At 43.3% G+C, this 121,896-nt stretch overlaps 2 protein-coding genes and 1 pseudogene across 3 annotated transcripts in view; 1 reads left to right on the forward strand and 2 right to left on the reverse strand.

Annotated features, from left to right (window-relative positions):
- Positions 1–20,410, reverse strand: part of PDGFRL (platelet derived growth factor receptor like) — a 52,512-nt gene extending 32,102 nt beyond the window's left edge. The window contains exons 1-2 of the mRNA XM_056114343.1: positions 20,310–20,410; positions 7,428–7,719 (exon numbers count right to left, since the gene is read on the reverse strand). Coding sequence (XP_055970318.1) covers positions 7,428–7,719; positions 20,310–20,364 — 347 coding nt within the window. The 5' untranslated portion in view covers positions 20,365–20,410. The remainder of the gene's footprint in view (positions 1–7,427; positions 7,720–20,309) is intronic.
- A 14,424-nt stretch (positions 20,411–34,834) lies between these two features.
- Positions 34,835–115,655, reverse strand: SLC7A2 (solute carrier family 7 member 2). 2 transcript variants are annotated; one of them, XM_056114090.1, is made up of 12 exons: positions 115,554–115,655; positions 62,950–63,340; positions 62,319–62,474; positions 58,418–58,583; positions 56,529–56,662; positions 54,637–54,859; positions 51,064–51,200; positions 48,773–48,875; positions 47,680–47,885; positions 45,493–45,659; positions 43,865–43,973; positions 34,835–39,884 (listed from the first exon to the last, which is right to left on the reverse strand). In XM_056114090.1, exons 2-12 carry the CDS (start codon positions 63,323–63,325, stop codon positions 39,691–39,693), a joined length of 1,971 nt encoding a protein of 656 aa, XP_055970065.1. In that variant the 5' UTR covers positions 63,326–63,340; positions 115,554–115,655; the 3' UTR covers positions 34,835–39,690. The 2 variants fall into 2 exon arrangements, with proteins under 2 accessions (XP_055970065.1, XP_055970066.1); XM_056114091.1 differs by lacking the exon at positions 115,554–115,655 and adding an exon at positions 75,216–75,234.
- Positions 61,645–62,128, forward strand: LOC130023539 (small nuclear ribonucleoprotein E-like; annotated as a pseudogene).
- Positions 115,656–121,896: the final 6,241 nt, after the last annotated feature.

Genomic DNA, 121,896 nt, shown 5'->3' on the forward strand with positions numbered 1-121,896 from the left:
TTGCCGCAGAAATGTCTCTGAACTTTGCAATAGGCCACTTTAGCCGGGCTACTCCAGACCGGGGGCAGGTGCTGTCTCTCTGCCTGTCCCCTAGGAATCTAGTGGCCACCATATTCCAGAACTCAATGAGAAGCCCAGGTACATGGGAGCAGTAATAGCAAATGCCAGGCCTCACGGGACAGGGGAGGAGTCGGTCCCTCTCCTCCTCTCCCCTCCCCACTCCGATGGGACCCTGAGATGATCCCCCGTGAACTGACCCTGGCCACTGAGCAGCTTGATGCAGAGATCTCTCCAGATCCTAATTAGAGAGCAGTCACATGACATAATAAGCTATTCATAACAAGAAACACAAAACAAATGGTCTAGCATTGCCTTTTCAGCAGGTTTGAGTGGTGGTAGGAAAATTCCAAATAATAATGGTGGGACTGGTATAGAAATATTGAATGTAATAAAAGTAGAGAGAGAGAGAGTATTGTGGAAATTATCTGCCACAGGCAGGGGGGAGGGTTGGGATTGGGGGGAATACTGGGGATTTTGGTGGTGGAAGATGTGCACTGGTAAAGAGATGGGTATTTGATCATTGTGTGACCAAAACTCAAACGTGAAAACTGTAACTATCTCGCAATGATTCAATTAAATTTTTTAAAAATAAATAAATGAATAAATTGAATTCACATTGATCTGTCAACCCTGGGTATGGTCCCTGGCACTCTTTGTGGTCACCTAAGTCTCCCAGGAGTGATCTCTGAGTGCAGAGCCAAGAGTAAGACCTGAGCACAGCCTGGTGTGAATCCCTGAAAAGAGTCATACAACCCCAATGGCCCCCAGTTTAGGAGTCTAGGCTCTGTACCAGGGCTTCTGAAACTTTTCCATTCCTGACCCTTTCTGGTCTGAGAAAGGTGACACAGACAAGTGAAACCAGAAACCCTTGGGTTCAGAGCGCAATTCATCTTGAATTCATTTTTTGGCTGTTGTACATTCAGAAAACGTTACCATTTTCTTGTTTTATTTTGTTTTGTTTGGGGGTCACGCCCAGCAGTGCTCATGGGTAACTCCTCGCTCCATACTCAGAAATTACTGCTGGCAGTGCTCAAGGGACCATATGAGATACCAGGGAGCCAATCCGAACTAGCACATGCAAGGCAAGCGCCCTACTCACCGTGCTATTTCTCCAGTCCTTCTGTTGCTATCTTTTTCACAGTTTCCATGTTTGATAACATGATCTCATATAGGGTCACAACACAGTTTAAGAAATGAAGCTCTTGGGGTCAGGAAGATGGTGCAGGGGGTAGGGTACCCTAACATGGTTGAATGTTGCCCTAGCAGCCCCAGCACCAAGGCAGACCCTGGATAATCCCTGGCACTAGAGATTATGTGTCACCACCTTTTCAGGTTAGTAATTACCCTTTGATTCTGATTGGTCAAGAATCACCCAAACATGTTCCAAAGTGATAGTACAGCTGGTAGAACGTTTGCCTTGTATATGACCAATGCTGATTAAATCCCTGGTACCTCATATGGTTCCCCCAGAACCTCCAGGTGTGATTTCTAAGCACAGAACCAGTAGTAAGCCCTGAGCACCTCAGAACGTGGCTAAAAACATATAAAGAATCACCTGGAACATCCATGGACCTACTTGCTCACTGTTTTGGAGTGTCCCTGCCCACATCAAAGTTGGGGAGAACCATAGACTCTTCCAGGGACCATGTTGGCTGTGCCCAATTCCTGGAACATGTGAGTCCTGGTCAGAATGGACACTGAAAACATTACTTGGATAATTGTGCTTTATAAATATCTTAGCTTCTTGGCATCTACCCAAAGGTAAAAAAAATAAAATCTCTAGGACACTTGTGTTACTATAGTCATTACAGCACTATTTACAATAGCCAAAATCTGGAAAAAAAAGTTAAGTGTCCAAGAACAGATGACTGGATAACATTATGGTGTATATACACAATGGAATATTACTTGGTCACAAGAAAAGTTGAAACTATACAATTTACTACTACATGGATGGATCTAGAGGGGATCATGCTAAGTGAAGTCAACCAGAAGGACAGATACAGAACGATGTCTCTCACTAACACCTAAGGACAATAGCGACAAGTACCCGAAGGATCGCTCTGTGGTTTGGAAGCCTGCCTCATGAGCTGGGGGAAAAGGCAGTTGGGATAGAGAAGGAATCACTAAGTCAATGATGGTTGGAGGGATCGCTCAGGATGGAAGATGCATGCTGAAAGTAGACTAAGGACCAAACATGATGGCCTCTAAGTATTTATTGCAATACCATAATGTCCAAAAGTAGAGCGAGAAGGAATGAAGGTGTCTGTCACAGAGGCAAGGGGTGAGATGGGGTGGGGGTGGCAGGAGGGATACTGGGAACATTGATTGTGGAAAATGTACACAGTGGAGGGATGGGTGTTTGATCATTGTATGACTGAAACTCAATCATGAAAGCTTGTAACTGTATCTCATGGTAATTCAATTTTTTTAAATGTTAAAAATTTAAAAAATGAGGTGTTTCATAAATGTTAGGATGTAAAGAAACACAGTAGCAGAATAACAAACTTGCAAAAGTAACAAAACCTGAGAACTGATGTATGAAATTGAGCTTATCATTTTCACAGCAGGTGTGGGGCGGGGTGGGGGGAAGGGGGAACTGGTGGCAGAAATGATGTTGGAACAGTGATGCATGAAACCCTATCAGCAACAGTATTGCAAATAAGGGTGTCTAAAATAAATTAAAAAATAAAAAGTCGCCCTACCGAGGTCACCAGTTGCCCCCCACGAGCGGCTCTCCAGCACGGCCACGGCCCCAGAAGCACAAGGACTTAATGCAGAACCCAGCAGCTTGGAGCAGAAAAGTGAACGGACTATGCATTGATCCAGGCCATCAAGTCTGCCGGAGGGGAAAGGGTGTTGCCCCATTCGCCCTCTCCTCTCTGGAAAGAAAGATGGCGGCCACATGGGAGCCTTGTGGACAGCAGGTATGAGCCGGGAGTGTGGGGGCAACTAAAACCTCATGGGAAGGGGGGCGTTTCGGTCCGCCCTTCGCGACCTACCGAGGCCACCGGTTGCCCCCCGCGAGCGGCTCTCCAGCACGGCCACGACTCCAGAACACAGAAACCAATTTCTTAACTATCTGACTTTCAGTAGAAATACTTCCAGGGTCAATAGGTAAAATAGCAGAAATCCAAAACCAACATTTAATTCTTGAACCCAGCTGTAGAAAGCAAATCACTTCACAATGCTTTTTGAGCATGTCTGATTGGGGGGGGGGGGGTAAACTCTAAATAATAGTGGTGAATCTTTTATTGAAACAATGAATCCAATCAAAGCAGATAGAGTGTTAACTAGAATTCATCTGCCTCACAGGGACGGGGAGGGGTGGGGGTGGGGTTTTATTGGGGTTCTTCATGGTAAAAAATAAGTATTGGTAAAGGGAAATGTGTTTGATATTTGCATGACTGAGACATAAACCTGAAAGCTTTGTAACCTTTCCCACAGTGATTCAATAAATAAATAAAAAAAAAAGTAATGGCACAATAAATAGTTCAGAGGGAAAAAAAAATAAAAAAAAAAAAAAAGCAAGAAGTCCTGTAAGGATCCGTACATTAAACCAAAACAAATAAATAAAATATTCAACTAACAATTAGTCCCAACTGTGGAGGTGACAGAGAAATCAGAAAATACAAAAAGGAGTGATGAAAGCAGAATGACATAATGCCCATCTGCCACGCCAAGGTTGTTTTTTTTTTTTAAGCCACACCACTTGGCCACTCAAATTTACAACCATTGAAATCCCACTCAGCAGAGCAGCACCCTGACACCTGGGTTTGGGGGAACCTGGAGGTTGGGCACCAGGATTTTGGGAACAAAGATATGCTGGCAGATCCCAGGTTCCCAGGGGCGACTCTGTCTGAGCTGAATAAAGACTTGCCCCTTCCGCAAGCTCTTTTCCTCACCCAGAGCTTGTCAGTTACCTATGGGAACAGTTTCCCCTGCCAGACTGCTATCGTGATTTTCAATTGCAGATAAAGTTCAGATTCATGACTGTGAGAATTCTATAACATCATTTATTAAACCTTTGCCCTGGCACTTACAGATAAGGTGGACTTTATTGCCACATTCCAGAGAGAAACTGGGATTGAGAGAATCTACTGACCAAAGAGCACATTTTTGGGTGAGAAGGAGACAGGACACTAGCTGTGCCAAGTAGTTTTCAACCAATGTAAATCAACAGAAATGTTCTGCCAGTTCCCCCTGCAAAAATTATTGCCACTTAATTGCCAGTGTTTTTTGATTCTTGGTCCTTAGAGCAGTACCAGGCAGCTGGTAAAAATATGCAGGCAAATTCAGATGGAGTTTGTAGAAAATAATAGTGTCTTCTAGGATATAGAATATATATAGGATAAAATTATTTGGGCTTCCCATCATACACATTCAAAGAAGGAGAATCCAATTTGATGATTTATTAATAATTTAATAAATTAATTTTTTTTTATATTTTAAGTGTTTAAAAAAAATAAAAAGAAAAGGTGGAAAACTGCCTTCGGTCTCCCCTCTCTGTTCCAGAAATTGCTCCCCCTTCTGGTCAGAAGATAAAACCTCACAAATGGGGAACATGCATTCAGTTCCAGTTACCAAAGTTGGTGAAAATGACCAGGTTTTGTTGAAAGCATTCCTGGGCAGTTTCCAATCCCAAAGTTGACAGGAGGCTGGAAAAAAACTGTTCCTGGAGAAAAAAAATAGGATGAAAAAAGCTCTCTCTCCCGAGGCACAGCGTTCTGGGAAAGATGTCAAGGGCTGATGCATTGTGTCTCTAGTGTCAAATAAATTGTGACTTTTTTTCCTTTTTGATTGTTGGCTACAGAGTTATGAGTAGATGTTTTTCACATTTTCCACATTTTTTGAAGTCCTGAGAGAACCACATCTGTCTTTACTTCATATAAAGCCCTCACTGTTCTTTGAAAGAATTCTGTTTAATGTTAAAAAGTAAATTTTTCCAGCTCCTGGCTATTTATCATTAATTCACTTTAATCTTTAAGATTTTTTATATAACTAATTCAACTTTGGAAATAATTCTGGAAAATACTGAATCTTCAAGGATGAGATCGGCTAGGTTTGGAATACTTTGCATAAGATAGAAAGGAAGGAAAGGTGGGAGGAAGGAAGGAAGGAAGGAAGGAAGGAAGGAAGGAAGGAAGGAAGGAAGGAAGGAAGGAGGAGAGAAGGGAGGAAATGAAGTATGGAGGAAAGGATGGAAAGAAGGAAGGAGAAAGAACAAAATAAGGAAGGAAGAAAGGAGGGAAGGAGGAAGGAAGGACCTCAAATGAGTTCAAAACCCACCCAAGACTTACTACCTAACCAGAAGTTTCAATCTCTCACCAAAAAGGTATTTTAAACTATAAGTCTGCAGTTTGGGGTTAGTGTTAATGAAATAATCAGCAAGATAGAAGCTCCCCTGCCTTGTCTAGGAAAGGTGGCTTTATTAAAATAATATTCTTTTCCTTTTGCTATTAACTTGATGAGCCTCTTTCAGAAAATAAAACCCCCATTTTGTGAAGGTTCCTTGTAGAAAGTTCTTTCTACTGCTTGATAGGATGTGACCCAATTTATAATCATTGTATAAGGCCCATTAGATTTCAACATTATTCAGACGAATCTTATTTTCATTGTAACAAGATCAAAGAAAAAGCTACCTGTCCAGAGTAGTTTAAATGAGATTGATTATGGGCACTGGTGGAGGGATGGGTACTCAATCATTGTTTAACTGAAACCCAAGCACAAAAATTTATAAGTCTACAAATTGTACCTCATGGTGTTTCACTAATAAAAATTTTAAAAAATAATAAATTAGATTGATTCTATATTTGGAAAGTAGAATAGCCAGAAGATAGCTCAAAGGGCTAGAGCTCATGCCTTTAACACTGTAGACCCCATGGTCCACTGCCTGGTACCACATTCCAACCCCACCTCCAGCACTGGCTGGGTTAGCCCAGGTGACCCCTCACAACACCAGGCCCAAGAACTAACCATCAGGTCCTCACAGCTGGGCTAAATTGAACCAGGAGCGGCCCCCAGACCCCAAGCTCTGCCTGAATATATGCAACTCTGGTTTCCATACATTGCATATAAAATGGAAATGGTAGCCCTTAACACACACACACACACACACACACACACACACACACACACGTGTGCGCGCGTGCAACATAGAGTTAAAAACAGGAAAAAATTATTTCATTTTCTTACTCATCACTCCTCCTCCAACCAATAACTTAAGAAATCTTTTATAAATACTGTTTTTCTCTAGAAGTCAGAGGGTATCTTCAGAATAAAATGTGAAAGGTGTCCAAATTCGAAATTAGAGACAGAAATATTACTTGCTCACAAATTTCCATTGATTTATTCTCTAAGGTTTATGAAAAACAGGGAAAAGATAGATATAAAGCTGAATACCAAGAGCTCAGCTAAGAACCACCGGGAAAACAACCATCTTGAATAAAAGATGAGAAGAGTGGAAAGTGGTCAGCAGTGATCTGGGGCTGGGGGCTCTGGATGCAGACTTGGGGGATGTCAGAAAATGATATTCAAGCAGTAAGTTTTATTTCCCCTTTGGTTATTGGGCCACACCACTTGGTGCTCAGGGGTCACTCTTGGCTTTTCACTCATGAATCACTCCTGGAGGGCTCAGGGGACCATATGGGATGCCAGGGATCAAACTCAAGCCGGCTTCACGCAAGGCAAACACCCTACCCACTTTGCTACCGCTCCAGCCCCAAAAGCCAGGCGTACTGAATGATCTTCGTGGCCTCAGTTGCCAGTGAAAGCAGATACCAACTTAGAATGGAGGTGATTCTGGAGAGTCAGATATCAGAGAAAGTCTCCATATCACATAAGGAGTAAAGCCACAGTCACAGTGGTGGGGTGAGGTCATCTGCTCTGCACTTCAAAATATCCCTCTGGGGCCCCTCCAGGGCCCTATGTGGGAAGAGTATCTTGGTGGAAGACAAAAAGCACCTGTCTGGTAAACATGCTGCTAAGCTCAATCCCAGGAAAACACACATGCACCCATAAAGTTCAAATTGGTGTTTAAATAAAGTTTTAAAAAATTACATATGGCATTGGATCCCATTATTTTTTATAACATGAATTTTTAAATGTCTATCTTGAAGCATCACGGTTTGGATTATTTGTGATTTCACTTCTTACGAAATTCCCATTGTTCAACCAATGTTAACAGAGTTTGCAACAACTCTTTCTTTAAAAGCTGGGGAAGAAATAAAATCTGACTTTTTGCTCACGGAGATTCCATTCTTCCATGCTATTGAAGAGATGATAGATATCAGACATAAAGATACATAACGAGGGAACAAAATCTAACATTAAGTTAAGCCCCACCCCAAATAGTTGGAAGCGCTTACCTGAGGCGGGAGTCCTTAAAGCTATCAAAGTAGGCGGGATAACTCCATTCAATCTTACTCCCTCGACACCGGAGCTCCAGGGTCTGCCCTGCCCTCAGACTCAGGGTAGCTGCTGGCTTCTGGAAGCGCCCTTCGTCCATCATTTGTGTCATTATAGATGACGGTTTTGAATCGATGGAGTCTCTGTCCTTCATCTTCAGAATTTTGGGTTTCACCTTTTTGCCAGCTGGCTTGACTCTGTTCTCTCCTGGCTCCTTTGGACGCTTATTCTTGGGAGCATGTTGACCAGAAACTATGAAAGAACAACAGGCTACTGTAGTAACATACTTCAAATATTTAGCACCAGAAGCAGAATATTTTGTTTTATGGGCTGTACCCAACACAGCGCTGGAGGGCCATGTAGATTGACGAATTGTGATTGTTTACCACACATCCATGTGGATTGCTTACTACATGCAAAGCATATGCTCCAGCCCTTGCATCTCCCCAACTCTTCCAAAAAAATTGGGTTGTGGGGGGAGGGGAGTTGGGCCATACCTGGCAATACACAGGGTTGCTTCTGGCTCTCATTCAAAAATTACTCCTGTTGGGGCTCAGGGAGCCATACGGATTGTCAGGGATCAAATGTGGGTCAGACGCATACAAGGCAAGAGCCCGACCTGCTGTACTATCTTTCCTGTCACGCAAAATAGATTTTCTAAAAGTATTTTATTTTCTTTATGTTGGGGCTGGAGTTATAGCACAGTGGTAGGGCGTTTGCCTTGCGCGCAGCCAGCCTGGCCGAGCCGCGTTCGATTCCTCCGCTCCTCTCGGAGAGCCTGGCAAGCTACCAAGAGTATTCAATATGCCAAACACAGTAACAAGAAGTCTCACAATGGAGACATTACTGGGCCCGCTCGAGCAAATTGATGAACAACGGGAGGACAGTGACAGTGATAGTGGGGGTGGCATACAGCAAAACTCAAGACCTATCCCTGGCTCTATACTCAAGTGACCCTTGGTGGTACTCAGGGGATCATACACAGTGCTAAAGATTTAAACCAGGGTGAACAGAATGCAGAGCAAACACCTTTAGTTTTGAGCTATCTCTTTGGCCCCTGTATTAGTTGTCTTACTTAGTTTGGGTTTGAGGGACACACCCAACAGCGCTCAGGGCTTACTCCTGATAATGGTGGGAGACCATATGAGTGTCAGGGATCATACTGGGGTCAGCTGCATGTAAAGCAAAAACCTTAACCTCTACATATCACTCTACCATAGATATTACTTTAATTAATTTTGGGGAGAGCTTTTTGACTCAGGGCTTGCTTCTGACTTGTGCTCAGGGATCACTCCTGGCAATCCTCAGGAGACCATATGTGGCAGCAGGGATTGAACTGGAATCCACCACGGTGCAAGGTAAGATCTGCTATACTATCTCTCCAGCTCCAGATATTATTTTTAAATACTCCTCTCTTCAAATGTCAAAAATTATTTTCAGTAACAACTGTGATTTTCTTGCTGCAATCAACATGAAAAAAGTGATGGGGGACTCGGGAAGAGGGGCATGTGGCGCTGGGAATTGAACCTTGGCCTCCCACATGCAAAGTACTGTCTTGAACTATCTCTTCAATCCACCAGGAAAAAAAAAATTAAAAGTCAACCATGTCTGTGTAACTGAAGATGAATCACAGGGGCTCATTATTTTCTTGGTCCAGTCTTAATTTTTAAAAGAATGTATCCTGAAAGGAAAGATAGTTCCACTACAAAGGTTTTATTCAAATCCAGCAAAATATTTCATGCCTGACTCAAATTTGTACTTATCAGACAAAAATGCCATTCCTGTGGTTCTCCTCCACCTCACATCCTCCACACAGTCATAGAAGGGCAAAATCAAAGCCCCTGGGGTCTGTTTCTGGCTTTAGCAACCTCAGAGCTTTTGTAGTTCATTTCAAATCCACCAACCTACCATTTAAATGCAGGAATGTGTAGTTTCCAGCAAGAGAAGACAAAAGCTGCAGCAAGCACGCTCAGATATTTAACCGCGTCCAACTTTTCCCCATGAAGCAGCTTCAGTGGATCTGTGCATGTTAGGGTCTGCCTGACCTCGGGGAGACTAGAGGCTGGGGAGAGTCAACCCTAAAGCCAAATGCCTTATCCTATATAAGATCTTCAAACCAACTGGTAACTGGGGCAATTTAGAACTTAATTTTGAACTTAGTCAACAAAATGTACTGTATTTGAAGAAGTATTTCATTGCCCTCTTTCATTGAAAATCGTGGCCAAAACGTGACCCTAAAAAGCTGACCCACACACATGTCCATATTATCACTATCTTCCCATTTTCTCCAGAGAAAGGTATCCCTTACTACTTCCCATGACCTACCTGTGGTGTCCCCTGAACTCCAGAATCTCCAGGCACCCACACAGCTGTGAGCAGGAATGAGAAGTCAATTATCTGACTGTCCCATGCCATTTTGCTTGTTTGCCTGCATATCCCTCCACAAGAGGGTGAAACGTTGAGTGAAGTCAGAAGGAGGGGAGAGGTACGGAATGATCCACTCAGACGTGGGCCTAAAAGACACACAGCAAGCTATACCAGAGGGTCAGAGGCAGCCCCACAGGAGAATTGACCCAGACAGCTGAGTGGGGGATGTGGGGCTAAAGGGGAGGGCACTGGATTCCTGAAGAGAGGGAGGTGGGCACACAGGTGATGTGGTACTGTTGGAATTATGTGCAAAGGAAGCCATCATTCACAGTACTATAAATCATAGAACTTCAGATCATTGATTTGGATTTTGAGGCCAGACCCAGTGATGCTCCGGGCTTTACTAGTGCGTCTATTCAGGTATCACTCGTGGTGGAGCAGAACCATCAGGGGGTTCCAGAGATGGAACCAGGTCAGGCAGGTACAAGGCAATGCACTGCCCACTATCTCTCCAGCTCCCTCAAGTGTTTTTTTAAGATGATCTCCACAGATCCTCACATAATTACAGAATGTCCAACTTAAGAGATCAGGAGGTTATTTTGACAAAGCTCTCATGTTGTAGATGAAAATAAGAAAAGCAGGCCCAAAAAGAAAAATAACTTGCCCAAAGCTGGCTAGTTCAGGAAATGCGTGCTATCGGCGTCTCTGACTTGAGAGCACGTGCTCATTTCATTCTGTGTAAGCACCCTGGGTACAGGTAGAAAAGCTAAGGTCATGAACCAGAATCACCTGCAGGGATCAGAGAGCACTTGTATGAGTGGGGAAATGTGATAAGTCAAGAGAAAAACACCACCAGAAACTCAGCTGATTCTGACTCAATAGTGCAATGATGACTTTGGCTTCATTTATGCATTGCCCTTTGACCGCTGAAATTGGAGCCTGTTAACCTCACTACCACCAAATCATGGACCAATCCCATCGGCAGAAAACACAGGTTTGAAACTGTGGATTCTCTTGTGTACTTTTTTTTTTCAAATTTTTGTTTGTTTTGTTTATTTGGGGCTTTTTGTTTGTTTGATTAAATTTATTTATTTATTTTGAATACCCATCCCTCCACCAGTAACCCTTTCCCACCACCACGGATCCCAGTAACCCTCCCACCCCCATTCCTTCCGCATCCCACCCTGCCTCTGTGGCAGAGCATTCCCTTTTGTTCTCTTTTTCATATTCAGTGTTGTGGTTTATAAAAGAGTTTAGCCTGATTTTCAGGGAAAAACGTTGGAGAATTTATTTTCCATTGACCACTTTATATATAAGATGTCACGTGACCACATAAGCGGCCGCGCGGTTTGCAGTGAGAGTCCTGGTTCCTGCATAAGCGAGCTATGCTTGTAGAGGCTCATGGTCACCAGGGTTCCCTCTGGAGGAGGCAGGATGCGGCACCTACCCCATCTGGGACTTCCCGGTGATCTCGGCTCTCTTCGGGATCGGGATCTTGTGTACCTTTCTATCTGCAGATCCGAATTCAGGGATTCAACTAACCATGGGAATCTGCTGGTTAGACATACAAGCCAAACCTCAGATACTGACCCCACTCAGACACTAGCACCAAGTCCAATCTGAGCTCAGTATCTATACCCACCCTCAGGTACTTTTTCTTTCAGGCCTGTGTGCTCTAGGATCTCTACCCTCTTTCCCATGACTTCGCGCGGGTGTGACTTCTCTCCCTCTCTTCCTAGACTTGAGCACTTTTTCTTTCTCACCCCTCCTGCACTCAGATGCCCAGGCTCAAGGATCTTCGCTCAGTTCTTCCAGAGGGCACAGCTAAGTTCTTCACTCTGGTCTTTAAGGAACGTCCCCGACACTCCCATTGGACAAATTCCAATGATAAGGGGCACACACTTCCCTAACTTTCCAGAAAAAATGAAGCATTGCAGTCAGTGGGAACATGTCAGACTAACAGAAATATCTGTCACTAACTGAGTTATGACAATTGTGAAGCATGAGCCTCAGGTTTGTTTTTTTTTCCATTTTTTATAATTTTATTTATTGAATCACCGTGAGAGCAGTTACAAAGCTTTTGGGTCTAAGTCTCAGTCATACAATGAAACACCCGTACCTTCACCAGTGCCCATTCTCCACCACCAAAAATCCCAGTATACCCCTATCCCACACCCTCCCCCTGCCTGTGGGGCAGATGATCTCCACATTACTCTCTCTCTACTTTGATCACATTCACTACTTCGACACCAGACCCACCATTATTTAAGATTTTACCCCAACACTTAGATCTGCTGAAAAGGCAACAATAGACAATTTGTGTTCTATTGCTTGTTATGACTAACATATGATGTCGTGTGGCTGCAGTAGGGCCATGTGGTTTTGAAATTCTGAAATTTTAACACTTAAATCTGGAGGGATTTCTGCCAAAAGCCACTGGGTTTAGAGATCTGCTCCTGAGTCTCTGGGATCATGGCCGTTGAGCAGCTTGATGAGGAGCCAAAGAGGCCATTTGTGGGCGATGACTTGGGGGTCTCATTGGGGTGGGGAAGACAGGCCCGGCTCCACCTCCTCCCCCATCCCGTGAGACCCAACAAGTTTCGTTACTGCAGGCCCAAGCCTGACTGTCCAATGGCCTCTGGAGGATGACAGCCACCAAGTCACCAAGAGGGAGCAGGCGGAGGGACAGCACCCATTCCCCCCTGGGGTGGCCTGGTGACAGTAACCTACTGCGGGGTCCGGACACATTTCTGACAAAAGCCGCTGGGTTTCGAGATTTGTTTCTGAGTCTCTGGGATCAAGGCCACTGAGCAGCTTGATGAGGAGCCAGAGAGGCCGTTTGTGGGCGATGACTTGGGGTCTCGTTAGGGTGGGGAGGACAGGCCCGGCTCTACCTCCCCCCCCCCCCATCCCGTGAGACCCAACAAGTTTCGTCACTGCGGGCCCAAGCCTGAGTGTCCAATGGCCTCTAGAGGATGACAGTCACCAAGTCGCCAAGAGGGAGCAGGCGGAGGGAAAACACCCTTTCCTCCCTGGGGTGGCCCAGCAACAGTAACGTACTGTGGAGTCCAGATGCATTTCTGCCAAACGCCACTGGGTTTTGAGATTTGTTTCTGAGTCTCTGGGATCATGGTTGTTAAGCAGCTTGATCAGGAGCCAGAGAGGCCATTCGTGGGCGATGACTTGGAGTCTCGTTGGGGTGGGGAGGACAAGCCCGGCTCCACCCTCATCCCGTGAGACCCTGTGTGTCTCGTCACTGGGGGCCCAAATGTGACTATCCAGTGGCCTCAGATGGATGGAGGCCACTGGGCCGCCAGGGGGAATAGGCCAAGGCACGAAACCTGTTCCCACCTGGGTTGGCCCAGCACCGGTAGCCTACTGCAGAGACCAGACGCATTTTTACCTAAAGCCACTGGGTTCTGAGATTCGTTTCTGAGTCTCTGGGATCATGTCCATTAAGCAGTTCAATCAGGAACCAAAGAGGCCTTGCCTCCAATTATATGGCTGAGCCGGAGGTGGTTTGTGGGTGTGTTTCCCACATACCTAACTTTTGGCCATTTACTTTCTTGGTAAACTTTGCCCCCAGTTTTTGGGGTCTGGCCAAAGGCACAGCAGCAATTTTGGGGTATCTGGAAGTCTGAAGGCGCCATGAGGCTGCTGATGCACTCGCCTCACAGGTACAGATTGACCTGATGGCGGCACCATACCCCGAGCCTCAGTTTTATAATGGAGTAAATGTATTTTTCTTAAGATAGAAATATAAACCGGACATTGAAGAAAAAAGTGTCTTCCATAGAGACAGGCTGTGGAGTAGGAGGGAAACCAGGGACACTGGTGAAGGAAAGTGGACACTGGTGAAGTGATGAGTACTGGAACATTGTACACCTAAAACTTAATAATTAATAATGGGCTGGAGCGATAGCACAGCGGTAGGGCGTTCGCCTTACAAGCGGCCAACATGGCCGACCCGAGTTCGATTCCTCCGCCCCTCTCGGAGAGCCCGGCAAGCTACCGAGAGTATTCGATATGCCAGACACAGTAACAACAAAGTCTCCAATGGAGACGTTACTGGGCCCGCTCGAGCAAATCGACGATCAACGGGAGGGCCTCTAATTCATAGTGATTCAATTTTTTAAAATTTAAAAAATGCACAAAATGAAATAGAAATATGAAAAGAAAATATCCAAACACACAAAAAATAAAAACCAGCTATTATAATCTTCAAGTCTTTTGCAAGTATTTTGAAAAGATGTCAAGTTTTTGGTTTTGAGGGGTGGTCTCTTAAGTGGCACTCAGAAAATAGAGGGTTTCTCCTGGTGACTTCCAGTCAACCTGGACAGAAGTTTAATCAAAGGCCCAAAGATGGGGTCCTGCTGAGAATTACCTGGGCCAATGCAGCATTGTCTGGGGGACTCTATGGCACACCCAGCAGTGCTGGAAGGGAGAATACAGTGCTGGAGGGGTTGGCTCACATTCAAGGTGTGCATCCTGACTCCTATCTCTCCATTCACTACAACCCTTATTTGGTGATTCTTTTGTTTTTTGGTTATGGGAAAGGGGAGTTAATTATACACACTGGTGCCTCAGGACTTGCTTCTGGTTCTGTTTTCAAGGACTACTCCTTGTGGAACTTGAGGGACCATACAGGGTGTCAAGGATCAAACCCAGATCAGCTGTATGCCAGGCATGTGCCTTTTCTGCTGTACCAATTCTCTGCCCTGGTGTGTTCTTTATCAAGTAACAGGTGAAAATGACAATTATCTTGAAATCTTAAGGAATTGAGACAGTCAGCGACAACTTGTTGAACTATTCAGTCATCAGATCTTGTGTGACTAAGAAGATTCTATGAAACATTCAATGACTGAGGTACAGGTATTTTGCACGTTATGTATCCAAGTACATGGTCTTATCCCTGAAAATATTGACCGTTTGGTCAGAGATGTGGTCCTCTGATCAAAGGGCCCCATTAAAGGCCCACCATGAATCTAATTATAATTGACCCAAAGGAACATGGAGGTAGGGATGCCAACTCTTTTTAGTGAAACACCATGAGGTACAGTTGTAGACTTACAAATTTTTGTGCTTGGGTTTCAATTATACAATGATCAAGTACCATCCCTCCACCAGTGCCCATTTTCTTCCACCACTGATCCCAGTATCCCTCCCACCCCCCATCCACCCCATCCCACCCTGCCTCTGTGGCAGGGCATTCCCTTTTGTTATCTCTCTCCTTTGGGGTGCTTTGGTTTGCAAAAGAGGCATTGAGTGGCAATCATGTTCCATCTCTAGTCTACTTTCAGCATGGGGATGCCAACTCTTGACTAGAGTCAGAAATTCATGTATAACTTATATCTGGCCCTTCAAATCTTAGATTCCACATGCAAAAGCTAACCTGCTGATTTCCATGGTTAATTGAATACCTGAATTCAGAACTTCAAAGATAACAATATCCAAGAGAACTCACAGTTCAAACCTGTGTATTATTGGTCCAGCTTCCTGCCCATGGAATTGGTCCATGGTTTGATGGTAATAACATAGTCTGGAAACCCTATAGTCACCCAGAAAGTTTTAGGATTGAGTGATTCAAAAATGCTATATCTAATATTTGAAGAAAAAATTGTCTAATCATTGTAAATTATTTTCCAAAGACCTAAGAAAATAAGAATTTATATTGAAAGTACATTATCATTGCATTTTTTGAGATAATCAATTTTAAGATTTGAAGAAAAATTGGTGGTAAAATTAACAACTCATTAAATATAATTATTGACTTCAAGTCCTGGTTGCCCTATGCTACTTATGTGACCACAGGAATTTTGTCTTAATTTTCTGATCTGTCAGTTGAAAATTAGAGTAATAATGACTATCTCAGAGACTGCTATGAATGAATGAATATGGTTAAAATACTGAGAAAAGTGATTCATGGTATTAGCTGAGTGCTATTTGCGATTACCTCATGATCATGTCTCATAGTGAGTTCCATGAGAAATTTATGATGGAGATAACACAGTTATTATTTCTAATTCATTAGACATACAAATTCAACTCATGTGTGTCAAGAAGCACACCCTAGGTGAAAGTAGTGAGAAATCACCTAGAAACCAGGTTAAGAGTTTTTCCTGCTTCATGTCGTTGCCCTAGAGACTCCCACTGTTCTCTTAGAATTTAGCTTGTTATAGCAGTTTTATTTGCACTAATCTCATGCACAGCACCATTATCTGAGTGGTTTCTTTGTTTGTTATATCCAGGTTTTGAAAAGGAGTTCCAAGTCAAATGAAACCCAATGCCAGGGATGGTATGATCTTCCCACAAGGACTAAAAGATCTTTTTCTAAGGCATCTATTACAATTCCCAAGTGAGGATTTGCTGGTCCAAAATACAGCTACAAAATGAACACATTTGCAAAGCAAGAAGCAGACTGAGAGACTATAATTCTTCTCCTTTAACAGAATTGCAATCAATTCTTACTCATTCAAAGTTCTATTCCTAAAGAATAATGTTGATGGAGAAAAATCACTAAAAAAATCCCCAACAGCTGTGCATTTGAGGACTCCTGTGAACGCTGTCACAAGCACCAAAGACCTGCAGTTTTTGGATTTTTTTTCTCCCCAAGGAAAGTGAAAGGAGTGAAAGGTGAGGGGAAATGGGCGAGAGTGAGGGAATTTTTGAGACTTCCCTACTAAGAATTTGCTGAGTAGCTCAGGGGTTTCCTGTCTCTGAGTTACATTAACATACACATGCCCTCTCTCATTTTCCATTCTTCCTGGAAACATCCTACAGGAACTCACTCACTTTTCCAAGAACCAAGCTAGGACGTTAGGAAAGCAAAGGTACTGGAGACTTGGGGAAAGATAAACTTTTATGCTCCCTGTTCAGGCTAAGTCCACTCTATAATACCTTCCCACTATTTCTTTCTCTGGTTGTGGGTGGGCGGGGGGTGGGGGTTATACAACTGGTAGGAGCTAATCCTGGCTCTGTGCTCAGATGTGCCCCCGAGAGTGCTCAGGGACCATATTTGATGCTTGATTTCAAACCAGGCTTAGCGTGATATGATACAAGACAAGCACCTTAACCCCTATACTATGTATATCTCTGGTCCAATCATTTTCCCTCTTTTCCTAGATGAGCCCTCCACCCCCAAGTTGGTAGACCCCCTTCTATAGGAAAAATCACCAAGGATCCTACACCATGTCAAAAGAGATTTATTCTAGGGATATATGCTTGACCCAATATATGCAGGTCAATTAATGTGACACAAATCAATAAAAGGAAAGATACAAATCATAGAATCATGCCAAAAGGTGCAAAGAGAGCATTCAACAAAATTCTACACTGATTTATGATTAAACGCCTCAATAAAATGAGGACAGGGGAATTTACCTCAAAATAGTAAAGTCCATAAATCATAAACTCACAGCTAATATAATTCTCAGCAAAAACTGAAAGTCTTTCCTCTAATATCAGAAACAGGACAGGGAAGCCCACTCTCACCCTGTTATTCAACACAGGGTTTCTATCCTGGTTGACTTGCCTTTATATTACAATGAATCTCTTTAGTTCTCCTGGAAAGAGAATTTTTCTCTGGGAAATATGATTTTGAATAAATCATTTAGACACTAGAGCAGATATTCCCTGGGTATGTGGCAGGGAAGTCTTCTGCTATTAGAAGGTCCCACCCAGGCGTGATCTGGAAAGTGGAGAGGCAGTGGGGCAAGTGAGTCACAGGCTGTGGTTCTTGGCATGTGCTTTATATGGTCTTTGTGGACCTACTTCTCATAGGAACTGAAAGGGCTTTCCCTAAAAATCACTCTCACTCATGATTCCTGTCTCCAGGCAGCCATGGGAGAACTCAAAACAGAAAAGTCTTCCTAGTGGATTTAGGGAAACATTTTTATAAAATGTAAAATAAAATGCAAAGACTTCATTTTCCTAATGAGTCTTTACCATTTTATTATTTTCTACATATATATATATTCTTTTTGGGTCACTCCTGGCTCTGTACTCAGGAATTACTCCTGGCGGTGCTCAGGGGACCATATGAAATGCTGGGAATTGAACCCGGGTTGGCTGCGTGCAAGGCAAATGCCCTACCTGCTGTAGTATCACTCCAGCCCATCTACATGTTTTAAATTACACATGCATACACACACGCAAACACAATACACACACATACACACACTTCGTTGTTATATTTTTGTTTCTGGACTATACCAATGCTGCATGGGGTAATTCAGTTCCAGACACTGAAGAGGCTCCTGAACCAGTGTGTGCTCTCAGCTCTTTGAACCCTCTCTCCAGCCCTTTGATGCACGCATCAAAAGACAAAAACACAAACCTACTATCACACCTAAAATCCACCTCATACCTTATTAAATGATTCCATCTGCATTCAACTTTCCCTTACAGCCTCATCCATGTCTTCCTTTTGAATTGCATTTGTATGTCTGCTTTAAACAGATGACTCAGGCAAACTTTAATAGACTTCATTTCTGGGCTGGAGCAATAGCACAGCGGGTAGGGCATTTGCCTTGCACGCAGCCAACCGGGGTTCGATTCCCAGCATCCCATATGGTCCCCTGAGCACCGCCCAGGAGTAATTCCTGAGTGCATGTTACTCCTGAGCCAGAAGTAACCCTTGTGCATCGCCTGGTGTAGCCCCCCCCCCAAAAAAAATAGTCCTCATATCTGAGTTTATGTGGGCCGGAAGACAGGAGGAGACAGCAGCTAAAGTCCTCTCCTGGCCTGAGACACGCATTGCGGGGAGTTGATTAATCATGTGAGTGGGTGATTGGAAATGCTTGTGTCTGCCCTTCTCTGTCCTGTTCCCAAATTACACTAAACACTGCCTTTCCATGGCTTTCCAATCCCTGCTAAAAGGGTGTCCAAAGCACCACCCCCGACTTAAGAATCTCACCTCCCTTTCAAGTGCCACCAACATCTTGAACTTTGCAAACTAGAAGGTGGTACTTGGGAAGGAGGGGGTGGGGTTCACAAATCTTTCTACCTCCACAGGAAAAAAGGGACTATGGGGGATGGAGCAGTGCATTAAATGTGAGCCAGGTGGAGCTGGCCCAGATGTGGAATTACGTAACAGTAAAGGCTGCTTTTCGACCAAAACTAAACAAAACTTGGGGCTGGAGCTGTGGAATCCCAAGGGGGATTTCAGGATACCGAGATGTGTACCCAAGATGCAAACTGAACCAGTGGAACAAAAATGAAGCCAACGAAACAAATGCTGACAGTATCACCAAGACACAGACACGCGAATAACCTGTGGGACCGGGGGCTCGCAGAGGCACACACATAAAACCTGGCCCTGTGCTGTCACCTGGGGTCTGATTCCCAGTGTCCCATAATCCCCACGAATCCCTCCAGGAGTGAACTCCGAGCACCACCGAATGTGGTCCTCTCTCAACCCTCTCCAAAAAAAAGAGCCCCGAGCCGGCCCTGTGGCCCGGAATCTACTCAATACTGTGTGCCAACAAGGCTCCATGACCTGTGCCAAAGCGCTGCTGCTGCTGCTGCTGCTGCTTCATCCTTTTTGACTTTTTCTTCGCGCAAACGGATGAGAAGCCTAACAGCCTTGGGCTTGGCCCTCGTTTTTGAGGCTGCCTCTGTAGAAGGATCGGTGCTAGAATTTAGGTACAGCTTTCTGGGTGCATGCCCAGGGCGATGGAGAAAGCAAATGCTCAGGGAGGAGGAGGAGGAGGAGGAGGAGGAGGAGGAGGGGAGGAGGAGGAGGAGGAGGAGGAGGAGAGGAGGAGGAGGAGGAGGAGGGGAGGAGGAGGAGGAGGAGGAGGAAGGGAGGAGGAGGAGGAGGAGGAGGAGGAGGGGAGGAGGAGGAGGAGGAGGACGAGGAGGAGGAGGGGAGGAGGAGGAGGAGGAGGAGGAGAGGAGGAGGAGGAGGAGGAGGAGGGGAGGAGGAGGAGGAGGAGGGGAGGAGGAGGAGGAGGAGGAGGAGGAGGAGGAGGAGGAGGGGAGGAGGAGGAGGAGGAGGGGAGGAGGAGGAGGAGGAGGAGGAGGAGGAGGAGGAGGAGGAGGAGCTCTCGCCTTGCTGAGGTGGCAGCCTCGCTCCGGAGCCAGCTGCCCGGGTGCAGGGGTGCAGACTGGAACCGCCCGGGTGCAGGGGTGCAGACTGGAACCCCGCTGCCGGCCCGCAGCATCCAAGCGCGCGGCGCCACATCCCACACAGACACGTTGACACTGGGGGCTGGACCAGGCGCTGCCCGGGATGCCGGGCAGCCGGGGGTGGCGGAGTGGGGTGGGGAAACCAAGGATCAAGTAGTTGCCATGGTCCCTGGCGGGGTCCCCGGAGAGGGGTGCGTCGGGGGTACAGAGACCCTACAGGGAGGGGCAGGTGCAGGGGCTTCGAGATGAGAGATGCTGGGTGGAGAGCCAGGGGGCCGGGGCAGGACGAGCTGGGGCGGCGGGGGGTTGGGGGGCTCGAGATTCCAAACAGGCCCGGGGTCACTCACCGTCCTGCAGCGCGTGGTGCAGCAGCAGCAGCGCCAGCAGCATCCAGAGCTTCATCCTCAGGGCGAGGGCTGGGGGCGCAGGGGCCGGGACCCCGGAGCCAGCGCGCACCGACAGCCACCGGTCCGGGCAGGAGCTCAGCGGAAGGCGGAGGGGTGCCTGGGACGCCGCAGCTGGAGGGTTCGGTTTCACACGGAGGAACACAGTTTGGGGTAAAAGTTGGGTTTTTTTTTTTTTTCCTTCTTTCTGTCCTCCCGACTGTGTCTAATGTGACCTCTCCTGCCCCCTGGCGGAGCGGGGAGGCGCGGCGCCTTCGCGGGCTCGGGGACGGGTCAGTTTCCCTCCTGAGCGCCAACTCTCAGCTCTGCCCACGTGTCTGAACTTCCACCAGGCCTAGCGGGTGCTGATGGGGCCACGTTAAACCATAGCGCTGGTATGGCCTTCATGATCTGCGAAAAAAAACGCCCCTGAAATATTTCTGTTCGTTCCCAGAAGATCTCTCGCTAACAAGAACATTCTGTCTGGCCAGGATTGGGGCCTATCCACTTCCCTGCTGGACACACATCTCCACTGTGGCTGGCACAGAGGAAACACAAGTCCTTTCTCAGTGTCTGGACGGCTTGTTGGAGAAAAATTCCTCTTCTTTCGTTCAGAAGCCTCACAAGACTCAGGTGTTGAGGAGGAATTGTGCCAGCAAGTAGCAGTAGCAGCGTCAGGCCCTGCCACCCGCTACCTCCCCTCACTCCACCATTTTTCGCCCCTTGTGAGTCAAGATGTGCATTCTGGACGGCTTCTAAATGCAGTTAAGTTTTCTCTGCTAGCAATCCTCCCTATTCCCTCTTTAGATTTTAGAATGAGAAACCCAGAAGGAGCTCAGTGAGGTTCTCCCTAAACCTGCTGCATTTCCCATGAGAAGGAATAGGCATTGCCAGTCAAGGGATAACGAAAATTCCACGTGGTGTGCTCGAGACTTCTAACACCTGAGAAGTTGAGAGAGCTGAGAGGTCTATATTGTTTGGAGAAGATGGTGGGAAATCCTAGAGGGGAGGGGCTTGGGCTTGGGGGTGGGGCACATCTCCCGAAAGGAGGTTGGCATTAGAGGGTGGAGATGCAGAGCTAGAACAAGATTGCACAGCGGTGGGTTTAGTGAAGAAGAAGACAGTCTTCTTCTTTATAGAAGACTGGAGCCCTGGATGGGAGCTGCAGTGGGGCAGACGTTTAGGGCTTTGAATCTGTAACCCCAGAGGTTTCAGGGCTGATGAACATACCGGGTCCAACCATGTTTGTGGAGGTGGCCGCTCTCGTGTCTTTCTCGTGTGATGAGCAGGACCTCAGCATCTAGCCTGTTCCCTGCAAACATTCCTGTTGAGTGTGAGCTCGCTTTGAAGAGGAAGGGGGACTGCTCTCCACAATCCAGAGAAGCGTGCCAGTTAATGACTGGCAGGAGGAAGCAGGAACTCTCCCTCCTGGGTCTGCTCTGACTCTCACTTTGCCCTTTATTGTGTTGCCATGGAGAGAACAGTTGTGCGGGAATTTGCAAGGCAGGATTCAGATGTCTGCGCCGTGGCCCACTCTCTATTCACCCTCCGACTCTGAACCTCCCTGCCAAAGGGAGGGAATTCGATTCTTTCTGCAGCGGTTTACTGTGTGATTGCTGTAACAGTCACAGTCACAGTCACAGTCCTCCTGCTGTTCATCGATTTGCTCGAGCGGGCCCAGTAACATCTCCATCATGAGACTTGTTGTTACTGTGTTTGGCATATCGAGTACGTCACGGGTAGCTTGCCAGGCTCTGCCATGCGGGCGAGATACTCTCGGTAGCTTGCCGGGGTCTCCAAGAGGGGCAGAGGAATCGAACTCGAGTTGGCCATGTTGGCTGCGTGCAAGGCAAACGCCTTTCTGCTGTGCTATCACTCCAGCCCTCTAACGACTATAAATCTAATAAATGTAATAAATGTAGCTATGTTTGAGTAGTGGTCATGAGCCCAGAGAGCAATGTTTAAACCTTTAATGGGACATGTCCGTGTCTGGGCTAGAACTCTAGGAGGAGAACACGCAGAATGCCTCCTGCTCCCTTCCACCAAATAACCCAGTCCCACCGGATTAGCTGCTGACCACAGCTCATGTCCAGCTCCCTTTGCCTCCTCTTGCCTCTTCACCCATTCTTTCCCAGCAATCAAAGCTACCTTAGGTTTAAATGCTTTTAAAAATGAATCCAGGTAGGTAAAGGAATATGCATGATAACATTTCAATACCTGTATTGCAAAAAATGAACCCAGGGTTTGAGAAGATAGAACAGTGGGTATGGTACTTGCCTTGCATGCAGCTGACCTGGGTTTGATTCCTGGCAGCACATACGGTTCCCTGAGCACTGCCAGGAGTGATCCCTGAGCACAGCCAGGTGTGGCTCACTCCCCCCGCCATACACACACCCCGTGCTGCTGCACCCCATTCCCACAATAAAAATTAAAAATGAATTCATTGCAAAACCCTCAAAGGCTCTCCGGCAAGGCTCCTGCCACCCTGCTCCAGGCCCCAGCATCCACCTTCACGCTCATCACCCCCTACTCTCCAGCCTCCACTCCTCCTGCTGCTTCCTCTGTGCCCTAGAGCAGTGATTCCCAGACAGGGCCCGCAGGATACTGCCTCGGGGTCACAGGTGAAAATCATAGAAATGGGTCACAGAGGGGGTGCAATCCTGTTCCCCTCCAGGCTGTGTCGCCACCTTGCCATCACAACCACAGCTAGGATGAGACAGACCAGGGCAGAGTTCCTGCAGAGCTTTGTAGGGAGTGGGTGGGGGAATGGGTCTGTACCAGGTGACCTGGGGAGCCCACCCATCCTTGTGACTTTTTTTTTGCAATGTGGTTTGTGTCTTTTTTTTTTTTTAATTTTTATTAGTGAAACACCATGAAGTACAGTTGTAGACTTACAAATTTTTGTGCTTGGGTCTCAGTTATACAATGATCGAGTACCCATCCCTTCACCAGTGCCCATTTTCCACCAACACGGGTCCCAGTATCCCTCCCACCCCCATCCTCCCCTATCCCACCCTGCCTCTGTGGCAGGGCATTCACACAGGCTAGAGGGAAAGGGAGCTCAGATAGAAAAGGGAGCACCAAATAAAGGGTGTTGGGAGGATCCTCCCAGCATGGGAGAAGCATGCTGAAAGTATACTATAGACCAAATATGATTGCCACTCAATGCCTCTTTTGCAAACCACAACACCCAAAAGGAGAGAAAGAACAAAAGCGTCTGGTGTTTTAAGCTATGTTTCCTGTGGCTCCAAGCACAGCTGAGGGGCAGGAGCCTGAGGCGCCCCCTGCTGGCAGCCCACCGTGCATTCTGCAAACAACCCTGCATTTTCCTTCTTGGTGTTTATAGGTATTGCCAGCACCAAACTCAATACTGCATGTCTCAGCTGTAAAAGGTAAGGTAAAGGCCCTCCCGTTGATTGTCGATTTGCTCAAGCGGGCCCAGTAACGTCTCCATTGGAGACTTTGTTGTTACTGTGTCTGGCATATCGAACACTCTCGGTAGCTTGCCGGGCTGTCCGAGAGGGGCGGAGGAATCGAACTCGGGTCGGCCACGTTGGCCGTTTGTAAGGCGAACGCCCTACCACTGTGCTATCGCTCCAGCCCAGCGGTAGGGCGTTTGCCTTGCACGCAGCCAACATGTCTCAGCTGTAAGACAAAATATACTCTTGCCTTTTTTTTTTTTATAACTTGATGGAACTAGGCTTTATCCTTTTAAGCAAATTAAGGTTAAAGGAGAGAGAAGTACTGAATGTGCTTATTTGTGTGAGAAAAACAGAGTCCGGGTTAATAACAACCAATGAAGCAAACTCAGGCTCTGCCAACAGATCTGAGTTTACCAACCAAGCAGCTACAGGAGGGACCTAGAACAGCAGTGGAAAAACTTTGGCACTTTGGTGGTGGATATGGTACAACAGCATCACATGCCTAAAATATTAATACTCGTGTAAGCTGTGTCACCTCAATAAAAAGAAAAGGAAAAAGAAAGAAAAGAAGACCCTCTGGTTACTCAGAGGTTGGAGTATGAGCGAAAACATGGATGAACCCCACGTCAAAAGAACTTTATGTGAAAGGGCGCTCTGAGCTCAAAAGAGTGGCTTGGTGGGTTAGGAAAACTGACAGAGCTGGGAAGAGAGGCTCTGTCCCTTCTGTGGGAGACCTAGCCACACTGTGGCCTTTCAAAATGGCCAGCCTGGACCTTGTAGCAATGGTGGTAATGAGCTCCCCCCAGTTGGGGTTTTGGAAGACAGAGGCAGCAGGAGCTTGAGAACAGGTGCTCCTGGGCAGACCCAGACCAGCCCCTAGCGACATCCAGACATGTCCAATGGGAACATTCTGGAGACAAGAATTTCTGCATCCGGGCCAGAGAGATGGATAGTACAGCGGGTAGGGGGCTTTTATTACATGCAGCCTACCAGACTTCAATCCCTGTTGCCTGAGCACCGCCAGGAGTGATCCCTGAGCATAGAGTCAAGAGTAATCCCTGGGGCCGGAACGACAACACAGCAGGGAGGACGTTTGCCCTGCACGGGGCTGACTTGGGTCCAACCCCTGGCGTCCCATATGGTTCCCCAAGCACAGCCAGGAGTAATTCCTGAGTGCAGAGCCGGAAGTAACCCCTGAGCATCACTGGGTGTGACCCAAAAAGGAAAAAAATATACCAGAGCATCATCAGGCCCCAAAATCAAAAACGAAAAAAAATTTCTGTGTGAACAAGTGGAGACTATGACCAATATGTACAGATTTCAACTTCTATCAATGCATGAATCCACATATATATCTTATAGTGGCCCTCTGGGCAGTTAACATGTATTACTTTGAGGTGTGTGTATGCGTGCATGCATGTGTGCATGTGTGTGTGTGTGTTTGTGTGTGTGTGTTGCCAGAGAGCCAACCCAGACATAGTACAATCAAGGCAGACACTTACCTTTGAGCCATATCAGCCCCCAGCATATTGCTTCAAACAATCTTTCTCTCTGGACTTGTTCAAAAGCACTTACGTGACTACTAGGATATTGTCTTTATTTTAAATGATTAAATAACAGAAAATATTGTTAATGATTAATGATGCTACAAATGTAATTAATTAGTCATGATCTTGCTTTTAGTTGCAACCAGGTACCTTGCAACTTAAGTCTGTTAAATGTGTATTAAATTACACAGAAGAACCCCAAATGGGCATAATGCTAGAAATAGACTGCTGAGTTTATGACTGCTAGTTGCGGTGTACTAATGAGGGAAATGGAAAATTCATAAAATTAATGGTTGGGAATTATCATCAAAGTTCTCTAGAGATGTGAAGGTTCAGGGAGGTTTCCAGAACCTCTGACAGAGGCAGAGCTTGAGGTAATTTTCTCTTTCTGGAAAGATCCAGGTGCTCAACTCTTACTGGATCCATACTTCCATCGTGGCAATGTGCTTGAGCATATTCTGCTACTCAACCAGACATTTTTCCTAACAAGCTTCTTCCCTGAATATTTAAACAAATAGTTTTCTTTATTTTTACTTCACACCCAGTAGTGTTCAGAGATCACTCCTGGTAAGTGTGCTCAAGGCTCACTGCTGGCAGGCTCAGGAGACCATCTGGGGTGCTAGGGACCAAACCCAGGTCAGACTACATGCAAGGCAAGCACCTTGCCTAACGTACTATCCCTCCAGCCCAAAGATGACTAGTTTTTGTTTCACGTCAGGTAACCCAGAAAACTAGAATTCAGATAAAGTATTTTAGGGGCTGGAGAGAGTATGGTAGACAGAGCCTTTGCCTTGCATCCAACCAATCCTGGTTCAACCCCCAGCACCCTACATGTCCCTAGAGCACTTCCAAGTGTGATTCCCTGAGCACAGAGCCACCAGTAAGTGCTGAGCACTGCCAAGTGGGCCTCTCACCCCCGCAAAAAAACCTGAAAATTGTCTTTATTCAAATATCTTCAGCCCATGAATATACATGAGGCTCCTAAGTGGTGCTCTTGGGAGAGCTCAAAGGAACATTTACAGCAGTCACTGTCACTGTTACTGTCACTGTCCTCCCGTTGTTCATTGATTTTCTTGAGCAGGCCCAGTAACATCTCCATCGTAAAACTTGTCACGGATAGCTTGCCAGGCTCTGCCGTGTGGCGAGATACTCCCGGTAGCTTGCCGGGCTCTCCGAGAGGGGCGGAGGAATCGAACTCAGGTCGGCCATGTTGGCTGCGTGCAAGGCAAACGTCCTACCCGCTGTGCTATGGCTCCAACCCATTTACAGCAGTACTGGGCCAAGAGTTCAATGCAAGGGCTCAAGGATGTGGCACTGCTCCAGTCTTGCAGTGTCAGGAATTACCTGGGTCACCCCAGTGGTGCTGGGGGCCTCCAGGACTGTACGCAGTGATGCCTGAGAGGCCATGAGGTGCTGGGATCAAACCCGGATCAGGGGCTGGCAAGGAGGGTGCCTGTCCCTGTATTATCTCCTCCTTCCCATGAATATTTTCATAAGACAGATTCCTAGAAGAAAAACTAATTGGCTTAAGGCTGTAATATTTAAATATTTCTTAAATGTGGCTAGTTTGCTTTTCAACAGAGCTGTCTTTGTTTATAACCTATTTCTGCAAGAGCGTATACAAGTGCCTCTCATTTTATTTCCTTATGTCCTCACAGGAGCTGGGTGGGCTTAGTAAATTTTGACATCCTGAAGGCAGGAGCTCACATTTGTTTTTCTAATTCCTGTTTATTACTGTTGAGCAAAACATGTCTTTGTTACTTATCTGTGTTTAACTGAGCCCTGTTCATTGTTTTATAGTGGTAGGATCTCAGGATATTCTGGTTAGTCAGTTCTTAGATATTAAATATCTTGTTGAGATTTTCTTCTAAACCTTTGCTCATGTTTTTGTTTTTCTGATGATGGCTTTGTTCAAATAATTACAACAAACATTAAAACAATTACATCTTTTCAATAACATCCCTTATGGGTTATGGGCTTTCTCCCTCCTTTAGGAGTTTTCGAGGTAATCTGCCTCAAATGATCAAAGTAACTTAATATATTTACCTAAAAATTTTCAGTTTTTTTTTTTTTTTAAAAAAAACCCTATGCTGGGGCTGGAGCAATAGCACAGCAGGTAGGGCGTTTGCTTTGCACATGGCCAAACCGGGTTCGATTCCCAGCATCCCATACGGTCCCCTGAGCACTGCCAGGGGTAATTCCTGAGTGCAGAGCCAGGAGTAACCCCTGTGCATTGCCGGGTGTGACCCAAAAAGCTGGAGCGATAGCACAGCGGGTAGGGTGTTCGCCTTACAAGCGGCCAACATGGCCGACCCGAGTTCGATTCCTCCGCCCCTCTCGGAGAGCCCGGCAAGCTACCGAGAGTATTCGATATGCCAGACACAGTAACAACAAAGTCTCCAATGGAGACGTTACTGGGCCCGCTCGAGCAAATCGATGATCAACGGGAGGGCCTTTAAAAATAAATAAATAAAATAAAATAATATCAGTTACTGTATGTTATTAAAAAAATTCTAGTTGTTTTTAAAATCCATCTAGAAAAAATTATTTGGTATCACAAGTTATAAATTTAGTTTATATGTTTCCAGTTAGATGGTCAATGTCATTCTCTCTTTTGTGAAATGTTGGGCCTTTTCTTATTTTTTTCAACTGACTTTTAGTAGATAATAAATTTCATATGTACCTTATCTGTTTCTATTTATCCTGTTTAGCTTTTTCTCTATGTCCATAGGAATCCCATACTACATTCATTAATTCTGGTTTATGTTTCATTGTTTGGGTAAGTCAGTCATTGTCCTTTTACTAATTATAACAGTGATTTTCCTTTCATATGAAATTTAGAGTCAACCTGTCAATTTCCATGACAAATTTACTGTGTTTTGAACATAGTTGCACTGAATTTGAGGAGGAAAGGACGTATCTACAACATTGGGTCTTCCTATCAAAGAATGTTATGTTACATAGATTTCTACTTATTTAAGCCTTATTCTACATCTCCCTCACATTTTCTAATTGGTTAATCCTGGGCAAAAAAGAACAATTTTGTCACTTTGCATTCCCTAAGCTTCTTTCAGGTTAAATATAACAGGTATATTTAGACTATTTAAATATATGCAAATTATTTAAATTTACACTTATGCATATAATTACATGTGTACATGTATCTGTATGTGCATATACATACATGTACACACACACTATAGTTAAGTTTGCATTATAGGTTAATATAGTTTGATTTTCCTAAACATCTGAGTTTGTGTTTTAGGCCGAATCAGGTCTCTCTAAAGGCCCTGCCGTTGTTCATCGATTTGCTCGAGCGGGCCCAGTAACGTCTCCATTGGAGACTTTGTTGTTACTGTGTTTGGCATATTGAATACATCACGGGGAGCTTGCCAGGCTCTGCCGTGCAGGTGAGATACTCTCGGTAGCTTGTCGGGCTCTCCGAGAGGGGCGGAGGAATCAAACTCAGGTGGGCCATGTTGGCTGCGTGCAAGGCAAACGCCCTACCGCTGTGCTATCACTCCAGCCCTCTAATCCCTTCAAATTCTTTCATTTAGGGCTAGTGATAGCTCAACAAGCTAAGTGCATGCTTTGTGTGTAGAAGATGGGTTTGATCTTCAGCACTGCAGGGTCCCCGAAATATAGGAGCCACCCCTGAAAACAGAGTTGGGAGTATCCCCCAAGCATCACCAGGCCTGATCCAAAAAGGAAAAACCAAACAATAAGAAAATTTTGCTTAATTCTGAATCCTAAACTCCAGTGATTCAGAATTAGATTATATTTGGAAATAGAATCTTTAAAAAGATCATCAAATTAGAGTGAGGTCATTAGAATGATCTAATCCAGTGTGACTGGCATCTTTTTAAGATGAAATTTGGATCATGTAGAGACAGAGGTAAAAGATGTATCTGCAAGCCAAGGAAAGAGGTTTCCAAAATATTCAAACTAGACAGCACCTTAAAATTGAGTTTCTACATCTAAAACGTGTGAGGAAACATGACTGTTTAAGCAACCTAGCCTGTAAAACTTCAATAAGATGGTCCAAAGCAACTGTTCCATGGAAGTAATAGTTACAAGAAGCAAAGGGGTTCATTTTTTCCCAACAATTGCTAAAACAATGGCCAAAAACGGGGCGGGGGGGCATGGTTTTGAAGTGCTAAGTCAAATGCAACCTGAAGTATGGTTTCCTGAGACCTGATGGTTTGGGAGGGCGAGGGGAGAGAGGGGTGGTCAGTTCTGATTTATTTAGCCACATAGTGGACCCTCCTATTGTCCAAATAGTTTTCAGTTTATCTCTTGGGTTTTAGGATTAAGGATCATACTACCTGCAACATCGCTTTTTATTTATTATGTGTGCTTCCTCTACTTCACTCTTAATCCTAAATGTTTATAATCCACAGAACCTTAACCCTGTGAAGCACAGTGTAGCCCAGGAAGGAAATAAGTTGGGAGTTCAGGTCTCCCTTAAATCATCACCTACTTCCTGATGTGGGAAGAGAGAAGGATGAAAACACAGAAAACAGCCTTTTACTAAGTTTGCAGAGGAAAAGTTACACTTGAGGGTTCCACTCTACCTGAATTGTTCTATAAGCCTCTGAAGGGTGAGGACAGGCACCCCTAGCCTTGGCTTTCAAAGGCAGAGCTGGAAAGGAAAGAGGAGAGGCACAGTACACAAAACCTGGAAGGTGGAAAAATAAGGGGAGGGCTCCAGACTTTGGCCTCTAAAAGCCCATTTCTCTCCATTTTATTCAGAAGCACAAGTTGGCATAGTGTGGAGCTGATAACTGCAAAAAAGCAACCTCAGCAATCCATTCCACTTACCAAAAACTAAAGTGAAATTTCAGTTGTATTTATGGTTGCTTTGGGAATTTTTTTCATGCAGCATTTTATTTTATTGTAAACCTTAATGGCAACTTCTATTTTTTTTTCCTTTCTTGAATCTATTTATTTATTGAATCACTGTGGGAAAAGTTACAAAGCTTTCAAGACTAAGTCTCGATGACACAATGATCAAACATCTTTCCCTTCACCAGTACTTCTTTTTCACCACCAAGAACCCCAATATATTCCCCTCCCACCCCTCCCAATGCCTGTGAGGCAGATGATTTCTACTTAAGTCTCTCTCTCTCTACTTTGATTATATTCATTATTTCGACAACAGATGCACCATTATTGTTTAGAAATTCCCCCCAACAATCAGAATTGCTGAAAAGGCAATGTGAAATAATTTGTTTTCTAAGGCTGGCTATGAGAACCATATGATTTTGGATTTCTGATATTTTACTAGGTAAGTCTGGAGGGATTTCTACAAAGAGCCAAATAATTACGAGATTGGTTTCTGTGTGTCTGGTGTTATGGCCATGCTGGAGAGCCACTCGTGGGGGGCAACTCGTGACCTCAGTAGGGCGTGAAGGACGAGCTAGTACTGCCTCCCTTCCCATGAGACTGCAGGCAACTTCTATTATGGCCTGAAAAAGCTCCCTATTCCTTTAATACTTCCCCCCACCACACCTTTTAAAATTACTCAGCCAAATCAGGAATTGATTAGGTAAACAGAAATAAAAACTAGCTAATGTTTGGGACAACACCTCTTCCCACCCCAACTCCGCCCCACGATATTGGTTTCTTTAGCTAAAGACTACAACTCAAATGAATTTGAAAAGTAATGTTTCCTATTTTAGAAGAACCTAACTTTAGTAGTTTTAAATATAGCACTAAAGAATCTTATCCTAATAAAAATACCAGACATTTTTTTTTTGCTCACAGAACTACTCATCAAGAAACAGCAGTGTAAGGCAAGGATCCCAGAATCCTTGTCTACTCAAAAATAGATGGGACAAAAGAAATGACTTTCCAAGCTGCAGGATATGTATGTTGAAAAGATTTATTACTTGTCTTAGAGAAAGAGTAAAAAAAGAAATCATCTGCCATAGAGGCAGAGAATAGGGTGGAGAGGGATACTGGGGACACTGGCAGTGGAAAATGGTGGACAGATCGGTGTTCGATCATTGTATGACTAAGACGCAATCATGAAAGCTTTGTAATTATATCTCACAGTGATTCAATAAAAAGAAAAAGATTTATTATTTGTCTGTTAGTTGTAAGAGCCTCTAAATGATCTCTGAAGGACAGATCTAAACAAAACGTAAATCACTTAGTACCTCCATCCTATTTTTCCTGTTCTTAATGGTATTCCCCCTCTTACTATCCTATGTGCCATTTATTTGCTCTAAATGCTCATCTTGTCTTTTTTTTTTCTTAACACTGTGATGATTTACTTCCTCTCCACAAGTCTCAGTTTCCTCTATGGTCAAGCCACTAGCTAAGTAAATTCTAAGCCTATGCACAATGATGAATCAGTGGCTCTCTAAATAATCTGCTCCTGCCCTTGAATGTGGGATAATCATGCTGAACCAGGTTCAGAGGTAAGTAGGGAGAGGACCCAGTCTTAAACTCTATGAGAGTTACAAATAAGTGGAGCATGGCCTAAGAGGATACTTATCTCCTGAAGGAGATAGGATAATTGGTTAGAAAGGTTGAACAGTAGGCAACTGAGTCACAAGTTACATCAATGAGAGAAAGGGGTTCTTTGGATCTCAAACTCACTTTCATCCTAGAAGCATTTGTTGGTGTCCTCACATGAACAGAACCTAGTGGTACACACAGTGCAAGTCTGTGGAAAAGCTGCTCTTTAATTTCAGAAGTTGAGTTGTAAATATTTGGATTTCAGGTTATTGCAAGATTTTTAACCTCTGAAATGAGTTTTCCCTATTCCATTCCCCTCTCCCTTGTCCTCCGGAGCTGTGTTCCGACAGATGAGTGCATCCTTCGTGAAAGTGTAAATGCTCATCTTTTCAAAAGCAACTGCTGCCAATTATTTATGTCAGATTACTGAAACTTTAATACTAAGAACATTGGTACTTTAAGTCTGATTTCTACCAGGGCTGTGGAAGTCTTGGCCTTTGCTTGAAAACATATCAGGTTGTTTGAACAAGCTGGGGGAAGATTCTGGAAACATGGAGAGTCAGCTATTGCAGACCCCCAGACTCCTAATCAGAAGTAGGGGCAGAAATAAACTGGCTCCCTACCATGGAGGTTTGGGTGCGTGAAAAACTGGTATTCCTGGGTAGCTGTCTGTTTTAGGGTCCTCTTTACATCGACTGATTCAGTGTTAGGAATCACAAGAAATTTTTATCCAAGGGTGCTGGCACCTGATAGAACCCCAGATTATTTTAAAACTAGCAGGAAATCTGTTACTGAAGTTTCAAGCAAGGGGGCTGGAGCTATAGTACAGAGGGGAGGGCATTTGCCTTGCACGCGGCTAACCCGGGTTCGATTTCCAGCATCCCATATGGTCCCCCGAGGACAGCCAGGAGTGATTCCTGAGTGCAGAGCCAAGAGTAACCCCTGTGATTGTAGGGTGTGACCCAAAAAGAAAAAAAAGTTTCAACTAAGTAATTATTGAGCTGAGTTTCTATTTTAAACATACTTTGGCCTACTTTAATAGCTGAGAAATTTTGGGTCAATTTTACTATCTCTGGGAAACTTTTGGAGATCTTTTATGGGGTGGAATGAATCACTGTCCATAGCTCAATACTATTACAGTCTCCAGAAAGCTATGGACTTTGAGTCTTTAGTCTGACAAGGAAACTATGAATTTCTCTAAAGAAAGTTAATATGGTGTTCCTCTTGCCTGGGGCTCTTAGCTAAATGTAGGGCCTAGACGTAACTTTGGGGATCACTTCGTTTGTGTGATCCCACAGTATAGAGCAGAAGCAGATGCCAAAACCTAGTCACATTAAAGTCAACAATGAAATACTAGGTTTCAGAAGTCTGCTGATGTGGCTTGATTTTCAATGCTGGCTAAATTGATATTAAAGTTTTTATAAATTCAATACTGTGTTCCTTCCATTAGAATCAAAAGGGTAAATACATGTCCATCATTTCAGAATTAAACTGCTCAACAGATTTGTAATTTGAAACAACTTCCAGCAATGTCAGGAAGTTTAGATTTTTCTCCTCCTCATCAGAGGGTAAAGAAGATTGTGGTTGGTAAATATTTTATTATATACTTGATCTCTTATGAACACTTTGGGGCGAGGGGTGCTGAGGATGAGATCCATGCCAGGCCTTCACACACGCAACGCGTCTGCTCCACAGCTGAGGTCCATCCCTGTCCCCATTACTGAAGGCTGGAATCTGGGCAGAACACTGAGGAGCTTCTTGTGGATAAAATCAAGGCCATGGTTCTGTTAGTAGCAGCTGAAACAGTCGGATCCACTGTGTTCCTCCATGGCCTACATCTGGCAACTGATAGCTCAGAGAATGTGCCTCATGATTGGGGCTCTCTGAAGATCTCCCTCATTTTACAGGACTTGTAGTCATTCAGTGGGCAGATTGTCAGGTGAGCATTTATTTTTTTGCTTTTTGGGTCACACCCGGCGATGCTCAAGGGGTTACTCCTGGCTCTGCACTCAGGAATCACTCCTGGCGGTGTTCGGGGGACCATATGGGATGCTGGGAATCGAACCCGGGTCGGATGCGTGCAAGGCAAACGCCCTACCCGCTGTGCTATTGCTCCAGCCCCTGGTGAGCATTTTTAACAACAGAATTGTTTCTATTTAAATTCTATTTCTTTCTTTAAAAAATCCCCAAATACACCTGTTCCAACAGAGCCCCACCAGCCGACAACCTCCAGAACTTAATTACTGCTATGCTCAGGGCTGAGCTTCACAGGTTTGAATGAGCCTCATCCATGAGCCTCGTCTGCTGAAAAACTCAGCTATGCAGGTTTTTTGACTGAAATCTTCAGGCTCACACAGTCGGGAATGGGCCACCTCCACCCATCTCCCTAAACTTCTAGGAGCCTGGCAGTCACAATCACGAATTGCCTCAGGTGGCATCTAAGCTCATTAATGGCCATGATCCAGAGACTCACAAATAAATCTCAGAAGAGAACAAGCTGATGACATGCCTCTGGACCCCAAAGTGACCATCCAGTTAAAAACTTAATTCCAACTGTATCACCCCATTTAAAATTTTTGAATTTCTAGAGTGCGCAGCATCTCACACTCTACACTACTGATATACCAGGAGTAGCACACCACGCTGATGGGGTGTCAATTAAAATGAATAAAAAATAAATTTAAAAAATATACATATATAAGCACACAAGACTTAACCTATAACAGCATGTCAGCAAATCTCTTATACAGGGGCTTAATGGTTCCAGGCTGAGATATAACAATCGTCACACACTTTCTTCAAAGGAAACCTTGATCATTTTGGAGGGATTATTCATAACAAGCAATACAAAATAAATTATTTCGGACCTGCTACTGGAGTAGGCTTGAGTGGGGGTGGGAAGGTGTAATGATGGTGGGACTGATGTTGAAATATTAAACATAATAAATTATTGTGAACCCTATAAAAATAATTTTTTAAAAGTTCCCAAGTAAAAAGGCAGTTTAAGTGTGAAAAACATGCTTTTTGTATATGTGATGCACAACATACAGCACGATTACAAGTCATATTTAAATTTTATTTAAAAAATACATGGTCACATTAGAAAGCATAGTTTACAGTGGTAAGGCAGCAACAGTCTTTATTAAAAATTCTAAAAAATAATCCAGCTTTACAAGTAAAAAGGAACACTGATTATCATTTAAAATATTTAAATTTAAAATTAATTCCTAAACAAAAACAATCTTTCCATTCCCACAAATCCAAAGTATTTATTGGTTTTTAAAGACAAAGACTTTTCTCTGGTGTTTTAGGTCCAAGCCGGGTTCTATGAAGTAAAATGATGCTAACAATACAACAGAAAGGCAATTCAGAACCCCTAGTGCACGCAAAGATTATCTGCCAGGCCTGCGTCAAAGAACCCAGTCCACTGTTGAAACAAGCTCTTCAGCAACTGAGCTTTAGCCCATGCTGAGTGGGTCAGGCCCCAGAGGACCTGTTCCAGGAAAGTCACCCCCTTTCAGGAGTCATATGGGTTCCTTATCATATACCTTATCTATTCATGGGGCTCTCAGAACAGAAATTAAAGAACCCATCTACCTTACTCTCAGGGGCAGTCTTTTACAACTCCCACCCAACTCTATCATTTGGAGACCCCACCACAGGGTAACTACAGAGGGTTACACTTATACTTTATAGGTTGCCTGACCCTGGAACCAGCCCAGGGTCTTGGCTATGAACCCCATCGGTCTATGAGAGGTCATGGAAAGTTCTTCCAAATCAGCAGTCGCTTTGAATACGGTGAATAAAAGCTGAGAAGAGTGAGAGCAGTAAATACAATTGCCAATTAGGCTGATTTGTAATAAAATACATTTGAAATCAATCAAGCTAAATGGTATACATATAAATAATACAAAAGCCAATAGCTACAATAGCACATCAGGCATCTCAAACTCTAGAAACCGGAAAGCCTCTTCAAAATGCTTAAATATAATTATATGAGGGAAAAAAATCTCAGTGAAACAAAGTCAAGCAACCTTATTTCCAAATCTGTGTGACTTAATGATCTCCTGTCCTCATTTACTATATGGACTTTAGTGCTTCTTAATAACTTAGTATATGAGAAGACATAACTGGAAAATGAAATATACAGAAGGCACTATTTTGGTACTAGTAAAAGGAGCAGTCAGAGTTCCCCTCCAAAATAAACTGCACACCCACCCTGAATCTCAATGTTTCATAATGTGTATTCTGAACACAATGCTTTGCTTTGGGGAAGGGGGCACAGCACGGGCACACTTGACCAAGACCATTCCTGGTGTGGCTTGGGGGACCATGTGGTGTGCTGGTGATTGAACCCAGTGGGTTCATGAAAGGCAAGTGCCTCACCTGCTGTGCTATTTCTCTGCCCCCAAGTGCTTTAATGTCCTGTGGAAATCATATTTTGGTGTTAAACAGCTCTTTGATGCACATCAGAAAACATTAGGAGAACATCACAGGAACGGAAAGTTGGAATCTTGACACAACTTTATCCTGTGGCTTGAGATCTTGAAATATGCCCTCATTTAACAGGAAAAAAGAGGACCACCAGATTCCATTGCTATGGCCAGTAGTGGAGGGCAATTCTTTTTCTTTATTTCCCCTGATAAACACTTAAATAAACATAACAATTCTCTATAGTTTCTAACTTAAGAATATAAAAACCACTTCTTGTAAACACCCAGAGCTTTAAAAATACTTTGGTTAATATTTAAGCTGAGGGCTAAAATATCTTTATTCAGAAAAATTAAAAGAGAAGCTTGTATCTTTAGAGAAAGATAATTCTGAACCGGAGTATCTGGTATCAACTATAGTTGATAATACTAAAATGTTACATGTGACATTAGTTTTCTTTTAATTTTTTGTTTTTGGGCTACTCCTGTCAGTGCTTAAGTGATACTCCTAGCTCAAGGGTCATGCCTGGTAATGACTAAGGGAACATGCGGTCTGGGGAATCAAAGCTGGGCCCCCAGCATGCAAAGCAGACGCACAGCCCACTGAGCTATCACTCCAGCTTCCCAATTATATATTTTTTAGTTTATATATTCCACATGATGTTTGGTCTTAGTGTTCTTGATACTTATCCCTGGAGGGAAGGTGATTGAGCAGTTTACACTTACAGTATACATCAGTTTACATATTACAGTATACATCAAAATTCATAATAATATTTTTCCATAAATAGACTTTAAACTTCAGTTAACATAACTACTTTCTTAAATGCACGGTAGGCAATTACAAATAATCTTTTGAAAAAGAGTATAAAATAAAGGTACTGTTAAAAGTTTCCCCATGAACAAGTTGAGAACATGTAGTTAAATCAGAGCTGAAGCTGTCTGCACTGTGAGAAGATTATGGAGGCCTTGAAATTTTACAGTTCATAAAAGAAATACTGACTACTAGTCAAATCTATACAAAACAGTTTGATACTCTTAAGTAAAAAATGACAGTTTGTTAAAAGACTATGAATTCAGATGTTGGAACACAGAAGTGGTAAATGAGCTGGCAGTACTGGCTTTTGCTAATAAAGACATACCAAAGCAGAAATGAGAGCAGAGGAACACAAACACCAAACAAAAACAAATAACCGCCCCCCCAACTTTCCACGCCCTCTTTCCATTTCTAATTATAAAGCACCTGTTGCACTGTGCTAGAGCTTAGTGATTTCATGAGAAACATCATAAATAGCCTTTTAAAAGAATCTACCTATAGAAAATATTATACATATAAAATCGCTCTATATTTCAAAATAGTTTAAAACTTAACAATTTTGTCTAACCACACCTAGCAATATAAAACATTAATTTCTATATCAGCTGGGTTTTTAAATCCATACAATGGCATCATTTCCAAAGTTTATCACAAACCCACTGATTTATATGCTGACACTGGAAACACAAAACTTATCTACAGATATAGATATACAGACATTCATATATATGTATATATGTAGATATATATACATATATAAATATGAGCACACGTTTTCACAGAAAAAGGCATAGTCACTGACAAAGCACTTTTCATAAGTAACTGTGTTTACCAAGAATGTTAATGTGGAAAAAATTTTAACTAAATTTTGCTTCAAATTGAACACAGCAGGGAAGATAGTTTTAGCTGCCTATCAGATTCTAAACCAATTTCTTGACTTGTTACAGTAAAATATTCACTGATAAATGAAATTCCTCATGTGTGAAGGGCCTATTCTAGCTACAAGGGCAGATATATGAGACTCCCTACAGTCTCTGCAAAAAACTATTTCACTCTTTGCTGATCCAAGTACTCTTTTGTAAAACAGCAGCTCAAGAGAGAATTCTGAGCTACAGATTTTCCTAGGAATGCCCTGGATACTGTGGAATGCCAGCCATAGGATTGAGGTCAGGGATGCTACAAGACTAGTTGTCAGAAGCTCTGGCTTCCTATCTGTGTATTAGATATTTAATCACAAGAAAATGCCTGTTTGGATTGTTTCATTGCAACCTGCTTTTTAAAAATGGCATCAATAAAATAATTGCTTGGTAAAACTGTCAGAAAACCGTGTTCTTTCCCTTGGTATTGAACTGGTTGCCTGGTGGACCTGAGAACATTCATGCCTGCAACTTATTTGTATACAGAAATGTTTGGACTCTGCCATCACCCACTGAACCATTTGATTATGTGTAAGAAAAACAATTCATGAGAAGCAAACACACTGTGGGTAAGTAGTCAGGAACTAGAATACCCTAAAAAGTATAATTAGGAGAGTAAAATTTTACATGTAAAAAAATTATTGACTCATAAAAAGATTGTATCTATTTGGGGTGTTTTCATCATAATTTGGTTATAATTTCAGTTTGAATATTATCATGTACTTAAACAAAACAATTATTCCCCCACCCATTGATAGTTTCATTTAAATAAAACTGAAATGTAAAGACCTAGAATTGAGCAAAGAAAAACATCTCTAACTGCTTTCAAAATAAATATCCAAGTTACATTAGATCCAACCCCTCTGCGGCACTGTCATACCAAAACCAGGTTTCTCTCCTGACATCCTGTCATTCCTTCTTCTTAACTGTAATTAAGATACAATTTCCTACTGTACCCTCATATCTAAGATAAGACCAAGTAATAACAGAAACAAAAGGATGAATTCTGTGCCTGACAAGGTTTTAAAAGCTGTTATTAATTGTTTAATAACGGAAAACTAGAGTTATCAGTGGGGAAGGGCTGAATAAGTCTACCAATTGCATTAGCTGGGAGAAATCGATTAGCTTGAAGTGACTTTGGACAAACAGGACTGCCTTGGGGTCTACTTATCCAAGGCATGTGTAACTCCGATCTTGAAATATATACTTGCTATTGGCAACTGTGTTCCTCTGACTCCTGACCAGTGACAGATACTATGACGCTGCACTTTGGCAAGTTCTCTAATGGCACTGATAAAGATTGGTAAGAAAAAGCAACAGGCATTCCCCCCAACAGTGTGGAGAATCCACAAACCACGTTTCTCTTCAGTGATCCGTCCATTTCAGCAGGACCCACACAACACACACCAGTCATGAACACCACCACGGGGAAATGTAACGTGCACAGGGAGACACCAACGACTTGCAACATGCTTATTCCCCAGCACAGACAGACAGACAGACAGACAGACAGACATTCTCATGCCCACTCTTCTGGGAAAAATTTTCTGTGAGGAGAGAGTTCAGGAGGCTTCGCCATGTGAGTGATCACCTGGAGGTAGCATCCAGGTGAGTGAGGCTAAGTCAGGGCACGTGTGCGGCAGACCCACGACAGCCAAGTACGATGACCACATCTCTTGCGGCTTCCTCCACAGAGGAGCTGCGCGCCAGCCAGAACATGGACCCGATCTGCTCTGCGCGGGAAGCATCAGAACTCGCTCGTCTTTTCGTGCAAGATGAAAGGTAAACTGGGTTTCCGCTGGTGGTGCTCATTTGCTTGAATGGCAGACTTTTCTTCTGCCCCCTTGATGTTGTCTGAGTAGGTGTCCTCCTCCTCTTCGTTCCTCGAGTTACTACCCTCCAGGCTGTGTCTGATGCCATAACTAAAGTAAATCAAGAAACCTTTCGGAGAAACAAATGTTTTCAGGGATGTCAGAAAATGGCAAAATACAGAAATATTATGCTCCCAATTCTAATTCTTTACTCCATTTAGTTTTTTCAATTAGAAACCTTCCTGGAGTTTTTTTGCCTTCCAGCTTCCTGTGTGGTTTTTTTTTTAAACACAGCAGCTTCCTGCCTCCCTCCTCCCCCAAGTCTCTTCTTTTTTTGAAAAAAAAAAAAAAAATTTTTTTTTAGTTGAATCACGGTGAGATATCCAGTCACAAGGTTGTTCAAGATAGGGATTCAGTCATACAATGTTCTAAACACCTGTCCTGTCACCAGTGTGTATTTCCCACCATCAATGTCCCCAGTTTGGCCATCTTTACAGCATATAGCCGAAGAGAAGGGCCACATGGAGGGCGGGATCCACAGCTCCCGGAGGGGAAAAAAAAAAAAAGGTTCCATAAAGAGCCAAGATCATCGGGAAGTCCCAGATGGGGTAGGTACCACATCCCGCCTCCCCCAGATGGAACCCCGGTGACCAGAAGCCTCTACAAGCACAGCTCGAGTATGCAGGAACTAGGACTTTTCCTCAAAACATCTCTCTATATACAAAGTGATCCATGGGAAGTAAACCACCCAACGTTTCTCCCTGAAAATCAGAGCTATGTTTGGAGCACGGCCACAGCCCCAGAAACACAAGGACTTAATGCAGAACCCAGCAGCTTGGAGCAGAAAAGTGAACGGACTATGCGTTAATCCAGGCCATCATGTCTGTCCGGAGGGGAAAGGGTGTTGCCCCAGTCGCCTTCTCCTCTCTGGAAAGAAAGATGGCGGCCACATGGGAGCCTTGTGGACAGCAGGTATGAGCTGGGGGTGTGGGGGTGACTAAAACCTCATGGGAAGGGGGGCATTCCGGTCCATCCTTCACGCCCTACCGAGGTCACCAGTTGCCCCCCACGAGCGGCTCTCCAGCACGGCCACAGCCCCAGAAGCACAAGGACTTAATGCAGAACCCAGCAGCTTGGAGCAATGTCCCCAGTTTCCCTCTCACCCCACCGCCTTGCCTCTACGGCAGGCATTTCCTCTCTCTGCTCTTCTCCTGCTTCCCATCTCCCTCCCTCCCCCTCCCTCCCCCTCCCTTGCCCCTCCCCCCTCTCTTCCCCCTCCCCACCGCTCCTCTTTTGGCATTATGGTTTGTACTACAGGTACTGAGAAGTTATCACGTATCAGGTCTGTCCCTTCCTCCTTTCAGCACCACTTTCAGTCTCTGAGCCAGATGACTAGTAGCGGAAGGCACGTCTTGATTTCAACATTCAGTCAGGCTTGCTCTGTAAAGCCTGTGCTCCCTCGCACACACACCTCCCTCCCTCCCTCCCTCCCTCACTTCTGTATCTCTCTGCTTGCTTTTTGAAGTTCATGTTTCCTCCTAACCTATATTCCCTCCCTTCCCTCCCCTCCCATCTGTCTAAGTAAGTTTTGTTCAGTAGAAACTACCTTACTTCAGTAAAAATAATCATTCAAGTTGTGTGGGGTTTCGTTTTTTGTTTTTTCTAAGGGGAGATTGGGGAGGGGGGGTTTACACTCAGCACCCAGTGGTGCTCAGGGGGTTACTTATGAAGAGTTGCCAGACCTGGGGGGTACTCAGGGGTCCTGGGCTTTGGGTCATTTCCAAAGATGCTTAGGGGACCATGTGATGCCTGCGAGCAAGGCAAAGTACTTTATTCCCCTGGACCATCTTTCTGGCCGCTTAACATCCAATCTTTAGAGGACGGATTTTTCTCAAGCATTTTTCAGATATTTAAGTGAAAAAGTTATATCTGTTTTCTGAAAACTAAATACTACACTTCAAGCAAAAGGCCAGGAGAGGCAAAATCTGAAACTCTACCTCTAATGCAAGTGATGGGTTAGCAGTCAGGGTCAAAAATTTTGGAAGTTGGGCCTACCTCGCTTCACGTGAAGGATGTGAAAGACAGTGCATAGGGCACCTGTTTATTAAGGGTCACACTGAATCCTCACAAGAAGGTGGTTACTTGCTGGATTTTTAGGGACATGTCAGAAAAATTAGTGAGAGGCTTTGGGCTGATGTGAAATGCATTACAATCTTCTCACTTAAAAGAGAGAAGAGCTGGGAAGACAGCTCAAGTAGCAGATATATGCTGAGCATGCCTGAGCATGCGCAGGGCTCTAAGTTCCAACCCCAGCTCCATGTGGGCCCTGGCAGTGCTGAGGGTGACCCCTAACGAAAAACTGTGGATTAGGTTATCTGCCTATTACTACTGTGTCATGTCCAATTATCAGGAATCCTTTCTGATAATTCCATTTCTTCTTGTGTTCCTCTGAGGCTTTGAAGCTCCAGTCTTTCCTACACATGTCCACACACACACACACACACACACACACACACACACACACACACACTCCTTAAATGAAGTACCACTGTCACCACAAAAACGAAGGTAACTGGGCCTAGGGCATATACCCGATTAGTGTGGAGGTGGAGGGGTGGAGCATGGTAAAGCTCTGATTTTGCAGTTCAAGCTCTTAGCCAGAATCACATATGTTCAGTGAGCGAGAATTTGAGGGAATCCACCTCATGTTTAAATTCGGTGGGGGCGGGGGTGAAGGGAGGTTCTCCAAGCAGTGCTCAAAGTTATGCTGGGGCTATACCCAGTGATACTCTGCGAGACAGTTCAATGTCTGGCCTGAACAAAGTGGTGCTGTTTGGGCCCAACAGTGTTGGGACAACCAAGGTAAGCGAGTGTCTCAGGGCCAAGCCCAGCAGCACCTGGGCGAGTATGCAGAGCAAGGGATCAAGCTTGGGGCCTCACACCTGCAAAGTGCTATTCCCCCTGATCTCTGAGCTCACATTTTAAGACAATTCATGCTCTTGCTTTCGTTATAATAAATCTAACTGATTCTAACTCAATTTTTAGAGCTGGACACGAGAATACTGAAAAATAGCACAGTATGTAGATATCGACTGGGGTTGGAATAATAGTACAGCAGGTAGGGTGCTTGCCTTGCACACGGCCAAACGTATATGGTCCCCTGGAGCAATGCCATGAGTGATCCCTGAGCGTAGAGCCAGAAGTAAACCCTGAGCACAGCTTGGTGTAACCCCAAAATAAAAACAAAACCAAAAAATATAGAGCTATCAATAAACTCATTATTTAATGATAAACTCCATCCTGTGACCCTAATTTTAAAAATGTAGGAACTGGAAAAGAAATTCCTTCCTGGGCAGCTCAGATAGAGAAGGGAGCACCAAATAAAGGGTGTCTGGAGGATCCTCCCAGGATGGGAGATGCATGTTGAAAGTAGACTATGGACCGAACATGATTGCCACTCAATGCCTCTTTTGCAGACCACAACGCCCAAAAGGAAGAGAGAACAAAAGGGAGTGCCCTGCCACAGAGGCAGGGTGGGATGGGGGGGATGCGGGTGGGAGGGATACTGGGATTACTGGTGGTGGAGAATGTGCACTGGTGGAGGGATGGGTACTCGATCATTGTATAACTGAAACCCAAGCACAAAAATTTGTAAGTCTACAACTGTACCTCATGGTGTTTCACTAATAAAAATTAATAAAAAAAATTCCTTTCTATTAGCTCATACTGTCTCCAGAAATGTACTGGCTTCTAGAAAGAACTGGTTCTGGAATCAGAAACAAACAAACACAAACAGCAACACTGAAAATGATGTGGGGCTTATACTGATAAATCAGATCCTTTGATCTAGTGCTCAGGGAGCCTCACTTTTCTCATTCATTATAAGCTGGGGCAAACAACATATAATGGATCTACGTGATTATTGGGGAAATTAAATAAAAGGTACCTGAAAGTGTTCGGAAAAGTAAGCATTAGATGGTCTAAAATCTGGGAGGCATTTTCAAGCCTTTATTCCAGGAAAAGGGAGGGATGCATTTCTCTAACCACAGTCCAGGAAATGAGAAAAATGAGAAAAATCAAAGTTCAAAAAATCAAAACATTCAGTCTTACCAAGTGCCATCCAAATGCTAAATCTGATCCAAGTGTCTGCGCTCAATTGGACCATCAAGTAAATGTTCACCAGGATGCTGAAGGCTGGCAGAAATGGTAAGAACGGAACCTAACGGGAAAAAAAGCTTGTAAAATGCACTCATATTTTGAAAGTTTTCCCCCAAATTATTCCAGCAGTGTACCAACAAATTTCACATAAAAACTTTCTCACTGCACCCATATCCCTGCAAAAGGAAAAGGAGAATAAAAACTAGTTTCCCAGAGTACAGTTACCTTTCCCACAATTACTGCGGCCTGAAGGGATGAAGCTGATCCAGCCACTAACATCCTCACTATAAATGCGAGACACCGGATTTAGGGCTTCAGGTTACTGTGGAGTTCACTTTAGTCAAAAGTATCAATAAGGGGCTGGAGCAATAGCACAGCAGGTAGGGCATGTGCCTTGCATGCGGCCGACCCAGGTTCGATTCCCAGCATCCCATATGGTCCCCCGAGCACCGCCAGGAGTAATTCCTGAGTGCAGAGCCAGGAGTAACCCCTGAGCATCGCTGGGTGTGACCCAAAAAAGCAAAATAAATAAATAAATATTTTTAAAAATGTATCAATAAACAGGGCATTCTCTGAACACTGGACATACATGACCCCAAGGAACTACCTTTCCGGAAACCTGTTCTTGTTGTGGTTGTTGTTCTGGGGTCGCACTGATTGTGCTCTGGGCTTAATCCTGGCTCTGCGCTCAGGAAACTCCTGGCAGTGTCTGGGGATCATCTGTGGTGCCAGGGATCAAAGTGGGATAAGGTGGGAGCCAGGCAAACACCCTCCCCACTGTACTCTCTCTCGGGAACCCTCTTTGACCGGAAGCAGCTCTGTTGGAGGGGACTGGATCATTTAACCTGCAAGAAAGTCCTCCTGAGCTGGTATTGTCACTGTCACTGTCACTGTCCTCCCGTTGTTCATCAATTTGCTCGAGCAGGGCACAGTAACATTGTGAGACTTGTTGTTACTGTGTTGGCATATCAAACATCACGGGGAGCTTGCCAGGCTTTGCCGTGTGGGCAAGATACTCTTGGGAGCTTGCAGGGCTCTCTGAGAGGGGCGGAGGAATCAAAGGGGGGGAGAACCGAACTCCAGTTGGCCCGGCCGGCCACGTGCAAGGCAAACACCCTACCCACTGTGCTATGGCTCTAGAGGTGGTATCAACTTTGTAAAAAGGAGGTTCTCCTTATTCTTCAGATGCTACAGCTTATTTGATGAAAACTTTGTTTACTGCTCTATGTAAAAATGATACTGTAATAAAGAGTACGTTTCAGGTTTTTCTGTTGCTGCATTTGTTTTGCTGCAATGTTCAGGCTCAAGTTCAGGCTCAAGCCTAGGCAGGTTGTCTCCTGTTAAACAACATTCCTGGCCCTCATATTTAAGTTTCTAAAGGGAAAGCAGAAACTATGAGGGAAACCATTCTAGACAAAAAGAAACATCTCAAAGAATCGTGGGATTCACTGGCTAAATTAACCAGAAAATACTTTTGCTCCTGTTTTCATTAAAAGAAACAATACCAAAAAAATTTTAACATAGAGGAGAAAATGGTGCCTAATATAATATTTGGGATCATGAATGCTCATTATACTTACCATAAAGGCTACTTTTTGTTGGTTCTGAGGCTGCCTCCAAATGACGACAACAATGGCAATGCAGAAGACAAGAAAGAGCACCAGAAGAGCAATGCTCCATGCTTCCAGCCTGGCGATGGCACGGACACCGTAAGTGGTCAGAATACTCAGGCCCAAAACAAGAAATGCTGCGAAGGCGAGACATACGGATAAAGGAAATCAGCAGACAGATAACGGTGAGAGTCGCCAGCACCAAAGGCTTTTCTATGTATCTACTCGGCCAAATAAAAGGATTCATTTTCCCTCTGGGAAAGAAAAGGCGATTCTCACAGATTTAAAAGTCACTGCTCATTTACTTGACTGTCCCCTCAGACACCAACCTCCTCTTTTCCTGCCACACCCCTCAAGGAGTAGGGTGCTCATCCTCCTGTACAGCTGCCATCTGGGTCTTCATTTCCACTGGTCTCAGACTCTATCTCACCGTTTTGGGGAGGTGGGTGGGGTGGAGGACCACGGAGATGCTATTTCCTCTTTTCCCAATGGGAAATGGCAAATCTCTCCATTTCCAGTTTCTTTTTAATTACTGACATTGTGAAATGCACACATAACCGTGATACACATGTGCATGCATCTCTCTGCATCATTTCTGTCTCTAAGCACGACTTTATTACACACCCTGGCCATGGAGTTTGCACTGGGTTCACTCAGAAAAACCTGTACTTTTCTCAGCTTACCACAGTAATCCCTTTCTTTCAAAATTAAGAGAGAAGCAAAACTTCTCTCAATATTCCAAAAGCACAGCAGTGTTCCTGGCCCCTGGAGGTTGCTCAGTAAATGTCAATGAAGGTATTAATAATTATCTGTGGGTGAAAAAAGAATTTCTGAAACTGAAGTAGCACTGTATAATACATGTTATAAATTACATACATTTCTCGTGTGCACCCTTCAGAATCAACATATGCAAAGACTACACTTAGTTCACTCACTAAAAATCCAATTTTATTTTTTACTGTACAATCTTTGTCCCAATTTATCCACTCCCCCTTTCTTTCAGATCACTACAAAAGTTTGTTTTTATTTTATTTAGTACATCTGTCTGTAACTGGTTCTGGAGGACTTCGGCTGGAGGGCTTCTGACCTCCAGAACCAGCCACCACCATGCTGAGACCACTCTCCACACGCATGAAGGTACTGGCAGAGGAACAAAGGCATACGGGTCCTGGGGCCGAGATCTCCAAGCCTGCTTGGATGGGGGCTGAGCATCCACCACCCAGATCCTCCATCTTCCAGTAGGCAGGGGTCACACCCACCAACTGGCCCCATGGCGCCGTGTAATCCCATCAACGGCCAAGACCCAGAGACTATAAAACCCAGCTCCCAGAAGCTGGACATCTTATTATCTCATTCCTACTTTGGACAAACTGGCAGGCTACCGAATGTAACCTGCCCACACGGCAAAGTCTGGCAAACTCCCCGTGGTGTACCCAGTATGCCAAATACCAGTAACAACGCTGGGTCTCATTCTCCTAACCCTGAAAGAGCCTTGAATATGGCACTTTAAAATCTCAGGGCTAGGACGAAGGAGACGTTACTGGTGCCTGCTCGAGGCAATCGATGAACAACAGGATGATTGTGATCGTGATCGTCTGTAACCATACATCAGTGAAGTCTGTAAGTCAGGTATGTGTTCAGATGAGCATTTCACTTTACTGCCTCCCATCCTCTGAGGAGTGGTCCCAAATCTTTTGTTTTTGTTTTAAGATCATACCTGGTGTTGTTCAGGAGTAACTCCTGGCTCTGCGCTCAGGAATCATTCCTGGCAATTCTCAGGGGACCATATGGGATGCCAGGGATTGAACCCGGGATGGCCGTGTGCAACCAAGCGCCCTACCCGTTTGTGCTATCTCTCTGGTCCTGGCAGGGGTACTTGGTCTGATGCTTCACACCAGAAATGAGACATGCACATTTGTACTCTGCTTGCAAAATTTCTTCCTTGCTTCTTCAATGACTAAGACATGACAGATGATCCTAATTCCTGGCAACCGTTACATGGACTATCCGGGGTTCAGGGTAGTTGCTCGCATGGTCTCGAGGAATGTGAGTCCTTTCATCTTATTCTACACAAAGCGTGTCCTGCCTACACCCATTGTGAGTGTATTTTTGTGTAGATGCATGGTGCACAAATACACCACAGTGAGGAAGACATACCGAGGAATCCGACGAGAAAGCTCACTAGAGTAGCTGACTGGGAGGTGGGCAGCACAGAAGGGCTGAGGATGGTGTGCAGGCCAAAGCTCTGTCCCTGCAGCATAGTGACCTGGGAGTTGCTCTTGGAGGCTGCACTGCTGCCTGGTCCCATGGCTTCCTTCTCAGGAGTGTACCTGGGCTTCTCATAAGATAAGCCAGGCTGGTACCTAAGCCCAACAAAAGAGTTTAATGAGTAAATGCACAATTTAACCACCCTCCCATTCACATTCAGGTTAGTCCATTTTGTTTTCACCAATGTAAGCCACTTTTTCTGAGAACATCCTGCACATATTGATATGTGTGTTTTGGGGGAGGGGGTGGGCGGAGGGGGGGAGGTTTGCTAACTGCTGGGATAAAAGTACAGTATTTTCTCAGGATCACTATAGGGCATAAAAAATAGTTTTTTACATAGTTTGGGCTGGAGAGATAGCACAGTGGTAGGGCATTCGCCTTACAAGCGGCCAACAAGGCCGACCCAGGTTTGATTCCTCCACCCCTCTCGGAGAGCCCGGCAAGCTACCGAGAGTATCGAATATCGAATATGCCAAACACAGTAACAACAAAGTCTCCAATGGAGACGTTACTGGGCCCGCTCGAGCAAATCGACGATCAACGGGAGGGCCTTTACCTTTACCTTTACCTTTACCTTACATAGTTTGGTAATAATCAATGAGTATAACCAGTATTTGAGTCTTGCTAGGATCAAGAATGATTTTTTTTTTTTGCCTTTTTTGGGGGGTCACACACAGCAATGCTCAGGGGTTATTACTCCTGGCTCTGCACTCAGGAATTACTCCTGGCGGTACTTGGGGACCATATGGGATGCCGGGGATTGAATTCGGGCCGGCCGCATGCAAGGCAAACGCCTTACCCACTGTACTATCATTCTGGCCCAAGAATGATTATTATATTCAGCATTAATGTTTCAGGTGCCCTCTTGCCCTGGTGGGACTCCTAGATCCCAAGAAGCAAGAAGGGTGAGTCTTGCTTCTCACTTTCCTGGGCTCCACGGTACCCACACACTCAGAGATTCCTGGAAATGAGGACAACTCACCTGAGGATGAGCACACAGGCTGCGACCAGAGAGTAGGCCAGAAGCGTGCCTATGGACATCATGTCCACGAGGGCCTTCAGGTCAAAGAGGAAGGCCATGACAGCTGGTGGGGAAAGACAGGCAAGTGAAGAGGGGCTTTCACAGCACGCCACATAGGGAGAACTCACTGGTGATTTGGGGCTTTAGTAGCAGTGGTAAGTCAGGTTTATGGAACAAAAACTTTCTCACAAATACCACATTACTCAGCTCATATAAACCGCTAATGAAACTTCAGAAACCTTCCACTATCTCAAGCACAAGACTCATCTGCTTTAGTAACATTAAAAAAAAAAAAAAGGCATCAGACTAACAAGGAATCAAAATACTAAGAAATATTGCCTGACTCCCTTTTCATTTTTATTTACTCATTTTGGTTTTGGGGTGTTATCTAGTGGCGATAAGGGTTACTCCTACCTCTGCACTCAGGAATCACTCCTGGCAGGACTCTGGGGACCATATGTACTGCCGGGACTCAAACCTAGAAGCCCAGGTTGGCTGTGTACAAGGCAAGCATGCTACCTGCTACACTGTAGCTCCAGCCCCTGATGCCCTTCAAAAAAGAATTCAATCAGAGGGTTTTCTTTGTAGATAATACATGATCATTTTAATGTCCATATAAATTTTAAATAACTTAAAATAACTTAAAAATAATTTAGTTATTTTAAAATAACAAAGTAGTTAATGTTTCCAACAGAGCTTCCATCCTGTTCTGATTAAATCTACATACTCCAGCAAGATTCACTAGATTTGAGAGCTCAGTCTAAGATGCTCCTCCCAGATCCCTTAAATGTTAGTCAAAATATCTTCTTAAATATACATATACCTAGTACTTAATTTTTTCCACTGAAATGTGAAATAACGATAATGTTGAACTTATTATATTGCCGTCTGTCATGGTAAACACATAATACCATACCCATCTAGATATCTCAGCAACCTTTATATAATGATCTTAATTTTCCTTAAGCTAAAAATTCTTTGAGACAGGGGATAGGTCTGAACCTACTGAGGTTCAGTTATATCAGATGGCAAGTATTTGGGGCCAGGGATGTGACTTCTTATGTCAAGCCTTGCATACAGAGGCTCAGGGCTTGATCCTGAGGAGTAAGGAAAGGGAGGCAAAATTTCAGCAATTTCATGTGGCTTGACCCACACCACTCACTAATCTAACAATTCACAGTTCAACAAAATTAGTATGGATTTGAATTTCTGTTACCAAGATCATTTATCACCTATCCTTAGTGCTTGCTAGAATCTTTCTGTAGTTTCTCATAGCAGGAACTGTAACACCATGGAATCTGAAAAATTCCACGTGGAATCACAATATGGCCAACTGTATTTCATAGGGTCATATGACACAATAAAAGCTATACATCTGGAGGTTCTGAACATGCTCAACTACCAAATTGTTTAAAGGAAAAGGAGATTTCCAGTGGGACTTCTGAGGTATCAGTAGTCTTGGAGAAATATCCTGGCCCAGAAGTTCCACTATCAGTCATTCTGAGGAGAGTAATTAGAATGGCTACACAGAAGTTAATTTTGAGGGTCCAGAGTGACAGCCCTGCGGGTTAAGGTGCTTGCCTTGCATGTAGCCAACCCAGGTTCAATCTCTGGCATTTCATATAGTCCGTGAGTACTGTCAGGACTAATCCCTGAGTGAAGAGTCAGAAGTCCTGAATACCACTGATGTGGCCCAAAAACCAAAAATAAGGTTTTGATTTTAATTTTGATTTTTAAGACTTTATTAATAACAGGCAAATGTAAGCTTTTCAAAAATCCTATGATAGTTTAGCGATATTCAACTTAAATCCTGGACAAGAAAGAAAATAGTGAACCATCATTACCACTTTTTCTCATAACACAGGAATCATTATTTTGAATTAACCATTTAAAATTAAGTAATTCAATTAAAATTCTGTATCATTTTTTTATGAGCCAGCTCATCCACAAGAAAAGCATTTAATGCCTGCATTGAATGAAGACCCATTATGACCCTTTAAGAGTTATTAGGAGCCCCCAAAATTGAAATAATGCAATAGGAAAAAAAATGCCAGAGGGTCATTTGAGAATGAATTTCAGAAGTCCACCACCACAATTTTTTAAAAAATATAATTTCAATACTCATATCCTAATTTATCATTGATTTTTGTTCACAACTTACATGCACAGCAAGCAGACCCTCTGTGTAAGTCCATGCATGTGCTTAAGCATTTAAGTCCAATGTCGAGAAAGCTTGTGCATGTAAAGCTTACCAGAGATGAACCCTGCAGTCAGCGTGGCAGCAACTGGTGACTGCCTCTTACTCACTCTGGCAAGAAATCTAAACAGTAAACCATCCCGGGCCATGGCAAACAGAATCCGGGGTAAAGGAAACATAGAGCCCAGAAGACTAGAACAAAAACATTCATAATCCACACGTGAGTTATTTACAGGTACTATTTTCAAAAGGCATAAACAAGTAAAGACTGGACACACGAAGTGCAGAAACTCTGCCCAAACCTTTTTATCCAAATATTGACAAAAAAAATTACCGTACCACACAAATCAACAGAAAAACCACCTCGTAACATTTATTTTTTTCCAGTTTCCTTGATTCTGAAGAAATGATTCCCCCTTTTCTTAACATAAGTCAACTCTCTCTCACCTGCCACTGCACCCGATGATAAAGTAGCAATGATTGGTGTCTTCGTTTTGGAATTGATTTGAGCTAGACATTTGAAAAGCAACCCATCTTCTGCCATAGCATAGATTACACGCGGCATTGGGAAAATGGATCCAAGAAGACTGAATAAAAAGCAAACACATGCAGTCTAGCAAACGCATTCATGCACAATTATACCCCAGAGCTGAATTACATCCCAGAACTGAATTACACAAACTCAGCATCATAGCTGTCAGTCATACTATCTTAAAAATATCTATCATTGGAAATATTTGCTCATAGTTATCATTTTACTACAATTTTGTTGCAATAAAGTATTTGCCCAGCAAAATTATCACAGTGAAAACAATGCTGCAAGAAAGTTGTGCGTGCCCATAATTATTACTAAATTAAAACTAAGAATTAAGATTTATTTTAAAACAAATTAAATATGCCACTCATTTTTAAAGATAATAATTCAGAAAATAAAAATCTGAACTGATAAGCATATTTAAATGAGATTTTAGGCAATTTTATTTCATAGTAAGCACTAAATTTACCCAAAAATTATGCATTTTTATAATTATTTGTTTTTCTTTTCTCATATAGTTTGATCTTTGAGCAAATTAGCAACAATTTCCAGTAAAAGATAATCAAAGCAGAGAGAAAAAAAAAACCAAATTTGAACTCACTGTAAACTGGATACACAAAAATAGCCATAATTAGTCTAATAGTAAGGTCTAAGAAAACAATCTTTGGGGGCAGAGCACATGTTATGTATGTTTGAGTTTGAGTTCTATACTCCATGACACAAAAAAAGAAAAAAATCTAAAAAAGAGAACAATTTTTACTTTAGAGGTTTTGGATTTTTTGTTTTTTGACATGCTGGAGCGATAGCACAGTGGGTAGGGCGCTTGCCTTGCAAGCAGCCAACATGGCTGACCCGAGTTCGATTCCTCCGCCCCTCTCGGAGAGCCCAGCAAGCTACCGAGAGTATCTCCCCAGCACGGCAAAGCCTGGCAAGCTACCCCTGACATATTCCAAACACAGTAACAACAAAGTCTCATGATGGAGACGTTACTGGGCCCCCTCGATAAAATCGATGAACAACAGGAGGACAGTGACAGTGACAGTGTTTTTTGACTGGCTACATCATTCCAAAAATGGCCAAGTTATGATATTCCATGGTCTAAGGCAAAGTAAAATATTGTATTTTAAAAACTCATCTTTTTATCTTTCAGTAAAGTTACGTTGATCTTGGCCATGGATGGATCTTTGTCTATTTCTTCCATTGTGACTTGGAATTCTCACAGTTCAGATTTTTAATGACATATTGAAACTATTAGAGCAAGCATTAATGCTACCTTAATGCTAAGGAGTCTATGGGGGAAATTTCTCTTTGCTGCTTAATATTATCTTGATAGTTTTAGAAAGCCAGACTGATAAATTATATCAGAAAGTTCTTTTTCTAGTTTTCTAGTTTCCGAAAATTATTTTTACTTAAAAACTAGTAATAAAAGAGGTTAATTTTCTTTTTGTAAGAATGCTAAACTACCTAACATCATAAACTACCTAACACCATATAAAAGCAGGATAAAATGTCTCTGATTATGCTAATGTGAAATGAGAAACTCATGAAATCTAAGAAATAAATTCTAAATTATTAAAAAGAAGCAGCAACTGAAAATCTGAACACTTAAGATTTATTTATCCTTTATTTTTCATACAGATACAAGCTTCTCAGTTCATTTAAGAATGATAATTTCTAAGTCTTTAAGGTCACTGATGAATATTAAGAGAAAATCTCACTATTTCAAAATAAAAAGTTCATTACGCTAAACAGTGTCACAGCACAGATCTCCTCACATACACTTAATATTACATTATAGATTCCACTCCCTTAGACTTAATATTATTTTAAAAATTTTAAGCCTCTACTTAATATCTCAGGTTTCCATAGCACTACAAGTAGGACCCAAAACCAGTACAGGCATCCTAATACATACCTAACACATACATACATACATACATACATACATACACATGTCTGGCAGGTGTATGTGTGTATGTATATAGTTGCAACAATGACATATCTGTAACTGCTAAAGCTTAGACCATCACTATCTTGAAAAACTGATCCTTTACTAAAAGGGAGTTTGGTCCCTTCCTATTTTTTATTTTTTTTAATTAATTAATTTATTTATTTTAATTATTTATTTTAATTAAAAAATTTTTAATAGTGAGACATCATGAGGTACAGTTGCAGACTTACACATTTTTGTGCTTGGGTTTCAATTATACAATGATCAAATACCCATCCCTCCACCAGTGCGCATCTCCCACCACCACGGATCCCAGTATCCCTCCCACCCCCCAGCCCCCATCCCACCCTGCCTCTGTGGCAGGGCATTTCCCTCTCTCTCTCTCTCCTTTTGAGTGCTGTGGTTTGCAAAAGAGGCATTGAGTGGCAATCATGTTTGGTCGATAGTCTACTTTCAGCATGCTCTCCCATCGTGGGGGGATCCCCCCAACACCCTTTATTTGGTGCTCCCTTCTCTTTCTGATCTCCCTTTTCCCCTAGCACGTGTGGCTGGCCTCCAAGCCATGGAGTAAAATTCTTGGTACTAATCTCGGCCATTCTTGGGTGTTAGTCTCCTATTTTGTTACTTTATGTTCCCCAGATGAATGCAATCTTTCTATGTTTATCCCTTTCTTTCTGAGTCATTTCGCTTAACATGATACTTTCCATGTAGTACCACTTGGATGTAAATTTCGTGACTTCGTCTTTTCTAACAGCTACATAGTACTCCATTGTGTAAATGTGCCAAAGTTTCTTTAACCAGTCATCTACTCTTAGGCACTCAGGTTTTTTCCAGATTCTGGCTATTGTAAAGAGTGCTGCAATAAACAGACAACTGCAGATGTCACTTCGACTATACTTTTTTGCCTCTCTGGGATATATTCCCAGGAGTGGTATTGCTGGATCAAATGGAAGCTCAATTTCCCTTCCTATTTTTTAGAGGGCATTTCTAGGCAAACTATTCAAAGAAATAAAAACCAAACCGAGTATTTGAGGAGTGTGTCTAGTAAGTTCCTCAGTTTCAAAACACATAGAAACAATTCCTAGAATCCTATAGGCAGCCATACCACAAACAGCCCTTGCACCAGAGTCAATGCACTGTACCTTGTGGAGAGAGCACAGAGAGAGCCTGCAGCCACGACATACTTGGCGGGACCCCATCCAACGTATTCGAAGGCTACAGGAAGGGGGCTTTTTTCATCCAGGAGGTAGTATGGCATCATAAGTGTTAAGGCAGCGGATACCCCAAAATAGGCCATAAAGCAAACAAGCAGAGAAGTCACAATTCCAATAGGAATCGCTTTCTGAGGATTTCGGACTTCTTCACCTAGGGAGTATCAACAAAAGATTTGCATAATGATGAAAACATTGCTACATAAAATATTCATTCTTCTCCACCATTACTCTACTCAGTTTTATCCCTTCACATCTCTTTGGTTGATCCATCTATTCTACAAAGAAATATTAAATTAAATTATATTTACAAACTCATTCCTCTTTGCATATCGTGCTATGTTAAAAATATTATTCTAAATATACTATGCAGCTGTTAGAAAAGATGAAGTCATGAAATTTCCATATAGGTGGATCAACATGGAAAGTATCATGTTAAGTGAAATGAGTCAGAAAGAGAGGGACAGACATAGAAAGATTGCACTCATTTGTGGAATATAAGGTAACAGAATGGGAGACTAACACCCAAAAACAGTAGAGATAAGTACCAAGAGGATTACTCCACAGCTTAGAAGTCAGCCTCGTATGCTGGGGAGAAAAGGCAGCTCAGATAGAGAAGGGACCACCAAGCAAAGGGTGCTAGGAGGGCCCGCTCGGGATGGGAGATGCGGACTGAAAGTAGACCGAACATGATGGCCACTTAATACCTCTATTGCAAATCACAACACCCAAAAGAAGAGAGAGAGCAAAAGGAAATGCCCTGCCACAGAGCGGGGTGGGGTTGAGGGGACAGGGCAGGGGTGGTGAGAGGGATGCTGGGACTATTGGTGGTAGAAAATGGGCACTGGTGGAGGGATGGGTTCTCAATCCTTGTATGATTGAAATGCAAGCATGAAAGTTTGTAAGTCTGTAACTGTACCCCATTAAGATTCACTAATAAAAAGAAATTTTAAAAATTAAAAAGACGGGGGCTGGAGCAATAGCACAGTGGTTAGGGCATTTGCCTTGTACGCGGTTAACCCAGGTTCAATTCCCAGCATCCCATATGGTCCCCCAAGCACCACCAGGAGTAATTCCTGAGTGCATGAGCCAGGAGTAAACCCTGTGCAATGCCACGTGTGACCCAAAAAGCAAAAAAAAAAAAAAAAAAGATGTATTATTCCAAATATGTCTACAATGTTAAATGGTTAGCAGTTTTCAATATCTTGGAAAATGATTCATCTACAGAGATTAACTGTAGGGAACTGTGTTTACCTTTAAATACAAAGGCACAGTTAAACTTCTATCCATTCCATCTCTTCATATTAAGTCCTAGTTTTAACTAAAAATAAGAAGCATACTTCGGAGTCGTCTAGTAGGAGTTAGCATCTGAAGCACCAAAATCAGGATCATCCAATGTAAGAAGTCAGGAGAAACAGAGTGATCATTTTGTTGTATAGGATAAGTAGAAAAGAATGAATCACCACCATGTATTCTGTTCTACAAAAGCGTCTAAGAGCATGATCACTGGTTATCTCTATGATGGCATTCCCTGGTAGACTCTGAAGGATGGTTAGCATGAGTCACGTTTCTAAAGTATTTGAGAGCTCATCAAATATTTTATGACAACGCCTGAGTGGTAGGTAGGTACTAATCTCCCAATTTTCCCAGTACAGAAAGCAAGGCTCGGGAGTCTCAGTAAGCTTCTTATTACACACAATAGGTGCCACAGTCCTTCTTACCCCAAGTCCCACTTTCTTTTCCTGACCCTCTGCTGCCACCCATGGGTACTTACATTGCACAAAGAACACTTTCTCCTACAACAGAGCTAAGATGGCTCTTACCAGTTGTTGCAATGCAGTCAAATCCCACGAAGGCATAAAAGCAGGTTGCAGCCCCAGCCAACGTTCCTGCAAAACCATAAGGCATGAAGCCACCAGCTCCATAGATACTCGTTCCATTTTCAGTCGGTGGCTCTCTAAACAAGGGACCACATATTTGAGAAAAGTCACTTTCATAGAAAACCACGTCTGCTAATTAGTTCCAAGCTATGTCCCTGAAAAGCTGTTGCTTCACCAGCCCTTCAAGGCTGATGTACACAAAGCTAAAACGAAACCCTGGATCTCCGATTTTGTTCTAAAGAATTGGGGTAGAATCCCCTTCCATGACACCTTCCAGTGCCACCACTACTTAGGTAGATGCTGAAGGAAAACATTCTGCCAGAAACACCCTTTGATAGCTACAAAAATTTCTCAGATACTCGTTCCGGGATGAGACCTCTGGAGCAATCTCAGTCCTACTAAAGCTCCAGAAGATGCAGCCATATCCCAAAGCCGCCATCCTGCCTCCAGCCAGACTGCCTCGCTAAATATTCTGGATTTTCAGGAGAATGTGGCCACAACATCTACAAACTCTACAACATTGCAATCCAAGTGGTGGCACATCAGATTGGACTGGAACGTTATGTAGAAGTCCGTCAATCTCAATGAACATGGAAATTAACCAGGACGGTAAGCAACACCTTGGTAATTTAAACCCTTGGACAGGACTTCATGTCTCCGTGAGGAGATACACAATTTTCACCAATTTTGTTCTATGAAAATATTTTTTGATCATTCCGTTAGCCCTTTAGCGGTAACAAGCAAAAGACTGTTGCGGGCCTGTTACGGGGGTAGGTTTGAGGGGCAGTTAAGGAATCGGGGGCACTAATGGAGGACAGTGACAGTGGTTGTGGGAATAATAACAGGGAATAATAACAGATTATTATGAATAACTTATAAACCACAACGTTTAAATAATGTGGAAATTTTCTTTAAAAAGAAACTTGTTGAGAACGGAGTCTCCATTTATGGGCCACGAGCTGGAATCAAGACCAACAGCACCCCCACACCCCTGCCCAGAATAAAGGAGCAGAATACAGTTTCAAAATCTACAAAGAAGGCATTCAAAAGTCAAAGGAAAATTCTATTGGCTCGATTATGAATTCTGAGGCTGAATTATCTTATTACATGCTAAGAATTGTAAGAACTCAGGATACCATAAAAGCAGTGGTAAAGAAGCATTTTGGTGTTCCTCATGCTGTGTAATGGGTGTTTGTGTAATCTTACTTATATAAAATTATTTGTTTAATAAAGAGATTTTCATAGAAAAATGTTATAAAAAAGTGGATACTTCAATTCTAGGATGAGTTCATTTAGATGTTATTATTCATAATTTTTGAGCCTCTCAGGTTTAGAATAAAATGTACGAAAAATCCTGCTTATACAAAATTCTCTCCCCCTAAAAAACCCAACCACAAACAAAGTCACACATGGAAATTACTACCACCTTGAAAGAACTCAATGAGGTGGAACAGAGATTTCCCCCAAGGGAGAACTCCAGAACGCAGGACTCAAAACATGTCCATGTTACTGAGGGATGGCAAACCCTAGCGATGGGGGGGGTGAGTATGGTTTTGATCTCCCTTCTGTTTCCCTAAGCCTGGAGCTGGGCGTACACGCGAGGACCAGCAGCCATAGGGCTTCAAGGGGCTGCTAAACAATGAACATCACGTTATGTGCATTCACGCTGCAGGGAACTCTGGGGAGAGTTGTGGCACAGAAAGATCTGTCTCAGAGGCATAACATGTGACTCGAAGAAAATGTAAGAACAAAATAGGCAACATTTTAGAAGCATATTTAAATTTTGCGGGGGGGGGGGGGGGGCGTGGTAGTAAAGGGGGCAAATACCTTACCTGGCGCTTGCTGATATGTTTTTGAGAAACTCCTCACTAATCTTCCAGTTTGCCACATTTCCCTTCACAAACCCAGCAACCATAACGAAGAGGAGGACCAGGATATTAATAGCGGTGAAGATTTTATTCACCCACGCAGACTCTTTCACTCCAAAGGACAAAAGACCTGGGGTGGGGAGGAGGGGAGAAAGGTTTCTTGATTTCTCAATTAAGCGTCATGAAAGGAACGGCCCTGGGGCAAATTACTGGCTTTAGGATTTGATTGCACCCACATTGGGAGGTTTCACTCTTTCCAAACGCGAGGTCAGACTCAGTCTCTGAACTGGGAAACCATGTCTTCTGAACATAGCCGCCTAGAGGGTGCCAATGCTCACAGCCAGAAGACAACATACACAATAATGAATCATCTGATCTCATAACTTTAGCTGCTACTGTCAGCAGATATGTGGAGTTAAGTTAAGCAACTTAATTTTAATGAGATGCTGTTCTCAAAGGCCACTTCATGGTTAAAGGCTGCCAAATGTTGAAAGTTAAAACTCAGTCTTAGGGAGCTAGAGAGGTAGTAGATCTCAAGGCAGGGTGCTTGCCTTGTACACGGTTGACCCAAGTTCAATCCCTAGCACCTCATATGGTTCCGGGAGCCCCCCAGGAGTGGTCCCTAGGAACAAAGCCAGGAGTAAGCACTGAGCACCACAATGTGACCACCAAACAAACACACACACACACACACACACACACAAAACCTGAGTCATTGGTTTGTACATTGATTAAATAAATAATTCTTCAGCTCAGGCCCAAATGCTATTTTCTCAAATGAATTCTATTTTTAATATCTTTATTTTACATCAGGATTTCAGAAGTGATCAATTATCTAGCAAACAATTTGAACACACATTAGTATGAAGGAAATGAAAATCCTGTAAATTTACACACACACACACACACACAAACACACACACACAGAGTTCAACACCAACAAATATATAATATGTTGGGGGGGAAGGAAAGGTGCCCAGTTGGCAGTTCTTAGGGGCTTCAGATTCAGTGCTTAGGGATCACACCTGACTGTACACAGGTGACCAGATGGTACCAAGGAATCAAACCTGAGTTCTCACATGCACTCCAGCCCTTTGAGCTATCTCCTGAGCTCTATAGCCTAATTTAATGCTCTTGCTCTGTGTGAAGATTCTACCTATAATCCCTTATTTTTAAACAATCAGGTCACTCTCGATTTCTTACAACTTTATTATAAACAGTACTGATAGAGTCATTCTTTTATAAATATCTTTGCTCTAATTCTTTATAATTTGCTGTGAGAAAATATCAAGGATATGTCTATTATACAAGGTTTTTAGGCTCATCCTATCAAACAGGGCTGGAGCGATAGCACGGCAGTAGGGCGTTTGCCTTGCACACAGCCAACATGGCCGACCCGAGTTCGATTCCTCCGCCCCTCTTGGAGAGCCCAGCAAGCTACCGAGAGTATCTCGCCCGCACGGCAGAGCCTGGCAAGCTCCCCGTGACGTATTCGATATGCCAGACACAGTAACAACAAAGTCTCCAATGGAGACGTTACTGGGCCCGCTCGAGCAAATCAATGAACAACGGGAGGACAGTGACAGTTTCCTGTCAAAACAGATTCCTGAAAGTTTGTTCCAATTTTCCCTTTTCTTGTCCACACTTATTTTTAAGATTTATTAATATGGTAATGCTCTTCTGCCTATCAAATTAAGCATGTTTCCCCCTCCTCCAGTTCAATTTATATTCTACTTTGTCATCTGCTTAAATTAATTTCTTAATCTAAGTTACCTCCAACAAGATATGCCCAGGGAGGGTGGAGAGCTACTCCCAGTGATAGTTGAGAAACCTGGTCAGTAGTTTAATACTAGAGACTAAGGAGGGGGTGCGGGGGTGCAGGGAGTCACAGAGCAGCAGGCAGGGTTACCCCAATGGAGCACAGGGGTCTCCAGGGCCCTACCCAGCAACATTCAGGATTGTCCAAGGCCACACCAGGTGAAGCCAGGAAGACCTCCCAGTCCCAACCATTTACTATTAAATTCGATGTTATTATACGGAGGGAGGGTTTCCAAATGTAATTTTTTCTTTTCAGTTTCTACTTCTGGGGGCTAGAGTGAGAGCACAGCTAGTAGGGCGTTTGCCTTTCATGTGGCCAACCCGGGTTCAATTCCTCTGCCCCTCTCGGAGAGCCCAACAAGCTACCAAGAGTCTCCCACCCGCATGGCAAAGCCTGGCAAGCTACCCATGACGTATTCGATATGCCAAACACAGTAACAAGTCTCCCAATTCGCTGTGAGACTTTACTAGTGCCCGCTCGAGCAAATCGAGGAACAAACGGGAGGACAGTGCGACGGTGCTACGGTACTAGTTATGGAAAGGCTTCCTCCTAATAGTAACGTCCAAACATTCACCTTTGGTTTCTCTGAAACTTATATCATGTTTATCATTTTTTTCATCTCAATCTGTGTAAGGTAGGAATTACAGACCAAAGAAAACTTGCTTTCTATTACTGGAGATTGTAGGAAAAAAAAAGATTATGTCACAATGTTTTCTTGTTCCCTTCCCATATCTATACCAAGTAGAGATAAGAGAAGTTGAACTTTGTTTTTCTACCTAATACCAGAATTATGCAATAAAATAATGCTATTAATGACATAAAGAAAAATTGTTTGCCTGGGAACCACAGCTTTTCACCTTGATTTAGGGCCATACCCAGCAGTGCTCAGGGCTTACTCCTGGCTCTGTGTCCAGAGATCACTCCTAGTGGGCTTTGGGAGACTATATAGAGTGCCAAGGATCAAATCCAGGAGAATGCAAATTCTTGGGTTGAGGATGTGGTTCAGTGGTAGAGCACATGTATCTTCCATGTATGACAACAATGGAGTTTGATCCCCAGCACCACACACACAATTATAAATCTTTCCTTAGTAAAGTCTCATGGTCATTCAGGTAAACATCCAACTAGTACTATAAAATAATATGCCTACTGTGGTGGTGGTGAAGGTATAGTGATTTTGTACACCAAAATCCTTAATGCTAATACTACTATAAGTATGTTGCCCAAACTAAAGTAAAAATTAAAATGGTGAATGCAAAAAAAAAATACTGTGTCTCATGTCAAACTGCCATTTAAAAAGAAGATTCTACAATTTAGATCTTCTACAATTTAAATCCCACACAATTTAGATTCACCTCTATAATACCTATTTCAGAAGTTGCCTCAGAGCCGGCATGCGGGACTGTGCGGTCTTTGTGAACTCGTGCCATGGCGTACAGTGGCCAGGGCCAGAAAATGCAGAAGGTGATGGTGCAGCCCATCAACCTCATCTTCAGATACTTGCAAAAGAGATCTTGGATTCAGGTGTGGCTTTATGAGCAGGTAAATATGCGGACAGAGGGCTGCATCATTGGCTTTGATGAATATATGAACCTTGTGTTAGATGACGCAGAAGAGATGCACTCAAAAACAGTTAAGAGAACAACTGGGTCGGATCATGCTAAAAGGAGGTTGTATCACTCTGCTCCAGTCTGTCTCTAACTAGAAACCATGAGTGATCTGAGAAATTGTTAAGAAGGCGCTGCAGTTTGTTTTCTAGGTGTTTCTTTGGGGAAAGTAGTTTTAAAACATTTGTTCATGTTGTTTGGATCACTGTTATGTTCATATTCGATGACAATAAATGCTGGGGGATTGTTTCTAAAAAATCAAAATGAAATCAAATACCTATTTCATACAATCAAAAGTGATCATAGCCAGCAACAAGGCCCACAGATCTCTGATCATAACCTAGATTTATAAATATGCTACTGAGTGCTGGGAATTCGGCTCCAAATTCAGCAGCAGGGTCTGGCTTGCTATGAGGAGTCATGGGATTGATTTTCTTACCTGCTAGCAGCAGGATGAGGCATACAGCAAAGAAATCAGGGTACTCTGCAAGGCCGGTATAATTCATTTTGAAGTATGTCCTAAAAAACTGGCCGATCTGTTTGTTAAGAAGTTCATCAAAGGTGCCACTCCACGCTCTTGCAACACTTGACGTACCTTCCCCAAACAGAACATTTAGAGAATACAAGGTCAATGACAGAAGATTAACGTAAGGCCATTTGCTGTGCTCTTCCACGATAATATGGACCAGCAGTTCACATGAAACCAGAACTTTTAATCATATATAAAAACATCTTTAAAATTTTACCATTATGTAAGAGCAAGGAAATGCTTCACCCCAGAGCAGTAAAATCAGATAGCATTGTACACACACACACACACACACACACACACACACACACACAGAGAGAGAGAGAGAGCTTTTCAAACCATATTAAGAATAATATTCAAAGATGTAGTAGAATCCCCAGATTTTACAATTAAAAGCTATTTTAGAGACAAAATAAAATGAAACGTGTGATACAGTGATAGTTCCTAGCAAATGAAGTTATAGGGCGGCCCTAAAGGCTCTGACTCGGGAGCGATTGTGACCCTGCAAATCTACACGTGGAGAGCTATTTCTGGGACATACCTATCACATAAGACAGAATGAGATTCCAGCCAGTGATGAAAGCCCACAATTCTCCCACGGTGACATAAGTGTATAAGTATGCTGAGCCTGTCTTGGGAACTCGGGCCCCAAATTCAGCGTAGCAAAGGCCAGCCATCACCGACGCCAGGGCAGCGATGAGGAAGGAGACAACGATGCTGGGACCAGAGTCTGCTTTTGCAACTTCCCCTGCGAGGACGTAAACCCCAGCACCAAGAGTGCTCCCAACTCCCAAGGCGATGAGGTCCATGGTAGATAGGCAGCGGCATAATTTGGTATCTTCTAGACTGTCCAAGGTGACGATTTTTCTTCGGATAAGACAGCGGGCAAAAGACAGTGCAGCTCGGCAGGGAATCATTCTGGAGACGGCAAGCTGAGGAAAAGAGAGGAGATGAGAAGCTGACCTGGAATCATCCTTCCTCCAACCACTGGCCCAGTTTCTCAGCACAGTGAGGGGACCTGTAATTTTCTGTTACGAAGACTGTGGCCCAGAGCAATCAGAAGATTGGCAAAGTGAATACTGTGAGTTTCTTAGAGTTCAAGCAGACCTGTCATTTCATAAAGGAGGACATCAAATAGTTTACTAGAGCAGCAAAGAACAGAAATTTTGGGTGACACAATAGTCACTGATTTTTTTTTTTACTTTTGGTGTCATACATTTGTAAGGTAAGCTGAGAAAATGCCCTAAGAAACAGTTCGTTTGCCCTGCTCCAAGCAAAGGAGTGAGTTGCCTCATCTTTTCCGGCCTCTCTCTCTTCTTTAACCATGCTTTCAATCCACATTTTCTAAGCCCGATTACACACCAGTGCCGGTACGAAGAACACATCTAGAACGGTGCTGTACACAAAGGTGGTCTCTGGCCTGACAAGATTTATAAGCACTGCTGTCATCATCATAGCTATAGAGTTCTCAAATATGTGCAACTCTCCGCTTTCATCTCCTTCTGCTTTGTTGCAACATGGAGCCATTTGAGATTTTTGTGTTAATTTTAAAATGATTTTAATAAAATCTTCATGAATTGCAAAACTATGCATGACTGAGCTTCAAGCATAAAATGTCCCACACCAATCCCATGACCAGTATCTACTTCCCCCCTGTCCCCCAGGCCTGATTCTATGGCAGGCACTTTTCTCTTTCTTTTCTGTTTTTACTTTCATCCCCATCCCTTTTAGGATGTGGTTAATAATACGGTTACTGACAAGTTACTATGCATGTCACTTTACTGCCTTTCAGCACCTAGTCCTGGCATTTGAGCTTTTTTGGAATAAGAAAAATTTCCAAAATGTGCTTGGAGTTATCTAACTAAAACTACCATCCACTACACTTCCAGCATAAATTTATAGCAAAATGAACATGCTTATCTATATTTACTTGTGCTGCATAAATTAACCCAATCCATACCAAGTACAACTTATTTAAATCTTCACTTTATCAATATAAGTTATGTGCAAAATAAATAAAAGATTCTTCATGACTTTTCTTATACAGAGACATAATAACTCAGCAGAGTAGGAAATAATAGGAATAAGGAATATAATTGCATAGGCAGCTTATCAGTGAAACAATTAAATACATTTAACTTTTACCTTATTTATTGTAGTTGAGACAACATGGTGGCATGATATAAACGTTTTCAGTGCAAAGTTCCTGACCTTCATCAGCACAGAGTCAATGACTCTCTACCACAGTCACAACTAGTCTGTCTCTTCCTTTCCCCCATTTAACTTTGAAATATTCAAGTTGATGTCTGCCACTTCTACAGCACAGTTCAATGCCATCTCCTTCAATCTCATTACATTACCAAACCCCTAAACTCGTGAAACCACAGCTTGGCATCTTCTTGGCATTTTTTTGAAAATGCCCCACCCACTGTACTCTCTCTCAGTCCCAAGGCCCTGAACACTTTTTAATCTTAATCTCTGTAGAGTACAAATGGTCCTGAGAGATGTTCAAAGGCTGGAGTACATAATTTGAATGCAGATATTCTAGGTTCCATCACTAGCACTACATGTGCCCTGAGTACTGCTGGAGGCAACCCCTGAGTACTGGACAAGAGTAATCCCCTGAGCACTGTCAAGTGGGGTTCCCCAAACAAATAACCCAAAAGTACTATTAATAAATAAATTTGCCATAAGTATGAATAACTGTTGCTCTTGAGAGAGACATTTCCAGAATATCCATAACCAAGTTTCAACCTAAACTTTAGAGAAAAAGAACTCAATAAACAGCCATACATCAATGCTAAGTGTAAGTCCTTGATATTGAAAGCCAGTTCTTTAAAGAACATGGAAAAAACACCCTAAATAAAAATGAGCAAAAAGTTCCTTGACAACAAAGATACAGCATCCTAGAAAGTGCCATGCGTGACCCTCCACAAAAATGTGTTGAAAAATGAACAACTCTAGATGACATCTTATTTTACCAATACCCTGAATTCCAGAGTCAAAAGCCATCTATAAATCAAAGCAGTATCGATTTTGACCATAAACTAGCCACTAAATAGCTATTTCTCTTAGAACATATCTGGAAGATAACGTAGGGCTGCTTAAGAGAGAATCCAAGAAGTTAAAAGCTAAAGTTATATAATGACCAACTGAGGTGAGGGGAAGATTTTAGGATATTTACTGAATGCTTACTCTCCATAACATCTTCCACATTTCTATGCACACACAGATGAGCAAAAACCAAGAACTGCGACTATTGCCAATTTTCAATGTTCAGACCCACTGCAGTTCAGCAGTGATTTAGGATCATGTCACGTACTATTTTAGGAAATAATTTATATACATAATGAGCTTACCTGGTTGCTACTGACATCAATAAAAAACCCTCTTCATAAAGTACTGATTAACCCAAATGTTACAAATTCAAGTCAAATTCTATAACTTATATGAATTTTAAGAGCAGATATGGACAGAAGGAAGCAAATCTATGAAGGTATTTTGGATAGGCAGAGGATCATGGATGAGCTTTCCTTTTAATATTTTTTTTCTGCCACTACGGAGAGGCACTCCACTGCAGCACTGTCCTCCCGTTGTTCATCGATTTGCTTGAACGGGCCCGTAACGTCTCCATTGTGAGACTTGTTGTTACTGTGTTTGGCATATTGAGTATGTCACGGGGAGCTTGCCAGGCTTCGCTGTGCAGGCAAGATACTCGCGGGAGCTTGCCGGGTTCTCCGAGAGAGGTGGAGGACATGAAATTGTGAAATTAAAGGAACGGTATGAAACGAAAAGGAGCAAGCAAGTCAACCAACAAACAAATCTCTGAAAATTATTAGAAGCTCAGTACCCAAAACAAGTACAGCAGCAGCCATTCATCTTGTCAACAGAAAAGTAAGTTTAATCCTGCCTCGCACAGCGCCTGGTATATTAGTGCCTAATAAATATTTATCAAAAAAAGGAAATTCCAGATCATACAGGAAGGAGAACAACTCACGGCTACGTAGAGTTTTATTCGGGTAAAGTGACTGCTACTGTTTCTTTCCTATTAAAACTGAAAAGTATCTCATTCAGTTTTTCTCTGCTGTCCTGAGAAAATAAGACAAAGCTGTAACCAAGCATTTGTTTGTTTTTAAGTAACTGAAGCGCCAACGTCAGAAACTGTTCTGAGAACTGACAGGTTACATAATGTCCCTCGCAAATAGTCTCAGCTGCACACACCTGACAAATACGGATTGCAAAATTTATGATACAAACCCCAGTTTGGGGGGAAACTGACCCAGAGAAGAGAGACATAAAAAAGAAGCTTTGGGTCAATTTAATAAACCATATTAAAGAAACATTGAGCCCTGGCAGGTGGTTTTAAAAAAGAATCTCATGCTTTAAAAAAGACGATGGTTTTAAAAAAGAATCTCATGCTTTCAAAATAATAATGCGTTCGTGAAGACTGAGTGATACACGGAAGTATAGTGGCAATAGGGGAATGAGAAAAAATATACATATATATGTGTCTAAAAGTTTCATCGTTTTTTACTTGTTTTGTCTTTTTTTGTGTGGGGGTAGGGGGGACATCTGGCTGTGCTCAGGGGATACTCCTGGCTCTGTGCTCAGGGATCACTCCCAGCAGGTTCAGAGAACCATATGGATGCCAGGGTGTGAGCCTGGCCTATTATATGCAAGGCAAATGCCCTACCTGTCATGCTACTGCTCTGGCCTCACCTTCACAACATTTTAAAAAGATATCTTGCTTGTGTGAATCTCATTCTCATTCTCATTTCTACAAGGCTCTGACATTATGGATGTGGGGGTGGGGGATGGGAACCCACTCATAACAATCCTTCGACTAAGGGACTATACACACACACACACACACACACACACACACACACACACACACACACATATCCCCTGGGCTTGCTTGCCTGAGCTGTTTTACTGTCTCACCAACAATCAGTTTCAGAAGAATATACCCAGGGATTCTGAAGGTGATTCTATTCATCAGGAATAATGGCTATGTTTTCCCAAGAGCAGATAATGAATCACGCCATGATACCTACACTCAGCTACTGCTACTGTGACCAAGGAGGGTGTTTTAACATCAAACTTACTTACACGCAGCCAAGCACAAGGATCCTGGCTTTTGGGTGCAGCTTTCCCTCGCCTTAACCTACAGAAGGCCTAATCAACATTTTCACATGGTCCTACGTGATTCTGGTGACCCCAGAGCAGCTATCTATTCCGTAAAGCAAACAATTATTTTACCAATTGCTAATACACTGGCTACTTTACCAGAAAGAAAAAGTAGGTACTCATTAGTTGAGCTCTAAAAATGGGAGTTAAGTCTCTGGAGAGGGAGGCTAGAAGGCATCTGTTGTCTGTGGGGCAGCAGAAACGACTCTGAGTTTCATGAGTCTAAGAATAAAGTTGGATGTTTCTCAGCATCCTCCTCTGCCACCCACTCAAAGTGTTTCAGGACCCCTGTTTTGGGGTTAATTGAATATCACCAAAATCTCTTTCCTCAGCCACCTGAATCAGATCCTTTTCATACTTCTTCAATACAGACTATAAAACACACAGTAGTAAATTTTAGATCAAGTAAACCCCCAGTCTTTTTTTTTTAAAAATAATTTTATTTATTGAATCACTGTGGGAAAAGTTACAGAGCTTTCAGGTTTAGGTCTCAGTCATGCAAATATCAAACACATTTCCCTTTACCAATACTTATTTTTTACCATGAAGAACCCCAGTAAAACCCCACCCCCCACCCCTCCCCATGCCTGTGAGGCAGATGAATTCTAGTTAACACTCTATCTACTTTGACTAGATTCATTGTTTCGATAAAAGATTCACCACTATTATTTAGAGTTTACCCCCCCCCCAAATCAGACATGCTGAAAAAGCATTGTGAAGTGATTTGCCTTCTACAGCTGGGTTCAAGAATTAAGTGTTGGTTTTGAATTTCTGCTATTTTACTTATTAACCCTGGAAGTATTTCTACTGAGAGTCAGATAATTAAGAGATTGGTTTCTGTGCTCTGGAGCCATGGCCATGCTTGAGAGCCGCTCGTGGGGGCAACTGGTGACCTCAGTAGGGCGTGAGGGACGCGCCGGAACGCCCCCCTTCCCATGAGGTTTTAGTTGCCCCATCACCATCGGCTCATACCTGGCTTTCCACAAGGCTCCCAAGCAGCTGCCATCTTTCTTTCCAGAGGGGAGAACGCAGAAGGGAGCAACACCCTTTCCCCTCCGGGCAGACATGGTGGCGTGGATTAACGCATAGTCCGTTCACTTTTCTGCTCCAAGCTGCTGAAACCCCCAGTCTTAACACTATGACACCACTGCAGAGCAGATGTCCTATGGATTAAGTACAGAAATCTTAAAACTCTCTGAATCACAGTTAAAAGTCAGTGCTGGATTTCCCCTTTGGATCAAAAGTGAGATGAAACGTTAGAAGCCTATCCCCTCACGAACCTTTGCAAAGATCCATATAAGAACAGTGAAGCTGGGCCGGAGAGATATTACAGTGGGCAGGGCAATTGCCTTGCACATGGCCAACCCGGGTTGGATCCCAGGCACTTTTCCTTTCTGGATTCCTCCTTTGGATCAAAAGTTAACATTTAATGGCATAGAAAGGAATCTTGCCTCCCCACACCTAAGTCAAGGCTAAAAATTCAAACTTGGTCCTATGTATCAGTTTCACAGATCTGAAAATAAATCTTAAAGGAGAAAGTAGCTGGGGCAGGTGGCGGGTATTGGGGAGAGGGTGCGGGGGTGGAAGGCAACAGATCTTCAACAATGGCAAAAAAAAGTATTCCTTAAGTATGGTAGGGAAACAACTTATTAAAGGGAGGAAAAGAGAGGAGACAATGGGATTTTCTCATTCTTTTTACTGACTTTTGAAGTTAATCTCTCAAAAAAGGAAATCAAAACACCAAAAGTTTTACAACACTGGAAAATAGACAAAATAGTAACAATTTCAGTTTTGACAACCATTGTGCATTCACACCTCAAGTAATAATTTTCCTGGGGAATAACAATATTTTTCACTGTAGTTACTCAACACTCCTATTTTCTTCAAATCCTAAATTTGAAATGATTATCTTCCTCTACTATTTTCCCTCGAATTAGGGAAAGCAAATGTAAAATTAACCTAGAAAAGATAACCAATGCCACTACTATAGCAATAATGTCACAATTTCTCCCCTTAAAAGAAAATAAGTACCACCAGGGAGTTAGAACTAAAAAGAAAAGAAAAAAAATCATTTCAAAATTTCTGCGAGCAGCGTTCCCAAGAACACCATCGACTGACACAAAACTCTGCAAAGTTTCTAAAGGGAGTCAGAGTGTGATTTACATTCAAACCATGTGAATCCAGTGAGCCTTTGTTAAAATGAAAAAGACAGCCACAAAGCATACCTCGCTAGCTCATTCAAATACAGAAAAAAAGTGTATCTGACCTCTATTTTCAAGGCAGGAGGGAAGGGGAAGAAAGGAGGGGAATGGAGGATGGAGGGTGTGTGTGTGTGGGAGAGCGAGCGAGAGTGTGAGAGAGAGAGAGAGAGAGAGAGAGAGAGAGAGAGAGAGAGAGAGAGAGAGAGAGAGAAGCAAGCAGTGTACTGCGTGCAGCAGTGATGAGTTTCTGCTCTTCTGCAGCCACTCTCTCGGACACACAGTGAAGTGGCACCAGCCAGACCTCCAGCTGCCTTTGGCTAATAAATCACTCTGGGTGCCAGAGGGTGCCACCTGTTCCCTCCCCAAGTGGGTCCTGAAGGGAATGTCCTCTAGAAGCCAGTCACCTGCTACGTGCTGTCCTGCACACCAGGTGATGACGCTCCTGCCAGCGTCATCTCGCAGGATCACGCAGGCCACGTGCTGAGCTCTGCTCCTTCCAGCCTATCCCTTCATGAACCTTTGCAAAGATCCATATAAGAACGGTGAGGCTGGGCTGCAATGATAGCACAGAGGGGAGGGTGATTGCCTTGCACGCGGCGGACCCGGGTTTGATCCCTGGCATCCCATATGGACCCCCAGCACTGCCAGGAGTAGTTCCTGAGTGCAGAGTCAGGAGTAATGTCTCAGCACTGCTGGGTATGACCCCCAAAAATAAAACACCAAACTAGATAAAGTTTCTAGGCAAGGGAAGAAGACAAAACTTTACCCTGAGGACAGTGGAGAAATTGCTGAAGAGTTTTAAGATAAACAAACCCTTAGAGAAGCATCGTTCTATTATATAGGGCCAAGCAGTGGGTGAAGTGAGAGGTATGGGAAGGGGGCTGACACGGTCTGACAGAATAGTGAGCTCTTTTTCTCTCTGGAAGTGCCCCAAATGAACAAATAAACTCAGAATGAGTCCACATAACTGTATGCAAGGAGGGCTTTGTGTATTTTTATCACTTAAAACTTGCACTTCTAAACATGAAAATCACCCAGTAATTTTTTTAAAGGTATGGGCTGGAGCGATAGCAGGGCTGGAGCGATAGCACAGCGGGTAGGGCGTCTGCCTTGCACGCAGCCAACATGGCCGACCCGAGTTCGATTCCTCCACCCCTCTCGGAGAGCCCAGCAAGCTACCGAGAGTATTCGATATGCCAGACACAGTAACAACAAAGTTTCCAATGGAGACGTTACTGGGCCCGCTCGAGCAAATCGATGATCAACGGGAGGGCCTTTACTTACTTTACTTTACTTTATGAACAACATATTCTTTGAGAATATAAAATTTCTCTGGGATGTTCTTTGAACTTTCAGAAGACTAAATGCAGTAATAACTGACATGTTTTCACGCAACAAGGTAAGTCTTGATGAGAATTTCTAGATAAACCAAGTTGAAATCTCTAATTTTATGCAGATAATTGATCAAATTCTGATACAGCCCTGCTATTCTGCTATGTCAGCCTGAACATTATCAGCTGTGATTTAGAAGGTGATTCATTAAATATCATTTCTTAAGACTGTAACTGCAAAAGGACAACAGAACTTCAAAAAAAAATTTTTTTACTATTATCTTAAGTTCCATTTTAATACACTGGCCACACAAAATAGAGACAATTAAAAATGTCAAGGAAATCCACCTGACCTACAAAACTCACCCTAAGGAAATCCACCTGACCTACAAAACCCACCCTCTGGTTGGCCAGTGGGGGCTGCCAAGATCTTTTCACTATTTTTGAATTAGCAGCTGAATTTTAAACTCAGAATGCTACAAAGTGTGTTCAAGGGGCTCAAGAGGAGTAATACAACAACAACAAAAAGCATTTGTCTGAAGAAAAAGAACTAAGAAATATTTCAGAACTCTGGGTTTTTCCAATTATTAACCACTGAACCAAGGCATGCCTCTCAATTTATTTTTTTTTACCGTGATACTGTTGTATAATTTTATTTATTGAATCACCGTGAGAGCAGTTACAAAGCTTTTGTGTCTAAGTCTCAGTCATACAATGAAACACCCGTACCTTCACCAGTGCCCATTCTCCACCCCCAACAACCCCAGTATACCCCCATCCCACACCCTCCCCCTACCTGTGGGGCAGATGATTTCCACATTACTTTCTCTCTACTTTGATCACATTCAATATTTTGACACCAGACCCACATTATTTGGGATTTTACCCCAACACTCAGATCTGCTGAAAAGGCAACAGTAGACAATTTGTGTTCTATTGCGGGTTATGAATAACATATGATGTCACGTGGCTGCAGTAGGGCCATGTGGTTTTGAAATTCCGAAATTTTAACACTTAAATCTGGAGGGATTTCTGCTAAAAGCCACTGGGTTTCAAGATCTGCTCCTGTGTCTCTGGGATCATGGCCATTGAGCAGCTTGATGAGGAGCCAGAGAGGCCATTTGTGGGCGATGACTTGGGGTCTCGTTGGGGTGGGGAGGACAGGCCGGGTTCCACCCCATCCGGTGAGGTCCAACAAGTTTCATCACTGCGGGCCCAAGTCTGACTGTCCAGTGGCCTCTGGAGGATGACAGCCACCGAGCCGCCAGAAGGAAACAGGCGGAGGGACAGCACCCTTTCTGCCCTGGGGTGGCCCGGCAACAGTAACCTACTGCAGGGTCCGGACACATTTCTGCCAAAAGCCGCTGGGTTTCGAGATTTGTTTCTGAGTCTCTGGGATCAAGGCCGTTGAGCAGCTTCATGAGGAGCCAGAGAGGCCATTTGTGGGCGATGACTTGGGGTCTCGTTGGGGTGGGGAGGACAGGCCCGGATCCCCCCTTCCCCCCCATCCCGTGAGGCCCAACAAGTTTTGTCACTGCAGGCCCAAGCCTGACTGTCCAATGGCCTCTGGAGGATGACGGCCACCAAGCCACCAAGAGGGAGCAGGCAGAGGGACAACACCCTTTCCTCTCTTGGGTGGCCTGGCGACAGTAATGTACTGTGGGGTCCGGATGCATTTCTGCCAAAAGCCACTGCAGTTAGAACTGCTTATGTGCTCAAAAATAAAACACACAAACATTCATAGTCAATGCATCGTTGCTACTGTCATATCTGGGTTTTGAGAATTGTTTCTGAGTCTCTGGGATCATGGCCGTTAAGCAGCTTGATCAGGAGCCAGAGAGGCCATTCGTGGGCGATGACTTGGGGTCTCGTTGGGGTGGGGAGGACAAGCCCGGCTCCACCCCCATCCCATGAGGCCCTGTGTGTCTCGTCACTGGGGGCCCAAATGTGACTATCCAGTGGCCTCAGAAGGATGGCGGCCACTGGGCCGCCAGGGGGAACAGGCCAAGGCACGAAACCTATTCCCACCGGAGTTGGCCCAGCACCGGTAGCCTACTGCAGGGATCAGACGCATTTCTACCTAAAGCCACTGGGTTCTGAGATTCGTTTCTGAGTCTCTGGGATCATGGCCATTAAGCAGTTCAATCAGGAACCAAAGAGGCCTTGCCTCCAATTGTATAGCTGAGCTGGAGGTGGTTTGTGGGTGTGTTTCCCACATACCTAACTTTTGGCCGTTTACTTTCTTGGTAAACTTTGCCCCAAGTTTTTGGGGTCTGGCCAAAGGCACAGCAGCAAAATTTTGGGGTATCTGGAAGTCTGAAGGCGCCATAAGGCTGCTGATGCACTCGCCTCATAGGTACAGACTGACCTGCTGGCGGCACCATAACCCCGACGCCTCTCAATTTATAAACCAGCACCATCTTCCCAAAGCTATGTAGTTTAACGAATAGTTAGCTTTCTGACCCTTTTGTCTCAATGTTAGGCAAAACTCCCTATCAAACTACTGCAGAAAAGGAATTGATCTGGAATTCACATTCATTTTTAGTTCGACAGATGGGCACTCTACCAATAGATGTATGATATAAGGTTCTGCTAGGAAAGGAGGGAGGGGGGAGTCACTTTTGAAACAACTGCTTCAATTTTGCCAGGCATGTTGTTATTTTGTATTTTTTGGCAGATGCTTGAAGCACTGCTGTTGGCTGAGAGGTCTGGAGATTTGTGCTGGCTTGGAATAAATCTGAATGAACAATTTCTATTGTGTGCGTGGAGAAAGAGTGCCAGTTTGGCATTGCGAGACTTATGTTTAGACTACACATACTAAGAAGTTTCAAAAAGTTTTTGTTTTATTTTGTTTTGAGATCACACCTGGCAGTTACTCAGGGCTCAGTGCTCAGTGCTCAGGGAACCACACAGAATGGCAAATTAAACCCTAGTTGGCTGCAAGCAAGGCAAGCACCCTACCTGGCCCCTAAAAAGTTATTTTAGCTTAAAATAATTATAAGGCCTTTAAAACCGACATTCTTATCACATTTATATTCTCCTCCTAAATATACAAGAGTGTTGTTTCTCAAACTTTCATTTTTCCAAAAGATGAAGCCTCAAAATTTGCAAAAAGGAGAAAGGGGATGACCTAGAAATGCAAGATTGAAGCAAAGTTCTAGAGGCAGAAGTAGACGAACAGAGGGAAAAACTTCAGTACGTCTGGCCGTCATCATAGTGAGCTGTGGAGAAGGGAAATGGCAGTGCCAGGCGGGGCAGAGGAGGGGCGCCCTGTTCAGGCACAGACTGGGGTGGGGGGTGGCCTCAGCAGGAGCTGCTCTTCCCAGGGGAAGTCTCAAACTGCTCTAATTCCACCTCCGATTTTCCAATAACTAAACATTCTTTCTTTGAAGCTCTTAGAAAAATAAATAACCTGAGTTGCGTATAAAGATTTTAAAACTGAAGTTACTTCTCTAATGGGTAGTAGAGAAGTGGAAGAAACTTCAAAGTAACCAACTTAATCTCCAACATCTTAGACCTCTGTTCCCGGAAACCATCTATATTAATTTTTAATACCAATAGCTTAAGTGACTACTATACAGTTTGAAACTCAAACGCTCTTATAAAAATCTTTTGGTGCCCATTCATCAAGTGTTTTCCAAGCAAAGTATTTAATGTGTAAAGTGTGGGCTCTAGGCAGTGATTCATAAAAATGAAAAGTATACAAGCACGATAATTTAAGCAGAAATTTAAAATATATCTTGGGGCTTGGAGAGACAGTATAGTGGGCATCTGCCTTGCACAGAGTTTATCTGGGTTTGATCCCAGGCACCCAATATGGTTCCCCACGCCCTGTCAGGAATGACCCCTGAGTAGAGAGCCAGGAGTCAGCCTAAACACCTCTAGGTATGGCCCCTTCCCCCTGATACACACACACACACACACACACACACACACACACACACACAAATACATCACTACATATAACTGCGAGCCAGTTTCTCACTTTCTGTAAACACTCAATCTGAATCTATTACTCCAACTTGCTTTCTTGCCTCTAAAATCTTTATTTTTAATGGTTATTACAGTATTTACGATTCATTCACCTTTAATGTTAAAGAAATAAATAAACTCTTTCCATGTTTTCAGGCTCACACTCCTGCAGCTTCCTGGCAAAGAGCTATTTCAGCTGACCTTCAGAGTATTCAACACCAAGGAGAGAGAGTGTCTTGGTCCATGAATCACTGCTTGCTCCAAGAAAGCAGCACCATGATTTCCCCACCAGATTTTCAATGATCCCTGGGAGGAAAAGAAAAGAACGGACACCAGGCTGGGCTGGAGAATTGTAGAAAATTATTTCGGTTAAATAATTTAGTTTCTGTAATTTTAAAATATCTTTGAAATATTTATCAACCCATTAAAAACAAAAATTATGAAATACACACAAATGAGTTTACTTTTAATACTTCTGACCTATTTACTTACACTTGGCCTTCTGCGAACTTCTCCAGCAACTCTAAATACTTTGGCCTGAGTTTTAAAATCCCTCTTTTCTGTCTCAAGTGCCAGGGAGAAGGCAGTTAGGACAGAGAATGGACCCCTCTGACAATGAGAGTTGGAAAATGATCACTCTGGATAAGAACCGCATGCTGAGAGAAGGTAAAGGAACAAACATGGTAAGTTCTCAGTACCTATATTGAAAATCATAATGCCCAAAAGGAGAGAGAAAGAGGAAAAGTGTCTACCATAGTGGCAGGCTGAGGGAGTAGGAGGTGTTGGGGAGGGGCGGAACTTGGGACATTGATGGTGAGAAATGTACACTGGTGGAGGGATGGGTGTCGGATCCCTCTGTAACTGTGCCTGCCCCAGTCCGCGTCTCATTTGCTACATCCATGGGACTAAGATAAGCTGTAGCATTTTCCTACCAACATTTTTCTAGTTCACACATACGTGACAAGGCTTACTAAGCTACGGCTTTCCAGTCTCCACCTTGCCCACTCTACACAGACAGCAGGAAGCTTCTTCCTTGCCTTCTCTGTTAGCTCCTGAGTTTTCCTTCCGATTCTAAGAAAATCTGAGAGTTCAGTACGCAGCCTGCACGCAGGACAGCTTGGACTCACGATGCTGAGGGTCACCAGGCTCCACCTGGTGTGGAGGGCATAAGGGAGCGCACTTGGGGCCCAAGGCTGGTCTTTAAAGGCATGCACTGCAGCCACTCTGAGCTTTCTCTCCAGACCCTCACAGTTCATTTAATACACACTTTGGCAGCTGGTCAGTTTCTGTGAACCTAGTAACGCGATTACTTAGCCAGCCACCCGCCCGGCCTCCAGTGAAGGAAAAACTGCTGTTCTGTGTTAAACAAAATGTACACGTTTACATTTTAAGTCAAATTTATTAGGTTTAGCATAAATGACCAACAATGGATGCCCGGAAACAAGTTTGACAGAACTTGAGCATCTGTAAACCCAGAAAGGAGGATGCTGAACCCAGAGTGAAGGACAATGAAGACAGCACAGCAATGGCAGGGAAGATGCGCGCATTGAAAACTTGCAGAAAATTTTTAATCGGGATATAATTTACAGAGACTATTGTAGTGCAGGTTTTACATCATTTCAATGATTGAATGCCCGCCCCCCCCACTGACATTTAATCTGAAAGCCTTTTTAATGCTCTTAATTTTTCATTATAAAACATATGTAAATTTGTTTTACAAGTCTGAGCATTGCATTTGGCCCTCTAGGGAATAGTCCTCTAACTCACCGTAGCGGAAACTGTCCCTCAGTGATCTTTGCTGCAGAATTGCTTCCATCTCTTATAGATGGCACACTTCAAGAAATTTAATTCTCCCTCCCAAGGACCCAGGCCCAACCCTGCTCTTAGCTTCATAGGGCAAACAAGATGGGTCGCATCCAGGGTGCTACGGCCATAATCAGAAATCAAGCTCTCAAGAGGTCCTATTCTCCCCATTTACTGTCCTATCGTTAAAAGATCTTTTTATTTTGGAAGGAAGAACTATCTCTAATAAATCCTACACACTAGCCTAATTCTACCTTAAGAACAAATGGAAAAGTCTTCTCTAAATAATCCCAAACGTCTGTCATTTCAAGATTTCTTTTTTTCTTACAGATAATCCCATTAATTTTCAGAATGACTGTACTTCAAAAACCACTCTCTGTGGGAGAATTAATTGCCAACGTTCACCAGCTTGTAAACTTCTAGTGTAAGAGTTTAAGTGTCTAAATAAATAAAGAAATGCAAAAACCACTCACTGAAAAATTCTTGAAGTAAAACAAAGCATTCTGGATGTGATCTACCAAGCAAACATGGAGTCTAATTTACTCATTATCTTCCTCCATACCCTAAACCTCTATTAGTTCTTTGTATTTTTGTTGTTATTGTTGTACATTCCTTTAATGTTTTGGTTTTATGGGGTCACATTTCATGGTTCTCAAGGGTACTTCCAGCTCAGTGCTGAAGGGGGACCATACAGTTCTCAGGGGACTTCAATGACAGCCTCCCACATGCAAAGCATGCGCTTAGCCTGTTGCATGCTTTCTCCCCTTTGTTTTGTTTTAGTAATTATTTTAAACCAACTCAACACAGTGTACAAAGCTCTGCCAGCTAGAATTCCATAATACCTTTGTAGCCAAGCTGAGCTTCTGCCTTTCCTTTAAGCTACATTTCCTTTTCACTTCTCAGAACTCAGAAGCCTCTGACAGCCTCCAGGCTTTGTATGCTGCTTCTTCCTCCTGGAAAGTCAAATCATCCATCCTTGATGCCTTCCTCCAAGCTGGAAGGAGTTGCTAGTAGTCAGAGAACTCTATATTTTGGAGGGTATGGTGCCGCCAGAAGGTCAATCTGTACCTGTGAGGCAAGTGCATCAGCAGCCTGATGGCACCTTCAGATTTTCAGATACCCCAAAATTGCTGCTGTGCCTTTGGCCAGATCCCAAAAACTTGGGGCAAAGTTTATCAAGAAAGTAAATGGCCAAAAGTTAGGTATGTGGGAGACACACCCACAAACCACCTCTGGCTCAGCTATATAATTGGAAGCATGGCTTCTCTGGTTCCTGATCGAACTGCTTAACGACCATGATCCCAGAGACTCAGAAACGAATCTCGGAACCCAAAGGCTTTAGGCAGAAATGCGTCCTCTTCCTGCAGTAGGTTACTGGCGCTGGGCCACTCCAGGTGGGAACAGGTTTTGTGCGTTGGCCTGTTCCCCTTGGCAGCCCGGTGACCGCCATCCTCCAGAGGCCACTGGACAGTCAGGTTTGGGCCTGCAGTGACGGGACACACAAGGCCTCACCAGATGGGGGTGGAACCGGCCCTTTCCTCCCCATCCCAACGAGACCCTGGTCGCCGCCTACAAACAGCCTATCTGGCTCCTTATCAAGCTGATTAACGGCCATGACCCCAGAAACTTAGAAACAAATCTTGAAACCCAGTGGCTTTTGACAGAAATGCATCTGGACCACATACAAGGTGGCCGCCTTCTCAGAGCTTATAGGAAAGCCAGGTATGAGCAGGTGGTGATGGGGCAACTGCAGTTTCATGGGAAGTGGGGGGCAGTACCATCTCGTCCTTCACGCCCTACCGAGGTCACGAGTTGCCCCCCACAAGCGGCTCTCTGGCACGGTCATGGCTCCAGAGGCAAAAGGACTTAATCCAGAGCCAGGCAGCTTGCGGCAGAAAAGTGAACGGACCATGCATTAAACTATGGCGCCATGCCTCCCCAGGAGGGAAAGGGTGTTGCTCCCTTCCGCCTTCCCCCTCCCCTCCTCCCCCCAGCAGCAAGGTGGCCACCATGTAGAGCTTATAGGAAAGCCAGGTATGAGCCAGAGGTGACGGGGCAACTGCAGTCTCATGGGAAGGGGGACGGTACTGGCCATAACACCAGACGCACAGAAACTAATCTCGTAATTATCTGGCTCTTTGCAGAAATCCAAAATCATTATATGATTCTCATAACCAGCTACAGAAAACAAAGTATTTCACAATGCCTTTTCAGCAATTCTGATTGTTGGGGGGGGGGGAATTCTAAACAATAATGGTGCATCCTTTGTCAAAATAATGAATGTAATCAATGTTGAGAAAAGTTAAGTGGAAATCATCTGCCTCACAGGCAGTGGGAGCGGGGGTATATTGGGGTTCCTGGTGGTGAAAAATGAGTACTGGTGAAGGGAAAGGTGTTTGATCATTGTATGACCGAGGCTTAAACCTGAAAGCTTTGTAACTTTTCCCACAGTGATTCAATAAATAAATATAAGAAGAAAAAGAAAGAACTCTATATTTTAATAGCATTTTTAAACGATAACTATAGTCAATTATCAGCATTATGACAGTTTAAGAGTTGAACGATGTCTCTCTCACACAAGGAAAGTTCAGGTCCTCAAACCCTAGTACTTGATATAAATGATCTAATTTGAAAAGGGTTCCCTGCAGGCATTACCAAATCAAGAGGTTATTAGGATGGACTCTAATCTAATACATGGTGTTGTGTGAAAACGCTGCACCAGGGCTGTGGCTCAGTGGCCAAGAGCATGACCTGAATGTGTGAAGACCTTGGTTCAAGCTTCATGCCATGGACACACTAAATACTGATGGTAACCACCCAAAGTTAGAAGAGGCAACGAGGGATTCTTACCTACAGGTCAATGGGGAAATATATCCCTGTTGCCACCTTGATTTCAGATTTCCACATGCCACGACTGCAAACCCTCACCCCCAAGTATTATTTTAATCTATATGGTTGGCTCTATTTTTAAATGACAATCCTAAGAAACAAATACACTCCTCAGAACTCCAAGTTCTTGACAGCAAGGTCTGTGTTCTGTTTATATATTGCATTTTCTGTGTGTTCACAGTGCTGCAGAGACAGGTAGAGTGTCGTCAAGAAACACTGTGGGCCCTTTATTCCTCAAATACAGCTGCACAGATGCATTTTCTGGATTCCACTTTGCTTCACTGATTGTGATTTCTAGATTTCACATTATTTAGGAATACACTGTAAGACAAGCCCATGCACCAAACACTAAATACTTATCTATATGTTGCCACAAAGTTAATAGAAATATCTTCTGTTTTTTTTTTTGTTTGTCTATAGGTACCAGGGAAGAAATCCTGGGCCCCACACGTTGCCAGGCATACGCTCTACTTATAAGTCACAACTCCAGCCCATGAGTTCTATCATAATCCAAGTAAAGGACAGAAACTGTTAACTCGTTTGGCCAAGAACATCTCTCCAAGCTGGTATTGACCCATTAATCAACATCCTGGGGTATGTCAGGCAACCACCTAGAAATCTACATTTCTTTCCCGTTTTCCCCCAGAGTTACTATCATACATGGTTTTAAGTGCTCTTTCAACTTCTAACACTTTGTATCAAAATTTCTCCACTCCCCTAGTCTAAGAGGAATGTAAAAAGTCAGTATAGAGTTAGATATAATCTGAGCTTGGTAAACTCATGATGTCTTTTGGGAATCAGTCACTTCTTTTCCAGGGACATAGCACAAAATTGCTAGAATTCTGTGGGTGACTAGATCCAGTTCTCTGATCCTGGTTTCCAGGATCCCATCTGCGTAAAAGCTCCTTCTCTTCAGGGGCCTCGAAGATGACAAAAGGCCATTCTGCGCTCAGAATTGCTGACCGGTTAAGTCGAATGAGGAACCTGAATTGAGTTTAAGGCAGCCAGATTCTCAGTCATCAACTTGGCAGTTCCTTTCCAGTTATTTATCTTATTCCTAACTGGAATGCCAGTCTGGAAAGAAAATCTTAAGTAGGAACTTAGCAGCTCTACCTTCGTGGTCACCAATTATTACCACACCAGGTTCCTCCCTTTTTTGGTTGACTTTCCTGAGTACATAATTTAGAGAAGACACAATTTTGCCTTTACTATTTCTTAAACTAATACCATGCATTCTTCTATTTCTGTTTTTAAAATCTGAGCCCCTCAAATGAATGTCCATGGCAAACGCAAGAGAACTTTCTGCTAATTACACTTTTTCATTCCTCACTGTGAGCAATCATCTGATTGGGATTTTGATAGCATTTATATTTTTCTCTTTCTAAGCATTCTTACCTTTCAAGGTTACACATAGTCCCTTAGTTAAACGCACGTTTAGAAATGGAATTTTTGGAACTCTATGGTACATAGGCTGTGTCTATAAGCTGGCCATTAGAGAATGTTCAGCGTATAAGTAAATCATTTCCTTGTCACTGAGTCAAACATTTTATGAATACTACCCAAAGCCATGGCTTGTGCAAATTCTTTGGGCCTCCTAAATCCTCACCATTACCTTCCTATTCCATTTATCTTCTGTCAACAAAGTCTGAGTTTGTTTAAGAATCTTTCACAGGCTGATTTCAACAAATATTGCTTGCAAGAATGTCCTTGTTTGTGAGCAGGGAAACAGCATTTCATCATCTATGGCTCTAGCACCGTAAGTTGCTTCATGTACTGTGAGCAGAAGCCCAACACATATCCAATTGCAAATGAAGCACAAAATAGTTTAGCCGGTCGCTGAAGGGAAATGGCTCACTGGAGCATTGGCCAAAGAAACACCCAGCATACAAATCCTTTAGATGATCACTCATCTCTCTCCAGAATTGTCCATCCCAAGGTGTCCACATGCAAGACCTTGTCACTGCAGTGTCCCTTCCCTCACACAACTTTGTTAGTGCAAATATAATTCATTGAGGAATGAGAGAATGGATCAGAGATTTATTGAGGAATCTATGTGAATGATTAAGACGGTGCTTCTGGCCTTTTTTTTTCCTATCATTGATATTTTTGTTAGTTTGATTAGACTTATAAGTACTTCCTATTTCTTAAGATAGAGAATGCTCATAATGCAAATATCCTTGATAATGGGGCAGGTCAAGAGCTTAGCCCTTGCAAATTTATCAGGTTAAAGATTGTTCAGCTTTAAAAAAATCAAGGTGGGGCTGGAGCAATAGCACAGCGGGTAGGGCATTTGCCTTGCACGCAGCCGACCCGAGTTCGATTCCCAGCATCCCATATGGTCCCCTGAGTACTGCCAGGAGTGGTTCCTGAGTGCAGAGCCAGGAGTAATCCCTGTGCATCACCAGGTGTGACCCCAAAAAGAAAAAAGAAAAAAAAATAGAGAAATGAGTGGGAAAATAGCTTCATGTTGGATCTAGATTTAGGGAGAGAAGGCTGGCTCCAAGTTATCCTTGACTCCTACCCCAATCAATAATGCTGAGTAATTTCTCCACTTCCAAAAACAAAAGTACTATGGCCATACTCAGTAAGGACAGGCTAAACAAGGTGTTCGTTCTGATGCTATATTCTGGCTCCCTTATTATTCCCTGAAACAATCAAGTCAGAAAAAAATTCAAGGTCAGATGTGAAAGTCACAAGCACTTAGATAAACACATAAAAACCTCAATTATTTTACTCATTCCTGAGTAAATTCCTGAGTAAATTTTTTGTTTACTTCTTTATAATGGCAATAACAAAACCATTATTTCTACGCTGCCAGATATTAAAAAAATTTAAGATGGCCCTCTTGACCCACACCCCACAGTCACCTCCATGTGAATTCATTCTTGGGCTCAGATTTACAGAGACACCAAACCGACTAACTCTAGCACACCGATTTTCACACTGAGAGCTCTGAGGTCTTCTCAAAGTAGGGGGCTGGACAGCCTCTCCCTCACCCCTCCCAGAAGCCCCCGAAGACACACCCACATTCCACAGCTGCCACCCTGTAAACTCAGCCCAGTTCTACAGACCCTGGAGTTTCTGGAATAACACCTCCAAATTCCATGATACTGATATCCCAGTAGGATCACACCAAATTCACAGGAAAATAACATAGAAGTCAGCTAAGTTCAATAAACAAAAGGAATACAGAAGCATCAACTTGCAATAAACATCTTAGTACACCCTCAGAGGACTTAATAATCCCATGATCAGATACAACAATTTTCAGAAATTCTTTTAGTAAAATCTTTTTGGTAATTCCACTAGTCATTTAGTTATAACTGTCACTGTCACTGTCACTGTCCTCCCGTTGTTCATCGATTTTTGCTTGAGCGGGCCCAGTAACGTCTCCACTGGAGACTTTGTTGTTACTGTGTTTGGCATATCGAATTAGTTATAACAAGAATAGGAAATAAGTTAGTTATTTTGCACCTGCTGAGGAGGCAGTCTTGGGGGGCTGTTGGGAAAATGGAGACAATGGTGGAGGGAAGGTCACTCTGGTGGTGGGGTTGGGGTTGGAACACTGAATGACTGTAACGACTGTGTTACGAACTACTTTGTAGACCACTTTGTTTAAAATATTTTTAAAGAAAAAAGATGGTCCTCGTGTAAGACTGAACACTTTTTTAAAATCTTGATGAGAATCAGCTGCAATTACAATATTACCATCCATCGATTCCATAGCTGAAGTGATGAAAGCAAACTTGTAAAAGCACCTGGTACTGGAAGTGCTTGAGACTTTGCTTTGTCGGGGAGGGGGGGCAGGACCACAGCCATGCCCTCAGGGGCTGGTGGGGAAGCGGGTAGACAGCTTGTATAGCAAGTGCCTTATCCCCTACACTGCCTCTCCAGTCCAAGCTCCAAGTTCTCGAAGGAGAGATGAGTATTTCAAGTCTCAGCTCTCATTTTTTCACTAGTGAAATAAAGGTCACGCTTTGCTAAGGAGGTTGTGGGGACCCAATGTGCTAAAATATGGGGACTGTCCACTGGTGAGCAGGCAACTTGAGATGGTGGAGGCTGATTATTTATTATTACAAATATAAATCACGGCTATAGGCTGCCATTCACATCTTGGAACACCTAAAAATAGTCCACTGATAACAGTAACTCAATTTCATTTGAGAAGATTTGTAGGTACTTAGAAACAAAAGTTCAGAAAGAAATGAAGTACCAGTCTGGTATTTTTCTTTCCAAGGCCAATACTGAGACCCAGGGTCTCTTTCCAGCCTCACAGGAAGCTAATGTTTCTGGAAGCCTTCCTGGGCTGCTCCAGGCTCTGTGGAGTACAGGGTCCATTTTTCAGGCTTCTCACACCGAACTCTGCAGGGATGCTGAGAGAAGAGTCACTGCTAAAGAAGATCCAGTGGGCACCTGTGCTCAGGGGCCCCAAGAGAGAGACAGGCTCTGTCCCCCTTCCTGCTCCATTCCACTCTCCACCAAGTTATTCCTCCTTATCCCAATTTAGTAGTACAGGCATTAGGGGCTGGAGCGACAGTACAGAGAGTAGGGTCCTGCACACAGCCGACCCGGGTTCGATGCCTGGCATCCCATATGGTCTCCCGAGCACCGCCAGGAGTAATCCCTGACTACAGAGCCAGGAGTAACCCCTGAGCATCGCTGGGTGTGACCCAAAAAACAAAAACAAAAAAAAAAGAAGGAGCACATGCATTCAAAGAAGGTGGGAGAAATCCCTGATTTTATGCTTAAGACCAAAAGTTTGCTGTCTTTTTTTCATTTTTGGTTTCTGGACCACACCCAGTGACAATCAGGGACCTCTCCTGGGAGTGCTCAGGGGACCGTATGCAGTGCCAAGGAGCATACCCAGATCTGCCAAGGCGAGCATCTTACCTACTTTATTATCTCTCTGGCCCCCAAGGTTTTTTTTCCTTATCTAAAATTCCCTTATGCTCAAGCATCAGAGACTGAAATTAATGTTTCCTGAAGGCTCCACAATAATGTTATTAAGTGTGAACGCTGAGTACCCTAAGAAACCAGAAGCTAAATCTGGCAAATGTAACATGTACCTTTGAGAATATTTTTTAAGCCCCAGAGCTGTTTGTTGAAGACTACAAAATACATCTCTATTACGAATTCTTAGCATAAGCACAAGGTCTTGTTTCCAGAATTCTACTGGTTACCTACTCTAAAGAACTTTCCCAGAAAAACAAAATCCGACCCAAAATTCTGGATAAGTGACAACATAATGGATAGAGCTCTACAGAAAATATTATCTCGAGGCAGAGAGAGACTAATACACTGAGGAGGGAGAGATGAGAGGGGAAATGCAAGATGAACAGCAGAGTGGCAGAAGCTAAGATGAAGGGAACCACGGTCTATGTAAATTCAAAGTCTCAGGCCCTCCTCGAGATGACAACGCCAAGACAACCGTGCTGGATGGAGCAGGACCAGGGGAAAGGGTCCATTTAGTAGGATCTCTCGTGGCCAGAGAGGGGGTAAGGCAGCTGATGCCAGTTCAACCCCCAGCACCACACACATGGTCTCCTGCCTCCAAACCTACCCGTGCCCCAACAATCTCTAAGTTACTTGAATATTTGAATATAGAAATACTCCCGTTCTACCAGTAAACCTACTTGTTTGAAGAATTTCCATTGGTTAAATTCTATCGACGACAGCTCACAATCAAAAAATTCCCAAATACCTACAACAAAAGGAATCAATCACCCTGTTTCTATGACAGAAACAATCACAGATCTAAACTCCCTAAGACTTCAGGGACTAGAAATACCAGAACAGAATATGAAGACCTCCAAAACCAGCCATAACCATGCTGAGACCACTCTCCACACGCATGAAGGTACCAGCAGAGGAACAAAGGCATGCGGGTCCCGGGGCTGAGATCTCCAAGCCTGCTCGGATCGGGGCTGAGCATCCTCCACCCAGATCCTCCATCTTCCAGTAGGCGGGGGTCACACCCACCAACTGGCCCCCTGGCGCCGTGTAATCCCATCAACAGCCAAGACCCAGAGACTATAAAATCCAGCTCCCAGAAGCACGCGGCTGCGACATCTTATTTTATCATTCTTACTTTGGACAACTTGGGAGGCTACCAAGTGTAACCTGCCCACATGGCAGAGTCTGGCAAACTCCCCGTGGCGTACCCAATATGCCAAATACCAGTAACAATGATGGGTCTCACTCTCCTAACCCTGAAAGAGTCTTGAATATGGCACTTTTTAAAGTCTCAGGGTTCGGACGAAGGAGACGTTACTGGGGCCTGCTCGAGGCAATTGACGAACAACAGGATGATCGTGATCGTGTACGAAGAAGTTTAAATAAATGAAAGATCAAATTTAAAAAGTGAATATAGGAACTGGAAAGATAGTACAGCAGGTCTGGGTGCTTGCCTTGCACACAGCCTAGCTGGGTTTTATCCCCAACATCCCTTATGGTTCCCTAAGCTCAGAAGTGACCCCTGTGAACAGAGTCAAAAGTACGCCCTGAGCATGTCAGGATGTGCAACCCCCACGCCCACCTCCCCAAAAAAACAGTGACTGTAAACAAGCCACTAACAAAATGAACAGGCAGCTCGAGGAAATGGAGCCAACAGAATTTACAAAAATAAAAATATATTATCACTGAAAATTTAAAAACTCGGTGTATGTATGAGTTTAAGAGTATATTAGACACAGCTGATGACGGAATTCAGGTACTAAAATGCAGGGCAATAATTATACGAAAGTTGCAAATATAAATTCTTAGATGTGACTAGGGAGAAGTGATGTCACTGTCACTGTTCTCCTGTTGTTCATCAATTTGCTCGAGCGGGCCCAGTAACACTGTGAGACTTGTTACTGTGTTTGGCATGTTGAATACATCATGGGTAGCTTGCCAGGCTTTGCCGTGCGGGCGAGATCCTCTCGGTAGCTTGCCGGGCTCTCCGAAAGGGGTGGAGGAATCAAACTCAGGTCGGCCATGTTGGCTGCGTGCAAGGCAAAAGCCCTAACACTGTGCTATCGCTCCAGCCTAGGGAGAAGTGATGAGGGTTTTATAATGTATGCATGGTAAAACTTCAGATGTGTGCACTAAAAGAATATAAATACTATGTGTACCATGTTTTAAAGAGAAGAAAATGGGGGCAAGAGAGACAGTACCACAGGTGGGGCACCTCTTGCCTACATGCTATAGGGGGATATTCTTGCCTTACCAGAATATGACCAGGGGTGGCACCACCAAGGGGGCCTGCTTATTCTTGGCACTGCAGGGCCCACGCAGCACTGCATCCTCCTGGTCCAGTGGCTGAGAATCACCAAGAGGGCGCCTGGTCTCCTGAGCACAGCTGGGCTTCCCCCACTGCCCCGCGCCAAAACACTACTGATGTTAACTATGATGAATGTCATAGTTAATTTTACTTAATCCACTTATAACTAGTCATTAGAATCTGCTAAGTGTCATTTACTATCTTATCTGGAGATAGTGCTGAGATCAAAACACCATTCTGGGAATCACATCCTCACCAGGGAAATAAATGAACATCAGTACTGACATACACAGCACCCCAAAAGTGGCAGTGAGCACCCTTACGTATGCACCCTGAGCATACGTAAGTCTAATCGACTACTCATATTCTTTTAGTGCATTGTCTGAAGTCTTACCATGCACACAGTACCAACACTGCTTAGGGCCCCTCCCCAGCTCAGTCCTACTATACTAAAACTCTTCATGGGTAGTCCTAATGCGTTAAAGTGGAACACTGAAAACGTGGAAGAGTTTTCTAAACCTGCAAGTTTTAAACTGTAAGAATTATATATAATATTATCCTGAACTTCTTCAGTATATTCAGAAATTTCCCCAAATATATGGGTGTTCTTTTTTTTTAAACGGATTTGTAAGTGGTCTAACTTACTGGCCCCCTGCATCATGACTGTCTCATGGTATCAAATGTTCTACCATATTTCCATGAACCAGGGCCCAGTGGGACTCAAGGGAAGAGAGGGTCTGAGGTACAGGGAATCCAACGCAAGGAATGTGCTCTATCAGTTAAGCTACCTTCCGGTTCCCAAGAGCAGATGAAGACAAACAGCACTCTAGTCTCTCTCATCAGACAAGATGTAATGAAACAAAGCAGGAAGGTGGCGCCATCTCTTCTCCTGGACACTGCCTGGGCTGTCAGAGCACGCTCAGGGGCCAGAGCACACCGTCAGCCCTGCTTTTCCATGGCCAGTGAGCGAATCGGGCTCCAAAGCCTGGATTATTCTCTCCTCTTGCCTTGGAGGCTGTGTTGCTGCAGTCACCGGGGTCATCACAGCACCGTCTTAATGGCACTTTACAGTCAGCTGAAAGGACTTTCCGAGTACAATTTCTTAAACATGGGTGCGGGGTGTTCCTCCAGACAGATGTGGCTCAACAGAAAGCTTTTTAAATGGGAGACAGAACCACAAAGAAACCTGCTTCCCCAGACTGGGTTGGATTTTGTCCTCTTTTCAGTTGGCCACATACTAGCAAAGAGTCACCTGGGCCTGGGCACCCAATCTTCCTTCCTGGGATACCCCAGCACCCTCAGCTAGAGAGAGAACTGCGGGAAAGGCTGGAGGGAGGCCACAGCCCAGCACCCCCTCCCCAGTGTAAAGTCTTTTGGGGCTCCCCCCAGGCTAGTGTCCAGGTGAGGTCAGGTGGGGTCCCGTGCAGACGGAAGCACACACCTGGTATCATTTCTCCATCCAAGAGTTTACCCAGACTGCGAGGACAGAAGATATACCTAGAATTCAACACCAAGGCATCAAGTGCTGCTGGACAATTCCTCCAACCCACCACTGGCCCCTTCTGGTCAAACACTAGGGACTAGGTGATTAGGATCATTTTTGTTTTAAATGTGCTAAAAAGTATACTCAGTGCTGTCTAAGTTCTTTGTGGTTTTTCTTCTATTTTTCTGGAATAAAAGCTTTTCTTTGACATCAACTTTGGTCTTTTCAAAAGCTTCCTCCTAGAAGGCACTTGTCCTAAAATAGCTCTAAAACAACTCCCCCCCAAAAAAACAGATAACAGGAGAGAAATGTTGCATATATTAGTCTAATCTGCAAATCAGGAAGAGCAAATATTGCTATGGTATTCTAGGTTTTCTTTAAAAATCAAATTTCTGGGACTGGTAAGATAGTACTAAGGTTACCATGCTTGCCTTGCCTGTAGCCAGCCCCGGTTCAAATCCCCAGCACCAAATATGATGCCATGAGCATCATCAGGGGTCACTTCTGAGCACTGGTCTATTCCTAGCCCCCTGATTATTGCTAGGTGTGTCCCCCCCGTCCCCCTTAGAAACTAAAAGTAAAAATCAAATTGCATTGAAAAATGTCTAGTCTAATAGGGCACAGAGGGACAGTTCAGTGGTAGAATGTGACCACAGAGGAAACCCCAATGGTCTCAGAGACCACTGGTACCCAGCAGAAGAATGTTGGTGCACCATGAGTGTGTGTTGGCATACGGCATGTAAAGCGTGTAAGCTTGTCAGCGTGGGTGGCACCTGTCGGGGCAGCAGCAACAGAAGGAAGGCAAGGTGTAGGGGCTCGAGAAAAGGCTTACCAGAGGTCTTGTCAGCAATAGAGATTTTATTTCGAGGTTAAAGACTTAAGTAACTTTTGGGGCTGGAGTGATAGCACAGCGGGTAGGGCATTTGCCTTGCTTGTGGCCAACCCAGGTTTGATTCCCAGCATCCCATATGGTCCCCTAGGCACCGCCAGGGATGGTTCCTGAGTGAAGAGCCTGGAGTGACCCCTGTGCATCGCTGGGTGTGACCCCAAAAAGGAATAAAAAAAATGAAAATTTGGAGTGATAGCATAGCGGGTAGGGCATCTGTCTTGCACGTGGGGAACCCGGGTTCGATTCCCAGCATTCCATATGGTCCCCTGAGCACCGCCAGGAGTAATTCCTGAGTGCAGAGCCAGGAGTAATCCCTGAGCATTGCTGGTATGACCCAAAAAGCAAATAAATAAATAAATAAATAAAAACTTAAGTAACTTTAAAACAAGAGAATGAATTTGCTTTTAAGATGCTTAAAAAATTATATTGCAGCACTATGGTCACAAGACTATAAAATAAGCCAGCATGCATGCGGCCTATTTAAAAAGACTGCCTCTTTTTTGAAGACCTGGAACTTCGCAAATTTAATACTTAGATCTGGTGCTCAGGGGACTCCTTCCTCTGATGCAGCTGCACTTGATAAACCTGGACAGCAGAGACTCTATTCCACGTGTCTTCACCAAACTCCTCTGGAACTTTCTACATACCCCAAGAACTTGAAGACAATACTAAAATTCATATCTCAACAGACTAGAAAGCATTTTTCACCTGCAGGAGTCTGGTTTGATCCTTGGCACCAATATTCCCCTGCGTGCTCTGGGAGTAAACCCCAGCACCTTTGTGTAAGACCCCAAGACTAAAATAAAACAAACTGAAATGCGAATTAATTCAATAGTTTAGATGTTGAAAATGTACACACTTATTACTCAGTATAGGTTTTAAAAGGTACATTTCACAAATACTTAAACTTGACTCAAGCCCCTACTTGAAAGTACACTTTGATGGAGCATGGCCACAGTGAGAAACTGTCTACTCTAGATTCTTCCCTATGCATGCTTGACTTCTTCCACATAGAGCCTGTGTTTAAGATCAAAAATCAATGGGTCACTTACCTGTACCTGTCACCAAAGAACTCAGAATCTAAAACTGAGGCCAAGTAACATTCAAAATGGAATAGAATAAAGTGTTAATATGGTTTCCACTCTGACAATCACTAGGAACTCCTCCACTTCTCCCGAATTCACTGGAGAGGAAGAAGACATTGCAGTTGGCCAGAATGTTAGGCAGTGGCAGTGATGCTGGAAGGGAGAGTAATGACTGTGTTTCACACAATCATTAAGATTCAACTCAGCAAGCTTTGTCTTAGGAATCATGTCACCCTCGTTGAGAAGATCTGGAGGAGCTGATATATTCCGTAAATGAGCAGCTTCCTTTGCTTGTGGGCAACACCTGGCAGTGCACGGGGCAATCTTGACCTAGTACTCGGGAGGGTGTGGCGTCGGGAGTTGACTCCAGGTCCCCCACATGCAAAGCCCACACTCGGCCCCTTCAGCTAGTTCTCTGGCCCAACATGAGCAACCTTAATTTGAATATGAGGACAAGATAAAGCCACAGAAGAAAAAGAGAGATATACAGTGATGTTTAAAGCAAAGACCAGGACTCCTTACTATTTAGTTGCTAGAAAAGATGAAGTCATGAAATGTACATACAAGTGGTACTACATGGAAAGTATCATGCTAAGCGAAATGAGTCAGAAAGAGGGGGACAGACATAGAAAGATTGCATTCATCTGGGGAACATAAAGTAACAAAATAGGAAACCAACACCCAAGAATGGCCAAGATAAACACCAGGAGGTCCACTCCATGGCTTGGAGGCCAGCCGCACATGCTAAGGGGAAAGGCAGCTCAGACAGAGAAGGGAGCACCAAATAAAGGGTGACGGGAAGATCCTCCCAGGATGGGAGGTGCATGCTGAAAGTAGACTATGGACCAAACTTGCCTGCCACCCAATGTCACTTTTGCAAACCACAGCACCCAAAAGGAGAGAGAGAACAAAAGGGAATGCCCTGCCACTGGGAGGGGGGGGGGGGGGAGGGGGGTGATACTGGGATCAGTGGTGGTGGAAAATGGGCACTGGTGGAGGGATGGGTACTCAATCATTGTATAACTGAAACCCAAGCACAAAAATTTGTAAGTCTACAACTGTACCTCATGGTGTTTCACTAATAAAAATTCAAAAAAAAAAAAAAAAAGACCAGGACTCCTTGGGGAGCCCCGGCAATGAGAAACAAGCCCTTCCACATAAGTCAGGGTGAGAGGAAAAAGCAGAGAGGCTATCCTGGAGGGCCAGCTCTGGGAGGAATAAGATTTAGAAACAGGACACTTGCAGTCATCCTGGGAAGAGAAAATGGCAGCCAGAAGAGGAAAGAGACACATTCTCCTTGATGTTGCTTGAAGAGAATTCAAGTTAAAAAAAAAAAGTTAAGAAAAAAGTGAGACAGTATAGCAAGCAGAAAAACTTGCTTTGAACACAGCTGACCTGAGTTCGATCCCAGCACCCCTCTGGACCCCCGCTTCTCCCAAGCAAAGCCTGGAGTGATCCTTGAGACCAGAGCCAGAAGTAAGCCCTGAGCACTGCTGAGTGTGGCCCAAATCGCCCCCCCCCCACCCCGCCCAAAGAGTATGATAGGTTCTCGTGTCTCACAGAATGATATCTGCTCATAAAATGTACACAACGGTGTTATCACAACTATGACTTTCATTCTGCAGCTCTTAAATGCTAGCCCGTGCACCACTTCCCAATAGTGCAGAGGTAGCTCGGATGACCACCTCTAGTTTACAGATGACAAAGCCAAAACTTGAAGAAAAGAAAAAAGAAAAAAAAAAAAGGAAGTACTTAAGCTAATACTTATTAGGGTACCAAAATTCAGTCTGACTCCGCATAAAAAGATGTAATACTGGCATTATTAGTCTTTTCCAAAACAATGAACAAGTCTCTTAATCTAAAAGAATTTTCTTTTTTTCCCACTAGTTAGTGGTTTGATCTTTTTTACAGCCACTGAAGATTTTGTGTGCCAGCTGAAGAGACAGTGTGAAGTTTACAATTTACATTTTGTTTTTTTCCTGGGGGAAGGAAGGCAGGCATACTTGGCGGTGCTCAGGGCTTACCGCTGGCTCTGCACTCAGGGATCACATCAGGCAGTGCTCAGGGGACCAGGCTGGCTGCATGCAAGGCAAGTGCCCCACCCACTGAACTCTCAGCCCCTGCAGTTCACACTTCTCATGGAGTCCAGACTTCTCCCACAACCAGCATTCGCGGACTGAGGACACAGTGAGTGAAGTGTTAAGCACCGCATCCCAGAGAACCAAGCACAGGCAGTGTTTGGCCAATAAACAGCCCAGTTGTGAAGCACATATTCTAAATTGGGATGAAATCCTACCCAGAGGATGCCTTAAGGAAAGAAACTTGTCGCCACTGCTTGGTTCAAAGCCAGTGCTAGCTAATGATTACATCACCCAGCTCAATATAGCATGCTCGAGAGAGAAAAATAGGATCAATAGAGCTGCAGGGGACAGCTGCCTTCAGTCCCGGGTGTTGAGCAAGTTGTGCAAAAATAAAGGGAAGAATGAAAGGAAAAGAAGTATTTGAAACCATCACCTGCGGGAAGAAGCAATTCAACAGAAAGTCACTTTTAAACAAGGTCATTCATTAGAACACAGGGTTTGAAACACAAAAACAAGAAGAAATGGAATCACTCATTACTTTCCTATTAGGTGATGAAAGTTTGACAGACTTTATTAAATCCTCCAACCACCTCCGGGCTAAATGTTCCATCTCCAGATGATGAAACAGACGCTCAGACACATAAAACAACCTGCTCAAAATCACTGAGCTGGATGTGAACCCAAGATTCTGTAGCCAAAGTACCTGCCCTTCTTTGTCACGAAATTTCAAAATAAGGAGAAAAACAGAATTTTATCTAGCTGTTCCCTGGTTCTTGGCAACACACCTAGCACCCAAAAGAAGAAAAGACAATTTGAATTTGAAGGTCATCATCAAGATCTTACCAAAACAGAAAGACAGACAGACAGACAGACAGACAAACAGAGAGACAGAGACAGAGACAGAGAGAGACAGAGAGAGAGAAGGCATTACTAAAAATGTATTTTGGAAGATTGAAATTTTAAAACCTCATCTCTAGGGGCTGGGGATGTGACTCAGTTATGGCGCAGCATGCATGAGTTCCTGTTTTATTCCTGCCCCTCAAAACAAAACAAACTCTCATCCTAACAGATCTCAAATTCATGGATCACTTCTATCTTAAGACTTAAAGAATAACAGTCAATAAAATAGAAGCAATCAGGGAAAATTTTAAGTACCTAGAAAAACAACCAGATAAGCATTGTAACATATATTAAAATTTTGAATATTGAAAACTAATTTCTTCTAGCTACAATCTCCGAAGTTTTAATATAACGCTTCCTGCAATTAAAAACAAAACAAAACAAAACAAAAAAACATTTTGTAAAACTGTGTTGATTTTCTAACATCTAGTTCATTCCTTATCTCTCTTGGGTTCTCAATTATCTAAAATTCTTAATCCTCATATTTCTAAATTCAAAACATTTCTCAGAACAAATAAAGTCTTTTGGCCCTGAAAAATCACATCATTTGTACTTTTATTTTCTTTAGATTTCATTTCAAATAGTTTCTGATAATATCAGCAACCTCTCCTTATTGTTACCAAAACTTTTTTTGTGGTCTCATTTTGTGCCTAGAAATAAACTGATACAATTTAGTTTTAAGTCAACATTATTTTTGTGCTCCACAGAGGGAGTCCGTTTATAGGAGTAAATGGGAAAACAAGCAGATACTAGACACACTTGTGATAAATAACTGTGGAGTACACACAGAATTCCAACAGCCCAGAGTCAACTACTCTAGCTTCAGTTCCTTGTGTCAAACACTTCCAAGTTGGTTCTGGAGGTGATAAAGCCAAGGCTTCAAGGTGAACTGAGCTTCAAGAGGGCAGGAATTGCTTCAGTCCCTGAAGTAGCTCAAATACTTGGCAAGAACTTGGCATTCCAATGAGTTCTGAATAGGTATGGGTGGATACTGGGCTGTAGCCACCATCTTTTTCTTAAATACAGACTAAGTATGTCCAGTAAAGCACAACCAGAACATGTTGGAAGTCATGTTATCACTTGAAGGGCAATCAAAGCAACTGTCAGAATTTTCACGTTGGAGGGAGAGAGCGAAGGTGGGAATCCTGCTTCACCTCCCACTCATCAGTTCTGCGAGTTAGCCGCTAGGTTCCAGAGCAAATCAAAGATGAGTTTCAGTCCTCTCAGCTTTGAAACAGGCATGTCAGAACTGCTCGAAGGATTAAACAGCAAACACTGTCCAGTAAACAACAATGATATGTACTATGCTTACAAACTGCTCCTTTTAACTTTGTTTTTTGATGTATTTTCCCTTTGATTTTTGAGCCACACCTGGTAGTACTCAGGGAACCAAATGCGGTGCCAGGAATCACACCCCTCACCTGCAAGGCAAGCGCCTTGCCTGCTGTACTCTCTCTCCAGCCTCTTCTTTTCATTGTGAAGGCAAACGAAGACTTAGAGAAAAGCTAGATTTCTTCAAATATGTGAATGGCAGGGCTGGAGAGAGAGCACAGGTATGGGAAGGCACTTGGCCTTCCATGAAAATGACCCTGGTTCAATCCCCCGCACCAAGTGTGACCCTCTCGACGCCACCAGGAGTGACCCCCTGGACACTTTCAGGTGTGGCCAACATCGCCCACTCCCACCACAAAAACACATGTGAGAATGGCAGTATGCAAGAATGGTAATGATGTTACCCCTATAATACTGGAAGACTTCAAATAAAGGGCTCAATATAAAAGAGCGAGCTACTGACTCAATAAAATGCATACCTAGTAAGTAGTATTTCTACCAAGAAGCTGCCACAGATAAAGAAATAAAGATACCCAATTTCTATTACTTTTTAAAATGTTTTTCATTATATTTAGGTCACATGTTTACAACAGTGCTAACATTTATGGTTTTGATATACACTTTATCTTAGCACCTGAAAATGCCCAAGATTCTCCACCAAATGCCCTTATGTTACCTCCAAACCTTAAATAGAAACGGATGATTCAGATATTTGATAAAAAAAATTTAGCTAGAAAAGTATTAACTAAGGTATCTAATTCGGGTTTTAAAAACAGATGATACAATTTTGTGTGTGCCTGACAGTAAAGTTTTTATCATGATTCTCTGCATAAGTGTAAGTCAACAGCCAGATAAGCAGAACTTCGAAACTTTGACCAGAATGCATAAACTTTCTATCCCATTTAATTTCCTCATTTCCCCTCAAAGTTACAGGTCTTTGTAACTTTGTAAAAATCCCTACAAGTTATGTCATCACAATACTGATGACTTTGGAAAAGTGTCAAGGGGTATTACACCATTACATAGCCACTACTCAGATCAAATAAATATTGATTAGGTAAACCTTTCTTAAGTTTAAAGGTTCACCTTATGCAATAGTTTATTTTGGTGTTAAGAACTGTAATTCCCTTCTCTCCCCCGTTCCCAATACCCTTTGTAGAATACCTAATTCTGAAAAGTAGAGTAGACATTTTCTTTAGTAATTGTTCTGCCAAATACTGTGAATATTCAGATCACAAACATCTTATCTTTCATTTGGGCAAAATTTATCATTTTCCGCTGCCTTTATCCTCATTATTGTAAATTTCCGAGACAACAGCTAAGATTCATGAATTTTTAAAAAGTAGAATCTGCTAGGAAATGGGCCTTAATTGGTCATCTTTACAACACAATAATTTTAACTGAACAAAAGTATAGTAATGATAGCTTGCAATGACAATGACAGTAATGATGAATCCTAAGCAGGGAAAGGTCATTCTGCTGACTGAGGTAGGAACTGTCCCCACTGAGAAGGAGCAAGAGGAAAATCTGAGGGCAGAGATAGCTCAAATGGCTGAACCTGTGGAAGGCCCAGGTTTGATCCCTGTCACAGATCCCCTCTGTGCTATTGGGAGCAACCCCAGAGCCCTGAGCCAAGTATAGTCCCTGGGCACCTCCAGGTGTGGCCGCAAACCAAAAACAAAGACCAAAAGGGTGGAGAGAGAGAGAGTTAAAAAAACTTACCATTTAAGTTGTACCAAAATTAGCTGGATGCAAGGAGTCAGATCCTTTAAATGGCTACTTCATATTATCTACTTTTCTGTTTTGCATTTTGGGTATCACATGGTGATGCACAGGGGTTACTCCTGGCTCATGCACTCAGGAATTACTCCTGGCAGTGCTCGGAGGACCATCTGGGATGCTGGGGATCGAACCCGGGTAGGCTGCTTGCAAGGCAACTGCCCTATCCGCTGTGCTATTGCTCCAACACCAAATCTACTTTTCTTATGCAGAAAGAATATATTTGGAACTGCTTTATGAGGCAGTGTGTTCTAACAGAATTCAAGCGATCTAGCAGGAAATTAGGGTTTCCGGGCAGTCCCAGGCTTTGCCTCCTCTCTCCCCATCTCGGGTCGCCCCTAGGCTTCTATACACATGGCGACAGTCAGTCCTCCCAACTTCCAATATGTGCTTTGGAGCACACAGCATTTCAGTGTCAACCTCTAGTTCACAACTCTCCACCATTCCCAACTATTTTATGATTTAATTTTAGTTTGGGAGGGGTCACACCTGGCAATGCTCAGGGCTTACTCCTAGCTCTGCACTCAGAGATCGCTCCTAGTGGGGCTCAGGGGAATGACAGAGGGTGCCCGAGGTCAAACCTGGGCCTACCTCAAGCAAGGTAGCAGCCTAGCTGCTGTTCTATCTCTTCAAACCCTCCTTTATACTAACTTGGTTGGTTATCTAGGTTTCATGACTGGACCAGGAAGGCATGAACTCCCATGAACTCACCAGGAAACACTGAGGTCAAGAAAGCCTCATGACAGTGCTCCCTGACAGCTGTGTAGGGGTGAAAGCACACACTTGGCTGGGGAGACTGTGTCTTGGATATGCATCTGCTAGCTGTGAGCCGAGATGAGCTCAGGACTTTCCTTTCAACCTAGGTACATAATATATATGTGTATATCACTTCACTTGTATCACTTGTCATCCTGTTGATCTTTGATTTGCTCGAGCGGGTGCCAGTAACGTCTCCATTCTTCCCTGCCGCGTGCTAGTGTAGCCCAATGGCATCTGCTCGCTCCAGGAACACGAAGAGCCTCAAACCACATGTGTGTTTATGTGTGTATACACATATATATACATATATACACATATGAAATGTAACATATGTTAAAAAAAGGAAAATCACATATATATAATCTGAATAGAAAAGATAGTTTATGCTAAAAATAAACAGGAACTTATAAAATATTAACATTTTACTTCTTTGGGTCTTTGGAAAGATAAAGTGAATGATTTGGGGTTTTGGTTTCAGTTTTTAATACATTAGTAATCATCAATATACTTCAGCACCCATAAAATGGCTAATCTTTTAAATAGAAAATGTTAAGTGTTGGCATGCATGTGAAGAAATTGGAAGCCCTGTACAATGATGCTAGAAATCCAAAGCTGCTATAAAAAAAATTGTGATTTCTTAAATATTTATAAATATAGCTACCATATGCTGCAACAATCCTGTTTATAGGTGTACGTATTTTAAAAAATGACCAGAGATATTTATTTGCATGTCCATGTTCAAAGGAGCATTTATCACAAGAATGAAAAGAACCCAAAGGTTCATCCAGAGGTTAAAAAAAAAATGCAAAACATACAATGAAATATTCTTCGACTCTTAAAAATTAAACCAACACTTTTTAAAGCAGAACATGTTAGCGCATAGACAAAACTTGATATTATTAAAGTGGGAAAAAAGGCAGCCAAGAAAAAAACAAATGCTGCATGATTCCATTTCTAGGAGAGATCTAGTTTAGTACAACTCTTACAGGAGCAGCTGTCGGCCCGCGAGGGGAGCGGGAAGTGTGGAGCCCTGTCAAGGACACAGAGGTTAGTCCCATAGCACAACATGGTTCTGGAGATGGGTCACAGCAATGTGAATAAACATGAAGAGTGGCTGCTGAAAAGTAGGTAAGACATTTTGTTCTGTATCGCACCAAAACATTTTACATTTGTTGAGGTCCAGGACCGCCAGTATTCTCTTTCCTTTGGAGTGGTAGGAGCACTTCCGGCAATGCCCAGACCCAGTGGTACTTGGTCCTTGGGGGCCATCAAGGTTACCCCGCAAATGCTCAGGAGGCCTTGCAGGGCCGGGATCAAACGTAAGGAAGGCACGGACTACACACTGAGCCACATCCCCGCTCGGGTTCTATTTTGCTGCTAGACCCTGGATTTTATGTCTCTGGGACAGAGGGGAGAAAAGTCACATCTTGGTGTTCTTCCCTGGGTACAGAGACACTAGTAGGTCTGACCTAGAATATCAGTTCCAAGCGTTCCAAGAATAAGTTATTTTTAAATCTGCACCTATAATTAAATATCCCAAAAAAGCTCTGCACTTGGTGTTTGCAATCTGAGTGCCCATATATTTTATTTTTTGTTTGTTTTTGTTTTATATTTTTCCCCACTTTTTTTTAATTAAAAGCACCGTGGTTTACAAAGTTGTTTATGATTTGCTAGAGGCATTCACTGAAACCTAGTCCACCTTCACTGCTCCAACACCTCTGTCCCCTTTCCCTCCACCGTCTTCAGTTGCCCAACCTGGAAGCAGGCCCACAATAATCTATCTTATATTGCTTGTTTTCACTAAATGGCTAACGAAATGATCAAAAAATATTTTCACAGAAGAAAACTTGTGAAAATTACTGCATCTGACCATAGGGACATTAAGTCCATATGTGAGGTTTACTAAGCTGTTGTTGCAAGTTAAGCTTTCTGTGTTAATGTTTTCATTCATCTAGATTGATTGGCTTCTATGCTGCATTCCCATCAATCTGGTGTGCTACTATTGGGATGTCAGTACCGTAGAGTTTGGAGCCTTCGCAGTCTCATGCTCCAGAAAATACCGAATGTTTAATTGGACAGTCTGGCTGGAGGCAAGGCGGTGTGGCTCTGGGGCATGAATGCAGTGATTTTGAAAAGCAGCAACTATATTTCTGCAGTTCAACTCAGAACTGCGTCCTTTCTAGCTTCATTTAAAGTCACTCACAAAAACGCAGTGACTGAAAGCGATGACAAGTAGAGAAGTTAGAGAAAACATGAGAGTTTTCTTAGAGTAATTACAAAGTGCTCTTTCACACAAAGTGAAATGGTTGATGCTCTTATAAGTGGATGGTGGTGTAGACTTTTCTAGAAAAGCTACAGAATTACTATCCTTAGATTCATTGTTTAGTTTGGTATTATACTTGGGGAAAAGTATACCAAGAAACAAGTATAAAAATTAGCCATATAAACATTGGTTGTCAATTAACCAAAAATTAACATTTGAGGCTCCGAACTTGGCCTTTTCCTCACATCTTTTTTCAGGAAAAAAAAAAATACTAGGAGCCCTTCAGAAATCTCCCTCCCTTGAAGTGAACAAAAAGCAGGCGCACAATTCCACCAGGAATACTACCACTATCCTGAATCTGTCCAGGACCCCCCGGGGTGCAGTGGCACTCACCTTGAGACACACTTGCTTGAATTAGGACTGATGGAGAGTGTGGAAGAAGAGAATACAAAGAGGAGGACAGCAGTACACCATTCTCATGCCACAAAGTAGATGCTGACATAGGTTCCTCACACACTAGCTTCTCCCCACAGCTCTGACAAGTGCTTGTAGCGATGCTCTTCAAAGCTGATCTTATTCAAAGGAAACAAAAAAAAATCTGCATGCCAAGAACAACTGAGAGTCAAGAGAGATGCCTAGAACACAAGACGGAACAAAAGGGTTCCATCCTGAGAGCAGGGTCCCTATAGAGCTCTAGTGCAGGTTTGTGCCCCCATTTCACAGGGGAAGGAGTAATAGTGAGAGGGAGAAAAATGTGGGTCTTTGTACCCAGTCAGGGAAATCAGACTTTCCTGCAGATCAGTGTTAGCATATTTGTAATCTCTTATTCGCTCTCACAACACCTTGAGAAATGGTTTAGGCATGGTCCTCCTGCTGGAAATAGAATGAATAGGCTTATTTTCAGTCTAGAAGCTGATAATTTATTAAAACTAAAAATGCTGTATACCATGTCCTTAAAGATCTAAAATTTAATTCAGAAAGTAATTTTAGTAGAAGTTCTTCCATAGTAAATACCAAAGAAATAATTTCCTGGGGCCAGAGTGATGACAGTACAAAGGGTAGGGTACCTGCCTTGCACATGACCAAGCCAAGTTCAATCTCTGGCACCCCATATGGTCCCCCTGAGTCCCACCAGTAGTGCTCCCTGAGCACTGCTGTATGTAACCTAAAATTTTTTTAAATAAAGAAAATTCTTTCTCTACCTTAGAACTTTAGGGGCCAGGGGCCCAAGAAATAATACAGCAGGTAGGGTGCTTGCCTTTCAGACACTTGACCTGGGTTCAATCCTTGGCACTACATAAAGCCCTCCAAAAACTTCCAGGAGTAAGCCCTCCACAGCCAGGTCACGGTCACGGTCCTTCCGTTGTTCATCGATTTGCTCAAGCGGGTGCAGTAACGTCTCCATCGTGAAATTTGTTGTTACTGTGTTTGGCATATCGAATACACCACGGGGAGCTTGCCAGGCTCTGCCGTACGGGCAAGATACTCTCGGTAGCTTGCCGGGCTCTCCGAGAGGAGCGGAGGAATCGAACTCGGGTCGGCCATGTTGGCTGCGTGCAAGGCAAACGCCCTACCGCTGTGCTATCGCTCCAGCCCTACAGCCAGGTATGGCCCCCAAACAAAAAAGGTTAGAGGCCAGAGACTCATCTACTCAAAGAGTTTGAGTACATAGTTTAATCACTGACATATGTTTCCTGGATCTGCAAGCAATGAGGCAGGAATAGCCCCTGACCATTGCCAGGCTTGGTCCCCAACACAAAGACATATGAATAAATATACAATGATTTTATTCCACATACTTAATATTGTTTGGGGTCAGGAAGGAATAAAGCTTCCGTGTGACACTCCAATCGCTGCTATGCTCACGGCTAGACTCCACAGGCTTATCCAGGAATGAATCTGCTGAAAAATTCAGGGATGGGGATTTTGTGACTAAAATCTCCAGGCTCTCTTGGAGTTAAAAAACGTAACTGGATTTAACTCCAGCTGTTATCATCCCATTCAAAATTTTAGAATTCCTGGAGCACGTGGTCATGACATCTCAAACTCTATACCACTGATATACAAGGAGTAGCACACCGCATTGGAAGGAATATAAAGTAGAAGGCAACCAGTCTCAATTAAGAAAAATTAATAAACAAAACTTAACCTGTAACATGTTAGGAATGTCTTATACAAGGGCTTAGTGTCTCCAGGATGAGATACAATAATTTCTTTCTTCTAAGAAAATATTTTTTGATCATTTTTAGTGAATTATTCATAACAAGTAAAATAAATTATTTAGGGACTGCTACTGAGGCAGGCGTGGGTCGTGATTGGGAAAATTGGAAATACTGGTGGTGAGAAGGTTTGTAGGGATGGTGGGATTGGTGTTGGAATATTAAATGTAATAAATCATTGGACAACTTTATAAAAATGAAATTTAATTTGAAAAATCTGTGTGAAGCCCTGGATTCAGCCTTAGCACAACACACACACACACACACACACACAAACACACACACACACACACACACACGTATGTTCTTTTCCCTTTTTATTTTGCTCATTGGAAATTTACTAAATAAAAATAAGCATTTTTCTTCAAAACTTTGCCTAAATTCTGATTCATGAAAAACAAGCTTATAAGAAATTACATTAGTTAAAAGGTCAATTATATAAGGGCTGGGGAAATAGTATAGTGGGTAAGGAATTTGCCTCGCACATAGTCAGCCCAGGTTCGAACCCCAGCATCCCAGGATCCCCCAAGCACTGCCAGGAATAATTCTCGAGCACAGAGCCAAGAATAATTCCTAAGCATTGCCAGTGTCCCACCCCACTCCAAAAAAAAGTTCAACTAAACTTTTTTTGAAAATTCAACTTCCCTGATTTGCTTGGTATAATGTGAGACATATCAGATTATATATGTTGAAATAAGTCTACTGTTTGTTTTGAGGTACTTTTGTTGAGCACAGGGTCTCACATCCAAGGCAAATGCTGTATCACTAATCTACAGACATCCCTGACCCTTCCGGACCCATTCACTACAAAGAAAAATTTCAACTTTCTATTATTATTAAAATCTATACATATTTCTATATCACTGTCCTCCCGTTGTTCATTAGCGAGCAGGTCCAGTAACGTCTCCATTGTGAGGCTGTTATTACTGTGTTTGGCATATCGAATACGCCACGGGGAGCTTGCCAGGCTTTGCCATGCGGGCGAGATACTCCCGGTAGCTTGCCGGGCTCTCCGAGAGGGGCGGAGGAATCGAACTTAGGTCAGCCATGTTGGCTGCATGCAAAGCAAACGCCCTACCTGCTGTGCTATCGTTTCAGCCCATATTTCTATATATTTTATATATATATGTATATATATATATTTCCATCTATCTGATGGATCTATCATATCTTCCAGAAGGGCAATGGAGAAGTTAATCCATGATTTCTACTCGGATCTCTTTGATAGCCACGTCCACCAGCCCACATACCAAATTCCACATGATGGATATGTCATTCCCAAAGTTCTCCCTTCCAAAATCCAACACGCCATTTTATCAGTAAAGAAGTGAACAGCACCCAGCCCAGACAAGGTCAGACCCAAACACCTGAAGAATCTGCCATCAGTACTCATCAATACGCTGGCTCGGCTCTTCACACGCTGCCTGTCTGAATGCAAGGTTCCGTCCCAAAGGAAAACCAGCAGGACCGTACTACTGTTCAAGAAGGGAGACATCCATGACATTGGCAACTATCGCGCGATCTGCCTATTGTCTGTCATCTACAAGTTGTTCACTCGAGTCATCCTAAATAGGATTGGCAGAACACTAGATGAAGGACAACCATGCGAGCAAGCCGGGTTCCGCAAAGGATTCAGCACCATCGACCATATCCACACGATAACCAAGCTCATTGAGTTTTCTCGGGAGTTCAAGATGCTGCTCTGTCTAACGTTCATTGATTTAAAGAAGGCCTTTGACTCTGTTGAGACAGAAGCAGTCATTGAAGCCCTAGACAAACAAAGCATTCCAACTCAATACATCAGGATCCTCTGTGAGCTGAATTACGGATTCACTACCAGGATCTCACCATTCTACAAGGAAGTGATTATTGACATCAAGAGGGGGGGTTCAGCAGGGTGATACCATTTCACCGAAACTCTTCAGTGCCACCCTTGAGAACGTCATGTGACGACCGAAATGGGAAGGAATAAGAGTGAAGATAGACAGTGGGCAACTATACCACCTCTGCTTCGCTGATGACATCATTCTAATAACACCTAACATTAGCCACGTGTCAAAAATGCTGGCCGACTTCGACCGTGAGTGTGGAAAGGTTGGATTACAGCTGAATCTCACGAAGACAATGTTTATGAGAAACAGACTCATTCCTGACTTTCCATTCGCTCTCAACAGAATGAACATCTCTGAATGCAACAGTTATGTGTACCTAGGTTGAGAACTCAACATGACAAATGACCTGGCACCCGAGCTGCGTAGGAGGAAGAGAGCAGCTTGAAACGCCTTCAAGAGTGTCAAAGAAATAGCTAAGAGGATGAAGAAGCTCTGGCTCCGGGCATATCTCTTTGACTCCACCGTTCTTCCTGCATTAATATATGCCTCAGAGACCTGGGCCCTATGAAAACAGGATAAGAAAACTATTTGGGTCTCCCAAAGAGGAATCAAAAGAGCTATGCCTGGAGTATCACGCTTCACTCAAGTGAGAGAAATAATTTGGAGTTCCATCCTCCATCGACGATTGAGAATCAGGGACTCAGTCTTGTCTGCCAGGCGTCGAAAATCAGATGGGCTGGACACGTAATGCGATTTGGAGATGACCACTGGACTAGAGCCTTTACCGACTGGATTCCACAGGACATCAAAAGGTCAAGTGGCCGCCCACCACGAGATGGTCAGACTTCTTTGTCAAGACCTGAACAATTGGTTTGCAGCTCTTTGTGTTCCTGGAGTGAGCAGACACCATTAGGCTACACTAGCACGCGACAGGGACAAATTACTGGCGCCCGCTTGAGCAAACTGATGAGTAGCGGGATGTCAAGTGATCGCATGATCACATTTATGCATGTCAATGGCATAAATAATACTTTCCACTTTTAAAGTCACTGGAACAATTCTTCAGTTTTAGAAACACTTGGAAATGGAATATACCTACAGTGTGCAATGCAGTAAGAATTAAAAAATACTTTACATAATTTGTAAGAGTAACACGTGCGTGTGTGTGTGTGTGTGCGCGTGTGTGTGTGTGTGTCTCACCCGGCAATCAGAGAAGTTACTCCTGGCTCATGCAGTCAGGAATTACTCCTGGTGGTGTTTGGGGGACCATATGGGATGCTGGGAATCGAACCCGGGTTGGCCACATGCAAGGCAAACGCACTGCCCACTGTGCTATCACTCCAGCCCCAAGAGAAACTTTTAAAGTCAACATTGCTTTTTAAAAACAGATTGCTTGTCCTTCCCATTCCTTTTATATTCTGTAGCAAAAAAAAAAAATCAGAATAATGTAAATATGCAACTCATTTATTGAAAAAGTTCATATGATCCATTTCAGTAAGATAAAATGCACTATCGACAAAAATTTTATGCAAAGACTGCTCTTTTTTGTTTGGTTCACTAAGTGCAACCCATCTGTTACCTATGATAAACAGAAAAAAAAAGCAAAATTTCAAATAGCTTTTAAAAAACATGTCAGTACAACTGCACTTCAATAGAACTTACTAGTTTAAAAGTACACATATGCCATTTAAATTCTACTGACTTTAGATGTCTTAGAACTCATTTAAAGTGCTTTTATTTTTAGGCTAAGATCAGACTTTCTTATTTTTAAATAAAATATGTCACAAATTTTTCATAAGAATGCCATTATACTAAATATCTTGTTTAAAATGTGTAACATGGTAAGATTTTGAAAAGAAACACAGGATAAAATGTTATTTTGATACTTAGATTTCTTGCCATATAGTTATTAAAATGATAATGATTTTCTTTTACAAAAGCAATAATGTGATGTAAATCACTGCTTTTACTAGGTTTAAATGCTCAAAAATCCTGTCTTCACCCTGCCCCTACCGTCTGACCCCAGACTGATTATACCTTTAAGATTTTGAGTTTCTTGGGGGTGGGGGTACAGACAGGGGAGAGTGGCAGGGGAGAGGGGCGAGGGAAAATTGCTTCCAATTCTGGTTGGGGGACCCAGAATATCAGGAATCAAACCTGGGTCTCCAGTACACAAAGCATGAGCCCCAGCCCTCTGAGCTCTCTCCACAGCCCTGAGATCTGATTCTTACCCTATAAAAAAAAGCTTCTGAAACATCAAGAGTTGACTCCCCTTCCAAACCTATCCAGCACTGTGCCTGGCAAATACAGTGTTAGCAATTTAGGACTTCCAGATCAGCATTGCCAAAAGCTTCAGAAGTTACCAACAAGACAGTTCACAAACTTTTACTAAGTTTAGAGTCAGGAATACAAAACCATCTACCAGCTATCGTAACTGCCTCACCAGTTCTGCAGTGCTTTAAGTAAGTATGCAGTGTACCGGGTCTTACTCATGTATAATCCTCGAAGGAAAGAGTGATTTTGTTTTAAGTGAAAATTTTAAATGTTTTTAAGGAACATTTAAAGTTTGAGAAAGTGGAAGACAGGCCCTAGCCCAGCATGTTTTCAAAGCCCTAGTCTAGTACTACAAATTTTATCAACACCCACTTTGTTTCTTTGTGGCACTTAAATGTGCTTTGTGCTGGTTTCTGGATGAATACGGCATATACAAGTCCTACTCCACCTACACACCCACTATGTATCAATGTAATGCACTTGAAAGAGGGGTTTTTGAGGCAAAAAACTCCAAACAAACACTAAGTGCTTATAAACAAGTTATGTAAAAGATAAGAATTTAAATAGCTGACCAGAGAAACCAGAGAGAAGGTAAGAAATTGCCTGGCATGTTACTGACCCCACATCCCTAACTTCTCTAGGAATGATTCCCTGAGCACAGAGTCAGGAGCAAGCCCAGAGCACTACCACAAACCAAAAATAGAACAAAAGTAGAAATCAACTTTAATATTGGTGATTTTGTCTCAATGTCTACGCTAGGTACATTTTTAAATAAACATGACACAAAGCTTCAGGTCATTTGCACTTTAAAAAATGGGCAAGGTCATGCAGTGACGCTTGCTTTGCTCTTTGATATAACCGCTTTAGTTCTGTGAAGTTATTAAGTTACTCAGATTTCAGATATTTCTTCATGATCCACATCAGAATGACAGTGAGCCAGTAAAGCTGGATTTCAGACATACTATATATGCTCCAATTCTAGGTTAAGAAGAAAGCACTGACTATTCTTAGTCATGTATAAGCATATACAACTATGTCAGCTAAAAAAAAAAAAAAGGATGGCTATTCAGTTTTTAGGCGATGAAAAATCAACTCTCAGTAGGTTTTGAACTGGGATGTAGTCTATTACTCTCCTTACTCTCCTATCAATTCCTTCTAAAAAGTTCAATTCAAGGGCCAGAACAGTAGGGACTCGCCTCACATGAGGCTGACCTAGGTTGGATCCCCAGCACCCCATATGGTCCTCCAAGACCACCAGGAATGATCCCTAAGCAGAGGGTCAGGAATAAGCCCTAAGCACCTCCAGATGTGGCAAATAAAAAAGAAAGAAAAATCCAGATCGATAAGAAATGTCAAACACAGTACCTAAATAGCAATCTCACTCTGCCTGGTTAATCATAGTCAAATGGACTTCATTTTCTTGCACAGGCTGCTCTGGAACAAAGATAATCCCTAAACCCTCCAGAATGTTAACAACCCCCAGGGTAGCATGTTGAAGCTCACCCGGGCTCCTCGGGCTTCCACAAAAATGTCTCCCAAACAAGTGCTCAAATTACAGAAATAAAGAAACCACTCAAAAGTTGCTGTTGGCTTGACACAAAAAATATGAAATGGGGTTGTTTAATATCACTGAGCCAGATAAAATATTTTTAATTTTTAGAAAAAATTTTCCAAGTTGATACAAAGTATCAGAGTGTGCATTTGCATTTTTTAAAAAAAATCTCAAGATAGGCATTTAAGCAAGTTGCAAACATATTATGAGCTCTAAGCATTGGGGAAAAAAAAAAACTGCTAAGAAATCTTTGCCTTGCAGAGATCAGGAGCATTATGGACGGGAGAATTAAAGTGAATTTCATCGGGGGGAAAAAAATCAACATCCACATAAAAATATCCTTTTGGAGGAATGAGGGAAATGTTCAATACTGATGTTCTCTACTTAAAGTAAAAACACAAAGGAGACATTTGTAAAATTTTATATGCTGTTTTAGAGAGATTTTAGGTCCTCTATCACTTTTAAACAAACATCCACCCAACACTCAGTCCACTGACACAATGAACATTTATGGGCTACACATGAACCAATAATGACCTGATAGCAGTGTGTCCGAAAGAACCGTGAGAACCAGAGTTCTGCGCTCCTGAGCCCCAATACATAAGAACCAGTGATTCCCTTGAAGAAGATGTGTTAGTAGATTAATAATGGAAATCCATTTCCTGTCCTTTTACCTCACCAGCTCTCAGGAACTATAATCGTGTGTGTGTGTGTGTGTGTGTGTGTGTGTGTGTGTGTGTGTGTGTACATATACAAACATTCCCAAGGACCTGGCATCTGGAAGGTGCAAGCAGTGATATGCAGCAACACGTCTCAACCTTGAGAGTGAAAAGAGCTAAGTGAGCTAAGTCTGACGGAAAACGTCAGCCCTAAAGTAACAGCAGAGTCAAGTAGATAAGCTCACAGTGATATCATCAAACATTTGTTGTCTTCTATTAGTATGACATTAAAGATGTTTCTTTCTAACAAAGGAACTTAATGCTCTCTAACATGCGATAAACCAAATATCTCTTCAGCAGTCACCATTTTTTATCAGTCCTTTGTTCATTCCAAGCTATAAATCGAGATGGAAACAACACTAATGGTAGACAAATGCTTTCCTGGTCCTCAGATGATGTCCTCTGGAAGACGCAGTACGGAAGTGATGGCCAAAGGACATCATTTTTGAAGACCAGGGAAACATGATCTATCAAATCTTCACAATATCCTTGACGGTTGTTTCAAGCTCAATGTGTGTGCTTTGCATGAGGAGTTCAGGGTTCAAGTCCCACAATCACACGGTCCTCAGAATGCCAAGAATTCCCTCAACCTCCCCAAATCATTAAATTGGTACAATATGCCATACCAAGGTATAAGATGTAAGATATGAGGTCTTATATGATGTAAGGTATTCTTAACATCTGTAAGAATAAGAAATTAAGATAATGTTCTTAATCTGATTGCACTTTTGCAATGACTTTACTCAAGAATTCCATCTAAGGGGTTGAGGAGCGAGGTCAGGGCCAAAGAGCGCATGCTCTGCAATGTACAAGCATTTGAGTTCAAGATCCCTGGCACTGCAACCCCTCCTCCATCCCTCCCCCACCCCACACAGTCAGGGAGAGCACTGGGTAATCCAACTGACTGGCCCCCAGGGCCATTAAACAGTGCATGTTTAACATCCCAAAAGATGTTAACTTAAATAATCTCCAAGTGCATTTTAACTTCATTCTAAGGTCTTTCATAAACATCAGAATTTTCTGGAAGCCTAATATTTAAAACTGCCCTAATCGTAACTGTAGTGATGATGACAATACTTAGTATTGATCAAGCCTACTATGTATTCCTACAATGTGTTACTACATCAGGAACACACTACATATTTAGGAGGGGTGCTCCCAAGCAGTGCTCAGGGAGCCTTAAGGTCACTCTGCCAAGAGCAGGCCATCCAGGCCAGACAATTCAATTGCTAGGGTCAAAGGATGTGGGTGCTGTTTAGGCCATGAAGTCCTTGGGGGCCCATATGGGTGTGTGCTCGAGGGTGGTGGTGGTGCAGGTTTACTGGGATTCAACCGGGTCCAATGTCTATAGAGCATGTGACTCTCTGTTCTAGCTTCAGTGCACGGTTGGGGTTTTCCCCCCCAATATTAGATGAGGTACAGCAGGTAAGGCATGTGCCCTGCATGTAGCTGACTCGCACTGAAGGTTTCCTAAATGTATACCAGGCATGATCCCTGAGGGCAGTGCCAGGGGTAAATCCTGAGCACGGCTGAGCGTGACTCCAAGACAAACGAAAGTTAGATTGTTTTCTCTCCTGATGCCTTCGGTTCTTTGTACTACTTCTATGCAGTTTTATAATTCTCTGCCTCTGCATACAGTCTTCACTGGGTCGTCAATACCCCAAGCAGAGACCAGTGATTTACTCTTTGCTTCTCTAGAGACTTGGTGGGCAGGAGAGAGTAGTGAGAATGTAATCCAAAAGATGCCACGTATTTGGAATAATATACTGTGCTTGTGAAACAAATGATTTCCTACCCCGCCATTCAAATATACTTCAAATTCTAGATTCGGTGTGACTTTTTAAAGCAGAAATCAAACTGTAGTCTGAAAAATCTATTCCAACCTCACGCTAAAGATAAACAAGTGAGACTGAACATGCAGAAATCTCTGGTTCAATATATATTAACTCATTAATAACAATCACCACCATTGTTTACCAAGATGATGCTAGATACCCAGGGCCAAGACAAGGAATCCAACTACCCAATCTTCATCTTCTAATTATGATCAAGGCATCAACTTTTTCTGCCAAAACAGGAGTAGAAAGAATTAAAAAATGAACCTAAAGGTCTATCACCTGACTTTTTGATGAGACAAGTATCTGTTTTTAACTGGAACAGAACAGATTATCTTAAAATCTGATTCCCCCCCCCCGCCCCCAAAAGACAAGTCAATGTCGTAGTATAAAATAAAAACACTGGGACCCGGAGATAGTACAGCAATTAGGGCACAGGCCAGGCATGTGATCTATTCCCAATAACTTGGGTTCTACCCCCCATGCCACATGGTCCATCGGCATTGTCAGGTGCCATTCCTAGAGGTCCCCAACACTGCCTGGGTGGCCGGGAAATCCCCAGCACTGCCAGATTCCAAGCGGCACAGCCTCCTCAGAGTCCTGCATTGAACTCCTGACTAGGCAGTCAAAGAATGAAGACCCAGCGTCCCAAAGAAGCCAAAGAAAGAAGCTAAAGGAAAAAAAGAAGCTAAAGAAAGAAAAGAATTTTCCCCACAACAGTGAGGAAAATTAGCGAGAAATCTATCAGGAGCTAAAAAAAAAAAAATTCTTCATTGTGCATTGTTCACAAAATATTCCAAAAATGAATTCAACATGATCAGGGTTGGCTTTTCTCAATTTCTAGAAGGTCATGAAATGTTGTTACGGTCTCCTCTTCACTGCACACGTTGGGCTCAGTCTAAAGAGAGGTGCTAGCATGCAGAATATGAATGGGCATACAGGAGAAGGTCTTATTTTCATTTATCAACTTTTGCAGGAGAGGGAGAGGCATAATAATAAATCTATGTTATCTGCAAAACTAAATCATCACATACGACACTCTAGTTTGATATTCATTCTTGGTTGTAAAAAACCCTAGGTTTGTATTCATGTCCCCAAAAACCCAGAACAGACAACCACAGATTTCTAAGAGACCCAAAGTAAAGGTCAAAATAAGATCAGAAGAGGTGTGATCCACATATTCAATACTCCATTCAAACTGGAACAATATTAACTAAAATATTAAGTCAATATTGATTATACTTCACCAATGAAAAGGTTAAAGTAAAGTAGCAGAACCCATCCTCATGAACAGTTAAAAAGTCCATAATCATGCAAAAAACAATAGCACTCTTACATAGAGAACATGGAACAGTTATAGTTACTGAGTTGTACAAGAAAAAATGGGTTAGTCCTGTAATCTCATCAACGGCCAAGATCCAGAGACTATAAAATAAAGCTCCCGGAAGGAGTTTGGTTTTAACATACTTGCTCGTATTCCTGTATATACGGGCTTAAATGGCCCCAGAATGAAATAAAAAACGTTCACACACTTCCCTCTTATTGTGGTGGGAAGATGCTTGCTGGTTGAGTGGGTGTTTGAATATTATATGTAATGAACTATTGTGAACTACTTTGTGAAAATAAAATGTATAAAAATAGTAATAAAAAGAAAAAATGGGTCAGTCATTCTCAAATGAGATTAACTCAGCCAGTAAGGTCTTTAACAACTAGATAGACCCTGGGGAAAAGACAGTGCAAGCATATAAAGATGATTCACACTCATGTATTCATGGATACAGATACATAAAGAAATTTTACGACGGGCTGAAACAGCCACATTCACGTTCTTCTGATGACAGAAAGGTTAACATCTTTATACTACTGAGAGCATTCATTATGTTTTCTAGAATAGACATAACTGAATTTATGTACCTACAGGTGTTTTTTTGCATATGTAAAATTACAACAAAAAACATAGAAACACTTATAATCCATTAATGGAATTTCCAAAATGTAAAAATAAGTGTAGAATCCTCCCCAAAATCTTAGTTACACATTGTTTTTGCCTGTCCAGTGCCTGGTATAGACTTGGGACTGTAAGTATCTATGAAGGAATACAAAACTGGAGATTGCAATAATACCTTTTCTCAGATTACTGAAAGGGGTGACATTCCACAATAAAGACATGGCAGGCAGGGATATGTACCACACTGTGTTGGACAGCAAAGCAGAAAGTTACCAAAACAGAAGACAATGAAAAGGGCAATTTATTTTAAAAATCAGGGGTATATCTAGTCTTGATTATTCAGAAAGAAAACTTAGAAATGAGTTGACTAGATGTTACAACTCGTTCAGACAAGTGGCATCACGTCACTGAAATCTTGCAATTGAGTGCATTTTTTCAAAATCAAATGGTCTACACACACAAGTACTAAACATGCAAATAACCCAAATACAATCAACTAAAAATTCTGGCTTAATCCAACATGTTTGGCATCCAGTGAGCAGCCTACAGAAAGCCAGTTCTAAAAACCAATGAATGTCACATTTGGAGAAATGACTTTAAAAGATAAAAAATAGAAACAGAGGCTGTTTTCAAGGCTCTGTTCTGCAAATTGGTCACTGAAGGACACCAAAATAAAATGAGCAGATGGCTCTAAAATACTTTTTAAAAATACATGCATATGTAGTCATACATATATGGAGCAGCCAGCACATATATTAGGACAGAAGGAAGACAGAAACTCAGCTAAACTAAGACATGACAAGGAAAACTGTAAGACAAAACCATTTCAAAACTTCCAAGACTGAAACAAGCAATACCCGGAGATAAAGGCTCTAGACCTGTTTAAAAGAACTCAGAGAGTGGGGCTGAAGCAATAGCACAGCGGGTTGGGCATTTGGCCTTGCACGCGGCTGACCTGGGTTCGATTCCCAGCATCCCATATGGTCTCCTGAGTGAGGAGCCAGGAGTAACCCCTGTGCATCGCCAGGTGTGACCCAAAGAGAAAAAAAAAAAAGAACTAAGAAACAACGGCATGTAGGAAATTCGGAGCATGACGAGAACAAAAAGAGAGACTGGAGAGCAAGCACTCCTACTCTGCAAAGTTGAGATTGTTTGTTGTTTTGTTTTGGTTTTTTTTGTTTGGTGGCCATCCCTGGGTCTACACCTGGTGGTGCTCAGGGACCCATAAGGAAGGCAGGGATCGAACCTGGGTTGCCCATTTGCAAGGCAAATGCCACACCCAATGTACTATGGCTCCAACCCCATAAAGCTGAATTTATAGGACATTTTTGTTTAAAAAATGAAAAACAGAAGTCGGAGCAATAGTAGAGTGAGTAGGATGCTTGCCTTGAACGTGGCCAACCAGAGTTCTATACCCAGCAACCCATGTGTTTCCCCAAGCACAGCCAGGAGTGATTCCTGAGCATGCAGAACCAGAAGTAACCCTTAACATAGCCAGGTATAACCCAGAAAGTCAAAAAAAAAAAAAAAAAAGAGGAGGGGGGATCCATAAATTTTTAAATTAGAAACACACACAAACACACATATGCAAGACATATATAAGAATACATACACTCTCATACCTAGGAGTACATTTGAAAATGCCCAATAGTAGTCTCAGACTGAAAGCCCAGGGAAATGGTAAAAATCTACCATTTCTCCCTTCAGCTTCTGTTCTCTTTTAGGAAATCCAGACTCAAAGTACAGATGATGATTAAAGACTGTGGAATCAAAAAGCCTTTGCCGGAGAACTAAAGGGGCGAAGGATTCTGCAAACTGAACAAATGCAGATACCATGAATTTTCACTTTGGTCCCCAAGGCTACGGCAAACCCCAAAAGATTAAAACATGTAAAGGAGGGATCCGGAGGTATAGCACAGCGGGTAGGGAGTTTTCCTGGCACAACCCCGCTTCGATCCGCAGCATCCCACGTTGTCCATCAAGCACCGCCAGAACTAATTCCTGAGTGCAGACCCCGAGAGTAAGCCCCGAACATTGCTGGGTGACCCCAAAAGCAAAATACATAAATAAATGTAAAGGCAATGACAATCCCTAATCAAGACACAGTGGAAACCAAGTGAGGTAAAGTGAGAAAAGGAAAAATCCTCTTCTGTGGTCTCCTTAATCAAGTCAGAGTAGCCAAGGGAGCAAGGTTTTAATGAGAAATAAGAAATGCACATGTTTGGCAGAGAAATCACTTGATGTTGTTTTAGTGTCATTCAAAGCAAACATGATTTAATATTAACAAAAGGCAAAAATTAACCACAGGAAAGCTGAATATTCTTACTCTGTGCTCCCCCTCCGAAAAGGATGACAAGCACAAACACTTGGTTTCCCCCAGGTTAGCATTATTAATGTAGAGCAACAGTTTTTTCAGGGAAAAGAAGCAACAGTTCAAAACCCGGTTCAGGCAAGAGTAAAAACCTATCCAGTCAGAGGCCATAGCCACAAGTACTTCATCTCCCTGGCTTCTCGCCAGGATGATAGCCACGTTCAGAAGGGGGGGAAAGGGGGGGGGGAATCGGCCCATCACCCCAGATTAAAAGGACGCATTTTGTACTAGATAAATCTACCAATTCCAAATGATCGTCTTCCTGGTGTTTTGCTTTTTGCTTTTGCAAAAGCAGCTAAAGATTTAAAGCTAAAAATTTTTGCTCCTGCAATCTAGGCAGTTTTCACTGGAGCGCTTCTCTGACTTTGTAATGCTTGGTGTGCGCTCCTTTTGGAAATATCTTCCCGAGCCCATCTCTGCACCACTGAAACAGTAGTAGTAGTAGTAGCAGTAGTAGTAGTAGTAGTAGTAGTAGTAGTAGTGACAGCAACAACGAGACAATCTGGCAATCCGTTAAATCCAGCGGTCGCATTGCTTGGATAAACGTTAGTTTTGTGATGTTCTCCGATGGAACAGGGGCGCTGGAGGCGGGGGCTCGGAGACCTATTCCCCTACAAGCGTCAAGAACGGCATCTGGACAGCCGGAGAAGTTCAAGGCTGCAGGCTGCACCGACTCTGCAGGCTGCACTGACTCGGCTGAGAGGAGCACCGTCCACTTCAAACGGGTTTAAGATGTGCGCCCGATCCTTTCAAATTCCCGATCCCACGCCACGACAGTCCTTTTTTTTTTTTTTTGATCTGTGTCCGCACTCCCCCCGCCCAAGGCTCCCGGGGCTCCCAGACCTTCTCCGTGTACGGACGCAACCCGGGGGATCCCCCCTGGATGTGCAAAGCAGGGACGGCGGGAGCCCCGGCCCATCCTCCCGGAGATGGGGTCCCGAACCGCGACGTCAAGCTTCCCGGCGATTTCCCGAGCCCCTTCCGAAGCTACCTGGGACCCCGGCGCCCCGAGGCCCTCAGCACGGCCTCGAGACTGGGGTCCCCACCCGCCGCCGCCGCGAGTCGCAGGGGGGCGCGGCCTCCGGGCAGCTGCGCGCAGCTGGACGCTGTCCTCCGCGCCCCCCGGGACCTCGACCCTTCCCGGCCAGTCCGCGCCGCCGGGGACGCGACAGCTTACCGGGGCAGCAGCGCGAGCGCCGCTCTGGAGGGGGCAGGAGCGCGCCGGGGTCCCGCGGTCCGGGGAGGCTGCAGGAGCGGCCGCCGCGTGTCCGCTGCTCGCGCTGCCGAAAGCCGGCGGGGCACGTGGGCGCCCCTCGGTGTAGCCGCGCCGGGAGGCCCCGCCCCCGCCACGCCCCGCCACGCCCCTAGCCCCGCCCCCTCGCCCGCCTCCGCCTATCCCCGCGCGGGCTCGCGTAGGCGGGCGCTCGGCCCGGGCCGCGGCTCGGGTCTCGGCGGGTGGGCGCGCGCGGGCGGTCAGTTCCCCCCGCCGGCAGGACAGCGCGGGGGTCTGGGGAGTCTCCTTCTGCCCTGCGCTGCGGGACTTCGGGGGCGGCTTGGAGAGTTTCTGAAGCCCAGTTCCTCCCCCGGGGGGGCGGGGTGCCGCGTTGACTTTTCGGGGCGAGAAGTTGGGGAAACGTGTGCGTTTGAGAACTCCAGTAGGGCAACCCGATAAAAGTCCCGGGGATCTGGGGGGGCTGGAAGGAAAATGACATTTGCTGTTTTGAAGAAAGCTAGAGGAGTTACACAACCACCAAGGTTTCTCATAGCAAACTATTGTTTACTTTGGGAGGCTCTGATAAGATTAAAGCTACAATGTCCAACATTCTTCCTTTTTATTCCAGAGGAGGCAAAAGAACACCAGCTTCGAACCGAGCGGTAACAGTGTATCATTATTTGGGCTGGACCCAAGGAGCGACCTTACGTTGTTGAATCTTCTGGTCAATAGCTCTTTATCATCTGTCGGTAATGCATTTGGGAAGAGGACAGATTATGTGTTACGTATATATTTTTTTAAATTTTTTTTTTAAAGGTAAACTTGACATGACTCAGATGTGTGTTTTCAAGAGCGTCTGACTTAAAGTGGATTTTACTCCAAAAAAAATGGTACCAGCACAAAATCTCAATCTCAGTGACTGTTTCTCTCCTTTTGTTTATTTTTTTGGGGGGGGGGGCCTCACCCGGCAGTGCTCAGGGCTTACTCCTGGCTCTGTGCTCAGGGATCACTCCTGGGGGGGTGGGGGACACTTAGAGGGGTGCCAGGCTCTAACCCTGGTCACTATAATATTGCCTCCTCCTGAAATTGTTTTCTGAGTGAAAGGCGACGGAGCAGCAATGTCCGTCCCAAGGTTAGACTGAAAAGATCTAAACCAGGAATTCCCCCTATGCTGGTGAGCAAGGTGGATAGAGCAGAGTGGTATAAAACCTCTTCCCAAGTCTACCTTTCATGCTCCCTACTTGACTAAGTCACCAGCAACATTAAAAACATACGCAGATGGGTAGGGGAGCCCTGGTAATGTACTTAAAGAGACCGGGCCGGAGAGGTTAGAGCAGCTGCTAGGGTGCTTGCAAGTTTGACCCTTAGCATCCCGTATGGTGTGATCCCTGAGTGCAGAGTCAGAAGTAACCTCTGAGCACTTCAAGCAAACAAACAAAAAAAAAACCCTTAGCTTATCAAGCCCTGAAGTAGCCAAAGGCATGAAGACCACATCCCCATGACAGAAAGACTAAACTCTTTAGAGAAGAGAAATTGAGGCACCACCCAGATAAAGGTGGACCCCACCCAAAGGTGAAGCTATAGAAGAAGCCTGAGATTATGAAAAGTGCATCAACAGTGCAAGAGATAAAAAGACTAAAAATAGTTTGAGGCATTCCTGTGACAATGCAGATTAACTTTTACATATGCAAAATTTCTGAAACTTCATTTGGAAGAAAAACTCCTCCTAAAAGCCTTTTGGAATTTACTCTTCAAGACTCACTTGTCTCTGTTTCTTTGCTGGCTTATTTCCACTCTGGAGGACCTAGTATTCTCTCTGGAACACATCCCTCTTTCTCTCTCCTCATATATTTTTAAATTACTTTCAATTAAAAACTCTCTTGCCTTACCACACAACACACACACACACACACACACACACACACACACGAGTTTACTTAAGAGGGTGGGAAATAGGAAGGGATCCCTATACAGCAGTAAAAGTATGTTGGTAATTTGGTAATGGGGTAGCAGGTAGCTATTGTAACACTGTACCCTAAAAGCATTTATTGTAAATCATTGTTAGCCCCCCAAAAATTTTAAGTGTATAATGTCTAAAATTGGGGAATCTGATGTAAATTTTTTTCATTTCAGTTTTTTTTTTAATTAAAGTTGCTTTTGTTTGTTTTGCTTTTTGGGTCACACCCGGCAATGCACAGGGGTTATTCCTGGCTCTTCACTCAGGAATTACTCCTGGTGCTCAGGGGACCATATGGGATGCTGGGAATCGAACCCGGGTCGGCTGCATGCAAGGCAAACGCCCTGCCTGCTGTGCTATCGCTCCAGCCCCTAAAGTTGCCTTTTTTTTTTAAAGAAAAAATTTTAAGGGCTTACCTTTATCTTTACCTTATACTACCACCTATTTTTATTTAAAAGACCCTGCAAGGACAATTTCTGGTTAAGTTGAAACACAATCATTTAGGATAAACGAATCTTTTGCTATTTAGAAACTGCTAATTTTGTTATAATCTTTGAATTGATCTAATCCAATTTTGGTAGTTCTTGAGATAAGAACACAATGTGCCCACTGTCTGAATAAAAAAGTTATTTCATTTCTGCAAAAATGAGCAATCCTTGTTTTGGAGGTGAGGGCCGAGGGTTGAGTGTGGGAAGGTCAGAAACTCCTAGTGCTATGAATCCAACCAAGAATTCCAGCATAGCTCTGCCCCCTGAGTCATCTACCCTATCTGAGAAAAGATGATTATCTTGTAGCAGAGTCATTGAATTAAATATTCCTTTCCTTTTAGAACTAGTTAACTGTGAATTCCTCATCACATCTTCAGTAATTTCTCGACTTTCAAACTGTATAAATAAACTCATACTGGGGCTGGAGTGATAGCACAGCAGGTAGGGTGTTTGCCTTGCACGCGGCCGACCTGGGTTCAATTCCCAGCATCCCATATGGTCTTCTGAGCACCACCAGGAGTAATTCCTGAGAGCAGAGCCAGGAGTAACCCCTGTTCATCGCTGGGTGTGACCCAAAAAGCAAACAAATAAATAAACTCATATTGAGTCTTTAAGATGGACTGGGAAACATGAAAATATTAGAATATATTTTTTAGAAATAACACCCTTGAAATGGATTCAGCATCAGCTTCATTTGCATTTCCTTCTACTCTTCTTGCAATTCAGAATGGAATTTCCATCCTCTTCCTAGTTGAGTAATGTTTTTGCCTGAGTTCTCTACCTCATCCAGTCTGAAGAACCCCACTTTTCACTTTCTTCTGTCAGACTTCCTCTTAGGAAAGAAACAGAAAATCCGACTTACAAGTAGTCTTGCTGTCTTCCAGTGGTTATAAAACAAAACACTTGTGCCTGTCTGAATTCCTAGCTTTTGTGAAATTTCGGAATTTCAAGGGACTTTTGTAGCTGAATAATGTCCACACCCTTAACACTTGCCAAGTACAACCCAAAGTGAATGTCCTGCCCATGAATAGTGGTTTTCTTTATTAAGCCTGAATGAGTTGGTTCCTATTCTAATTTCTCATTCCATTATTCTCAGGCTGTCTCATTAAAGGCAAAGGGAAATTTCCATTTTCTCCCAGATGTTGAATATTGGATACTGATGTTTATGTTATAATGAAATAGGTTTGAAAGAGAAATAGGACTGGACAGAGTTCAGGGCACTAGAGTTTCAAGAGCTTTCAGTACCCTGTTGTTCTCCACACCCCTTTCAAAAATGTGTAAAAAATTAAAGACAACTATCCATGGGCTGCTTTCCACATTTGCCCATCCCTTAAGGTAAGCAATAAAATACTGGAAGGGGGGATGGAGGAAAAAATGCCTTGTAATGAGAGATTGCTTTTCCAATCTTTTTTTTTCTGCTTGTAACTAAGATTTTGTAATGGTTTTCAGTTCTGTGCTGCTCTCCCTATGAATTTCCCTGCATCCAGTCACTCAGCCGCTTGCTGGGTTTTCTTTACATTGGCTATTAATCAAGTATTGCCCAGAACTCCACCCGTTCTGTACCAGACTGTCTCCTTCTTCCCTGAGTCTCGTATCTGTTGAAAAAATCTGCTTTCTCAGTCCAACCATATTCAGTTAGGCTGTTGTTCTGAGGGTTGCAAACGGCAGGTTTAGAAGCTAGCTCAGTTACAGGAGAAGCTTCTTTTCCTTTCAGCCTTGACAACTGTTCTAATTTGCCCTTCTAATTATGTCCTGTGGACTTTCTTCAGTTTGCATTCACCTTAAATTTTTCTTTCTTTTTCTTAAAGTTGTCTCCTCTCCCCACCCCTTCAGTTTCCACGGTTCTCTTTTCTTTCTTCCTGTCCTTCTTAGAACTTTGGTCCTGCTTGCTAAACATGAAGTCAAGGAGTAAATCATGAAGTAATGATTAAATTTTGGAACCATTCTTACCTACATTCACTTTCAGTCTTAGTTATTACTCCCTCCAACCTGATGGAATCTTTACCAGTCCTCATCTTGCATTCTTGCTCCAAGCTGTGCTGCTTGTGACACAAATTTGCCACCACCTGAAATGATAAGGTAGAAAACAAATCCATCCCTTTCTTAGACTGACATCTATCTCAAACTTCCTTCTTCCTCTTTTCCTGGTCCTCCAAGCTTAAAACCTTACCTAATACCTTTCTCCTTTTTTTCTTTCTCATTCTTTTTCTTTCCTTCTCCTTCCTTCCTTCCTTCCTTCCTCCTTCCCTCCCTCCCTCCCATCTTCGCTCCCTCTCTCCCTCCTTCCCTCCCTCCCTCCTTCCTTCCCTTCCTTCCTTCCTTCCTTCCTTCCTTCTTTCCTTCCTTCCCCCTTCCTTTCTTCCTTCCTTCCTTCCTCCCTCCCTCCCTCCCTCCCTCCCTCCCTCCCTCCCTCCTTCTTCCTTCCTTCCTCCCTCCCTCCCTCCCTCCCTCCCTCCTTCCTTCCTTCCTTCCTTCCTTCCTCCTTCCCTCCCTCCCTCCCTCCTTCCTTCCTTCCTTCCTTCCTTCCTTCCTCCCTCCCTCCCTCCCTCCCTCCCTCCTTCTTCCTTCCTTCCTCCCTCCCTCCCTCCCTCCCTCCCTCCCTTCCTTCCTTCCTTCTCTTTTATTATGTTCCAGCAGTTGCAAAGTTCTGCTATTATTCTCCCATTTATTTTTTATTAGAAAAGCAGTTCTTACTTTCTCTTGATATTTATGAATTTGCCTTCCAAATGACTTGATATTTTCCCCCCAATCCTCACCCCTGGGCCAAGATTGGTGCTATCCTAGAGATAGGGGTAGGGACTACATTTTAACATTAAATTCATTCATTTTTATTTAAAAAATATGTCCGTGGATACCATCCGGAGGAAAAGGTGTTGTTTGATGCTCAAGTAAAGGAGGGATATTTCAGTTCCAGAAAATGGGAATAGAAAAAAAGTCCTACCTGCAAAAAAATTTATTTTCTGATTGAAAATGAGCTATCTCTGTCAGTTCCCTGTCACTTTCTCCTGTAACCTTTTCTGCTCCCATATTATTCTTGAAATTCTTTTTATGTGATGGAGTGGGCACACCCAGCTGTACTGAGTGCTTCGCTCTAAGGGATCACTCCCAGTGGTTCTCCTGGTGATGCCATAAGTTGTGTTGGGGACTGAACTAGGGTCATTCCATACAGAGAAGTGCCTTATCTCCAGCAGCATATCTCTGGTCTTATAATTCCCATTTTTGTTTTCAAAGACTATTAGCTAAGGGTCTAACACTTCATATTGAAGACTCCTTCAATGACATATTCATAAATGAAGATTCAGTTTCTCAATCTGGCAGTAAACATGATACTTCATTAAGATACTAAGTTCCGGGACTGGAGCAATTGTACTGCAGGTAGGGCATTTGCTTTGCATGCAGCTGGCCCTGGTTCGATTCCCATTTGGTCCACCAAGCACTGCTAGTTGTAGTGATCACTGAGTGCAGAGCCAGGATAGGTGTAATTAAACACACACACACACACACACACACACATACACACACACACCCCAAGCTCCAAAAAATTAAAACAGCAATGATAAAATTATAAGCAGTAGGTTTGATTTTTTTCCCCCACTGCTAAGGATCAGACTTGTACACAAAAAGTATGAGTTTGACCACTAAGCCACAACCCGAATCCAGTTTTGACTTTTGAAGCTAGAGTGATAGTATAGCACATAAGGCCTTACATGACCCAGGTTCTATTCCTGGCAACACATATGGTCCCTCGAACCCCACCAGAAGTAATCCTTGAGCACAGAATTAGGAGTCAGCTCTAAGCACAGCTAGGTATGGCCCAGAGAACAAGGGAAAAAAGAGAAAGAAAGAAAAACTCTCAGGTCTA

This window comes from Sorex fumeus, unplaced genomic scaffold, assembly GCF_029834395.1.
Source record: "Sorex fumeus unplaced genomic scaffold, SorFum_2.1 ptg000024l, whole genome shotgun sequence".
Classification (NCBI taxonomy): Eukaryota; Metazoa; Chordata; class Mammalia; order Eulipotyphla; family Soricidae; genus Sorex; species Sorex fumeus.

Coding starts and splice junctions, on each gene's coding strand:
- SLC7A2 (XM_056114090.1), bottom strand. CDS start 63,325: ATGATTCCCTGCCGAGCTGCACTGTCTTTTGCCCGCTGTCTTATCCGA. Junction 58,584..62,318: donor CCTCATCCTGCTGCTAGCAG/GTAAGAAAATCA, acceptor TCCCCACCCCAG/GTCTTTTGTCCTTTGGAGTG. Junction 51,201..54,636: donor CTCTGTGCTCTCTCCACAAG/GTACAGTGCATT, acceptor TTTTTGTTCTAG/TCTTCTGGGCTCTATGTTTC.